The sequence below is a fragment of the Cyprinodon tularosa genome, unplaced genomic scaffold, assembly GCF_016077235.1.
Source record: "Cyprinodon tularosa strain WSP-4 unplaced genomic scaffold, ASM1607723v1 ctg619, whole genome shotgun sequence".
NCBI classification, from domain to species: domain Eukaryota; kingdom Metazoa; phylum Chordata; class Actinopteri; order Cyprinodontiformes; family Cyprinodontidae; genus Cyprinodon; species Cyprinodon tularosa.
The window spans coordinates 20-144,198 of record NW_024039362.1 but is presented as its reverse complement, the minus strand read 5'-3'; the positions used below and the strand labels follow the sequence as shown (position 1 = coordinate 144,198).

At 38.4% G+C, this 144,179-nt stretch overlaps 5 protein-coding genes across 5 annotated transcripts in view; 1 reads left to right on the top strand and 4 right to left on the bottom strand.

The window, feature by feature from the left end:
- The window catches only part of gucy1a2 (guanylate cyclase 1, soluble, alpha 2), a 66,241-nt gene extending 743 nt beyond the window's left edge, over positions 1 to 65,498 (bottom strand). Inside the window, exons 1-9 of the mRNA XM_038307711.1 lie at positions 64,483 to 65,498; positions 53,587 to 53,648; positions 51,720 to 51,841; positions 49,538 to 50,448; positions 23,714 to 23,926; positions 22,586 to 22,858; positions 16,490 to 16,633; positions 6,256 to 6,410; positions 1 to 2,687 (exon numbers count right to left, since the gene is read on the bottom strand). The exon at positions 1 to 2,687 is cut by the window's left edge and continues 743 nt beyond it. Of these exons, the coding sequence (XP_038163639.1) occupies positions 2,468 to 2,687; positions 6,256 to 6,410; positions 16,490 to 16,633; positions 22,586 to 22,858; positions 23,714 to 23,926; positions 49,538 to 50,448; positions 51,720 to 51,841; positions 53,587 to 53,648; positions 64,483 to 64,806 (2,424 nt within the window). The 5' untranslated portion in view covers positions 64,807 to 65,498 and the 3' untranslated portion in view covers positions 1 to 2,467. The remainder of the gene's footprint in view (positions 2,688 to 6,255; positions 6,411 to 16,489; positions 16,634 to 22,585; positions 22,859 to 23,713; positions 23,927 to 49,537; positions 50,449 to 51,719; positions 51,842 to 53,586; positions 53,649 to 64,482) is intronic.
- An 8,211-nt stretch (positions 65,499 to 73,709) lies between these two features.
- Positions 73,710 to 102,008, bottom strand: cwf19l2 (CWF19 like cell cycle control factor 2). The gene is made up of 19 exons (XM_038307710.1): positions 101,889 to 102,008; positions 99,550 to 99,660; positions 98,060 to 98,182; positions 97,685 to 97,801; positions 97,410 to 97,529; positions 97,149 to 97,242; positions 94,669 to 94,787; positions 93,872 to 94,364; positions 93,438 to 93,648; positions 91,856 to 91,982; positions 91,454 to 91,555; positions 83,279 to 83,398; positions 82,957 to 83,094; positions 77,565 to 77,777; positions 76,111 to 76,227; positions 75,867 to 76,022; positions 75,692 to 75,772; positions 75,495 to 75,596; positions 73,710 to 73,947 (listed from the first exon to the last, which is right to left on the bottom strand). Exons 1-19 carry the CDS (start codon positions 101,979 to 101,981, stop codon positions 73,807 to 73,809), a joined length of 2,778 nt encoding a protein of 925 aa, XP_038163638.1. The 5' UTR covers positions 101,982 to 102,008; the 3' UTR covers positions 73,710 to 73,806.
- A 4,562-nt stretch (positions 102,009 to 106,570) lies between these two features.
- Positions 106,571 to 127,352, bottom strand: alkbh8 (alkB homolog 8, tRNA methyltransferase). The gene is made up of 12 exons (XM_038307707.1): positions 127,199 to 127,352; positions 126,462 to 126,595; positions 124,796 to 124,896; positions 124,168 to 124,290; positions 123,843 to 123,938; positions 123,573 to 123,677; positions 122,539 to 122,609; positions 118,245 to 118,351; positions 117,910 to 118,070; positions 113,952 to 114,223; positions 110,519 to 110,668; positions 106,571 to 107,258 (listed from the first exon to the last, which is right to left on the bottom strand). Exons 1-12 carry the CDS (start codon positions 127,337 to 127,339, stop codon positions 106,650 to 106,652), a joined length of 2,070 nt encoding a protein of 689 aa, XP_038163635.1. The 5' UTR covers positions 127,340 to 127,352; the 3' UTR covers positions 106,571 to 106,649.
- Positions 127,353 to 138,193: 10,841 nt separating this feature from the next.
- On the top strand, positions 138,194 to 139,200 carry LOC119798308 (sarcolipin). Its single transcript, XM_038307709.1, has one exon. It carries the CDS (start codon positions 138,229 to 138,231, stop codon positions 138,322 to 138,324), a length of 96 nt encoding a protein of 31 aa, XP_038163637.1. The 5' UTR covers positions 138,194 to 138,228; the 3' UTR covers positions 138,325 to 139,200.
- Positions 138,966 to 141,167, bottom strand: kbtbd3 (kelch repeat and BTB (POZ) domain containing 3). Its single transcript, XM_038307708.1, has 5 exons — positions 140,805 to 141,167; positions 140,387 to 140,629; positions 139,997 to 140,287; positions 139,755 to 139,904; positions 138,966 to 139,605 (listed from the first exon to the last, which is right to left on the bottom strand). Exons 1-5 carry the CDS (start codon positions 141,111 to 141,113, stop codon positions 139,489 to 139,491), a joined length of 1,110 nt encoding a protein of 369 aa, XP_038163636.1. The 5' UTR covers positions 141,114 to 141,167; the 3' UTR covers positions 138,966 to 139,488.
- Between the last annotated feature and the right edge of the window lie 3,012 nt (positions 141,168 to 144,179).

Genomic DNA, 144,179 nt, shown 5'->3' with positions numbered 1-144,179 from the left:
ATCTTTGAAAGAAATTGGCACATTTTATTTAGTAAAGTCCTGCTACATAATTTTTCAAGATGTAAGGATACTTTTCTTCCAATCCATTTATGGAGAAGTACGGTTATATAAAGGACTTCAAGTTGGTAATGAATTATAAAGAGAAAAAAACTCAAAGCTTTCTTTATGATAAGAAGTAAATAAGGACATAGGAAGCTGTTGTTTAAGCAAATGCAGCCACTATCATTTCTGAACATGTGTTAAAATAAGCAGTGATGATAAGAATGTTCGTGTACTTCTTATTACAATAGAAATATGACACTTTTCTCTCTTTCTTTAACCAATGTTTACACTTCTGATACTGGATTCAATTACAAAAGATATGATTATAATAACTGATTAAAGTCTGTGAGATACTGATAAAACCAACTCTTCAAACAAACATTTCTACTTTATGAAGGTCGATTTAAAATGACCTTATTTGGATCTGTATTTTTTATTTAGCAAGTCATCCTCGATCTTGGCAATTAGGCATAATGGATTTCTATCTTTAATAAAGTCCAAATTCTTCACACCCCTGGCAGATTTAGGTGTAAAGTCATTTTTGAATTGTGCACAACAATCTACCAAAGAAACCAACTGTATTTTCAAAATAATTCCCCAAAGGCTAGACTTTCTCAAAGGCCTTACTATACTAATAATATAGTCATTTATTCAAATATCTATACGTCTAATTGTGTAACATACAACTTTGCATATGATAAACACATTTAATGCGCCAAAATAAGCAAAATGAGCTTCTTCGTGTAAGCTACTCAACAGTGTAAATATCTTGATGCAGGAACAACAACAAAAAACAGTAAAGGAGTTTTAACTGTTGTGTTTACATCCATCTAGCAAATGTTTTCTCAGTCTGGCTTCAGCGTGTATCACCGGCTTTATCATGCATGCTTCTAGAAAAACCTCCCGCCTTCATTAAGGATCAGAGCAAATTAGAGCATTTCTGATGTTAAACAGCCCTGAAACAAAGCACGTAATGGAGACACAAGCAGTATAAGTCAGGGATTTGCTTCCTAGTTAAAATATGGTAAAGAATCTTTGAAAGCAGCTAAAGATCAGGGTGATGGCAAGAAAACATTTTTCAGAGAACTGGATGTCATGAAAATGACCTAAAAAAAATAACTCAAGATCTAAATCTAAGAGGGGTATGAGAAATTTTGAGTTTAGTATATTGGTGAAATTTGCACAGGCCTAAGTGAATGCAGGACTTTTATATCAGTGTTTCTGAACAGCACAATTACCGGTAGATGAAAATCACATTTCTAATTTTCCAGCTCAACAAACTACAACACACATCAATCCGTTAATCATGTGGACCTGAAAAGATGAAGCCAGGAATATGTCTGCTCATGAACATCTGTCTGCATTGATGTCATCCAAAGCAAACTGCAGAAACATGTGTAGGTCCGTCCTAAAAAGCAAAGCTTTTAGACATGCTACTTGTAGGTCAAAATGCTGATAGGCAAAAAAAAAAAAAAAAGAAAGCAAAAGCTGGTAAATGCAAACAAATGAACTTATCAATAAGAGGTCAAATCATGAAATATGCTAAAAACAAAGAATTACAAGTAAAATAAAAATAAAAAAGCCAAACAGTAACTTCAGTTATCTATTCTCATTTCTGTTACTAGCACTCCCCTATATTAGAGTATATTCTAGTTAAGTTTGCTGGGTGTCACAAAAAAAAGGCTGTGAATTTGGGTTAGTATTATTCTGGTTGGTATTTGTTGTTGAAATGTTGAAATGATCTGTTTAAAACAGATCTCATTGTTTCCTTTTTTAAATCCCATCAAGCCGACCCAATGTCACAGGTTTGAGCCGCAGCTCTTATAATCAGTAAAGCATAACATGACTTAAAGACAGATGCAAAGGAAGGACGGGGAGAGTTGAACTGTTTTCCATGAGACGTTTGTCTTGGACATTAGAATATGATGGACAGAAAGTCATACAAATTTCATTCTTCAGCACCCACCTTAAAACTGAAACGGGGTATTTGTTCTGTTTGCACATGGCGAATGAGGGCAACAGTTGTCATGAAGTGCGGTCTCTGTCAGTTTTAACCCAGTTCTGTCAATCCGGACACAGATTTGAATGTGGCCTGCTTAAGAGAGAGCGAGACACCAGAGCAGTAGCTGAGACGTCCAGCTTGGTCCGCAGGTTTCTCCAATATTTGATTATATCAGTCCACCTCTTGGAGGATAGATACAGGACCAGTGTTCCTTTAGTCCTTTGAAGAAAATCCCCACTGCTCAGAGAAGGAGATGGGAACAGTTGTTCTCTTTCATCTACGATGAAAGTATTTGTCATTTCAGGTGTAAATCCCACTTTTAACATGACACATTTGCATAACCACAAATCGGAGTGTCTGGTTTCCGGTATGTTTCTGGGGTTTAAGTTCAGTCCCTCACATTTTGAACACCTGTGTATGAATCTACAAACTGGTCTCTCTTAGAAACATTGTCCCGATGCTGTAGGAGACCTTCCTCATAGAGGCCGGAGGAGCCGAGCGAGAGCTGGTAAGTGAGGCATGGCTGTGGGAAGTCCCTGCCTCCAGGAAGTAACATGTCCCTGGAATCTCTTTGGGAAAATTGTCCGGGAGCTCCAGCCGAGAGCGAGGGATGAATGAAAAAGAGCGGTCGTCTTTCAACAATCTGTTAATAAAAGAACATTACAGGGTGTAAAATAAAATTTGCTTTTATAGTGGTTGCAATACTAGCTAATATACCGTATTTTCACGACCATAAGGCACACCGTACTAAAAGGCGCAGTCTCAGTTATGTGTCCCATTTCTGTATTTAACACACACATAAGGCGCACCGGACTATAGGGCGCATTTTTTATATACAGGTACATGTCCTCTACTACCTTTAAATAGCTCTACTGCGTATTTTAAAAATACAGCGGGCCCAAAACTGAGTATGACTGTGCTTTATTCATGTATTTATTACAAATTAATCAAACCTGCGAGCTGGCCATGAGACAGACACATCGCAGATGACACAGCGCTGTGATTACTCCTAAATTAACTTAAAATCCTGAAACCTGCCGACGGAATATGTTCGCTTTTATTGCCGGTATCCTGGTGCCTGCACTGTAAATTATTTAGATGAAAAACACCTGCCAGCCGCCGTGTGAGGCTGCTGTTGAAGGGATTTACTGTCGGTGTACCGCTGGTATGTGGGGGTCTGAGCGCCTCCGACAGAAATAGATAATCTGGATGAACTGACTGCAATTAAGTTTTCAGGTGGCCTTTCTCACTTAAAAACATATTAAAACTACTTTATTCCCACTGATCACAGCAAATATAGCTGCAAGATTTAGATTATTTAGATGAAAAAACACCTGCCAGCCACCGCGCTGAAGAGGAGGAGACCCGCCCAGAGGCTGCTGTTGAATTAAGTTTTCAGGTAGAAAAATAGAGCGGGAGCAAAACTGAGTATGTTTGTGCTTTATTCATGGATTTATTACAAAGTATTAATCAAACCCATCAAAGTCATCATCCTCTGTTTCTGAATTAAACAGCTGCGCTAAATCAGACATGCCAATTTCCCACTCTTCGCTGTCAGTCACTTTCCGTGCAGCGCGGCTCCTCAGAAATAATGCCGGCTTTTGCGAAAGCTTGAACAATAGAGCCAGCAGACACTTTAGTCCAAGCATCTACAATCCATCCGCAAACGGTGGCGTAACTTGCCCGGCGCTGCCTTCCACTTATCCTGAAACTGTGCTCTCCGTCTGTCATCCATCGCTCCCACGCCGCTCGCAGCCTTACTTTGAACGGCCGCTTTCACACTGATGTCGAGCGGTTGAAGTTCCTTTGTCAGACCCCCGGGATAACGGCGAGCACAGCGTTCATTTGATTCATCTTTTTTTTTCACATCGGCTGTGAGATGGGCACGCAGCGATGGTGATGCGTGGAAAAAAGCACCTGGTCTCCTCACATACACCTGCCTTTCATCATCTCCCCAGCCCATTTTATTTGCGTTAATATCATATGTCATCAGAGCGCTGTGTCTGTCTCGCTGTCAGCTCCCAGATCAGCTTCTCTGATTGGTTGATGCGGCGCGTCCAGCAGCAAAACTTCAATTTTTCCATCTCGAGCAGCAACAGCGCGTTGGCGGCGCGCTCCCGACGCGCTGCACCTGCAGCTCAAAACGCGCTGCAGGACCTTTTGCTGCACCTATACGCGCGTCAACCATTGACTTTGCATGTAAACTCGCTGCTTCTGCTGCACCTGCTGGGTCCGGTTCACACCGATGTCCAGCGGTTGAACAGCGAGCACAGGGTTAATTTGTTTCCCCATGTTTTTCACATCAGCTGTGAGATGGGCACGCATGGAGTTACAGATTAACAGCGATGGTGATGAGTGGAAAAAAACACCTGGTCTCCTTACATTCAGCCACTCTTTCATCATCTCCTCAATGAGGTGGTCTCAAAAGTCGCAGTTACAACACACATAGGGCGCACCGCACCATAGGGCGCACCGCACATTTTGAGGGAAAAAAAAGACGTTGAAGTGCGCCTTATAGTCGTGAAAATACGGTAATAACATTTTGTAAAAGCCAATCTTTTTTCCTTAAAGAGAAGCTTAATGGATTCAGTTAAAGTAATTATGGCTGAAGCTTTTCTCTTAGATAGCTCCTAAAATAAGATGGACAACAGAACTTACAATTCAATTAGGCAAGATGCTTTACAAGAAAATAATTGTATTCCTGGCAAGTTCTACAGTCACAGCAATAGTTTAAAACCACATTAACAGGAGATGAAACCTTGCTTCAGAAAAACTGAACAGCTTCTGTCTGACCATATCCAGGCTTTTTAGCTGCTTTGGTGTTGAAAACTCCAAGATCAAGTCAGGTTCTGCATATCATGTTTAGATCTTTCTACTTTGAATAAAAAAGTATTGGAACTTAAAACAAGGCCATGAAATATTTTATTTAATGATGTGAAACTTCCGCAGTGTCATTAAAAAACACATTTGATCATTTAAATTATATTTTATCTTTTATTTATATATATATATATATATATATATATATATATATATATATATATATATATATATATATATATATATATATATATATATATATATATATACATACATTATATTAGTGCTGTCAAAATTATCGCGGTATTATCGCGTTAACGCGAGGCCATTTTAATGGCGATAATTTTTTTAACGTGAGATTAACGCTATGTGGTTTTATGGTACAATTTTCCAAGTACATCCCGCTGCAGCCTGCGGGAAGGCGGGGCTATTTTCCCCCAGTCTATGCATTTTCCATAGGCTTCGAGAGCGGAGCTCCTCAAGGAAAAAAGACGCTCATACACTGGGTAGCGCTAGTGCCTTTTCTTTAAGCCCCACCACCAACAAACAAGTTGAGTGTCTGGTGGCTAGTAGCAACCTTAAATACGCTGAGAAAACTGATTACTGAGGTGAAATGGAATCTGATACGGCACTCTTGCTGTCTGTGTACGCCACAGGTCAGTATCGTGTGTGTGTGTGTGTGTGTGTGTGTGTGTGTGTGTGTGTGTGTGTGTGTGTCCGTGTGTGTGTGTGTGTGTGTGTGTGTGTGTGTGTGTGTGTGTGTGTGTGTGTGGGTGGGTGTGTGTGTGTGTGTGTGTTCTCATTTTTGTTAAGAGGCTGAAAAGTAACTTTCTAGAGCATAGACTACCTCCAACTAGTGATGTCGGTCTATTGATTTGTTTGTGAAGGTCAATTGTTCATTATTATCTTGGTTAATTGACATCTAATGTTAACTCTACTACATTTTATAGCAGTAGGGTAAAATGCTTGTCTTTGTTCAAAAGACTGTATTAACTGTAAAGACTGTCTTTTACATCAGCCTGTTTTCAGGGCCTTTTTTTGCCTACATATTTGTTATTTTTTGCTACATGCCTCCCCATCTTCTTGCCATATGTTTCTATGGCATAAATCAGTGTCTGTGACCTGTTTTTATTTAAAAAAAAGAACATTGGCACAAACCTAGCCTGTATGTATTTTTTGTATGTCATCGAGAGTATTTAAATGATTTTCAATCAGAAAAAAATGTGTGATTAAAATGCGATTAATCGCGAGTTAACTTTGGCATTGATGCGATTAATCGAGATTAAAAAAATGTAATCGATTGACAGCACTAAATTATATCAAATTTAAACAACAATGTCGGGCCTACTTTTTTCTATTAGAACTCTAGATAGGAATATGCAGGTACTTACTGGTAGGTGGTTGGACTAACATTGATGCACCTTGGATGGCTTCCTGATTCAAACTTGCTGGCTAAGGTCACATTGTTCCCAAACAGGCAATATCGTGGCATTTTAACCCCGACTACGCCTGCCAGTACTGAGCCGGTGTGGATGCCTATTCTTAGCTAAGAGAGGGAGGGAGGAAGACAGAACGGAAGAGCCATTAGACTTATGACAGGCCAGCAAACTTTTGTAGAAGAAAATTTTTTTAGAATACTGTCCTTGGATTTAGATAAGACGACAAACCATAGAGTAGATCTCCTGTTCAGCCAAAAGAAATTAAATTAGACACATATCGAAAATAGAAACTCAGTGTGTCATGTCTGAAGACTCATTTAATTTGCACCTGAATTCAACCCAACCTGGCCTCTAGAGTGATATGACACCAGGCACTGCAGAGAACGCTCACAAATTAGTTTTCCAAGCTGAGCTGAACTGATGCAATTAATTACTGTGCTACACAAAAGCTGTTTTTAAGCTAGAAGCACTGTGTGTACTTCGCAATAAGCAATGGACATTGTAGCATAGCAATCATACCTTCATAATAGCGTGGATGTTATTATCTAATCTCATACCCTACGGTAAAAAGATTTAAAATAGCACGAGGGTGAGAGGGAAAATTAGCTATTCACTCTCCCCCCTGCTAACAGGTTTATGGAGCTCATTTTATAATCTAGCATGGATCTATATATAACTGCAGGCAGAACCAAGGGCATCCTTCTAATTCAGGGACACTTGACCAACTATTGATTTATAGCATTTAGGTAAAGGCTATATGCTGTACAATCCACACACTGAGCCAGAGTAACCCACTGGATTGTTAACAATTAATTTCAGTGTGCATTCCAGCACAGTGCAATGGAGTCATGGCAACAACAGCTGAGGGTTGTGGTGAGACAGAAAGAGCTCTGTGAAATGCAAAGACAATGGAGAGAAAGTCAAAGAGGACCTATGATTAGACAGTAGGATGCAGATGGCTCAGGGGGAGAGAGATAAAGAAAATGAAAGAGACAGCAAGGGAGAAAAGGACTGGCAGGTGCACCAGTGTGACCTATTTTTGTAGCTGGGGTACCTACAGACTGCCTTACACTCATCTGTCTCTAAAGCAGAAAACCCCTCGCAGAGAGACACAGAAAGACATACACACACAAATCTGCATCTGCCCCCACTCTCCTTTTTATTTCTGGGCTTCAAAATACAAGCAGTAATAGCCGTACGCTCTTCCCCTCTGCTTCATTGTGAGTCAGCATCCATGGCACATGGCCCTCATTGAAGTCCAAGAGCAAATGCAGCAGCGGCGCAGACAGCCAATCATGGCATAGCCTTTGGCCATGCTGACAAACAGATAAAGAGGCAGAGATAGACCCAAAGACTCGACATACTTCCTCACACACACTCATATTCAGAGTATTTTTGTGCTCCTCTGCACCTCAGCTTTCAAGTCGGGTGTCAACAGCTTTCACTCCAACTTCAGAGGTGGCAACAGTGTGCTGCGGCATTAACTGCTTATTTAAAGAGCAGAAGAAGAAAACACCTTGAGGTGGCCAAGTTATAGATCATAGGTAACGGATGAGCGGACTAGGGTCCGGAACCCACCTGCTGACTAATCCGGACCCAACTTGATTTAAAACATTCATAAATAACTGCATGTTGTCCGACGGCAGTGTCTAATTTCACTTGCGCCACTTCTCCTGTTTGTACAGTAAAGCCCTCAGGGACCAAGCTACACGTGATGCATATTAGCCAATGAGCTGTGTCAGTCTGGGCTGTTGCTGCTAGCTACTTTTAGACACAGCAGGCAAAGCTGTGGCAAGCTGGGCGGTCGGTAACGATGAAGAGAAAATGTGAAAGAAAGTGCAGACTGCTGGAAGAACTGCAGTGAACTGGTGACAGAAAAGTTCAATGGCATGCTCAGAGATGACCTGCACATTTTGAATATGTTTGGCTCAACCTACTGCTGTGAAGTAGGATTATCCACCATGAACATATTCAAAAAAAGATATTGATCCAGGCTCATGAACGAGCACCTTGATATGTGCTTGAGAATGGCATCAGACTCAGGTTTAAGGTCAGCCTTGAGCCCACTTCTCTCATTAAGCCATAAAAGAAAGAAAAAACAAACGGTCAGTTTATGTGTTTTATAAAATATGTGAATCAGGAAATTGTCTATATACCAAACTGAGCGATTGCTGTTCTCTACTTCAAAAACACTTTAGATTTTAAAATGGACAAATGTTCTATTTTTTGTATATATTCTTTTATTTAAAAAGTTTATTTTAAAAAGTATAAACAGTCTGCAGGGGTCCAATTTTCATTGACCTATATATATGTCTAGATTTACATCACAGAAGAGCAAGTAGAGGCTAAAATAATGAATCGAGCTAACTAATATGTTTACACTGAGCGTGATAAAGCAGGAGAGAAGATGGGGAGAGAGCTTAAAAAAAAAAAACATAAAGAGCATAATTTACCTTCAGCCGAACAAAGAGATGGCGGTAGTATAAAATGAGGAACTGTCAGCAGACTAAAATACATAAATATATATTTACCTGATGGAAACTTTTCGTTGTTTTCTGTTTTTGTTTATGGACAAATTTTCAACACTGTCTGACTAAACTGAGTACTGTTTCAACAACAATATTCATAATTATTTTTAGGCAATATTACCATTTGTAAAACAAACTTAAATGAGCAGAATTCATGCTGTCTAACAATTACAGAAACAATAACACAAAATTATCATCAAGACATACGGATGAAAAAGAAGAGAAATATCAGTGTCATGATCTTGGCACTGATGACTGGCTTAATTATTCATTCCATTCACCTGTCTAACTCTGCCTAATTGCTCATTACCTCTCATCTGATCCACCTGCTCCTGCCTCTATTTAAGGCGCTTGCATCCAGCTGTCGGCCCCAGACTATCTTGTTCTCTTTAGCCAGTGGTGAGAGTGTTTTTAGAGTTCCTTGGTATTTCTGAATTTCTGATCCTGACCTGTTCTGCCTCTTAACCACTAAGCCTGCCTTTTCCTGTTCTGATCTGTTTGGCTGACCTGGCTTTGGACTCCTGCTTGTTCTCCGTGGCTGCAGTATCTGGGACAATCCGGGTGGCACCCGCCGCATTTTGTTGGCAGCCCACCGGCTGGATCCTACCTTGTTCTTTGGCTATTGACTGAACTATTTAACCAGGTTAGTGACTTGCTCTTTCATAATCCTCCTCAGTCAGATTATCTTGGTCACTAATCTGTGTTTCTCTCCAGCATAGGTTATTGCCCTGGACGCCCTAGCCACTGCAGATCCGCAGATCCACCTGTTTTCAATAAACGCTTTTGGAAGTAATCCCATTGTCTGTCTTGCCTGAATACTGGGTCCTAAATGAACATTGAAATGGGGTAGATCCTGCCATGCAATGATGAATGATGATCATATCTCACTTTAATAACTGTTTTTGGAATTTTAAAATGATTTCTTAACTCTAAATATTATTTTTTTTAGTTTTGTTGGGATGGAGTGGTAATGTATTTATGCCAATCTCTTCAAAACTATAAGGTTTTTTTGACAGAATCGACTAAAACTCCTGGATAGGTGTCTAAAAGTTTTCAGAAAAGTTAGTGAAAGCCTTGATTTCTCCAATTTAACCCTGCTTTGTGGTTACTATGACCTGAATGCCTCAGAATATACAAAGGCATATCACTCTCATCTACTGGCCTCAGATGATGTTCCAACTTCTTTTTCTAGAGCAAGATATATCTTAAGTAAATTTTGAACTTCAATACCACCATGGACAGAATGTCTGTGTTGTTTAATGAAGTCATCAGAACTTGAACTTCCAGCTTCTTTAGAATGTCAGGAACGGAACAGCCGTTAGATTAAGCAGATGTCAAAGAAATATTCTCCAAGGAAAAGAACTAAATGTTTGGAGCAACATACACACTTCTGCACTCTTCCACAACAAACATCCAGTTTTAGATTATTCACGCTCTAAATGCCTAGTAGAGTCCAATCCACCTCTGGAGAATAGACAAAAACTCTTAACCACTGCTACAGGTATCCTGAAAATCATCACTGGAGAAAAAAAAATAAGACCATCGTGAGCCCTTGGCTTTATATGATATAAACTTTCTGATAACATTACTATATCATTTATATGCATAAGACAGATAAGTGAGATAAAACCTCTCTGATTTGACAGAGTGGATGTAATGAAAAATGTAAAGCATATATATATATATTGCTGCTGGAGGGGTAACTTTAGTGCAAACAGAATTTAAAAATATGTTTATAACTGTTTTAAAAAGATATCTGTAAAACCAAAGAATCTGTGTCCATAACTCTCTATTCATGTCCTTTAAAGAATTTCTTGCTGAACACATGGCTTGACTCTGCACCAATATCCACTTGTTATGACATGTTTTCATGGAGGAGGAACAGATGTGTCCTCCCTGCAGCATGGACAGCATGCAACCCAGGCAGCTTTGTAAACAGTGGAAACTCTCTGCCGGACCTCCTGAAATTACTTCTGTAAATCAGTCTATGTCTGAATTGTCTAAAAGTCCACAACATGTTAAGTGTAATGTACTAGCAGTTGAAGATGTGCTCCATATGTAAATCCTTTAGAGCTCTTCATAGTATTGTGAGAGCATGCTTAGAGAACGAGGAGCAGTAAATGCAGGGAAGAGGTTAGCCTTTACACTGCAAAGGCATCATGTTTTTTTGCTGCAGAAACACTGCAGTTAATGCAACTGCAATAATGAAATCATAGTCAAAGAAAGAAAATGCTTTGAGTCAGCATGATCTGTCTGAACCTTTATGAATAAAAAATGCAGCTGATACTGCAGATATGGGTGATACATCACAAGACGGCTCATAAACTGTTTTGAAAGCATTGTGTTTCCTCCTCACCTCTTGGGGACACAACAAATGTTTAGCTCTGCCTTCGCTCTCATAAAGCGACCAATTCATCCAGACAGACCAAGTCTCATGCTTTATAGTAATAGCATCGTGAAAACAACTCACAATGTCTGATTACTACCCATGTTTTCCCCCTTGACATTTCACACCTCAATATGTTTCAGTGTCCTTGAATCCCTCTGTACTCATTTGTGTACCACAAAGCATTTTCTCTCTATTCTGTCACAGCTCTCATGCTAGTTTGCATAACAGTGTAACATTGGTTGGAGCGCAGAGAGCTCGCTGAACAGCATTTATCATCCTGAAGTGTTGAGTATCTGCATATCTCTCCTTGATGCCAGCACAAAACGAGAAGGGCAGAATAAAACAGGGAAACAAGAGAATGGGAGAAGAGGAACAAAAAAACAGGAGAATGTGTGAAAGAAAATGAGGGGGGTATATACAGATGCTCAGAAGTAGATAAAGGAATACAGAACCAGAGAGAGAGAGAGCAAATGTAGGAGCAAAGGAGCAGGTCAGAAATGCTTGGCAAAAGCTTTCTATTTTGAGATAAATGGACTGCATTAGGAATACAGTAGTACACATAGAAGCTTCTTTTAAACCTACATGTTTGCTTCATATCTGTGCCATGAAGATTAAAAGGCAATTAATTTTTTTTTTCTAGGAATGAGAAAACTTCAAGCAGGTGGCAAAAATAACTAGTTGAACCAGGCTTGGACTAATTGAAGAAAATGTTCCACTTTTGCATTTAATTATCCCTCGTAAACATGTTCATTACCAAAGAGCAGCCTTCAAGGAACTTTAAAGGGCTTTTATTTTTTAGTTTTAATTTCTTGCATAATTTTGCATGTTGTTTTTTTTTAGAAATATGTAGATTTTTATTCAGGTAGTGTAACAATACTTTATGGAATTACCTTGATAAAGTAGCCCCATCCTTATATCTAAAATTACCTTATAATTTAAAGTCAATCAACCCGTTTAACTCCCCTCCTAACTTGAAAGAGACTCAATGAATTCACTTAAAAACATAAATCTCTTGGCAGAGACAGAATAAATTAAGAATTCTACAAATACGTCTGTAAACAGTTATCCCCCTTTTCATTACAAGTTTTCATAGAAAGTATTAACAGATATCACCTTCCTATCAACCTTACTCAACTCTCTAACACTTTTACGGTTTCACATTTATAAATTTGAATTGTTAGCTTTTAAGAATTTGAAATAATTTCCGTGTGCCACATCAGTTTTAAAAATTAGGTAATTATCTAGGTATCAGAATCCCTTAAGATCCCAAACTAGGTTGATTTTTGAATCATTATGAAGAAACCTGAAAGAAAAGTCTGTGGTTACAAATGGTCTTAAAAAGAGAGAACCTTATAAATGAAAGCAGAGGGCATTTTGGTTGTTAACTTGCTAAATTTATGCAGTAAACTAAAATTGAAAACATCAAACTCTCTACATTAGGAGGTAACATTATGAATAATTGTGAATCTGGAGAACTTAAATGTCATTTTCCTTCTTGTTATTAAAGTTGTGCATTAGGAAAGATAAACATTGATAACAGAAAATAACATAAAAGTTATACTGTATTACGTTGTTAAGCAGTTGAACTTTATTTTTTTATTAATTAGGTTCTGTTTTTTTTTTATTTCAAAGGTCCCCTCTCTTCCTCTTTCTCCTGCATCTTCTCCATATATTGATTATATCTACCATCTTTGTGCAGTGCTGTTGCAAACTGCCTCCACCTTTAGACAAAAATCCTAATTGCTTTTTAAAACTCTCCATGTCAGCAGCACTTTTTAATGCTGGTGTTCACACAACCTTCGCAGATCACCTGCAAAGGCAACTAATTGCACCTATTATATATGACTGCACAAACTATTTAGGTTTTTACTTGATCTTGCCTTTTGTTTTTCCTTATCAGCTGACTGATAAATAAGGAAATGTTTTCTAATATGACTGATTATAACAAACTGAGTGCAAGCCTAAATAAGACATTCTGTGTTTTATGTGAATCTGAAGTTACATGATGAGTTCTTTTCACCCTGCCCTTTTATTTCTTCAGTAAATACCAGTTTTCATTCTCTGAAGATCAGCTTCCCTTGGACTATTTCTCCCTTTGCCAAAGATATTTATATTTTAGTTCAACACTTACTTGAGAAGAAAGGCAAAGGTGCATTCAAAACAAAAGGCTGCTTATTATATCTACAAAGCTTTAGGACCTACAATGAAAACATGTATATGTGTGATTTAGTTAAGATGCAAATAAAACATGAAGGTCAAGCACAAAATTTGTAACAAAAAAAGGTCAAATGGACTGTATATATTGAATACAGTGTTACATTAAACTCAGATGTTAAAGACTTGTTTTTTTGTAGTGCAAAATCTAAAATAAATCAATCAATGGTGATGCTTTTCATTCAGCGAGCTTTTTAAGAGTAGCAGTCAACCCATTCCAACCCTGGAATGTCCAAAATATAACTAAAGTAGATTGGCCAGCAGGACAAATAGAGCTAAAATGTTATGATGCACTCTGTCAAAGGTAAAAAAAAACAACAACTTGTTTTCACATTTTGGCTGAGGAGAACAAAAAAAAAAACTCTTAGAAAAGGCTTAGATTTGACCAAAGAACCAATAAAAACAACACTTTCGCAGTTTGAAAATACAAATATATAATTACTGTCATCCACATTTGAGTAGATCTAAGTATGAAAGACGTGTAAAACAATATCACAGAGCTTTTAAATATCCTTATGGTGATCTAATGTTGACGAAACCAATATTTTTAATGAAAGGGGGGAAAAACATTCCAGTAGTAATCAAATAAATATATTTTAAATAAATAAATAATCTGCAGTGTCATTACATATCAAAGTACGGTTTTATTTAAGCTGCTTTTGAATATATTACCACCTTTGTTGTCCTTTGCATAACCTTTCTCATGTTTCTGAGCAACAAACCAAACTAAATATTCAATAATGTCTAACTTTATTCACAATTACATATTCAGCTAGACTTGGTAGTACAATAATTCTGAATGTAACCCGAAATACAATATTGCTGATCCTCAGTTTGTAGACTGCTAAAGAAAAAGTAGAACATTAACCCTTAAAATAGGATAATGCAATGATCTTAATTATAAACAGGAGAATAGGGAATCTATACTACATTAACCTTTGTTACTCTCAAAACGCTAGATGGCTGAAATAACTTTGGCTAGTCATTTTAGACTACAAAATAAAACAATTACCTTATAGCCCAAAACAGACGGAGGTGTAAAATACCTTAGATTAAATACTTTGTTAATGTAGTTACTTTTTTCAGTACCTGTACTTTTGCTCCCTGCATTTGAACACAAATATCTCTACTTTCTACTCCTTACTTTCTCACAGCTGTCTCTTTACTTCCATATAAATTGATAAAATGACCTAACAGCTGCAACAAAAAGGGAAAAACCAAAAAGAGAATGTACTCAGTTGGGGCCCAGTGTGTTTATGGAAAAATCCTGATAGCTATATAAATGAAGACAGGGGGCTGGGAAACATGGCCGAGAACAGAATAAGATTTTGAGACGCAAAACATTCTCCATCTTCATAAGATTTTAGATTAATATGTTTATTAAGTTTTGAGTTCTGTTTCAATTTTAATGATATTTGCAAGTTTAATGCTGTGAATATAAGAATTTTCAAAGTATTCAGCTGCACATGCAGGATCTCTGTTCAGTTCTAACTATGTTATCCTGTTTGAAATTTTAATTTAGAACAAAAATAGACCGAGATAGGACTTTTTTGTTTTCTTTACAAACACAAGTGAGCAAAGGGGAAAATTAACATATTTTCTATTACAAAAAAACTTTTTTTTTTAAGTATATAGTTTTTAAAGTTATTTTGTATCATTAAGGACAAAAACTTTCTTTTACTTTTGTACTCAATTACAATGTAGAACCTGAACTTTTTTCACTTTAGTCAAGTGAAGAATCTGAGTACCTTTTACATACACTATATTGCCAAAAGTATTTGCTCACCTGCCTTGACTCACATATGAGCTTAAGTGACATCCCGTTCCTAATCCATAGGGTTCAATATGACGTCGGTCCACCCTTTGCAGCTAGAACAGCTTCAACTCTTCTGGGAAGGCTGTCCACAAGGTTTAGGAGTGTGTTTATGGGAATTTTTGACCATTCTTCCAGAAGCGCATTTGTGAGGTCGCACACTGATGTTGGACGAGAAGGCCTGGCTCTCAGTCTCCGCTCTAATTCATCCCAAAGGTGTTCTATCGGGTTGAGGTCAGGACTCTGTGCAGGCCAGTCAAGTTCATCCACACCAGACTCTGTCATCCATGTCTTTATGGACCTTGCTTTGTGCACTGGTGCACAGTCATGTTGGAAGAGGAAGGGGCCAGCTCCAAACTGTTCCCACAAAGTTGGGAGCATGGAATTGTCCAAAATGTCTTGGTATGCTGAAGCATTCAGAGTTCCTTTCACTGGAACTAAGGGGCCAAGCCCAGCTCCTGAAAAACAACCCCACACCATAATCCCCCCTCCACCAAACTTTACACTTGGCACAATGCAGTCAGACAAGTACCGTTCTCCTGGCAACCGCCAAACCCAGACCCGTCCATCAGATTGCCAGATGGAGAAGCGCGATTCGTCACTCCAGAGAACGCGTCTCCACTGCTCTAGAGTCCAGTGGCGGCGTGCTTTACACCACCGCATCCGACGCTTTGCATTGCACTTGGTGATGTATGGCTTGGATGCAGCTGCTCGACCATGGAAACCCATTCCATGAAGCTCTCTGCGCACTGTTCTTGAGCTAATCTGAAGGCCACATGAAGTTTGGAGGTCTGTAGTGATTGACTCTGCAGAAAGTTGGCGACCTCTTCGCACTATGCGCGTCAGCATCCACTGACCCCGCTCCGTCAGTTTACGTGGCCTACCACTTCGTGGCTGAGTTGCTGTCGTTCCCAAACACTTCCATTTTCTTATAATACAGCTGACAGTTGACTGTGGAATATTTAGGAGCGAGGAAATTTCACGACTGGATTTGTTGCACAGGTGGCATCCTATCACAGTTCCACGCTGGAATTCACTGAGCTCCTGAGAGCGACCCATTCTTTCACAAATGTTTGTAAAAACAGTCTGCATGCCTAGGTGCTTGAATTTATACACCTGTGGCCATGGAAGTGATTGGAACACCTGATTCCAATAATTTGGATGGGTGAGCAAATACTTTTGGCAATATAGTGTATCTCAATACACTTGTATGGTAAAGAAAGAAACTAAACAAAAACTCACCTTGATAGGTTTCCCATCAGGCGTCAGTACTTCCTCAGAAAGCTCCATCATTTTAAGAGCCATTTGTGCAATTGGTTTTGCATGGCTATCAACCTTCTTATGAAGTCCGCCTGCCACACAGTAGGCATCCCCGATTGTTTCAATCTGTATGGAAGAGTGAGGAAAAGCAAGAGATGAACAATAACCTTTTTACCAAATGGTTGCAGCATTGATCATTTGCATACTGTATACAGTGAATCACTAGAGCTGAAAATAAAACACAATCCTTGACCCACATTAAGAAATCATGTTTGTTTTCAGGATTTACAAAACTAGTTTATTAGAATCATAGATCATCTTATAGGCCTGTAATCGAACATCGGATTCCTAGGAGTCTGTAACACCTGTTTTCTAAGTTTGACATATATTTGTCTCTAATTTTGTCTATAATTTACAACTGCTTAGTTTTAAAATAATAATAAAAAATAAAACACGTTACAATTTACTGTATTTTTCTTATGCTTGGAAATATTGAAAATGCAATCTTAAAACAAGAGAAAAGGCAAAACAAATATTCCTGATATATAGAACAGACCATATTTGTTGGAGGACAAAGCATCACATGACGGACATTGTTAACACACATAGGAAGTGGTACATTGAATTGTGTTGAAACATCAAAGAGACCTTTAACTGGGAGTGGTGGCCTAGTGGTTAGAGCAGTGCGCTTGTGCTCTGAGAAGTTTGCAAGTGCCCGGTTTGATCCCCACAGCCTGCACACTGTGCAAGGCCCTTAACCCCATATTGCTCCCCGGGCGCCCCACAATGGCAGCCCTTTGCTCCCCAAGGGGATGGGTTAAAATGGAGAGATACATTTCTCCAATGTGAGATCAATAAAGTTCAATTATTATTAACTTAAACTCTGCGTAGTTTTAGAAGTGACAACATTTTACAAACAACATTTCTGAGGAAGGTCACTGATTGCCTTTTCTTGGAGCAGTGGATGATCCTTTGCAATCCCTTTAGCCATCACAACTGAAGTTATTTCATTGATCATTTTTAACCTTATGAAAAAGGGACACAAGGCTAAAAATGACTTAACCTAAGGAGGTTTGGAGCTAGCATCATATTTGACACTCATTTTCAACTTCAAGTTTAAGTCTGCATCCCACTAGATGCTGCATGAAAAAACCCAAGAATTTAGCTCTCTTACTTTCTGAGCCATCCCAACAAACCTTCTTTCCAGATTAGAGAACATTCTTCCTTGGGGACAATAAACATTTTCTCTTCAAAGGGAGGTATAGCACACTGCAATGGGTGGGATCTGTTCTTCTATTAGTCTGATTCTGATTAATTAGCATTTTGACCAAATCATACCTAATTTTCTAGCTCTTCATTTCCTTCATACTTTCATCTTACAACCATCAACAAATGATTTTTCCCCATATAAACTATTGAACATTGCACTATTATTTTCTTTACTTGTATTTTATGTACTAATAAAGATAAATCATTTGTGAGAAATTCAAATCTCCTACATATTTTAATGAAATGAAAATATTTTCTGCAAACTTTGGATTAAACAGTATTGTTACTGACTTTCAAGGTTCTTTAGAGTCATAAGAACACATTGCCTTACATTAGAGTAGGAGCAACAAATATATAATGCTCTTTAAACTTCCGATATATGATATAAAATTACATAAAGTCAGCATAAACGTCCTCTGTTGTGTTGCTGGCCGCATTTTGTACTCAATTATTTTTTGGCAAATGACAACCAATGCCATAAGAGGTAAACTGACCATCCCTGTCCATCTCCAGGTTATGTTAACTGTATCTATTAGCACATCTTTCTTTTTCCAGGATATTTATGTGTTCTTATTGAAAAATAAAAATAACAGATTAAAAATGCATAGATTAATCTTTTTTTATATATCATTTTGTCAACATAAGTTGATATCTTTAACTTCTGTTTTCCTTTGAATCAAAGCACAATGTCCAATTTGTCTGTAACACTAATGGAAACTGTTCTATCACAATCAAATTGTAATGATAAATTATTAGGAAAGAAATAGGTTTTCTAAATACAGCGTTTTATCTTCATAATGCTAGCATACATGTGGCATTTGGAAAAAAATGACATGTTCTTTTCATCTTTTACCAAAAAAAAAAAAAAAAAAATATTTGCTAATTAATCTATTATACATAAGAAAAAAGCAGGTTAGCAATCAATACTGCTCACAGTCTGTGTAAAAAATAGCTTTTCAACAGACAACCTAGAAAAAATCTGGAATAAAACCTGCTCTCATTAAAGTCTGCCACAGGCTAAATCATTTTAACAGTAACCATGACAATGGCGACATATGGGTGATTCACTCTCCTCTTGCGTCCTCCTGTTCCTGCTTTCTGTTTGACACACAAACCAACTCCTCTATCGCAACACTCAGAAAACATCCTTATCACAGCCACCGTCTCCCTTCTTCTCAGCATTTTGTCTTCCCATCTCTCACCATATCTGCTATGTCACATATTTGACAGCCTATACACGAGGAGTCCATTTTTATAGGAAAGTCAGAGGAAAATGTCAGAAAGGTGTCAGAATCTTAGTCAAGCCTAAAGCGAACGGCTATTATTCACTTTGCCAACACACATCTACACACAAATGTGCTCATACAAGCAAAAACATTGACTTTCAAAAGTATTTTGGTGACTTTATTCTGGCACTTCAAAATCAAACTGAATGATTTCCACCAGAACTAAACTAATTAGTACCTAAAGGTCCACCTGTGTAAATGTAATTGCAATATAAACAAAGCTGTTCTGTGAAGGCTTCAGAGATTTGTAAAAAAAAAAAAAAAAAAAACTTGAATGAAGAAACAGCATCATGAAGAACAAGGAACACAGCAGACCCTGTGTGTAGTTGTAAGAAAATTGAAAGCAAGGTTATGCAAGGGTGTAGGTTTGATCTCAACTTTGGTAGGGACACTATTGGTCTTAAAGGGATAGTTCGGGATTTTTGACATGAATCTGTATGGCATCCCCATCACCAGTGTCATGCAATCACACTGACTTACCCCTGGCAGCATCCTGTGAGCAGAGTTCTCGTCCAGCTTTGGTCAAGCCGAAAGTAGTCCGGCAGGTTTGCTAGACCCAGCGAAATAAAACGTTTCTCTTCCCAAAACATTATGTGTTCAAAAGAGTGATATTTTTGCATCCCAAAAACATTGTAGTGGAAAAAGTCACACGTCGTTATCACTTGGTCCTATTTTCTCTCTGTTCGTATCAGTGCGCGCCGTCATTCTGACAGCGAGCTCAACTTTGAGGAGGGCAGGGAAGTCGCTGTTGTTTGTGATGCAGACAGCAGCTGCTGCAACTCCGGCATCCTCATCAATGGAAAGGTTCTGTATCTCGGGCATTACTAAATCCCACTCGTGGCAACAGTAGCATCCACCTCTGTCTGCATTAATTTGTACTTGAAACAAGTGCACCATGATTTGTCGGCCACCCTGGATATCGCAGCTCCAGCTGAGGCTCCTGCGGCTCCGGCTTCAGCTTCCATCACTTCTCTGTCCACCCTCTCTCTTTCTGCCCGATCTAACTCCATTTGTCGAAGTTCATCGTCAGTGTACTCGGGTTCATAAAGATATCCCTTTGGCTCTAAGTGGAAGTCGATGTTTTCCTCGTCGCTCTCGTAGTCAGACATCTTCCCCAGTAGTAAACAATCGCGAATCAAACAGGTAGGCCCTTAACCTGACAACAGCCAGATGCATGCCTCGCTCCGCCCAGCTAGGCGGAGCGAGGCATGCATCTGGCTGTTGTCAGGTTAGTAGGCCCTAGCTGTCAGGTCATGGTGTCGCGCGCACTGATACGAACAGAGAGAAAATAGGACCAAGTGATAACGACGTGTGACTTTTTCCACTACAATGTTTTTGGGATGCAAAAATATCACTCTTTTGAACACATAATGTTTCGGGAAGAGAAACGTTTTATTTCGCTGGGTCTAGCAAACCTGCCGGACTACTTTCGGCTTGACCAAAGCTGGACGAGAACTCTGCTCACAGGACGCTGCCAGGGGTAAGTCAGTGTGATTGCATGACACTGGTGATGGGGATGCCATACAGATTAATGTCAAAAATCCCGAACTATCCCTTTAAGTTGAATTGGTCTGATGTCATTGGTCCTACTTATTATGCATGCTCCTATTTTTTTTTATACTTGATGTGAGCATCAGGGTGCATTTCATTTAAAGAGAAAACTGCATTTTTTTTGCTACATTTATACACATATTATAAGCACTACACTCAGAATATATGCTGTTGATCAATGTTTGAAGCATCAGTGGCTCAGAATAATGTAAAATTGGGAACACTTAACACTTTGAAAAGGGTTACATTTGAACTTACCAGTGACTAAGACAGAAGGTAAATACGTGCCTTTTTAAACCAAATATAGTCTAAATATGTCTGTTGTTTATGTATTTATCGGGTGTTTTCTTTTGAAGAATAGAATTGTGCAGCGGCAAACAGAGGTAAAACCCACTCTTATTTTTTTTAATCTGATATGCTGATATTCTCTGTATTGTAAAACAAAGCAAAATAACATATTGAAGGGACTGCAAATAGATTTATTGTATTTACGTGGACGCGGGGACTATAAGAGGAAATGACACTGAGCATTTAAAATATTAACTTCAATATACAAGTTGTGAGAAAAGAAGCGCCTGCTGCAACAACACTGTATTGTAAATTATAAACATGTCTTTCACATAAAATTATTAGTAGGGACAAGTAGGTGGGGCCAAAAGTTTGGTAGGGACATGTCCCTATGGTCCCTATGCAAACCTACGCCCATGAGGTTATGATTTAAAAACAGGGTTCCAGGCTTTGAACATCTTATGGAACGCTGTTCAATAAAGTTTTCAAAATTAGAAAATGAGTGGCATAACCTCTATTATTCAAGAAAAGGATGCGTAGAAAAACTGACGGGTTTAGCAAGGAGAACATAAATCAGCGAAGCAGCCGTGAAGCAAATGATAACGGCAGAGGAGCTGTAGAGTTCCACAGCTGAGGTCAACTAGAATTCAAGGACTCTAAAAATCTATCCTGTAGGGTTGGATGGCAGGATGTAAACAATAGTTGAGAGAAAGCTGCAGTGGAATGTTATGCATATTTGTCACCTCCCTTTTTATGTTACGGGTCGCAGGGGCAGCAGTCTCAGGAGAGCCCCCCAAACTTCCCTCTCCCCAGATGCCTCCTCCTGCTCTGCTGGGTGGAGCCCAAGGCCATACCAGGCCACCCTAAGAGGCACAAGTCCTCCGAATTTCCTTGGTCGTTCCCTGAATCTCCTCCCAGTTGGACGTGCCTTGATCACCTCCCAAGGGAGGCATCCAGGAGTTTTTCTGGTCGAAAAAGACCAACCTGACCTTGGCTTATATTTAAAATGCAACAAACAATACAAATTAAATGCTGCACAAAAGCGTCATCACTATACTGAAACATGATGGCAGCATCATGCTATAGAGACTCCCTTCTTTAGTAGAACAGGGGAGCTGGTTAATAATTATAATAAAATGAAGGGAACAATACAGAGGAAAAATACCTCCATTTCAGATGGAGGATCATTGTTCATCAGAACTACTTAAAACATGCAGCAGTTGCTGTGATGAAATAGTTCTTTAGATCAAAGTAAATGTGTGTGTTAGAATTGTCAATATCTGGACCTAAAAGTAGAAGAGAATTCATCAAAAAAGCAAAGATGTTAAAAAGCATTTTCAATTTTGTCTGAATCGCACTTCCTTTGCAATGAAAAAACAAAAAGAAAAAATGTAAGCATATGTGCAAAAGTGTTACAAACACACACTTAAAGGCTTGCATCTGCGGTTTGAGCTAAATCTGGTTCAAGAGTAGCAAAATAAGAAAGATGAATAAAACTCATCACAAACTTTAAATTCTGCTGATTAAAAACATTCAGAAAATATGTTAAATTTAATCAGATTGTATTTGTGGTTACACTGGTATAAGTTGTGGTAGACAAAGGATTTAAAGGGATTAAATACCAACATGTTTAATACCTTCCTCCAATGACCCTATTTGAAGTTGCATGTTTCCATCCACTGACCTTATAAACATCCAGAATGCCACACTGGTAGTCAAAGCGAGTGTAGAGCTCGTTCAGCATTGAGATAACCTGCATAGGTGTGCAGTGGGCACACACAGCAGTAAAGCCCACGATGTCGGAGAAAAGCATGGTGACATCATTAAATTTACGCGCTGGCACTGGCTGACCCTGCCACAGCTTCTGCGCCACATCACCCGGAAATATGGAATAGAGGAGATCCACTGTCCTCCTTTTTTCTTCCTCCAGAGCTTGATGAGTCCTCTCTAAGGTAGCCTGAGAGAAAAGGGAGGGAGATCAGGAGACTGGAAGACATAAATGCTAGCAGTAATGCATCAAATAAAAACATGCCACCTTATGCAGATACGGTTATTGGGCATTTATTTTAAGATATGTAAGCTGTTTGTAACCTGCCTACAGCTCCAATGCTTTAGTAATGTTCAAGCATGTTTAGTATGATAAAGCTATTTATAACTCAGGCCTGAGGGAGTGGTTGCAGAGACAGAGATGGATACAGAAAGGATCCACTGAGTTGTTACAATAAGCTCTGAAGCCAGTTTGTGATCTTTAAAGCCAAAGATCACAACCCTTCTAAGAATAAATGTCAAGAGAACAGTTCTGCTCATAAAGAGGTGATTAATATGTAGGATGCAGAGAGCTGCAGTGAGATTTGAATCCTTTTAATTGATATTACTGAGATTTCAACCAATGTAAAAGAAAAATTGTCTTCCTTATCCACACAACTAACACTAAATGGAAAGAACAAATGATCCTTTATCACTATTTCTAGAAATCCACATTGAGAGCTGCAGCATAAATATATGATACATGCTGTCCCTGAATTTAATCAGAGTGGTTATCAAGATGAAAAAAAAGCAAAACAAATGCAGTATAAGGTGTGCAACATTTAAAAAATATACATATAGCAAAGCTCATAGACAATAATAATATTTATAACTTTTTTGCAAGGACCAACTGTTTAAGTCTAAATCATTCAACTCTCATTTCAGACATAAAAACTGTACTAGCTTTGTTTATTAGATGAAGAACACTTGCATGCTTGTCACATAGTCTCAGCAAGTTAAAAGTCTCCTTTGTTACTAGAAGCCTAAAACTGGAGTTGTATTTTACCTTTAATTTGTCCATTCTTTTCTTTAGGCCATCCTGGGCCTTGGCTTGCTCTCCTACCAGGATAACATCTCGAGTGGCATCATGGATGGGAATGTCTGACAGATGGAGACCCCTGCCCATCAGCTCCTCTAGCTTATCAACTCGCGGAGAACCCAGAAACATCAAGGAACAGGACTCAGGGACATGGATCATCTGACCCTTTAGCTCCATAACCTGACAGGAGAAACAACGAGAGAAAGAATGAAAGAAATACCTTTACTGAACCTTGGTTACTACAGTACAAATATAGTATTGTGATTTGTGTTTAATATAAACCTCTCATTATAAAAAAAAACATTGAGGTTAGGAATGACTGTTAAAACCGTTGTCTTACAACCTTTTGACATGTTAAAGTAACAAAAGAATTCCTTTTTTTTTATAAAATACACTTGCATTAACATGCATATAATACCGTATTTAAACACCTCCTATGTTTTTATTCTTTAAAATCTTTATATTTCTTTTTATTGTTTGGAGATGAAGGATTGCTGTGCGATAATAGTTTGAGCTAAATGGATAAATTGTCCATAAACCTCATTGAAAAATAACAATGATCGTAAGCATTTAAACATATGTATGACTCAAAAGGAGGTGTGTAATTTTCAAAGCATATTGCAGATGCTCCCTCTGATGGAAGAGTCAATCTGGCTGTTTGATTTTTGAGAGAAAATGTTACCAAAACAAGGTATTTTTAAAAGCACTTTTGGCTCGTGTAACCTTGACATCAAGCCGAATTGTTGTGGTTTTACTGCCTTCACAAACTTGAGAATCCATCCTGACCTGATCCCACTTCAACGAGAACGATCCAAAATGGGTTAGCCAATTACTTTGCAGTGAAAAAACATGGCAGAACAGGAGGACGAACATGTAGCTGCTCACATCTGCTTTTTCAGCATCCACAATTTCATCTTTGAAAGAGGGACATCAACAGCATAAAACATTAGTTTTTGTGGTTTCTCACAGCGTCTGCTGCTATTCCATTTGTTACTGTGATTGGGTAGAACCAAACTTTGGTAGGGGTGGCTGGGCACTAGGTGTCACTTTGCCCAACAGCTCAGAAGGTTCTGCTGAATATCCCTCCTCTCCCACACCAGATTCAATCAAAGCAGTCTCAAATTGGTAATGTTCAGACTGAAAGTGCTGCATTATATCAATCTGGCTTGTCAGGTTATGTCTTGAGCTTCTCTTAGAAATGTAGAATAGACTTTATCAACATATTGTCCCAAGAATCCAGAGAACTTTCGGACTTTGTTCAGCCCTTCCAAATAGAAGCCTAATAGCTGGAAATGGTATGGATGCAATGCTGCAGCAGACCAAGAGCAACATCACACTGCAAGAGGCAGCTTCACACTGAAAGCAAGTGTCTTTCTTCAGTAGACAAGAATAACTAATAATTCATATTAAATGAATAAACCCTGTAGTGCCAAAGGCAATCTCTTATTATGTCTAAAGTTAACTTTGAAAGACCTTCAACCATGGACTTCAGCTTAGAAATGGCTTAGATTTTCTTTTTTTTCCTCATCTGTACGTAACCTTTTTTAAACTGGGGCATGAAGTGTTTCTTTGTTACATCTTTTTTCCTACTTCATGTTGTCAGAGAGGTTCCACCTATGTAGCTTCTTAATTACACGTCTCTGGGAATAACCAAGTATGGATGTGGCTACTTAAAAACATACACACAATGTGTCATTGTTGGTTTATTTATAGTTTACTAAGGTGGGATAAATATTTTTCACAAAGAGCCAAGTAGTTTTGCGTACGTTTTTTTTTTCTTGTAATTAATTAAATCCAAAATTTTAAACAGCATTTTAAATCGACCCAGATTTTTTTTTGTCTAATATTAACTTTAATTCAATTACATAAAACATTTAAGACTGAAAAAAGGAAAAAAAAAGAAATTAAATTAGATTTCAAAGCACTGTACAGTAAACATATGAAAAAGATCAAATCAGGTCAAATGGAAAATCAGATTCTGGTCACCTCCCTGGTAATCTTGCATCCTCTCACTACTGCAGGTTTCCCTCTGTTCTCTGTCAGCACATATTTTTCTTGTAGAAAACTGTCAAGTAGAAAACAATTTTCTTGTTTCTGGTGACTTTTTTTAACAAACCCATATAGTGAAATATATTTTCAGAGCTGGTTAAATATCTGTAACAGAAGTATACAGAGCTAAAACTAAAGAAACAATTCCCAAAAGACAAAGATGAAATAGATACAACATGTAAACCATCTTTGTAGTACTTTCCTTTCTTTAATCATCTCGTTCTGTTTAAAATCATATTGGTTTCTTTCTATCCAAGCTCCTTTCTCCATCTCCTTCATCCCCTCTATCAGGCTTTCTCCATAGTGTCAGATAGATTATTCCGCAAGTAAGCACGCTGCAGCCCTGTTTTATTTATAGCACAAGTCTCCTATGTCTGCATAAAACATACAGTATTCATCTAAGTCTGCAGAGTATTTTCTCTACAAACATTTTTTTAGAAATCTTTTAGAAAGGTAACATGCATGTAGCATAATTACATATGAGGCTTCCAACCCCCAATGAATGAGTTGACCCAACCCCATGAATCCAACCTGCACCTAGACCCCTACAGAAACGAGAACTGAGAATCATTTTAACCGACTTCAGTGATTGTACTTGCAGTACCTGAGTTTTAGGAAGGATTTCCCAGAACAATGCAGGCTCCAAAGCACAAACATGTCAGAAACATATGCTGACACAAGCAAACTGCCGCCTGAGCAGCTGTTTCAGGAGGTTGTGTCTGGCCGAGTGGGAGGGCCACACATCTTATATACTAAAAGCCATCACCATGGCAACTGTGAAATCAGGGGAGCCACACAAAATGAAAAACATTCTCTAATGCTGTCTGGGAAATAAATTAGCTCTCTCTGTCTTAAAATGTTTTCTTGTGTTGGTCTTTGGAACATAAAAGGATAAAAACTGCTGTGGTTTTCCTGCAGTTCTTCAAAAAACACTAACGTACATTTACCTAATAGGATGCAAATCACAGCAAAATTTAATTTGTGTTGAAGAACATATATATATAATACGTTTCAGCCAAGAGGTTAAAATGTGTTATAAGGTTTTGATCAGTACAAATCTATAGCCTAATTGAAGACTTTCTTTTTTCTATAATAAGTTGTTCTATTGTTCTCTGATAGGCAGAAAAAATAATAATAATGGAATTTCAGCTGATACTAAGGTAGGCAGGAGTCAAGAGATGTAAACTCTTGATTAATGCTTCTCTGTTAGCACTCTTTGTAAGGCAAGGCAAGGAGACTTTATAAATACAGCACATTTTAGTGGCAATATGATTGAAAGTGCTGCACATGAGAAATAAAGACAAGAAAATACATTGCAGTGGTATGGAGGCAATACAAATATTTAAAAATAAATTAAGTAAATCATTAGAACATCACGGTTATATAAAAAACATAAAATGATTGATACAAAAATGAAAGAAAGTTGGACTGGAAACTTTAACTATGTTCAGATAATACGGTCACAGACCACTTTAAACAAATGCGTTTTTAATCTTGCTTGAAAGCAACTGTCCTTCATGAACACATTAAGTCAGGGGAGGTTATGTTGCCTCCAGCCCGATTTTAATGAGAGGAAAACTTCAAAAACTCTTATCATTTGTAGCTTTTTGGACGTAACTGCACATGTTTATGGACAAAATCAGCTACTCTAAGTCTGAGGCCATGGTTCTCATGCAAGAAAAGATGCAACAGTGTCTGCCTACAGCGAAGGAGAAGAAGTATCTTCTATCGAGTGATGGTAAGATGGTATGACAGACAGACCAATCAGGGCTTTTGTTTGCAGGAATGAAGGCACTGCTTTGATTTGTTGTTGTAAAGAAAGAGCCGAGCCAAAGAGCCAAGCGCTCAATTCATGGATCAGATTACATTCAGAATCTCACCTCTGGTTGAGAGATATGGACTATGACCAAAAAAAGAGATCATAGATACAAGCAGGTGAAATTAGATTCCTTTTCAGGCTGGCCTGAGTCTTGGCGATAGGTTGTGGAGTTCACTGATCCGAGGGAAGTTCAAAGTGGAGATGTTGTTTCTCCACGTCCAAAGTAGTCAATTTAGGTGGTGGCATCTGAACATGATGTCTCCTCCCAGTACATACCACTGGGAGTAGACCCAAGGGAAGACCCCAAACTAGCTAAAAAGACCAAACATCCCACCTGGCCAATGACTGGGATTCTTGGGGTTTAATGTTATAACTGTTCAACCTACTTAATGATCTTGAGTAAGCAGAAGAAAATGGTAGGATAGATGCAAAACCAGCATTAATTATTAGACAATGCCGGATTGCCAAGTTTGCAGACTATAGATTTTTTGTCACATGGCAACTGGGAAAAGGTAATGAGGATGCTCAAGGGCTGTCACAGAAGCCCCTGGACGTTCAGGAAATGGAACCAGAGGTAATCATTCCTATCATGCAATCAGTTCACCTGACATCCCGTAACAAATGGAAATAGCTGATCCAAGAAGTCATAATACCAACATGCATTGATGAAGACTATTAACAAATAACGCATCCAGTGATAGAATTATTAGCAGAGGATCTCACAAAGACACACCAAGAGAATTCAGCCATTAGCAAGGTGAGTTAGTTTGCGAGAGCAGTTGTCTCAGCATTGCAGAACGATTCGCATTGATGGCATATTTTTGTCCATAAATAAGTCACCTAATAATGAAGGCCTCCAAAGAAGCTCAGCTGATGCTTCCAAAGGTATTCCACCACCAATACACAAAGAACTACATAAAGAAATGTGACATCTTTCCATTGAAATGACAATAAGCTTGATTTGTGATTCAATTCCACTGGCCATAGAAGAAAAAAGGATATGACTGAGGTTTGTAGAAAAAGTTTAGAAGTTCAATATACAAGTATCAAGCAGAACCTTATGGTAACCACCCCTCTCAGTCAGATAACAATTCTACACTGATCCTGCTGAATCCTATCATAATAATGTTCACAGGATTCTGATTACTTATGTCCATGTAAAGGTAGCTACTCCTTCCTTTCAACTGCAGTGTTGTACAGGAGGATATGAGTTCAGTCTTGTCGTTATCGACCACTTTACTTGCTTTGATTACGTACTTCCATAAAGTAAACAAAAACTGTAGTAGAATTTTTTTCAGACACTTTACCTAAAGTTTGGATTTTAAACCTAAGCTGCCTGATGATTAGAGCAAAGAATTAAAAAATGAGCTGTTCCTCAAGCTAAACAAATATGGGGGCAGTCATTGATCAAGAGCAACACTTAAACATACAACTGAAAACGGGCAACCAGTAATATTTAATCTGACCTCTCTTTCCAGTTTCAGAAATGTGACACATTTGCATCTGATCATGCAGCTGAACCTGCCTACATGAATGTTTCTCTCAGAACATACAGCAGCTGCAAAATATTTCACTTTGTCAGGATTACATGTATTTTGAAAGGAAGCGTGTGTAGAATGTTTTTATATTAAGATGTATAGTTTGAATGACAAATGTAATCTTTTGTAACTTATCTGTGATGTCATCTGTAGCCAAACAGCAGCTAACCTTAATGTCAGTTTTGTGCTTTTTTCTATATTCCTAGATCAAAGGATAATACGTTTGTATCTAACTATTGAACCTATCACTGACTCATAATGAATGGGTGTAAAACCTTGGCTCTGAGTAGTGTAAATGCTTAAAGTAAACAATGTTTTTTGGGGGAATATTTTGAAGTTTTCACTCAAGCGTATTCTTAATTTAAACATTTTATCAATTTAGAAGGTAATCTCTTGTGGATTGTCTTCCAGTTTCCACTTACTGATTAGATTAACAGAAAGTGGTCTTATTTTGAGTAGTTCTTGCTGGTTTGTTCTCTAACTGCCCTTATTAAAATGTAGGTCTCTACATGAATTTAAAACATCACTCATGTAGCATTCCACAGTATTCCATGTACCTTCATTAAAACGTACATGTTTCTTTAAATGGTCACTTTAAAATTTCATATAAAAGAATTGTGAAGCCAACAGCGTATACTTAGAAGTTGTGATTCCCATTTCAATTGAGGTCTTTCTTGACTCAAAATAAAAGCTTGCAGAACTATGCCAACATGAAACAAAGTTAAGGATTAAACTTCAGAAAGTATTTTGACCCTTAATATAGTCATTAATTAATTTTAATAATTTAAAATGTAACCAGGACAATCTGCTTTTAAACAAAACAGTTATCAAATTCATCCTGCTAGAGAGCCCTAAATTTTTTTGGAATGGACTGTTGAGAGATAACCACTCTTATACTTTCTAATGTGCTATTTAGTTTTGTTGTTTCACTCTTACAAAATATAGATTTTTTTTTCTCTTTTGATTGCTGTTTTATTATTCCAGTGTCTTCCAACCTTCCTCTCGTTATCAGGTGTCAGTTTCTCTCTCGTGCTCATTTTCTGGCTTACTGTGTAAAAAACTTTACACAGTCACAGTTGCACACACACATACGCGCATCCCTGGAGGCAGTTATGTTGGCCTAGTTGTGCGTCTCTGTTTAACTCAACACTCTTTTCTATTTCTGCCTGCGTCTCTGTCTTGACAGCACAGAGAAAGAGTAACTGAGTCAACTGTGAGGATGATAGGGAAAAGAAATGGAACAAAAGGAAACTAGACAAAGAGGTGGAAAAAGATGGAAAATGGGCTTAAAAAAGATAAAAAAAAAGGGGGGAAGAATGGTTCATCAAAGTTAACGTATTCTATTAAGTATTTTAGGGGGTAAATACCAAATTAAAAGCCCAGAAGAGCTTCATGAAGCATTTGCAGAAAAAGACCAGTAATAAACACAGAAGTCAGAACAAAACAATTTCTCGTACAGATTTTACAACAGATAAAATTGCCTTTTTTGTGATTCAGGTATTTTCAGGAATTTTTTTATACAACGAATGCATAGAGAGGCTATATTTGTTACTTGTTTTGATGCATTTAATGTTTAATCATTATGTTTTGGTTAAATAAATTAATAGACACATCCCAGCAGATGATATAATGTGTGCAATTGCTAATATACACACAAACTTTGCCACTGTGCAGTCTGCTCGCTGCAGCTGTAATGGCTGCCTGCATATTTGTTGCAGCTGAGCGCAGCAGAGCAGAGCTTCTCCTACTGGAAAAGAAAACTCAACTTTCAACGTGCATTCAATCACATATTTCTATCTCTTTTAAATAAAAATTACCGCCTTTAAGGTTTATTCAGATTTTAACTGTTAATTTTCTTGTATATCAGAATTCAAAGTTGGTATCAATTATTTTGAAAAATGATTATTAACAATTATTTATTTAATCCTTTTCATGTTCATTCCTGTTGAATTGCACTAAGACCCCACCCCAAATGGGCGTTCTTTTAAAACCACCCTGTTTGTGTAACATATTCCTGCTTTTTTTGTACATAAAACTTCAACTTTTGGAATAAACTGAACTATTTCTGAATAATTTAACATTAATAAGCAATAAGACTCGATTAGCTGACTATTAGGCAATGGGTGTGGCTGGAGCAGCAACCCAATGTTGATGTCACATTTATTGTCATGTTTAAGCTACAAAATATTCGTTGGATCAGATAATCATCAGGCAAACAGGCTACACGTTTTTTTTTTTTTTTGTTTTTTTAAATCACTGTATAAGTTCAATAATTACTACCCAACAAAATAATAAAAAATATTTGGGTTTAAAAATGATCGATTGAGACGAACAATCAAGGCCTAAAAGAAAAATTCTGGTCCTGTCCTGGACATGCTTGTGTTCACAATGTGAAGTAATGAAGTAGAGAAGTTAAAATAAAACAGAGTCTTTGCAAATAAAAGCGCTTCTGTGGCAAACCAGAGCATACTATGACATTTGATTTCTAAAAGATAACGTGTGATTTTAAGTTAAGTTCTGTTTTCTTTTTCAGATTTACAGGGAATGACAGGGGAAGAGCATTCGAAATGAAACAAAAAAATATTTGATACGAAGATAGGAACCAGTTGGAAGGAGCTTTGGAAAACAAAGGGTAATATATCTGGTAATATATGTATTGAGCAAGACTCCACTGCTGAATAAAACTGCATGTTGAAACCAATCTATGCCTTACTGCAAATGAAATAGAGTAAATTTAGTTTTACACCATACATTACGGCACTGTGCTAAGATGCAAAAATACTAAACCAACAGTGATGTTTAGATGTTGGAACATAATGCCGTGGGGCATTTTTTCATCTTACAAACCTGGTAGAATTACTCAAATCAAAAGGATGAGGAGATACGTCATTTGCTAGTTTATAAAAGGATGAATTTCTAAGCAAGTCAATGGTCTAAATACACATTTTACTTGAATATGGAGCTGAATGATTTTGCTGAAATTTTAAACATTTTTTTTTTTTTTTTATTGTAATTTTATTTTGGCATTCCACTGCACTAGTCACAAGCATGTAGATGTTTAACTCAGTGGTATTGCCAAAAAAATCTTAGGGGTGGCCAGGCAGGGAGTAATGTGCATGAAGGGTTTGCCGAGTAGGTGGCAGAAACAGTTCAGTGTCAATCAATACAGTATCAACAGGAAAATGAATGAGCACAACATTTCTATATTCCAAATAAAGATGAGCTAGCTTTACCCAAAGCCCTTGCTAAAAAAAATTAACAGTGTATTTACACATCCATGCTCTCTAAGTTAAAGGTATGGTGGAGGTCATTCTTACAGCTTTGAGTTCTTTTCTTTTGTTCAGCTCTTGCAGTGCATGTGCACTCCCAGTGTTTATGCTACTGAAAGCCTATTATCCCAGAGTCCACTGTCAAAGGACTTGACCGTTACGGCTGCATGGAAAAGCCCTAACCTCTACTCATGCATGGATCTGCACACTTGCTTCTGATCTTCAAGGATTAATAAGAGGTGCCAAACTGGGTGTGTTGTAGGGGATCTGCAAGACTGCTGCGCAAATGTTAAGACGTGCAAAGTGTTTTTTTTCCAACAATTAAAACTTCCAGATCTTCTACAGGCAGTTGAGAGTGGCCGTGGAAATTAAGGAAATTGAGGAAATAAAGATAATTATAAAAACACTAACATATATTATTCAAAGTAATGAACAAAAGTCATAGAAAATAAAACTTAACAATGTTTTATGCATGGTTGAAACATACCCATAAAAAAAGGTTTGCACACGCTGTCTCCTAAATTGCAAACACAAATTACTTTGCAGCATCTTTAAAAATATCTGTTCTGCCCATACAAACATGTTTGCACCTGTTTTAAGACATGCAAAATTTCTGACGATCAGGCCCTATGTGTATCACAGCCACATAAGGGCTGAAGTGAAGAAGTCATTGTCTAAGAATCATTAACATTATCTAACCAAAAATGTGTGCATTTGCAATTTGAAAATTGCATTCTGTAAAACTGTGAATATATTGCAAGTACAATTGATGTCCTGTCAAACAATTCTAGAGGTTCATCAGAAACTGACCAATCAGCTATCTTGATTTGTTCCAAAGTGAAACGCCCTCCTTTGCAGGTGCGCACTCCAACAACATTACTATGATCTGCATTAGGAAGACATAGCAGCAATTGGAATTTTGTTTTTTTTTAAACAATAAAAGGGGAAAAGGGGGCTATCCAAAGACACTTTTTTAAACAGTTATTTCAATTTCTAAAACCACAAGGGAGTCTTAGAAAATGTAAGATGAAAAAAGCCTGCTGCTGAAGGCATGAACAGGTCAACACAACAGTTATCAACAGAAGCTACTAGTTATTCATCCGCACGAAGGTAACACATTTTACATTTTTTTTCGTCATATTGACATTGTTTGCTTATGTTGAGCTCGGACAAAGCTAATTGTTAAATATATTACAAAGACATGTGGTAATAAGCTGCATCGGAGACAACATGCCAGCATGGACACATTAAATATTAATAAACAGCCTAATTATACACATGAAATAAACTAGCTGTGTTTTCACAGTCTTATTAATGTATTACTCTCGTGCTTTTCTTACCTTAAAGGTATAATGGAGGATTTTCGTGAATTTTTTTTTAAATGTGCATGCACAACTCTGTACCCGCTCCCAAGAGGGAACGCCTATTTAACGTGTGCAAGAGCGCGCACAAGCCTATTTCTCCTTGTGCACGCTCTGTTTAATAGTTGCTGTTTGCATCACTCATACAGGCTTATTTCCCAAAAGAAGATTTGCAATAATTTCACTATGTTAGACTCACCACTGATAAGTGAAAATGGGGACAAGCATGTAGGACGGCCTTATGTAAACATATCACTAGAATGATTGACAATTAGGAGGACCACTTATTTCGATGATCCACCCAGAAAATAACCACCCCCCACTATAGCTTTAATATCAGATGATCAGGAAAAATGCCTCCTTAAACAACTCAGGTAACATTGTGCTTCACTTTCTAGCCATTTAACCTAAGATTGTCAGAGTTTTGGCTTTACTGGCTTTAATTTCGGCATAGCTGGAGGGATCTGCTAGTAGGTGTCACATCAATTAATTTCCCAGTTCTACTTGAATCAGACTGAAAGGATATAAAGGGCGCAGTTAACTTATAAATATGTTCCACAGACATCTTAAGATTTCAGAGAAAAGGGTGCAAATCTGTATCAGATCAATGCGTGTGACCAGTTTCTAATCAATCAGTTTCCTGCTTGAGTCCACTAGAATAAATGCTCCGGATTTCATTTATGTGTGGATTGTATGCACTGTTAGCATCATTCAAGGTGAATTTCATGTCAATACTGAAACAATGTGTTCAATAACTTTTCCCGTGACAGAATAAGATGAAAGCACAAAAACTAGCAAGAAGGTAAGTAGTCGGGATGTAGCCTTCAAGTTTAAAGTGTCAAAGTGTTTTTCTTTTAGAACAGATTGCTACTAATTAACTTTGCCTCTTTTCAAGGACGCTGCTTAGTCACCACTATATTTTTTCGAGCTGTTCTGCAAAAGTAATTCTGTAGATTCTAGGTAGCAACCATTCAATACTGTTTACACAAGTCAAAACTACAATCAGTAAAATACATTCAGTAGGTCTAATGCTGAGGTAACACCTCTCTTAATCTTGGCCAGTTCACACTCTGCATGTTTAATATGTTCAGATCCAGAACAGCAATCCAGACAATAAAGAAAGAAACGGGAGGAGCCTGAAAAAAAATAAGATGGATGTAGTCTGAGAAAGAACGAGATACAAGGACATAGGGAGAACAGGCAGGAGTGAGGAGAATGAGACAGACTGTACTTGATAAGCAGAAATAAGGGAAAGGAGGGGAGGAATGAAGGAGAGCTGGAGGTGAAACATGGAACTAAGGCTTTTTTTCTGGGAGATGTCAACAGATTCATTCGCATGAACAGCGAATGCGCAGCAAACAGTCAATGAGTCAGCCTCTTTCAAACACACACACACACACACATAAAGCTGCAAATGCCTTATCTTGTCAGACTTTAATCAATTCAATTCTCTTCCCACTGCTTTAATAACTATTACCTATAACATATCCACTCACAGACACTGTTTATAAGCAAAAAAAAAAATACAAAAACATATAAATGGAATCTGTGGCAGGATAAATGTCTATGGAAAAACACTGATGCTGATTTAAATTAAAATCACAGTTGAAATTATTTTAGAATTTGAATCAGGAAACACCAAGTTCGCACACAGAGGCCATATAGCTTAAACCCTGCTGAGAAACTGGGCAACAATATAGCTTTAGGACCTAGAAATCAGGGCCCGTATTCCCAAAGACTCCTAACTAGCTGTTTAGGAACAATCCTGGAATTTTTTTTTATTCTACGATTTTTCTTTAGGTAGATAAAAGTTATTTACTAATTCGCCTAAAACCCCAGACAGATGCTACAGGGAACAAATGTTAGGAGCAGCAAGACTACAAATGAGCCTAAAAATGTTTTAAGTTGAGAAAACTCTGGCAATAGAGAGAGCTGTTTGTGTGATCATCCATCTAACTAGTAATAAATGAGGGGGAAAAAAGTCTTAATAATAACACAGTTATTAAAATGGAGATAACATGAAATTCATCATCCCCATAGGAGGGTTAACATACAACATTTTATCAAGGATCAAAACATAAAAGAAAAAATAATTAATAATTGTCAATTAAATGTAGAAGATGTATATTATATATATATATATATATATATATATATATATATATATATATATATATATATATATATATATATATATATATACACACATATATACACTATATTGCCAAAAGTATTTGCTCACCTGCCTTGACTCACATATGAGCTTAAGTGACATCCCGTTCCTAATCCATAGGGTTCAATATGACGTCGGTCCACCCTTTGCAGCTAGAACAGCTTCAACTCTTCTGGGAAGGCTGTCCACAAGGTTTAGGAGTGTGTTTATGGGAATTTTTGACCATTCTTCCAGAAGCGCATTTGTGAGGTCGCACACTGATGTTGGACGAGAAGGCCTGGCTCTCAGTCTCCGCTCTAATTCATCCCAAAGGTGTTCTATCGGGTTGAGGTCAGGACTCTGTGCAGGCCAGTCAAGTTCATCCACACCAGACTCTGTCATCCATGTCTTTATGGACCTTGCTTTGTGCACTGGTGCACAGTCATGTTGGAAGAGGAAGGGGCCAGCTCCAAACTGTTCCCACAAAGTTGGGAGCATGGAATTGTCCAAAATGTCTTGGGATGCTGAAGCATTCAGAGTTCCTTTCACTGGAACTAAGGGGCCAAGCCCAGCTCCTGAAAAACAACCCCACACCATAATCCCCCCTCCACCAAACTTTACACTTGGCACAATGCAGTCAGACAAGTACCGTTCTCCTGGCAACCGCCAAACCCAGACCCGTCCATCAGATTGCCAGATGGAGAAGCGCGATTCGTCACTCCAGAGAACGCGTCTCCACTGCTCTAGAGTCCAGTGGCGGCGTGCTTTACACCACCGCATCCGACGCTTTGCATTGCACTTGGTGATGTATGGCTTGGATGCAGCTGCTCGACCATGGAAACCCATTCCATGAAGCTCTCTGCGCACTGTTCTTGAGCTAATCTGAAGGCCACATGAAGTTTGGAGGTCTGTAGTGATTGACTCTGCAGAAAGTTGGCGACCTCTTCGCACTATGCGCGTCAGCATCCGCTGACCCCGCTCCGTCAGTTTACGTGGCCTACCACTTCGTGGCTGAGTTGCTGTCGTTCCCAAACACTTCCATTTTCTTATAATACAGCTGACAGTTGACTGTGGAATATTTAGGAGCGAGGAAATTTCACGACTGGATTTGTTGCACAGGTGGCATCCTATCACAGTTCCACGCTGGAATTCACTGAGCTCCTGAGAGCGACCCATTCTTTCACAAATGTTTGTAAAAACAGTCTGCATGCCTAGGTGCTTGAATTTATACACCTGTGGCCATGGAAGTGATTGGAACACCTGATTCCAATAATTTGGATGGGTGAGCAAATACTTTTGGCAATATAGTGTATATACATATATAAATATTTAAAAAAAAATATATAGAAATCAGACAAAATTGAAATGTAATATAAACTAAAAAAAAATGCTCTTGATAAACACTTTGAAACAATTGGGATAAATATGAGTAAATAAATACAGGACTGCCAAAATAAAATAATATACACTGTAGACGGCCTAAAAAAGATATATAAGGTGAGATTTTCTGTATTGTACTATATAATTTTATTATTCATAACTTAAATGGTTATAGAGAATCAGACACAACTACTTAGAAACATAATAGATGTAAAAAAAATAATTATGTAAATATGGTATGGAGAGACAGAAGCTCTCTGGAAGGACTAAAAGATTTCATGGCCCCTGAACCTAATTCAAGAATAATGTAAATTTGGCCAGATGGGGCAGTTGGTTGTGAACTCCAACATCCACATAATCAACATACTGAAAATCCCCCTATTAATTAAGCTTGGTAAAATGAGCAGACTTTTAATAACATTGGTTAAAAAAATAAAAAAATAAAAAATAAAAAGCTATTTGCACGACCATGATAACCCCAACCTTTAGGACATGATAGTCACTTTTTAAATAGGGAAAGGTGCAATCCTCTTAAATCCTCTTACATTTTGGATCTACAGTGATTTATACATTTTATACATTCGTTTTTTAACAAACACTAATATTTATAAGTAGCCCCACAAAAACAACTATATTTTGCTATGATTTCAGCTAAAGCTCTGTAAGAGTATCTGGAAAATAATTTTATAATCTTTCCAACTGACTGGGTCATTTTCATACATATCATCTGATCTAATCTCCATGTTTAAACTCTGGCTTTGGGTTATGTAAGTTTTTTTTTATGTAGAATTTAATTTGCTATTCATTTTTGCAAAAACAATTTGACCAGATTTAATAAATATGCTATATGCTATACATCTGTCTCTAAAAGAGAGACTGTAGATAAAAAATTGTTATAAAAGAATACAGTGCCATTGCTCTTTAAACTACTTGTTTTCTGTTAATGATCACAGAAACAAATAAACAAGTAAAACAAAATTAAAATAAACCTATTTATGCTAGTTTGAGAGGTTAAAAACAAATAGCATACTTAACGTATTAAACAGATAGGCTAGGATATTTGAGATTTTAAATCCTGTTCCTCTGAACAAACAGCAGCAATTTATCTGCCTCAGATCAAAGATGAACACTGCTGACATCAACATTGCCTTTGTACAAGACATGCAGGTGCATACATGACGCAAATAAGCGAACCTCTCTGAGGATTAGCTGGATTTGTTAGATAAGAATGGTTACAAAGTGGTATCAAGCATTTTTTCCCAGTTTTCAACATCCCAGTCTTTTAACACAGATACAAATTTTTTCTGTCCATGTGTTGTTGTCATAGTTACATGTTTTATCACTGGAAAAACTTTAATGGTAGGCAACGGTAACATCCTGATCCATGTACTACAAACCAGCAAAAAACCTTTTGTCAAAACCACCATTTTTGGCTATCAGTATGACATCCCTCTCCTGAAATGTTGTTACTTTTAAATAAGGCTGATAGAGCTTAAAGTGTTACATTTCTTAGACTTCTTAGGGAGAACAGTCCCTGGTGGGGATGTAAGGGGTCATTTAAAATGTTACGGGCATGGGACATACAGCGCTTTTTCTTTTATGGAGGGAAGAGGAATCCCTATGTTCTTCTCTGCAGTTCTCACTACTCTCCTCACCTTCTTCCAGTCTGCGACGCTGCAACCTCCACACCGCACAGTGAGACAGATGGTCAGAACGCTCTCTATGGTGCTTCTGTAGAAGGTGGGGAGGATGGGTGGGGGCATGTGGGCTCTCCTCATCCTCCTAAGGAAGTGCAAGCGCTTTTGTGCCCTTTTGATCAGTGAGGTGGTGTTCATAGTCCAGGTGAGGTTGTCTGTGATGTGCACCCCCAGAAATTTTGGGCTGCTGAAGTTGACGACGATCTCTTTCGTCTTCTCCACATTCAGGATCAGGTTGTTTTCTCTGCACCAGCCCACCAACTGCAACACCACCTCTCTGTAGTCCTTGTTGATGCGTCTCTGATGATGCCCACCGCCATGGTGTCGTCTGCGAGCTTCACGATGTGATTGGTGGTGAACATGGGGATGCAGTCAGGTGTCATCAGGGTGAACAGCAGGGGGCTCAGGACGCAGCCCTGAGGGGAGCCTGTGCTTAGGGTGATGACATCAGAGGTGTTCCGTCCAACCCGGACTGATTGAGGTCTGTGTATGAGGAAGTCTAGCAACCAGTTGCAACGGGGTGTATTGAAGCCCAGCTGTTTCAGTTTGCCCATCAGATGCTGTGGGATGATGGTGTTGAAAGCTGAACTGAAGTCCAGGAACAGCATCTGCACGTGGGGGTTCTTCCCCTCCAGGTGTGCCAGGCTCAGATGAAGAGCGGAGGATATGGCGTCCTAAGTGAAGTGGTTCACTCGGCAGGCGAACTGAAATGGGTCAAATGTTGGCGGCAGACTGAAGACGATGTGTTAATGAACAAGCATTTCAAATCACTTCATCATGATGAGAGTCAGTTCGACAGGCCGGTGGTGAGTGAGGTGACCTGAGGCTTTCTTGGGACTGGAATGATGGTGGCAGGCTTGAAGCATGCTGGCACTATGGACTGGTCCAGCGAGGTGTTAAAAATGTCTTTGAGCCAGCTGATCTGCACACTCCTTGTACACCCGCTCAGGTATGTTATCAGGCCCTGGGGCCTTCCTTTGGTTGACTCTCCTTAGAGTTTTCCTCACTTCAGCTATGTCGAGGTTGAGTGCCTCCTACCCCTGGAGTGGTACACCTTTCATTGCTGGAGTGCTGTTTAGTTCCTCAAACCTTCCAAAGCAGTTTAGTTCATTTAGGAAGTCAGCGTTTGCTGCATCAACCGGGGGGGGGGGGTTGTAAAAGGGTGTCTACAATGAAACGCTTTCTCATAACGGAGCATTTATTGTTATCAAGGTAAAACTGCCTAATTTATTGTGATATTTATTTAACGTCATATCACCCAGCCCTAAGTCAGAGTCAGAACTTCCGTCTCAAAATACTGAAACAAACATTTTCTCATCAAATCTGTGAATTCTTGGTCAACTCTTCCCTTACCTCTGTAAGTCAGGATTCCAAACTACCACATAGATTTTTATAACCATCTTTCAATTTTCATATAATAAGCACAACATACAACATCTGTAAGGTGCATCACAGCATGATACTAACTAATCAGTTTTAAATAATTTATAACAGTGTAAGGCTAAGTGCATAAATCAGCGTAGGTTTCAGCTTCATCAAACATCATATATTCACTATTCAGTTAAAACTGACTCATCTTAGGCAGACTATTGACTCTTTGACACCAAAGAGCCTGGGAACACTCAGACATTTGCAGTAAATTCCTCACCACTGTGGAGATAGGTGTTTCATGACTCACTGATTCTGTCTTAGTAAGTTTAAGAGAAATTAAGTGTTGTCGGCTGGAAAGGAAGGAGACATTTCTGAACGCTAAAAATGACATCTTCTTTATCGTGTCTGACAACCCACTGAGATAAGATATGAGGGGGAAAAAATATGATAAATGATATCTTGCAAGGTTTGGAGGACAGCTTTTGACTGTGTAACCTCTTTATCCTCGCTTATGCAGTGGCCACCCTGTTCACACAGAGAGCACAGAGGCAGCCAGAGATACTAGCTGCCCTTTTCAGGAAATCTCTAAATGCCTCCTAACTAGAAAATTTCTTTAGGTGAAGGGAGGATACAAGTCAAACTGAAAAGCCACTGCAGTTGACTCAAACACACACCTCCAGCGCTGTGCATATGGAGTGTGGCCTCTCTACCTCGGCCTGTGGCCTTCTCTCTCTGACCTTTCTAGTAAAAATGTCAGCCAGTTTTTTTTTGGCTCCCCATCTCTGTTCCCTATGCTTCCAGGTGACACAAGACTTAGTGAAAGGAATGAGGAAATCTCGGCTGCTCCTCAAACACATTTCCAAAGCAGAGTCCATGATGTGCAAAAAAACGTAAAGGCAAATAGAATTTGCCATCTATTGTCAAAGTTTTATGAGGTAAAGTTAAGAGTTATGGAGGTAGTTCTCCTATTTCATTATGCAGACACATTCTTTGATTCACAAAGAGGCAGCAAAATAGACCCACAGGATAATACTTCTGCCAACATGCTTGACAGTTGGTAGAGCCTATTTTAGTCTACAAACATGAATTCCCAAAAACTATATTTTACCACAACAGCCAAAAAGTCAAGTTGTTGTTTCTTCAGTCCAAAAAGACAATTTTAAAGATAGTTGGCTTCTCCTTATGAGCAGCTGTGAATTTAAGGTATTCTAGTTTTGGAGTAGGGGTTTATTTCTTGGTTGGTTCCCTAAAGGTAAAACCTGACAAAATTTTACTGAAGACAGCGACACAAGAGTTCCGGAAGTGCCCTTATTCTCCGGCTGCCGCCGGAAGTGCCACTACCAGATGCCACTGCCACAAATTGAGCTAAGCTCTGCTAAAAAACGTGTGTGCTGGCGTTGGGCCTCAGTTAGGTCCTGCTGGAAAATCCGGAATGGGAAACTGGCTTGTTTCCCATGTTTTTTTTCTCCCAAAAATCAGGGACTCACCTGCAGGCAGTGGTTAAATGATGCTGCTTGTATACCAGGAAACGATGATAAACGCACCAAGGCAAACTACTATTGTTATAAACACCAAACTCACAGATCATATAGACAATTCAACTTCTAAGAAAAAAAATATAAGTTATGAACTTATAATGTCCCCTAAATTTATATTTGTCTTTTAAAAGAACAAAGATGTCAAACATACATCAAAGTTTTTTATGACTAAATGAGGGAAACATGAAACTGCTGAAATGCCCCTCATCTTAACCCAATTTGATATTTATGGAGTACCATTAAAAGTAGGGATGCAATGTGAATAACATTTGCAATATGATCCTAATCTTAAAAAGTGCAATTTTAAAATCACTGTCATGTTACATTTAACAAGAGGAGGACACATATCTCACTCCATTGCTTTAGGTTGCAGCAATAGGCTTCAATTGGGTTTACCGCCATACAGAGGGTAAGAGAGGGGCAACTAGCAAACATTTCATGCATGCTGCAAGCTAGAGGTAAGCACTTTTTTACGCAGCAGTAAGGTCCTCTGGACAGGAGAACAAGCTATGAAAACAATGAAAAACTGGCGCTAAAGAGAAAAGCACCATCTGCAGTCTGGTAATACTTGAATAAAGTGACTGCATGCATATTAAATACATAAACTTGTTTGTTAGCTGCACTCTGTGCTTTATGTTCAACAAAGACTAAAGTTAAACTGTTACTTTGAATAAAAACATTTGAATAAGTAAAGAAAACTGTTCTGTTTTCTTGCTCTAAGTAAATTTTGTTAACAAACAAAGATAGGGCATATTTGTTGCTTTTTTTTATTTTTCAATAAAAAAAGAATCTAAATATAAATTTTTGGCAGGACTATAATTAAAAAATGGGTTCTGAATGAGCTTTTTGTATATAATCTAAACCCTGTAGAATTAGTCATAAACCCTAATTAATTCAAAATTCAACACCAATTCCTGTTAAATAGACTGACATAGCCTTCAGCATTGGTCAGTTTTGTGCAACTGAAGAGCCTGAACCTCACAGCCATGTCATGTCAAAAGAAAATGAACCTATACATTTACAGTAGTTTGCAGTTTTCCATATGTACACACTGATGCCTGCTTCTGCAGCACCTCACTAGAACAGCAGTCATTACTGGACAGTGGAAGAAAGATAGGGAAATCAGTCAATGCTTTGCTATTAATTTGGACTTTTTGTGAATATCTATTTATCTGCTAAATCTTTTTTCACACATATATGCCACTGTATAATGGAACCTGTCCTGTTAAACCACTTCCTGATTTTTTAACAACATGCTGCAGCTCAGCTTTAGGGTGTTAGCAACAATTTTTTTTTTTTACATCATCACAGTGTTCTTTGTCATTAGCTACCATGTTAAAGTTGGTCTTAGGTTACTTTTAAGGGGACAGCAATTTCTCACTGCAAGCTTTGCATTGACTACTTTACGTTGTATTGAAGAGTCATTTATTCAGGACTGTCAGATGAAAAGATACAATTTAAATGGTTACAAAAATCTGAGTGGTGTACATGTTCTTACTTTGACAAAAGACAGTAATCAGGGGGAGAAAATGACACATACCTTTCTAATATTTTTCCAAAATAAGAAGTTGTTCTGCTCAAGTACTAAATAAGATGTGGTGAAACTATTTGACCTGCAGCAAAGGCACAGAGGGCAACCCTGCAGGGCCAGTAACCCCTGTTTATACATTACTAAGTATTGGGGAATAAATATAAAAAAAATAAAAATAAAAATTGAAATGCTATAAGGAAAGAGACCAATAGTGACTGCAGTGATCCACAATTCAGGTGAGAGAATCTCCCCGAACTGCACTTATTACTCATCCACTTTAAAACTCTAAACTTATATAGGAGCAGCTACTGCAAATCATGTTAGGAACACAAGATCACAGCAAACACCTGGAAGGGGAGGGGTCTAGTCATATGAAGCCAAAAACTCAACATTTTCACTAGGGTGCAAAATGCTATGCATGGTTGAAAAAATGCATATCACAATGAAAAGAAGAGCCTACATGGAAACAAGGTGGTGGTAGCATCATGCTGTGCTCTTCAGGAGGGACAGAGAGCCTAGAAATTCAAATGATATTTTCTTTTTAATCAAGCTTTGACACATTTGGAGGCTTTGGAGTACTATTATGCAAAACACATATTTGCAAGTCATTTACCTCATTGTATTTGGTGTCATCTGAGGGCGTAGGTTTGATTTCAACTTTGGTAGGGACACTATTCTTCAGTTTCATTGGTCCTTTGCAAAAAATATGCATGCTCTTTTTTATGCTTAATGTGAGCTTCAGGGCTCATTTTGTTTAAAGAGAACAGCAGCATTTCTTGCTACATTAATACAAATCTTAAAAGCACTACATGCACTAGATGCTGTTTATCAATATTTAAAGCATCACTGGCTCTGATGAATGTGGAATTAGGACTTTTTCCACTTTGAAAAGGATTGCATTTAAATTTACCTGCGACTAAGACAGTGTCTATTTAACCAAATATAGTCTATAATATGTGCATTTATTCTGTGTTTTCTTCTGAAGATATAGAATTGTGCAGAGGTAAACAGAGGTAAACCCCACTCTTATTTTTTTTTATCTAATATGCTCTCTCTGGATCATGCAAAATAATACATTCAAGGGACAGCAAATAAATGTATTGTATTTACATGTGCACTGGAACTAGAAGAGGAACTGACACAGAGCCTTTAAAATATTAATATTTGAAGTTGTACATCTGGGCTGTAGTTACTCTGTATTGCTAATTTCATGTATTTTATCTATGGCTGAAACAATCATATTAACAAATTATTTAAATAATCGTGAACTAATTTAGTAATTGATTAATCGTAAACTGGAGTATAGGGCCGCTAAAATGTGCCTTTAGCCGACAGAGCGACCCACTTAGAGCAGGAATTATACCAAGATTGTAAAAAATATTAGCATTTAAGAAGTAAAAAAATAAAAGTTTTGTCTCTCAATATTCTCCATCCAGAACTCCTCCAAAGGAAACGTTTAAACGTTTCTGTTTCACCTGGTTTCATTTCATAAAAGATCTTCTGTAAAGAGCCTTTGGCTATCTGATTAAAAGATAAAATAAAAGAAATCATAACGTTGTTAACTTACATTTCTCAAGTTCCACAAATCAATAAAACTCTCTCCTGCTTCTTTACAGAACTCCAGTCGGAAGCTTTCGCCTGTTTTAGCGTAGATAATATTTTTTTTCATTTGGACTAGCTTCTTGGCCCAATATTAATTTATTTTAGCGTCTTTTTTTTTCGCGCTCCAAGCACCCGCGCACATACAGACTAGAAAACACGCAATCAGAAAGAGAGAAGGCGGACCTTAAGGCAGAATAATCAGAGAGTTAAACCGCGCAGCACAGTTGATGCGCTGCTATGTGAAAGATACAGGAAAGAGCAGGCAGCTGCAGCTACCAGGCAGAGAAGCTGCGAGAGGAAAAGAAGCGGCTGCTGTATAGTAAATTATAAACATGTTGTTTACATCCAATTATTGGTAGGGACAAATAGGTCCTTCCAAGTTTTTGGTAGGGACATGTCCCTATGGTCCCTATGCAAATCTACGCCCATGGTGTCATCACCAGGAAATCAAACTTTTTCATAACGTAACATATCTATTAGTGTTGGGCTTCAATTGAAACCTGCCGGGGGAAAAAACAGAGAAGCCCACAAGAGCACGTTCTCCACAAATGGTGACTTCGGTCCTCCTCCTATAATGACATCAACTCTGGAGGGGAACTAACATTAGACCACCCTGCTATCGCAATTTTTATCTCAATTTCACCAAAGGAGGCAACTCCAACAATTAGAGAGTCACCTGCAGACAGTCGATAAGTTTTGCAGCTTGTTTTACTTTTTACCTATTTTGTAAGAGACCATAAACAAACCATAGCAAATGTTAATGCTGCCAATGCTGCATCCACAGGAGTGCACATACATGAGTCAACAAAGGGGTCCGAATAAGTTCAATTTTTTTATTTTCTCCTGAAAACGATTTGATGTGCATTTAAAGTCAATTCCAGAACTCCTCTAATAAAACACATAAAGGTTTGTGGTTGTAATATGAAAAAACACTGAAGAGTTCAAGCGGTTTCCACACGTCTGTTGGGGCTTGCACAAAGCCGAAGACGGATTTTTTATATTAATGCATTTAACTTTTATATGTGTCGTACAAACAAATAACACACACAACAAATAAACGGAGAGAAAGTTTAGAATACGAATATTGTACATTGGGGAGTTTAACACCAAACTAATGGAAAATTCAGACATAACCAGAGCGCACATCCAGAGCCAGACCAATCCATCTCCTCTCTGTCAGTACTGTTCTGCGTCAGGGTGTTTGGATGTGTCACAGGAATCCTGCAGAGACCAAACAATCGATAAGGAGCAGGATATAGCACACAGCTCCAATTGATCTGTTTTTTGGGCAAATTGGAAGCAATTCAATCCTCACTCCTCTGGTGAAAAAAAGATTTACAGCTTTTTAGTGTGCTTTGATGAAATATTTAGGTGCTACCTCCCCCAAAGTGGCATTAAATGACTTTTAATTTCTGTAAAACTGTTACTAACATTCTTCAATCATGCTTCAAACACTGAAATCTGGCCAGGCAAAGGGAAGGTTTGGAACAAAGTGTGGCCTTCTTGCATACATTTTGTTAAAAGTAATACGTCACCTTATAGACAGCTCTTTTCAGCTCCACTGTGTATAAAGTTTGTGATAAAGTGGGAACATAATTAGCAGAAATCATACATCCCAGTATTCCCAACATGTTCTGCTGCTTTAAACACTTGAACTTGAAGTTAGACAGGGTTTATTTAGAAAATTGCATCTCCCATTGTACAAAAGTGACCAGGAAAGGAAAAGAATAGGGTAGCCTCTCTCCACACTCATCTAGAGCTTTCTAAAAGCTCTATATTCTTAGGGGAAGTGGTGGCTGAGCTGTTAGGGCATAGAGCTTGGAATCCTGAGGTTGTGAATTTGAGCCCCACTGCCACTCTTGGTCTCTGAGCAAGAACCTTAACCCAACACTTCTCCCCAGCTGCCCCATGGCAGCCCACTGCTCCCCAAGTGGATGGGTTAAATGCACAGGTAAATTTCTCCAATGTAAGATCGATAAAGTTAAATAATTATTAGATGATTGTCTGACTCGCACAAATGTCCAAGTTGATGCCTTTTAAACACACAAAGCATGTTCAGTCTGAACGAACCATCAGAGCTTAAAGGAATAGTACACCCAAAACATGATTAGCCTTCATTTTCTACTCACCCCCATGCTGAACAACACTCTGGAGTACTTTTTTGATATCTCAAATGCATCTGGAGATCTGGGAGGCTTCTTGCTGTCTGCTGACATTCAAATAATGGAGGTCTATGGTGACCAAGACAGAAAGGTCCATAAAAGTCCACAAAAAACGTGTCAATATTCCTCCATACTGCTCGTCCAATGTATTCCAAGTTTCCTGAGTGGGTAGCATCCAGAATTTACTCGAAACGAAGTCATTTAGAATGTTTTTAGAGCATAAACAGTAGTGTATAGGATTTCCTGAAAACGCGCACATGCGCGCTCACGACGCTACGGAAGCCGGCAGACCAAACCAGCGCATTCAGCTCGGCAAAGAACTCATGCTCTTCCTCAACACTGAAGTCCTCAGACATTTTTCTTTCGTTGTTTCTTTCTTTGCACAGGTAAACAGCACATTTCTTCTTCTACGCTTGCATTATTGGCAGAGCAGACGCTGAATGCGCACTTTCATCTGGTTTGGTCTGCCGGCTTCCGTAGCGTCGTGAGCGCGCATGTGCGCGCTTTCAGGAAATCCTATACACTACTGTTTATGCTCTAAAAACATTCTAAATGACTTCGTTTCGAGTAAATTCTGGATGCTACCCACTCAGGACACTTGGAATACATTGGACGAGCAGTATGGAGGAATATTGACACGTTTTTTGTGGACTTTTATGGACCTTTCTGTCTCGGTCACCATAGACCTCCATTATTTGAATGTCAGTAGACAGCAAGAAGCCTCCCAGATCTCCAGATGCATTTGAGATATCAAAAAAGTACTCCAGAGTGTTGTTTAGCATGGGGGTGAATAGAAAATGAAGGCTAATCATGTTTTGGGTGTACTATTCCTTTAAGGTGAGGCAGATCAGCCTCTTAGATTGAAAATGGAGCTACACTCTTGTCAGCGCGTTTAAACCTCACCTCTTAAGTAACAATGCAACTCTTAAAAATGTTTAGAATTTGATGCGTGATGTTTCAGAAGTAGATTTTCTTAACAGTCAAACACATCTGTAGGTTTGTCTGCTGTGCTTAGAAATACATCTGGTTTATTTCCATCACTATAGTTTGTAATTGAAATTCAACAAAACACAACAATATTTGTAGTACTTGCAGTAGCTAATAACTAGCTACTAACTTTATTTTAGTTTAATACTGAAATAAAACCCTGCATCTAGGTAGCCTAGTAAACTAGCCCCACTCGCTAGTGGCCAAAATCATTTTTGCCTGCGAGTGGTCTAGCCTCAATCAATGCCTCAGGGCCTAGAACTGGCGGACCAATCGCAACGTAGAGATGTGTTTTGAATTTTTGGATGCAAAGTGGGCGTGGTTTTGAGGGCGGGACGACAAAGCTGTGCGATGCTGGAGAAAGCACAACAAGGAAGATGGCAACAACTATTGAACAGTAGCATGCACTGTGGCAGCAGGAGCTTTCAATGGAGCGCTCCATTGAAAGTTAAAAGTTCTATTTTCTGTTGTTCAATAAAAGCACATTTTAAGGTCATTTGAGGCGAGAATATTATACTTTAAAGTGTCACTATATGGTCCATTTATCGATTTAATGCCTAATTAAAAAACAATTTCCGAAGTTGAGAGGAACGCGGCAACCGGCTGAGCTCCGAAGCTAATGGCAGCCAGGGCTAACCTCAGCACATTTGCAGCGGGCCTATCTCGGCATAGTCTTGTGTGAAGGACCGCTGGCTCTGATGGCGATTTTTGACTCAGCTTTGGAATCAGTTTTGGAATGATTAGAATTAGGGTTTTCATTGAAACGTGAGCAGTAAGAGGCTTTACATACAAGGACATATTCGCCATTTTACTGACAGGCTGTTTGTTTACACTCCCCCACCAGCTTTCTGTCTTACTACGTCACAGTCAGTTGCGCTCATTGGTCAGAGCATTGGACAATATGCACAGACATGGTTTGAAAAACAACGGATTGTTCTCATCAACAATCTTCCGATGTCTCATTCATTGGGGCCAGACTAAATTACCCATTTAATCTCACATTTAGTCTGGTTTATCAGGCTAGCATCTAGACATACTGACTGCTTCCAAACACATTTCTGAAGAAATATGTCACTCTTAGGAGCGACTGGTAACATTGGTAACTAGCCCATCCAGGAGAATGACACTTGACGACACTGTGTAGGGCAAAAGGTGTGGTGCAAAGGGGATTACAGTGTATGGCTCTTATTTAGAGCTTTGGCCCAGTTTAATACTTTCAGGGAAAGAAACTCTTCATGGTTAGACAATTTAAACAATAACATCATCACAGCAAGGTCCACAACTTTTCAGCACATGGATAAAATCTAATTATTAAGAACAGTCAAGGTGTTTTACCTTCTCCTTAGTGCCAGCTTGCATGGGGTCGGGCCTGGTACGGATAGTAAATGGCGAAGCAAGTCTCAGCAGTATGCCCTGGAAAGAGGGTTCCATCTTGGGTGAGACTATCTCAAAACAGTCCCTGAATGAGAGAATCCTGTGAGGCTCAATGCGAGCCTGTTTCCTCAGTCCTTCTCCAAGCTGCAGCAGCTCCATGCGATGCCCCAGGACTAGGTGAAAAGGGAAGGCACGGCAGAACGTAGCCAGGGAAATGCGAAGATCGCTGGGATTAGTAGATAGGTGAAGTGGGGGGCGGTTAGTGCTGACAGATGCCGAATTTGGGATGGAAGAGAGAGGAGAAGTGCAAGTCTCTTGGATTAAGAAGGATAGACAAACTGTGGGGATTGAAGTTGGAAAAAGGGATGGAGGGGACGGGGATGAAGGGGGTGAAGCAGTGGGGGACGCTGTGGGAGTGGGGGTTGTAGAATCACAGTCTGTTTGTTCAGCATCTTCATTTGGCAGCAGGGGAGTTAGAGGTGGCACCTCTTCCACTTCAACCTCTGAATGAAAGATCCGCCTGGCGACAGCTCTAATCAAACCTGGCATAACTAATCCCACAACAGGTGCAGGGTTGAAACAGTGAAGAAACAGCACCTTCCCTCTGCTGTCTCTGCTGCCACGATTTCCAAGCTTCTCCAATTTCCCTCTATCTTTCTCCTCTTCGCGGGGGTCCTTGCACTGAAAGGAAGGGCTCTCGGAGGAGGCTCGGCGCCCCGTGGAGGTGCGAATGTGTTCTAAAATGGCGTCAAAACCATTGAAGAAATCCTGAAGGTTGCCACCTACAGCCCGCAGCACTCGCTCGTTCTCTTCGAAACAGAGACCAAAGAACTCCTCCCCAAAATGCTCTCGCAGCTCACAGAATGGCACTCCTGTGGAGAAAAAAAAACGGGAAGCAAAAACGCCAACATCACCAAGGTAGCTCTGCACTTTGAAATAACACCACAGAAAAACTTCACAGCCCAAATAAATAGAATCAATAAAAAATACATTACTAAAGTTAATGTTACATTCATCTTTTATTACTTTACTTAATTAAAAAATATGCAAATTAAAGGCTAGGCTGCTTAATATTATACATGTTGCTTTTAAATGAAGACTGATGTTTCTTCCTGTTCCCAAAAATGAATGAATTAAAATGTATTTTAAGCAAATCGACCACAGAAACTCATTGGAGTAATCAGACATCAAAGCTTTGTAAATATTTATAGGATAAAAAGATAATCGGCCCACTGGCTAAATAATATCAGGGAATAAAAAACAGGATTAAAGGATTACAGCAGAATACATTTAATATGAAAAATATAATCATGTAGAATCACAGCACAGCAACATCAAATATAGAAGTTGGATCATTAATGAGGTCTTGGAGGGAATGTAGTCCACCTAAGGCTTCCTTTACTTCTTCCTATGGATGCATTCCAGTCAAGGCTGACTATGAGATGATTCCTGAGCAAACCTCTAACACACAGCAGGGCTCATCTTAAAGGAAAAAGGTTCTGGATCTTTCAGAAAGAGTTGAATGAGGTCTCTAACAGTCTAACATTAAATCTGACCAGAATAAACAGCATTAACAAAAAGTAGAAAAGGTGATGTATAAACCTTTGCAGCGGAGTCAGTCCCATTTAACCAACTAAAAAGGCTGGTTTCAGAGCTGACTGTTTGACAAGCAACACCATTTTTGGATCCACTGAGTGTTTAAATCAAATAGTCGTATTAAAAGTAGCAAAAAACGATGTCTGAAAACAGGATATTATATCGATGGGTTTTGTAAGACACTGATCTTGAAGTGCCGAGTATTAAAGCATGTGTATGGCAGGAGTGGCTTTAAAAACATGTATGACAAGGATGATATGGTCAAAATACTCATTATTCAATAATTCTGCACACAGTTTACTAAAGGACATAAAAATCGGGGGGCCTTTCTCCGTATGTCCTGCCCACCCATCAGCTCAACAGACAGATATTCGATTTACAGCAGCAAAGAGGCAGAAACAAAAGAACAATAGCAACGAAGCAAATATATGCTAAATGTAAACTGGATTAAGATACAAACCAGGCCAGATAAGATTTTTTATATTAAATCTACAACTTTATATCCTTAATTTATGAATGTCAAACATAAAAATCATTTCATGCTTACCTAATATTGTGGCCATATACTGCAGAATCTGTAGGACATCTTCCTCTGAACCAGAGTTTTCAAGAAACAGGCACTTCTCCTTTTTCTCGTGCTGCCTTTCCCCACCTTCTTCATTCTGACACCTGCGGGTCCCACAAAGTAAACAGATAAATACATAATCAACCCTGGGATCAATAAAAGAAACCAATATGACGCTCCAACTCATAAAAGGCAACATTTATCTCATTTTAAATGAATGCATTTGGAGCCACATCTGGTTAGATTGCAGAGGAGTAAGAATGTGATGCAGAAAGTGTCACATTGTGTTGGAAATCATGGTTCAAAGCATGAGAAAAAAGTAGAGGCTTATTTTCTGTAAAATGGTAGCTACTGTATGTGTATTGTATTCATATTAAATCTTAAATAGTGAAAGGGATAAAAATACCATAGTCGATTAAAAGTGACCCCCCCCCCCTTCTGGGTAATTTTTTTGTAACAGATGTTTTAGATAATCAAATATTAATATCAGACAAAGATAACCCGAGTTAAGCTCATGGGCTTTTGGATTATGAAGCAGGACATCGATCCATTGAAATACTCAAATGGCCTAGTCAAAGATTGGACTTGATCCCATTTAGATGTACTCACAAAGCCTCTGATTAAGCTGAATTACAATTCTGTAAAAGTAGAGTGAGCCAAAATGTTCTCTACAGCAACGGTCCCCAACCATGACAGACCGCTATATGTCAGGGGGGGTAGTGGTGGTAAAATCAAGTAAAATGATACGACTGGCATAAAATCAAATACAAACAGCATAAAAATAAAACAAGGAATTAACCTGTGTCAAGAGGCAAAGATGCACCGACTTATGTAATTGGGAGAGAATACCGCAATTTTTGATATTTTTCTAAATAAAACATCACTCAGACTCGTCGATAAATTATATATATATATATATATATATATATATATATATATATATATATATATATATATATATATATATATATATATATATATATATATATATATATACTTTTTTCTGTGTGGCCCGGTACCAAATGACCCACGGACCGGTACCAGTCCGCGGCCCGATGGTTGGGGGCCGCTGCTCTACAGAATGGGTAGGAACTGCAAAGGTATTGCAAACACTTGATAGCACTCAGTGCTGCCAAAGAGCCAGGTAGGAATTTTAGGGAATTACTGTCTCACATACTACAGATCGGGTTGGTTTGGATACATTTTTCACCATAATAAAAGAAACAACTAAAAGAAAATCTTTCTGCATTTACTAATGTTATGTTTGTCTATTGAAAGAAAATCATCTGTGACCCAAAAAAAAACAAAGCATAAGAAACCTGTAGGGGGTAAATTCTTCTTTTCATGGCGCTGTATTTGATTTTCCACATTAGGACGCTCCGCTGCACATCAGTTAATTAGGTTACACAGACTGAAGCCATAGTGGGACACGCAGAAGACCAGATGCAGCATTTCTGCATCTGTATTCAGTATATGCTGTTTGAAGGTTGTTTCTAAGTTTTGCCGCTTGGCTGGAAACCCTCTGCTGAGTTCTACTGTTTTGACAGGGCACAAACAAGAGGTGAAGGAGTGAGACTAGGTGTTTGCCTATTTCTTTGTGTGTGTGAGAGACTGAACGAGAAATGAGACGACTGCAAAGCAAACAAGAAGTGGCAGAGACTGTGAAAGAAGAGGAGCGAACCGGTGTATGACGTGTGACAGACAAGTGTGAAAAATATAAGGAGTCAAATGGGAAGTGAATGACAGGAATACCTGAGACATGACAGGGGATGGACAAAGGCAAGGAGACGAGAGGGGAGGAGAGGGGAAAGGAAGCTCTCAGGAGGGAGTGACTGTTAGATGTTCATACCTGATCTCTTGTTTTCTGTAAAACTGCAGAGTTCGATGTAGAGCCTCCTGAACAGTCTGTGTCTGTAAAGAAAGAGGATATTATTGTATAATGGTTTGTATTTAAAGCACTTTAAATACTCTGCTGGAAAACAATAAAGGAAACACTCAAATAACACATCCTAGATTTGGATGAATTAAATATTTGTTCTGTACAAAGTTGAATGTGCTGACAACAAAATCACACAAAAATCATAGATGAAAATCAAATGTATTAACCAATGAAGGCCTGGATTTGGAGTCACACACAAAGATGGAGTGGAAAAAACACTGCAGGCTGATCCTACTTTGAATGAATATCTTTAAAACAGGTCAAAATCAGGCTAAGTATTGTGTGTGGCCTACATGTGCCGGGATGACCTCTGACTTCTGATGAGATAGTGGATGGTCTCCTTAGGGATCTCCTCCCAGACCTAGACTAAAGCATCAGCCAACTCCTGGACAGTCTGTGGTGCAATGTGGCATTGGTGGATGGAAAGAAATGCCAATCAACGCCATTACTGACCCACTGCCAAACCAGTCATGCTGAACGATGTTGCAGGCAGCAGCTAGCTCTCCACGGTGTCTAAAGACTCTGTCATGTCTATGACAGGTGCCCAGTGTGAACCTGCTTTCATCTATTAAGAGCAGAGGGCAACAGGGGTGAATTTGCCAATCCTGGTGTTCTCTGGCAAAAGCCAAGCATCCTGCATGGTGTTGGGCTGTGAGCACAACTCCCATCTGTAGAAATCAGGCCCCCATACCATCCTCAATGAATCGGATTCTAACCTTTTGTGCAGACATACGAAATTGGCACAGGCTAGAAAACATCTGATCATTATTAGTATGCATGTAAAAGATCAAATATTAAGGAAACAAATATTTACATGCTTGATGCTTTATAGAGCATGAATAAGATAGAAAAATTTCAACTTTAATTAGAACAGTAGTACTATGACTATTGGGCTAGGTACATACGATGCATATTAGCCATCCACAAAAAGTCAGACTATAAATAACAAAAAACAATATTAATCATGATTAAAGTCCATTTAACAGGACTATTCTGGGAACTTTTTGTACAAGATTTTGTTAATATTTGTGAAGCTCTGGGAAGCCTGAATATGCATTTAAAGGTAAAGTCTTATTACCCTCCTTAAAACCAATTTTTCTTGTAGTGTCTATCTTATCTTTGCTTTAGATTGTTACAGAGAATTTCCAAATGACCAGAAGAAACACACAGCTTGATCGTCTGTGAGTGCAGCTGGCCTGTTTTGCGCTGCTGGCAGACTAAGCTTTAGAGGGCGGGTCTGACACGATTATCTGCGATACGGCTGAAATGCACGGCTGTTGTGACAATACTGGAACACAGAGTGCCAGCTGGAGAGGTCATTCTGGGGCTTCCAATCACTCTGGACAGATCCAGGAGATTTTCTGAGTCTGTGTGCATTTATTTTGTGTGCTTGTGTGAGAAAGGAACAGACGGAAAGAAAAGGAGGAATGTTTTGGGGTATATTAGGCCAAAAAAAGGATCCCAAGAAACTGAAATAGATAAGATGTAGTTTTTATGTTAGGGACATGTGATGATACCAAGAATTTTTTGAATCTCTTTACATGCATCACTTTGCTAACACAAAATCAAAAGAAGAAACAGCACTGCAAAAATGATCTAGAAATAAGTAAAATCTTCTTGAATCAAGAGTATTTAGTCCTAATTTGAGTAGGTAAATAAGATTATTTTAAATGAAACTTGTTTTGTTCCATTGGCAAAATGTGTCACTTACCCCCTGAATTAAAAAAAATGCACATATTTTAAGAAAAAAATTACTTAATAAGAATTCAGTTTTTTGCTTTAAGTTTATTTATTTTATTTTTCTTTTTACAAAGGTAAGCACTTTACTTGCAGCTGCAATTACAACAGTCCTTAAAACACTCCATAGATTATTTCCCAAACAAATAAAATAAAATACATACAGCACAGTTTGTCTATTTACTGTACACACACACATCTTAAATGACAGGATGTTGTTAACAGATTGACAACAAAAGATGGTCATGCAGTTCCTCAAATCAATTATTTGCTAGTTTTCAAATCGTATACAAAGCAATCCTAAAAAAGCTCAAAGTATTTACCTCTATATTGTCCATAGCAGCTGCATTGGCATTTGACTGCTCTCCTCTGCTAAAGGAGAATCTGACCTTCCTGTCTCTCAGTGACTGACTTTCATTGACACAAATACATTAACACACAACAAACAGGATATGTTACACCCTTCATATTCTAATAACTATTTGTATTACAGTTTCTTATTCATTAGGCACCATTTTTTAAACCTTTGGCTGTACAAAACTCCTCACACAGATCGTACAATCATTCACTCAATTCGAAAAAACATCATAGATCACACTTACTTAAAATGTTATTTTCATACACAACAGCACACACAGCCCATAATATTAATGAGCACAAATCAGCAACAACTGAACACTGATGGTTAGAATGGAAAACCCATCTGGCTTCTGCTTTCTCTGTGAGTTAGGCGGTTTGTCAGTTTGAAGTCATATTTTTTTGTCATTGTTTTGTAAACACAAAGGGCTCTAAATTCAGTAATTCAACAAGTATTATCAAGCTGCATTCAAGGTGTTTACTGTATTTACTGTAATCACATCAAATACAAACAAGTGTTTCTACATTCCATAATTTCACAGCAAGAGAGAGAAAACCTCAGTCAACATTGTGCTGTCTATGTGGACTGGGAAGATAATTCAACAGTATCATATGCAGAGTCCAGGGCACAGGGAAAATACATCTAGGAGGGCCATATCCAGGAATGACATGAATCCTGGTCAATAGTCCCACATGCCTTCTCCGGTGCCTTTAAAAGGCCTATGTATTGATGTGTTTAATGTTCATACCTTCCAACGGCAGGAAGAAAATAACTCTTCAATAGGGATGAAGAAGGGAGAGTACTGAACAGGGAAGAGAGGATGATGATGATCCAGACCAATTTAAATGCGACGTCTGTGGTGGACGGCATCAAGCTTTGTCAACTAATCAGAAAAGCTAATCCAGGAGTTTTCTGAGAGAAAGACACCACATTCAAGCCAGGGTGGCTTCTGCAGAGCTGTCTGCATATCAGCATTTAAAAAGTGGCAGCAAGAAATACTGTATTATACACTGCCTGGCCAAAAAAAAAGTCGCCACCTGGATTCAACTAAGCAAATAGGTACGAGCCTTCCATTGGATAATTACTGCATGGGCGATTATCTTTCAGCTGGCAACAAGTTATTTAACCCCAACTGGTGCAATGACTTGCTTCTCATTTCCTAAACAACCATGTCGAAAGACACATCCCGTGGTCGTGGAAAAGATGTTAGTCTGTTTGAGAAGGGTCAAATCATTGGCATGCATCAAGCAGAGAAAACATCTAAAGAGATTGCAGAAACTACTAAAATTGGGTTAAGAACTGTCCAACGCATTATTAAAAACTGGAAGGATAGTGGGGACCTATCATCTTGAAGGAAGAAATGTGGCCGGAAAAAAATCCTGAATGATCGTAATTGGCGATCACTTAAACGTGTGGTGAGATCAAATCGTAGAAAAACAACAGTAGAACTCAGGGCTATGTTTAATACCTAAAGTTAGAGCATTTCCACACGCACAATGTGAAGGGAACTCAAGGGATTGGGACTGAACAGCTGTCTAGCCGTAAGAAAACCACTAATCAGTGAGGCTAACCGGAACAAAAGGCTTCAATTTGCCAGGGAGCATAAAGATTGGACTGTGGAACAATGGAAGAAGGTCATGTGGTCTGATGAGTCCAGATTTACCCTGTTCCAGAGTGATGGGCGAATCAGGGTAAGAAGAGAAGCAGGGTAAGTGATGCACCCACCATGCCTAGTGCCTAGTGTTAAGATCTGGCGTTGCTGCAGTTGGTCAGGTCTAGGTTCAGCAACAGTATGTGTTCAAAGAATGAGGTCAACTGACTACGTGAATATACTGAATGACCAGGTTATTCCATCAATGGACTTTTTCTTTTTGATGGCACAGGCATATTCCAAGATGACAATGCCAGGATTCATCGGGCTCAAATTGTGAAAGACTGGTTCAGGGAGCATGACACATCATTTTCACACATTGACCACCACACAGTCCAGACCTCAACACCATTGAGAATCTTTGGGATTTGCTAGAGAGGGCTTTGTGCAGCGGTCAGACTCTACCATCATCAATGCAAGATCTTGGTGAAAAATTAATGCAACATTGGATGGAAATAAATCTTTTGACATTGCAGAAGCTTATCGAAACAATGCCGTAATCAAAGCTAAAGGCGGTCCAACAAAGTATTAGAGTGAGTGACCTTTTCTTTTGGCCAGGCAGTGTATATTCTGGTACTTATAGTTTTTAACCACAAATCTAAAAAAAAAATGCTTTAAGTTCACTTTCAGCCGCTACGAATGACAGCAGGAAGTTCCCAACAGCCTAGCTTCAGAGAGGTTTCACTTGAGACTTCTAGCGCTTACACCTGCAGGTATCCTGGGGAGATCTAGTTCTACATCTAGATTTAGTGTTTCTTTCCAGTTTTAAGTAAAAGTAGTTTGATTATCTTGTTAATTTGTTAATCCTTGTTGTATTTAAAAAAGCCTCTAGTACTCACATCTTAATGTTATTTTATGATATCCAAAATACAGCCAATGCTGCAAGGTCCGACAGGGAAAACTAAGTCGAATCTTAGTTATAATGTGTAGTTAATTTATATACAGTAGTAACATATTACAAATAAAAGTATACCCCCTCCCCCCCAAAAAAAATAACACATTGAGAGACATAACCTTTTGTCTTGCTCTCAATTTCAAGAAAAACTGATTTTTCTGACATTTGGCAAATATAGATAATTTTGCTAATCCAATCTGACCTAAAGCATCAAGAGTTCAGTTTGATTTAATATATGTTTTGATACACTATTAATAAGCAGTAAGGCATTTACAGTAAAATCTAAAGTGAAATTTGCATGAAAACAAAGAGTATGTGCAATATCAGCCTACTACGATCAATATATCGCCTTACCTGAAACCTACAAAGATTTGTTTTAAAATAAAAGCAAAAACAAGGTCCAAACCTCGAGTCAACACATGTATGACCACATTAAAACATTAAACCTAGAAAAGGAAGAGGAAAAAGTTGTTTGTGTGACTGCTTATTAGCATAAGTGTGCATGTGTGCGCTGCTCCATGTGGGTCAGTGTGGTCAGAGAGCACATTGCTCAGGTCAGGCAGTCACCGTGAGCTGCAGTAAACATTGCCCCCTTATGCACTCTTAGGCATTTTGTCTGCATGAGTGGCCTCTGTAGATGTGTGAGAAAGGTCAGCGCAGGAAAGACTGTGCTGTTTGGAAAGACAGCAATCATATTCACAAAACTAAAAGCTATGAGTCATTGATGTTGTTTGGTCTATTTTAGCCGCTCTAAATGTTCCTCAGCTCAGTGGTTCTCATCCTGGTCCTTAGCACCCACTGTCCTACATGTTTCCGTACTGTCACTCACCTCACTAAAGTGTAGAGAATTGACAGATTTCTGCAAGACTTGGTGGCAGCTGAGCTGATAGCAGCTCATAAGGACCAGGATTGATTGCTGCTTTAGCCCCCTTATTTCTCTATTTATGTTCATTATTTTTATTCTGTAAGTTAGGTCATAAAGATGTTGCTTAATATAAAGAAGATGTAAGACAAAATAAATGTTTTACAATTTATTAGTGCATCATTGAAATCAGTAATATAAAGATTTAGCATTTTGGTTGTTTTCCCTCCAGTATTATGTGGTTAGCCAGGTGGACATCGCTCCCCTAGCACTGTCTAAAGTGTACAAGAGAAACCTAGGGGAACCAGATCTCAAAAAGCTAAATGTGGAACAACTAGGATGCTTATGAGGGACGATGAAGGAAGTGGCTTTTTTAGCTTTGTGTTTCTTTTGTGACTCTTACATTTACATTGTTGCTTTACATCACACTCCCTACATTTCAATTCAAAAACAACCTCCCAGAAAGCTCTGAGAATCACATTTCACTGCATCACCCAGTTGTAAGCTTTTTGTTGAGGCTGTTTTTCTTTTTTAACCAGTTTTATCATAGTTGGTGTTTTCTTTTCAGAACACCGTCCTCAGCCTGGTCATGACGTGTAGCGCTGATACAACTCTGTGACAATGACTGCAGCTCGGCTTTTATCGCATTTAGGAAAAGCACCTGGGAATGTTTCTTTTTTTTTACTTTCTAATTTGCTTTTCTTTACCTTGTCAAATGTGAGACATTGCTTTGTTGTGTGGGACAGCAGAAGTGATAAATTGACAATTTTAGGACGTCTGGTCTCTAGTGCCAGGGTAACCAATTAAAAATCAGCGGGGTCCGAATAAAGAAAATCAACAACTGGTGGTCCAGAGACATTTTTAATAATGATCTGTTACTTTAAACAGCATTTAACACTGCAATAAAATGCTGGTGTTTATGCATCCATGTTATACATTGAATTTTTAAATACAAAATATAAAAAATAGAAAGTTTTTCCATTTTAAAATCTAAATAGTTTTTGAAGTAGAGTACAACAATCTTTCCGTTTGGTATATAGACAATTTCCTGACTCACTCTGTTTTTATAAAACACTTGAACTGACCTTTTTTTGTATGTTTTTTTAATGGTTTAATAAGATAAGTGGGCTTTAGGCTGCCCTGCAAAGCTTTAAACCTGGGTTTTAATGGCAACAAAGCCATTCTGAAGCACATATGAAGGTGCTCATTTTGAGCCTGGATCGATATTTATTTTGGATTATATAGGTTGAGCCAAACATACTCAAAATATGCAGATTCATCTTTGAGCATGCCATTTCACTTTTTTTCACCAGTTCACCACACTTCTTCCAGCAGTCCACACTTTCTCTGCTTTCTTTTTCTTTTCGTCTTCTCCTTCTTTCCCATCGCCCGGCTTGCCACAGGTTTGCCTGCTGTGGCCAAAAGTGGCTCAAAGCAAACCAGACTGACAGCAGCTCATTGGCTAATTTGAATCACGTGCAGCCTGGTGCCGGACACTCCGGAGGGCTTTAGCATAATAACAGGAGAAGCGGCGCAGGTGACGTTTAGACACTGTCGTCAGACAACATGCAGTTACTTATAAATGTAACTGGTCCACTAATCTGTGACCTCTGCTCTAGTGTAACCTGTTCTTACAGAGTGGAAGCAGAGATGTAGAACCTTCAGCTTGTAAAATGCTCTTCTGGAGCCAAAAATGCCGTTGTAATTATCAGATTGAACACACCAAACCCCAACAGCTGATTTAAGATGTGTCTAAAAGATGTTTTAATCCTGAATCAGACCTCAGGTCCTCATAAGTGCTGTATGAGTAGACTAATACTAAGTACTTTTCTGAGTGTATTTCATATAAAAATATTTTGATGCACAAATTTGCATGCTGTACATGCAGTTTTTTGCCAAGTCCCCCTATCTTAAGCAAGAGTCATACAAGAAGATGCCTGTTGATAAAGAGCAAACAGTACTCCTCTGTGGCATCCTGCCCTCTTCCTTTATCTGCAAGAGGAAACTAGCACATCCACATGGGAAGGATTCAAAATCCACAGAAACACAGCTTCACATTAAATGGACACTATTAACAACACTAAGTCAAGCTCAAGTCTGAAATTAGCTCTCCATTTAATTTGTGTCTAAAGTCAGTACTCTGCTCTGAGAATGAAGTTGCGACCTAGTTGATTACATTATGGTGGTAGGCAGTGGAAGAGCAGTGGGATTTATTATAATTGTCCCAAGAGACCCAGATAACGAGCATTGCAAACCAGTAACAACCTCTTCTCAGCTCTATGTACTCGGTTCTCAGTTGTCCAGCTACTGCCATCCTCCAGAGCCAGAGTTTTGTCATTTTTAGTCTTCACAGAATCCTCTGTTGTATTACGCATCTCCATGCTAGTCAGAGCTATTTATTCATTCATTAATTTATTTAAATTATCATCTATTTACCATGCTGCTTTAATCTGTATTTTGGTCCTGAACAGCAACAGCAATAACATTACCCATGTAAGGGCCTTGAACATTACTGCACATTTGGCTGAGGTGTCACCATACCAAAATTTCAAACTCCATTATCGATACAAAGGAAAGTATTCAACACTTGATACCACTTTTGATATAATGGAAAAATTTATTATAAAATGCTCTTTTTAGTCTCAAAATGGAACATGCTTAAAACAATTACAGATGCTAGGCAGCTAAGATAAATGTTTTTATAAAACAGCAGACACTGACCAGTGCTGAAAAAGGATGCTAGTTAAAAAGGTGTGCAAGTGATTGGTGGTGATTGACACCACCAAACACATTCTGAAGTTTGCAGACGACACCGTGGTGGTGGGCGTCATCAGAGACGACAACGACCAGGACTACAGAGAGGAGGTGGGGCAGCTGGTGGACTGGTGCAACAACCTGATCCTGAATCATCGTCGACTTCAGGAAAAATCTGCCTAACCACGCTCCACTGCTCATTAACAACTCAGCTGTAGAGGTGGTCAGCAGCACCACACTCCTGGGGGTGCATATCACAGACACCCTCACCTGGACTGTAAACACCACCTCTCTGGTCAAAAGGGCACAAAAGTGCATGAGGAGGATAAAGAGAGCCAACCTGCCCCTATCTATCCTCACCAGTATCTACAGAAGTACCATAGAGAGCATTCTGACCAGCTGTCTGACTGTGTGGTATGGAGGCTGCAGCACCTCAGACTGGAAGAAGGTGAGGAGAGTAGTGAGAACTGCAGAGAGGATCATCGGGGCTCCTCTTCCCTCCATTAACGACATTTCATCCAAGTGCTGCGTGTCTCGAGACTGTATATAAATATATATAAATGACCCCTCACACCCCCAACATGGACTGTTCTCCCTGCTGCCCTCTGGGAGGAAACTTTGCAGCATCAATGCAGGTCCAGCAGATTCCACAACATCTACTTCCCCTCCGCCATTAGACAGCTGAATGTTGAAAAAAACTCTAAATCATGTCACAGACTCAGTGCATCAAACTGACCATATCAATGCGTTTTTTTTTTGCACCCTGTTTTACTCTTCCAAAATGTTTACATTTCATCACTGCAGCACTTTAAGAAATTGAAATGTCATGAGAGCTGTACAAAGCAAAATTTCATTTTGAATACACTGTGTGTACAAACTGACAATAAAGTTTTTCTAAGTCTCCCTAAGTCTAATAAATGGATAAATGATAATGCAGATATAACACAATCTGAATATATTTTTAGGTTTTCTGAGGTAGCAAAAATATCCAAACGACACTTTTCTTTAGCTTAGATACCATGCCTTATCCATCCCGTCGACTACCAGATTTTGGTTTACTATCTTTTTCTTTGCCTTTAATGAATCAAACTATTTCTCAGTTTTTTATTGTTTGTTTGTTTTTATAGTTGTTATTCAGCTAGCAAAAAAATTAAGTTAGATGAAAGTCTGACAGAAAGACAATGTAAACAAGAAAAAACTCTAAGCCAGACCAACTTGCTGCTAAGCATGCATGCTTGCTAAGCAGTCGAGGATGCAAAAAACAAACCTTGCCAGGTCGCAGCAGAGCTGTTACTAAATGCCTGTTCACACTGGAAAAAGCAATGCATCCTTTTTTGCAACTATGTAAGCATATTTAGTTACTTTAACACAATTGTTTCATGTCAGCAGCGTAGGACATGAAACAATTGTGTTAAAGTAACTAAGTATGCTTAAGTAGATGCAGAAGGTTGTATTATTCTTTCAGAATTGTGAGTTAAGACGAAATTCCATCAGTAAAAAGATTAATTTAAAAACGCCTAGATACTATAAACTAAACATGTTATGTTTAAATGCATTGAAAACAACATATATAGTTATACTCAGTGATAACTATTTTTTTCAAATGTACATAAAAATCCCTGCCCATCCTCGGAGTCACCCTGTGACCTTCACAGACGGTTAATAAGAGGATTTCACTGTAATGCTCATATTGTGACAATAGTTATGGAGTGTAACGCGATCCTTTGTCTATGAGCCCGTTTTGGAATACAGCCCAAAGGTATAAAAAAGCCTACAGTGGTGTTTTAAAATCCTCTTTATGAAAGGATCATTTTAAAAAGCAATAATAATTAATAGATTATGGGGTTCGAGTAAAAGATAAGAAAATGGCATTTTCCCACCTCTGGGACATCCACAAAGGATAACCTAAAAGTAAACATCCTAATAACACATCATCTGTCACAATAGCACTCAGTGGTAAGAGAAGCTTTAATTACATTACAGCCTATAATACAAGTGAGGTCTGGATAGAAGAGGCACCAACAGACACAGGTTTATCTGTCACAATCTGCACAGTTAAATATATACAGACAGAGGCCAGGGCATCTCTGACTCTGCGTCACAACAACAAATCTACTATTATATAATCAGCCAGATGATTCAGGCTAGCAGAGCAGAAGGAAAAAAAAAATAAGAGTTTGCTTTTTCATAGACAGCGCAGCACACATAATGTCATTGATGAAAAGAGGGTGTTTGATGGGTCAAAAGTCTGCAGTTTATCTGGACTCGGAAACACTGGATGGATGGATGGATGGATGGATGGATGCTTTAGATAAGGACTATATGAAGTTTCTCCATGCTCCTTTCTTTTGCCATTATCTATTTTCAAACAATTGGAATATTGCAAAAGGATATTTTCTTACACTTTAGAAAACACCTTTACTTGGTGAAATGTATCTAAAAAATAACCTGAGATTAATATTTGACCAATGTATCTTCAGAAAAACGCAAAATGAAACTTAAAAATGTAATTCAGAAGCAAAATAATCTTATCTAAGCTGTAAGATTACCGTGGGTGAAGTGAGTCGTTTCAGGCTTTCCCCCAACGAGTCCAGGTTGACCCTTCGCCGCCTGGTGGCCCTCTTGTGGGGCCCGCAGGGTCCCTGCTGCTGCTCCTCTCTCGCCGGGCACGCCGGCCTCTCAGCGGGGCTGCGGCCGTTCCACAGCACCGCTCTGTGGGCCGAAGGGAAGGAGGAGAACGGGCAGCCCCGGCTCTCATCAGCCGGCTCCAAAGCGCCGTCCCCTCCGTCTCCTCCGGGGCTCTCCAGCCCACAGTCTGAGCCCACCGAGCTGCTAAATGACTCGGAGGAAATCTTGCGCGACGACGAGGACATGCTGGTGCTGAGGAGGAGGATGATGCTGAGGAAGATGATGCTACAGTCGGCTCCGTTCCACGTCCACCTGTGCAAGGGGGAGTCATCAGACAGTGGGGTGAGGATTGGGGGGAGAGGGAAAGGGGTGGGGGGTGAGGCCCGTCCTTGTTATTAGGACCACATGTGTGACAGATCAATGTCCACGTCTGGCCGCGTGTGCGTGAAAGAGAAGCGCACTAATGGCACGCAAACATTTATATAATGGAGAAGGAGATCAGCGCTCCTTTCCTCCTTTAATGCATCCACTTTGCTCCCAGAGGTGCTGCAAACTGTCCGATGGATTTCTTTAAAGCAAAATAATATTAGTTTTTTAAGCGTTTCCCCAAATGTGCGTCTACAAAAAAACAACCAAAGTGCAAAGAATTGAACAAGACGCAATCCGTCATGATGCCCCGGGATTTATTCCTCTTAGTCGGTGAGAAAATGCTGGCATCTTAAGAATTTTGAACGAGCCGCAGATGCGTCTGTTTCCCTCTCTCCTCCTGTTCCTCTGCGACAGCGGTTCTCCTCTCCTCTCCTCTCCTCGTCCTTCAGCGTCCCTCCCTGTTTATCGTCCTGTGTATTTTTTTTTTCGGGGTGGGAATATTGCTCCGACTCCCAGTAGGTAAAGAAACAGCTGGAGTTTGGAGCTGCAAGAGAAAGAGAGCTGCAAGAGAGAGAGAGCGCGCGCGCACGGTCTGTCTACAGCCGCGCGCAGAGCTAGCGCGCTGAAGTAGCGACATTTCATCAAGAAATATTTGCCCAAGTGGCGGTTTTAGGTGAAATAACAACCAGTGTTTTTTTTTTCTTTTTCTTCATGGAGGCACTAAACTAAAAAAAAAAAAACAATCAGAGCAAGAGCAGATCACTAATATAAGATAGACATCTAACAGATGGCCCCTGGTTCTGCTGGGGGTTTCTTCCTGTTAAAAGGGAGTTTTTCCTCTCCACTGTCCCTACCAGCTTGCTTAGTGTGAGGGATTGCATTCCAATCAATGAGTCCATGCAATCAACTGGTTTTCCTTAGATAGACAACTTTGAATCAATTTGACTGGATGATCTGGTGAACTGTAAAGTGTGTAATGTGTTGTGAATTTGAGCTATAGAAATAAACTGATTGAATGAAAACTGTGATCCTATCGTAATAGGCCAACAACTGAAGCTTAAAGCTTACTGAAATTTCAAAATAACATTTGAAGTGTAGTGTAAAAGCGGAATAAAAAAATTGCTCTAATAGACAAATCTGTTAGGTCTCCCCTGTCATTTCATTTCATCATAATAAATTTATTTAGAATTAGCTACAAAAACTGATCTACAGAAATGGAACAAATCTTAAAATAAGTGTATTTGCCCTTAATTTCTGTAGGTAGTTGAGATGATTGGCTAAAGGAATTAGTATTTTGCTCTTAAAAATAAGATAAATATTCTGCACTTGAAATTAATGTTTTTCTCTCATTTTCAAACATAAATCATCTTATTCCATTTTCAAATTGTCTAACTTAGCTGCTCAATATTTGTAGGTCATTTTTTGCAGTGTATGATTGAGTACAGGGCCCATAACAGGGGCCAGGACCAGTTCTGCACAGGCTCTGGCTCTGGTAAATTCAGGAAAATAGGATTCTAACTTAAAGATCCATCTGTTCTGAGGACAGAGGTGTCAGTCGGCTCATTAAACTATATACTATGAGTCGACTGACAGAGGTAAAAGGTCAAACAAAGAGGAGATTTAAAGATATAGTATGCCTACATAATGACTCTTTAATGTTGCTCTCTGTGGAGAAATCCTAGAGGAAAAAGTCCAGAAATTAATGTGTTTCCTTAAATCCATATCAACTTGAGTGCCCTTTGGACATGTTAATCTCTTTTTTTTTTTTTTTGGCCATGTTAAATGTTTACACCTAAAAAAAAAAAATATAAAAAAAAGTAACAAACAAAAAAAGGAGTGTAATATTTTTTTTTTTTTTGCTGAGTTGCTAACCAGGTAAAAACTTCTCCCTAAATTTGTTTTTTGAAGAGGCTAAAAAAAGGTACTAGAAACTTTTTTTTAAAATAATATGATAATTTCTTCTTCAAAATGAGAATAAAAAAAAAACAAAAATAATTTCCTCTCAAATTCCTAAAGGTCATATTTGAATCAAATATACAACTACATCTGTGAAAATAATACAGAGTGGATCAAAGGCAAAGAAGTAAAGTGAAATAGAATTTTACAAAAAAAAAAAAAGAAAGTTTTGCAGGATACATTTGATATATAGTCAATATAAAACTTTGAATTGATATTAAAGCAGGACATCAGCAAACCCCTAAAGCTTGCGCCCCACAATGCCCAGCACCTTTAAAGACCTGTTGGTGGACAAACAATAGGACTACACTAACCCATCTATTCAAAGTTTTAAAAGCATTACGCTGGCATATGGGACAACATGCTCAGTAAGGGGTTAAATACAGAGAAAACCACTCATCTAGGGGCATCTAACAGAGATAGTAGCATTTGTACTCGATTGTTGCCCCCATCAGAAGACAGAACGATGCTCTTGTCTGGCACTAATAACAGCCGTGACCTTGACCTCAATTGGGGCAGCATGCCTGTTAATTAAGTGGCCCTGAGGGGCCAACAGAGAGACACATAGACAGACATGAGGCATCATGCAAGTGCATGCATGTAGTCACCTTAACACACACACATCCCAGTGTAATTTCCTGTAGGTTCCCACTAATAAATGTGGCTCTCTGGAGCAACTCGACCCCAATCCAATGCGCAGACATTCACTTTATTTAACAAACGCCCACACACTCTTTCCTTCATACACGCTCTGTGCTAACTCTGCCTCTCTTCCCTTATCTAGTTGCTTGCTCTCAGCAATCAGTCTGCGGTCCACCGGTAATAATGCAGGCATTTAATAAAGCCAACACTACAATGGAATAAATAATGTTCCAGAGAAGATAAGCCCTCAGGCACAAGGGGCCGTCTCTAGCTGGCTGCCAGCCATGTACAGCTGAGTGCTGACAGGGCAGCAGCATATAAAGGGCAGTTCTCCGTGTATTGTGGCAATTTCATTCAGTGGATACATATATCATAGCTGACATCAAATTTTAATAACTTTATCTTGGAAACCCAGACTGATGTGATACAACTCCGCGTCCCAATGGCATAAATTAGATAGAACTGTCATTGAGACTCAAAATTGGGGAAAAAAAAGATGTATATATTTAAATACAATAGTAGCCTACAGAAAAAATTGAGCAAATAATTTAGACAAAAAAAAATCACATTTTATGTTACAGCTACAAACCGATCCGACTGTGTTAAACCATTAAAGGGTGAACAAATATTGAAATGCAGATACCATAAAGAATGTTTATTTCCTTCAACAAATCTGGTCATGAGGATATTTGCTCATTTTAACAGGACCTGTGCATTTATAGAATAGAAGTTAACAACAAAAATTAAAGATAACATACTTTTTAAACATGATTAAAATGTTATCCAAACCTTGCTGGGAGCAAATAAAAAAAAAACTTTATACTTATTCCCTGTTAAAATGTCTAAAATGACATACTGCATAGGGGCGATTCTCCAACTATCACATGAAAAACAAAAACCGCTTGTCATTTATTATTTTTTTTAATCAATGCTGCACTTACTTAACACAAAGAAACCAATAAATAGTTTATGATGGATACTTTTTTTTGATATCATAAACAATATATTTTTCTATGGAGTGTTTTTCCAGATATGTCTTTTTTCCCTCGGTCAGGTTTTGGACCCTCAGTCCCTCATAAAGCAGAAATTACATTTAATTCAGCTGTCACTAGTAGAAATACTTTGCTACTTTATCTAAGTAGAAATTTTGACAATCTTTACTTTACTGGAGTTATTATTTAGACAACTATTTACTTCTACTCCTTACATAGAAAAAAAGATCTACCCCTTACATTATGAAAATAGTATTGCTAGTTCTGTTAAGCTCATTTTAGTGATAGCCTGTTGGTATTTAAGAAATATTAAACGCCATCAAAATAATGTTTCATCCAGAAAATGTATTTCTTTGTGGTTGGACTCGATGCTGCACCAACTTATTTGCTACAAAACAAAATAAATATTTTTTCAAGTTAAATTTGACAGTTTTACCATTAGTTATAAAACTAAGAAAATTAAATTATCATCCAGAATTGTAGAAAATTTCTATTTTATTAGGGTAGTACAGTAAAGCATATGTCCTTAAAATGTTTTCATGCATTACTTTTACTATCATAACGTAAGTAGTTTTAAAACAGGTATTTTTTTTTTTTACAAAAGTGTTTAAAAACAGTAGTATTTATACTTCTACTTGACAAATAAACATTAATACTTTTGACACTTCTGACTTTTATTGACAAATTGAACAGAAATTCATAATTTTAGTGTAAAATATCATGTGCTTGAAAGATATTTCAAGCATTTCATTTCATTTTCATGAAAAGAAATCCTTAGGGTAAAGTTTTGCAAAACCAACAGAAGTTTGTTAGTAGTCACTTCCAAACACCTCATGCTTCCTTTGAATGGTAAAACAATGAGCAACATAACATTTTTTATTGTGTATTTGGAGTATATTTTATGAGTATATTTTATATTTTAACTGTAAAACAGAGATTAGCATGCCAATTTGTCATGAGATTGTTTAAAGAAATGGCAAACATTCTCAATTGCACAACATAAGTTTACATACATTGGTTAGAACGAAAGCTAAAAAACAACATATTGTTTAGATAATTTTTCACTTTTGTTGTTTGGTATAAAAGTTGTTTTTTAATTTTTTGTTATACATATTAAAAAGCTAACAGATTGAAGCAACAAATGTTTACTTGGCACAAGGCTTGTAAATGAATATGAAACGTTGACCTAAGTTTATTACAGTAATGCTGTAATCCGGCTCATAAATATTGAGAGCAGGAAATTAACAGTGTGCACTGCACGTGGATTTATGGCATGTTTTAAGATACTTATTGAAGCAGAGACTCTGCACAAAAAAATGAAGAAAAAACTATGGTTTGTCTCTTAGATTAATACAGATGAAGATAAAACTATAAACAACATAGACATACACACAGACATGAAAAATACATTTCTGAAACAAAAAAAAGTGAATCTATGTCTGTTGAACCATTTCTGTTATCTTAATCAAATGGAGTTAACATTCCAATTAAAGGTTGAATTTAAAAAAAAAAAAGTAAAACAATATAACATTATTTCAAGGATCTTTTTGGAATCACTCTATATCTCATTATCTATACAACAAATGTGATATTGGCATTCTCGATGTCTCTTTCAGCAGAATCTAACAGTCGAGGGAGAAAGACTTCAAACTAGCATAAACTGCTGATATTAAGGGTTAAAGCACAAAGTACACGTTGGCCTTTCAGCTTAATACCAGGGTCAACAGTAAAGGACGTGTGTGTGTGAGAGAGAAAGAGAGAGAGAGAGAAAGAAAGACAAAAAGCTGGCTCGGCCATAAATCCACCTTCAGCCAATCTAATTGGCCATCACCATACATCACTTCACGCCTTTCTGTTGCTATTAACCGTGAACCTGCGTCCTCTCCGGTACTTGTGTCATATAAATAACCGACATTGCCGCTCCGCAGGATAGTGTCTGAAGCACAAGCAGGGTTAGAGTGGGACAGAAAGCAAAATGTTTTTTTTTGTTTTCCTGCAAATGGCAACCTTTCTGAAAAGACATTTGCTTGAAGGGTTTTGGCCTTTGAAAACACGGACTGACAACAGTGAAACAAAACAAACAGAGCAACAACAAAAATAGCTCTTACAGAGTTGATAGGAATGTACATAACATGAGGAGTAGCGCAGAATAAATCTAAGTGCATGTCTATGAACGAGATTTTCATTGAAAATTAAATTTTAGTGGACCTGGAATGATTTCAGAAAGCAAAAAGTTTGCATATTGGTTACAGTGATGGATTTCAAGCGTTTACAGTATTTGTACCTATATGAGACAATGAAATCTAGTTTTAATGAAAAATCCATTATTAAAACTAACAATAATGCAGTTAGTGGCACCCCTACGTGGACCGTCATAAATCCATTAAAGATCACTGCTAAAGAGGGAGTGCCATTCATGGTCCATCAGACTATATTAATAGAAAGCTAAATGGAAGAAAAAATGTGATAACAAAAAAAAAAAGGTGTACAGGCATCTGAGGTAACTGTAGCGCTTACAGCCTTTCAAAGCAAAAGCCCATTTGAGAGTTTGAAGGGGCATCATGGGATTTGGAGAGGCAGCTGGACTCTGCACTGTCAGCCATTAAATAAAGACAAGTTTATACAAACTGCTGCCGTGCTTGTGTTTACTTACTCCAAAATGGAGACACCTTAAGAGTTGTAGAACCATGATGACCATGGATTAAGCAGATTAAAAGGACTGTGGTACTCGTTTGTTCTTTCTAGATCAATGGTGTCTTTGCAACATGGTGAAATCCAGGGCGTGGTTCAAGTCAACATAGGAGGTAATTTCTCTTCATAAGCACGGATATGGATATGAAGAGATAGCAAAGGCATGACGCATTTCTAGAGACACCACTGGAAGCATCATTTACAGGATTATAGAGATAGGGACACAGTGGAAACACTACCTAGACAGAGAGAGGATGCTATTGGCGAGTGCTGTCCAGTCCCTGAGGCGAGAGGTGGAAAAATATCTGCATGTGAGATCTGAAGAACAATGGCAGAACTTATCAGAGGGAGGACTCCAAAGCACAAGAAGAGTCGACTCCAATATGCCAGAAACCATGTAGATAAACCACAAAGGCTTTGGGACACTGTTCTCTGGATGAACAAGACCAAATTGAAACTCATTGTGCCTAAAGATTAACAAAACATCTTCTGGAAGAGAAACAGGTCTTACGCAAAAAGAATACTTAAAGCATGGAAGGGTTCAGTCGTCCTGTGTGTGTGAAGAGAAGCCAGTGTACAAAGTATCATTAATTAAATTATGTACCAGGAGACATAAGCTTCATGCAAGAATCGTTCGTACAACAAGTGTGGAAAGTCGTAGCCCTCCCAATTATATGGAGCCTCATGTTGCATTACTGGGGGCGTTAATATTGCAGAGGTGCATTTCTCGAGAACACGCAATCACTTACACACAGGTTGACTGCATCACATTTCTGAGGATCATTTACTAAAGATAAGAACCTTTAGATCTCATGTGGCGCTTTTGGAAAAGCTCATGGTAGGAGACAAAGTAAGAGAAATGTACGACAGAAATACGACACTTACCCCGTTTACACTACCCTTAAAAAACTGAGCTGAGACCGGTCCGAGCTCAGTAACTGAGATAACTTGTCGTGTGTGAACGGAAACAACCTGAACTGAACCGAGATAGACATAACCGGACCGCGCTAACTGCAGACCAGTTCCCGAGGTGGGTTCGGCTCGGTTTTTTCCTGGCTCGGTTCTCTGATAACAAGAGCGCATGAGCAGAACGCGTCATCGCCGACTGGCTGAACATGCCGATTCACACTCCACTCCAGAAAGTCGGCTTCCCAAAAGCCGACTTTCTCAAGTACATCCGCGCAAGGTTGCCGTCTTCGCCTGACCCACCGCAAACACGGAAGTACAGCAATAATAATCAAGCATAACTTTCTGAATGTGACGGGCGCCGCCATTTTGATTTGCTTGATTCCCTCCTCCTTCGTCTTCTTCTTCTTGGGTTTTACGGCGGTTGACAAACAGCGTTTGGTGCATTACCGCCACCAGCTGCTTGAGTCCCTCCTTCAATCCTAGCAGTAATACCTCACATCGTCACTAGGAGGCGAGGAGTCAAGGAGTCGAGATAACCGAGATAAGTGTGACGTGTGAACGGTCGTCAAAACTGAGCTTGGCCTGGTTACCGATCCAAGCTCGGACCGGTCTCGGCCTGGATCGGTTTTTCAAGGGTAGTGTAAATGGGGCTAAAGAGTCTGGAGGCCTGCCTAAGGTCAGCTCTTAAAGACGACTTTCCACTGGGTTTTAGAGGTTTCCCTGCTTCAGCACAGCTGATTTGCATTGACTTTGGGCAGGCCTTGAAGGATGGAGCAGTACAGTGAGACCTGTTCTTAGGTTGGTCCAGTGTTTAGTTATCTATAAGTGGATTTTAGAGCATGTCATAACTCTCCATATGGAAGACCTTTTATTGAGATGTTTTAATATTTCACACCTGGATGACCAGCAAAGTCCCCTAACCTAAACACTGAAGAAACCCTATGATTTGATATCCCAGACATGCAGATTACACCATGTTGTGTCAATGAAGAGATTCAGGCAAAAGGAGCCATGAATGATTACTGCTATGCTAAAAATCCTTTTACTTTTGTCACATAAAAGAGGACAGATTTATCTTGAGAGGTTTACATTAGTTTTAAATGCCAAATATAGGAGAATAGGCACAGGTTCTACATGAAAAAATGTGACAATATTAAAATGCATCTGGGTCTTTGTGGATATTATTAACACGACTAACCGGCAGACAGCCACTTCCCTGTGTCAAATGGTGTCAAGATTTAAGCCAAAAACAAGATGAGCTTCTTGAAAAGTGAAATGATCAAAAACCCAATAGCTTTGCTGAAATTGAAATAAAGATGAGGTTGAATGTAAGGTCAGTATTTCAGATTGCTTGGGATAAAAGGTGTGAGGAGAGAGAAAAATAATTGTCTATTCTCTTGTAGAAGTTTCAGGGATGACACTTAAAGCTCAAAAAAATAAGTGACAGATGTAGAGTGCCATACGGTCAGAAGGCAAGATATTAAACTCATCAGATGGAGAGTCGATAACAGCAGATTGTAATAAAGGTTTATGATATGAAGAGACCAGCTTAAGTTTATATCTCAGACTAATGAAACCCAACAATCAAAGCCATTTGATGTATTTTTATTAAAAGAAAAATGACACAATCTTTAATTATGCAGTACATTCCTAACATCTGGGTAAAACTATTTAGGAGTGGTTTAGTTAGCCCTCAGCCTTTGTACAGTCGTATGGTTTCCACCACTGTGCAAATTGAAGAACTTTTTTCCTCTGATCATCAAAGTTCTCTCTAATGGGCTTTCTCCAGCGCCGTGGCTCCAAGTCCATCATGCCCCCAACGACTTCCTGTGATGGAGAGAGGGATAAATCCTTTCACTTCTTGCTCATGACTTTTAATGCAACTCAATTCAATGTGTTTTATTCATATAATGCAAATCTGAAGACAAACTAATCCAAATCCCAGAAATATGGAATCAGAGAAATCTATTCTTAATCCCCATTTATGCTATACTTTTGAAACTGTGCTGAGAACGGCCCGAGCATGGTAACCGAGATAACTAAAATTCAATTGACCCGGACACAACCAAACCATATTAAATCTTGTACTAGTTCATCAATATAGCTCGGCACGGTTCAGTTGTGGCTCTTTTCTCTGATAAAGAGCAAATGAGCAGACCAAGTCATCTCCTATTTAAAGTCAGTTGACTCATTTCATGGGTTTTCCGCAGTGTCCGGCTTTGCACTTCACAGATCTCTGCACTTGTTCACAACACTAACTTCTTCACAGCCTATTAACATTAAATGGCATCAAAAGAGCGTGGTGCAACCTGGGATGATGTCGACGCCCTCATTGAAGTTTTGGCGGAGGACGCTATCCAGGCACATAAGTTCATTATTGTTATGGGCGCAACCGTTTTTGTTTGCGCAATGCCCGCCTTGAGAGCTGTAGTATCATGGACCGCCAATAAGAGTCGAGGAACTGTGCTAGCGTGATGTGTAAATGGTTGTAAGAACCAAGCTCGGCACGGTTAACTGATCCAAGCTCAGTCCGAACTCGGCACAGATCGGTTTTAGAGGGATAAATGGGGCAATATACAAAGGTTCAAATTCAAGAACTTGGTATCAATCTTTATTGTTATGGTCACTAAAAAGGACTTCTGGATTATGTTAAGGCACAAGTGTAAACCCCTGCCTACCACTCTGTAATTGGTCCGGTCAGTTTTAGGCCATATCAAGGCAGAGGTGGGAGATATGGAGCCATCAAGTCATCTCTATGTCATGCATTTGTTCTGCCCAGCTACTGAACCGGGTGAGACCAATCTGCAGAACTGAATACACTGTGCAGACTGGACTCACCTCTGCATCCACACAAAGCTAGGTTTTATTTAAATACAATAAACTTCTTTGTTAGTTAGACGTCCTTTTAAGGAGAAGCAGCCAACAGATCGACTACATTTAAAACCTGCTCCCAGAGAGGATAATGTTAAAGTTACGCCCTGCGGCATTCACTGCCATATTGCCCTTGTCCACATAACTGCTTACACACCATAGGGACGATCAGGAGAATCGCCAACTGTCAACCAGACCGTCTCAGATTATACTGTTTCTACCCCATAAAATGTAAAGCTCTGCTGCTCCGGTGCAAAGCCGCCCCTCCAGCTGCAATGCCAAGCCAGACTGTAATAATTTAAGGCAAACTCTGATTTATTCTACAGTTTGACTATACCTGAAAACATTACATTCTGTATTTCTACATACATATTTCAATATTCTAAGTGTTTTATATTTTCAATGAGTGCTTTTAGAAATTGTTGCTGTATCGTGTGCATTCTGAGCTGAATAATGACAACAATTATTAAAATTATGTTTAACGGTATAATACAACAACCAACCTTGCCAAAGTAATGAGGAAACTTCTGTTCATTTTCAATCACATGGGCAAATCCTCCCTGCAATCCAAAATCTACAGCAAAGTACGGCAAACCCCGAGGGACCTAGCAGGACAAAACAAAACAAAAAAGTTCAAGCTGAAAAACATGGTCAGAAGTTATCAGAAAAGCAGATGGATACAAGAAGGAAAAATATGTACAGCTCTCCGGATGTCTTTTGAAGAGAGGTCAACAAGCCTCTTGTTCATGGCCCACTCTTCATCACACTCCAGAATGGCTTTCTGAAAAAGAAGAAGAAAAAATATTATACCTATAAACCATTCGAAGAGCAAAGATTTGCCCAAATGAATTAAAATTTATGAGGTTTACACAAACCTTGAAGTAGATGGGTGCCATGTCACCCAGCTCCCTTGGCAGAGGGATGCACTCTAGGACCATGTGTTGTTTTCTGCGAGGGTTCATGTATGTTTCCATAAACACACAGTCAAGCTCCTGGGACTCAAACATTCGCACCAACGTACGCCGGAACAGCTGCAGAAAGATAGACTTAGATCTTTAGGATCATGCAGTGAAAGAAACTTTGGGTAGTCATAGACTCTGGTAGTCATAGACGCATAACCTGTATTTCTGACCACACGTCCTCATCTAATCCAGTAGCAGAAGAGTGATGTTGAAGAGGACAGATAAGACAGTGGCCTTCAGTCAGTGACACTCCTGCAGGCAGGCTCAGGTATGCCTGCATAAAAAAAAGGAAAACACAGGAAAATGACACAAACACACTGAAACCAAGCAATAAATATACAGCTTTAAGCCTTATATCTAATTAAAGACATTTATTTGGACTGTTTACCCATAAATCAACTGTTTTTGTTGGTTAGCTGTAAAAAAAACAAATGTGTTATAAAGCCGTCTGCATTTCCAAGGCATTGTTTTGACAATTTAAGGCACATTTGTTGAAATCCTGCCAATTTGTCTAAATCTGGTACCTTCCTTGGATTAAAATGGGATTACTGCATCCGTTTTTTTTTCTATTGGCTTAGCCGGGGCTGTGACCTCACCAAGGGAGAACAGACATCAGCAGCTTTATGATGGACAGCTGCTCTCTCCCCCTTTAATTAGGAGTTTAATTATATTATTTTCATCATCCTTTGTCACTGCAATGTACTTTTCTCTGTGTTTTCCTCTTATGTTTTATTCATATACAGCTTTATAAACTGTTATGTTAATTGTGGTATAAACTGAAACTTGAATCTAACAGCTCTTAAGGCGCACAGATGGTCAGATATTTTTATAATAGAGAATTTAAACCTAAAAGAGGAAAAGTCATGACAATGCCAGATCCCTAATTATAATAAATATTAGTTTTTTTAAAGCAAAAGTTTAAAAATGATTTATTTTCAGGTGGGCCTTTGTAACTCACCCTTATGCCCTGCATTTGTGGCAGTATGCTCAGAGTCAATCCTCTACTCTGCGTTTAGCTCCATCCATTTTCCCATAGACTCTAAACAGCTTTCCTATCCCTGTTAAATATTAGTATCTCCACAGCATGATGCTGCCATCCCCATGTTTCATTCTAGGTCTGTTGTGTTCACACTAAATTTGCAGGGTTAGTCTGACACAAATAATGTTGTGAATAAAAGCCAAAAAGTTCCCACTTGCTCTCATATTTCCAAATGTTTGGTCTGTCCTCTACATGCCTTTTTTTGTTGCATCATCCCCAAAGAAGAGATTATCCAACCGGAGTTGAGCCCTAAGTAGCTCCTCGGAACTGACATAGGTCCCTTGGGTGGTTCTCTGGTGTTTATAAGCTAAGATCTGACAAGATTCAGGATCTATGTTTGCATCAGCAAAAATTACTCTGCTATCCTGCAGAACAAATTACTTGGCAAGCAGCTTTTTTTCTATTTGCGTGACAATCCTCTACCAACAAATCCACTGACTGACATCAACTAAAAGGTTACTATAATAAAATGCAGGAACTCAAACCTAAGGGCCACAAATATGTTTGTATCGCCGCTTAATAAGCAGTTAATAAACCTTCCTCGGTACTAAAAAAGCTGAAGCATGTCCTACCTTGCTCCCTATAGCTATGATGAGATGCTTCTTCAGATCCTGGCTGCTGAAACAGTGAGGGCATTTATCCATGGAGGCAGCCAGCCTCCTGCTCTCTCCAACAGCTCTGCTCCTCATCCTCTCCTCCTCCCTGCCCTCGCCCTCCCGCTGTGCTGCACTCGACACAAACATGTCATCCAGTGTATAGTTGTCACCGTCCGTCTTTCCCATCATCTGGACAGAGAAAAACGACATAAAAAAAGAATGAGCTACCACAGTGATAATCAACTGTATTTTTCTCATGTTTTAGCAAAATTATTTTTAGAGGTTATAAAAAAACAGTTCATGTTTATTTATTTGCTGCCATAGAAAAATGAGAGCTGAAGCGAAAGTCACTTTACAGAAAAAAACATAAAACTAGATGAGAGCCGTTTTAAAATCGCTCATAATGCTATGGTTAAAAAGCAGGATGCAGTGTAACAGTTGACTCTCATCATTAAGGCAACAGGTTCAAATCTGAGTGTGTGAATGTGTATAGAGAGGAGTGTGTGATTCTCTGTGTAGGAGTGAGTGTGTGAGAAAAAGAGTTAAAAACTGGATTAGTTCAGTGACAGCGTAGGAGGGAACTGAGGCTGTGTGTATTAGTGACATACTGAACATAACTACACAAAAACACAGAGGATTTGGTTATAAATGACCGTGGAGCTGTTTGGTTTTTTTTAGGGAAATGCGCTTTCAGTCTGTCCTCAGCAGTTTGAGTTCTGCAATTGTATAAAGCCCAGCTTACCTTTTACTAAAATCGTTTGATTTGGAAGGAAGGAAGGAAGGAAGGAAGGAAGGAAGGAAGGAAGGAAGGAAGGAAGGAAGGAAGGAAGGAAGGAAGGAAGGAAGGAAGGAAGGAAGGAAGGAAGGAAGGAAGGAAGGAAGGAAGGAAGGAAGGAAGGAAGGAACCAACAAAGAAACAAACAAAGGAACGAATGAAGGAACGGACGAAGGAACAAACGAAGAACCGAAAGAGGAAACGAAGGAAGGAACTTATGAGGGATCAAACAAATGAAAAAGAGGAACCAACGAAGGAACGAACAAAGGAACTAATGGAGGAACCAACGAAGGAACGGACAAAGGAACTAATGAAGGAACCAACGAAGGAACGGACAAAGGAACTATTGAAGAAACGAACAAAGGAACGAACGAAGAAACAAACAAAGGGAAAAGCGAACACAGGAACAATGAAGTGACAAACGAACGACCAAATTTTCTGTTATAATTTTTAAACTTTAAATATCTAAATATATTTGCAGACTACATATACTAATAAAAAAAAAGCTAGTCCATTAACAATCTAATAGTAGGTAAACAAACGAACAAAAGCATCTCCATGCAGTTCGTTTGATCAAAAATAATCATCAGGGAGAGAGAGATGGAAAATTAGTTATCCATCCCAATAAACAAAAATGGATTCAGGAACATTTATTACTGAAAAACGCCAACGTCACAACAGAGAACCTGGAGGTTCAACAGACCAAAAAAATCATCCACATTTTCTTTTCCCTCTAATCTGAGACCAAAGCGAGCCACCTCTCCTTTGCTGCTGTTATTTTCCCCTTGCTTCTTCTTTGTTTGGTCTTCCATCTCTCTCCATGTAACTACAGCCTTCCCCCATAGAGCACAGGGGATGCACTATTACAACCAATCCAGCTACAATTGTGCTGAACGATGTAAGAATACGAGAACAATTGTAAGGGAAGAAGGGAGGACTGAAGGAAAGAAAAATGGAACAATAAAGTAACAAGTAACAAAGACTGCAATAATGTAGTAGAGAGAGGGAGGAAGTGGTTGCTCCAGTTAGGGGAAAATATCAATGTAATGCCTAAAGGCTGAGAGTAGGAATGAATTCACACAAAGAGAACCTTGTCATATCGATTATGAAAGTTTCTCTAAGTTTGTTTCAAAAAATACGGCTCTCCCTCAAATGCAAAATGTAGAAATGCACCGAGAAACTGTCCCTTTGCTCAACTGAAATTTTAGTTTTTGTGGCTAGCAAAAGTGAAACTCCAAAATCTGTTTTTTTTTTTTTTTTTACTAAGTTACTAGTTTTCACCCATTTTCAGTGAGGTGTTTAAAATGCAGTCTGCAGAGAGAAGCAGTCTAAATGTTTCATTGAAAGGTCTTGAACACTGGTTAAAATCTTTATTAACTTAAAAGGAATTAGAAGAAACACTTTAGAGCAAAGAAAAATGCTTTAGGATAGCTGAGAATTATTAAATAAAAATTAGTGCTGTCAATCGATTAAATTTTTTAATCGCGATTAATCGCATCAATGCCTGAGTTAACTCGCGATTAATCGCATTTTAATCGCACATTTTTTTCCTGATTGAAAATCATTTAAATACTCTCGATGACATACAAAAAAATACATACAGGCTAGGTTTGTGCCAATGTTCTTTTTTTAAAATGAAAACAGGTCACAGACACTGATTTATGCCATAGAAACATATGGCAAGAAGATGGGGAGGCATGTAGCAAAAAATAACAAATATGTAGCCAAAAAAAAGGCCCTGAAAACAGGCTGATGTAAAAGACAGTCTTTACAGTTAATACAGTCTTTTGAACAAAGACAAGCATTTTACCCTACCGCTATAAAATTTAGTAGAGTTAACATTAGATGTTAATTAACCAAGGTAATAATGAACAATTTTCAATCAATACATCAAAATCAATAGACCGACATCACTAGATGAAGGTAGTCTATGCTCTCTAGAAAGTTACTTTTCAGCCTCTTAACAAAAATGAGAACACACACACACCCACTCACCCACACACAGACACACCCACCCACACACACACACACGCGATACTGACCTGTTGCGTACACAGACGGCAAGAGGGCTGCTACGAGATTCCATTTCACCTCAGTAATCAGTTTTCTCAGCGTATTTCAGGTATCTACTAGTTACCAGACACTCAACTTGTTTGTTGGTGGTGGGGCTTAAAGAAAAGGCACTAGCGTCACCCAGTGTATGAGCGTCTTTTTCCCTTGAGGAGCTCCGCTCTAGAAGCCTATGAGAAATGCATAGACTGGGGGAAAATAGCCCCGCCTTCCCGCAGGCTGCAGCGGGATGTACTTGGAAAAATTGTACCATAAAACCACATAGCGTTAATCTCACGTTAAAAAAATTATCGCCGTTAAAATGGCCTCGTGTTAACGCGTTAATAACGCGATAATTTTGACAGCACTAATAAAAATGCATAGTAGTAATTTTTCCTTGATCAAACAGCAAAAAGAAATGTAGACAAGTCACAAAATCAAAACTGGTGCAAAAGTGAAACCCGTTTATTTAATCAACTAAGCAAATCTTAAGGGAGTTTCAGAAAACCTGCATTCTTTCTCCCTCAGAAATGTTACCTACAGGAACTAACTAAGTAGCACAGAATAGATTTTTAGAACATCCTGCTTTATTCGGAGATAATACCTTCGTGTTTTTGAAAAAACAGTGACTGATTAAACAGAATCATTTCAACAAAGGGATAAAGGGGTTACATGGTTAATAACAGAGATGAAGCCTGGAGAAATCGTTGTCCAGCACTGCTAAAGATTCCTTTTCTCCCCTCTCCCTGAACTCATCAATCTATAGTAGTGATCACTAACAGTATTTATAGAAGCACTGCCATGGTAACAGTAAATGTATTTTTAGCGTCAGTCTTTGTAGGTGCAGAACGGCTGCTCAATGATACACACGCATGTGTGGTGGAACAGAGAAGGGAGAGCGTGTTAATGCTTCACATGTGAATGAGTGGAAGAGGAGTCAGAATGAGAGAAAACTTGGACAGAGATCAAGTTAGGTTCCTAATTCTGTGGTAACTTTAGTGAAAAAACAGAAAGGGACTTGGCTTGTAAAGAGGTGTAATCTGCCAAATCACTGACTGACTCTCAGATGCACTGCGACCTACCAGTCTACATCTGCTGCAGGATGTAAGAGGGAATCAAACAGCGAAACAAGTAAAAGCTGGATGTATACCCTTGCATGGCCAGTATGACAGAGCTAACCTTGGCAAACCGCGCATCAACACACAAATACATGGTACCTGAGCTGAGCTGCATACGCTCCTGGTTGGAGAAAGGAAAAGTACACCCTAAAATTCTGTATAACTAGGTAACCTTCAGTTGCAAATACTTGAAGTAGTCTTAAACTTTTTCGATAACTTTATTATCCTTCCATCATTTAGGAACTTTTTTATTGTTTTGTCAGTGTGGCTTTCGGGCATTCTGTACAGTCCTGTCAGGGTCCTGCATCATCGTTTCAACCCAGCTCAGCTGTGAAAGTTGACAGGAGCATTGTTAAAAACTGATTCCTTTTGACTTCAGTTGCTTTGTGCTGCGTTTGGGTTCATAGTCCTCTTGGGGACCATTATAACCAAAGTTAACAAAAATCAGTGATGTAGAGGAAAGCTTTGTTACCCCTTATTGGTTTAGATATAGTGCCCCCTGGTGTAGTGGTTTACATCTCTGAGTGCCCCAAGGGGAAACTGGGCTCAAATCTACCGTAGTTGTGTGTGAGGGGGAATCTGGGTAAAAACGTTGCTTATCTGACGAGCAAATCATAATGGCTTACTATGGCAAACCCTGAAAATGGAAGCGACTGAAAGGGCACAACATATTGTTTATGTAAATATCGACCATTCTAAATGAGACCTGTAGGGGGATGAGGAATTTGCTGGGATATATCTTGAATCTTTTAAGCTTTTCACTTCAAAAAATGACTTTTCTGACTTTTAAAAAAAACGATGGATTTCAAGTGGTTGGAAATGGCCCTTAAACCAGTCTAAGGTTAGGGGGCAGCAGTTATTTCTTCTCTCAAATTGTTCCTGTCATCTTAGGAGATGCTTCTAAGCAGCAGAGTGTCAAAAGGACTAGTCAGATGTTGAATACTAAACAGCTGTTAATAAGCAGCAGCCTGTCTAATATTTTTCTGTGAAAGCAGGAAGCATTTAGGTCTCTCTCTACATCCTACAAACAGTTAACCTCAAACTGAACTTAAGACGTGTAAAGGAAGCTACAGGGACCCCTCAGGAAAAAAAGCATTTTCAAAGCAGCATGCTTGATACACACAGATAGCTTCAGGCATCTGAACATTTCTATGATACTTATTTTTCCCTCTGCACGAACAAAAATAATAGTTGTGTATACTCTATTGGCTCTTTTTGTGCTACTCCACAATAATCTTTTAATTATAGGTTTTAACTGCCCAATAGGAGAGAATGTCATAGACTGTTTACAAGTAAGAAAAGACTGAACTCTTGTTTCTGATTAATTAATGTTTAGTGGTTGTAATTAACCAATCAAACTGTGTAAAAATGTGCTATATCATCAAGTCCAAAACCAAAGTCCTGTTTATCTATGATCCATTCTTACCTTGGCTGCCATACGGGAATACAGGGCATTCTGATCTTGTGCAGAGCTCATCTTCTCCCTCCTCACCATCTCCTGCAGTCCAATACTGTCGTCATCCTGGAAGTAGCGAACACGTTCCCCATCAACATGGGTCTCGACCTGAAACGGAAGATATGCAAAGAGAAGAAAATGTCTGTCTTTCATCAAACATAAACAAACGAAGAAAGAAAGTCTTCTCTGAGTAAAACTTCAGTCTCTAATCTGCATTTCTCCTGGCTGTTTATATTCAGATCACAATGCCACATTTCCTCACTCCTCTTATCTCATCATGCATCATCTTTACCGGTTTCTTCTTCCGCCGTCCTCCATGGGGCTCCTGCGGTCCAGAGGGACCCTTCACAGGCCAGGCACGACCCATCTCATCCGTTCTAAACAGCAGAACTTCCTTATCTTGATGAGTGACCTAGAGAAAGACAAATAAAAAAATATCACGTTATACATCTTTGTGAACAAACAATAACACATCAGTGCATATATAAAAACTTTAAGTATTTTAAAAGAACACAAAAGGCACCGGACTTAAAAATTTGGCTTGAAAACGGAGCTTCAACCAAATTCTTAGGATCCGGTAGGTTTTCATGCCAACATGTCAGATAGAAACATTGCTCATTCTGCACACACCTTAAAGGAATAGTACACCCAAAACATGATTAGCCTTCATTTTCTACTCACCCCCATGCTGAACAACACTCTGGAGTACTTTTTTGATATCTCAAATGCATCTGGAGATCTGGGAGGCTTCTTGCTGTCTGCTGACATTCAAATAATGGAGGTCTATGGTGACCGAGACAGAAAGGTCCATAAAAGTCCACAAAAAACGTGTCAATATTCCTCCATACTGCTCGTCCAATGTATTCCAAGTGTCCTGAGTGGGTAGCATCCAGAATTTACTCGAAACTAAGTCATTTAGAATGTTTTTAGAGCATAAACAGTAGTGTATAGGATTTCCTGAAAGCGCGCACATGCGTGTTCACGACGCTATGGAAGCCGGCAGACAAACCAGATGAAAGTGCGCATTCAGCGTCTGCTCTGCCAATAATGCAAGCGTAGAAGAAGAAATGTGCTGTTTACCTGTGCAAAGAAAGAAACAACGAAAGAAAAATGTCTGAGGACTTCAGTGTTGAGGAAGAGCATGAGTTCTTTGCCGAGCTGAATGCGCTGGTTTGGTCAGCCGGCTTCCGTAGCGTCGTGAGCGCGCATGTGCGCGCTTTCAGGAAATCCTATACACTACTGTTTATGCTCTAAAAACATTCTAAAGGACTTAGTTTCGAGTAAATTCTGGATGCTACCCACTCAGGACACTTGGAATACATTGGACGAGCAGTATGGAGGAATATTGACACGTTTTTTGTGGACTTTTATGGACCTTTCTGTCTCGGTCACCATAGACCTCCATTATTTGAATGTCAGCAGACAGCAAGAAGCCTCCCAGATCTCCAGATGCATTTGAGATATCAAAAAAGTACTCCAGGGTGTTGTTCAGCATGGGGGTGAGTAGAAAAGGAAGGCTAATCATGTTTTGGGTGTACTATTCCTTTAACTATATAAAAGGGCAATAATATTTCTGAGCCATTTCTAAAGTTGTGCTGCTATAGGCTTAAACTGCTGGAGGACAAGGGGACTACTTTTCATAATTTTGCAAAAAACTTATCTCTAATCTCACATTCTGTATTATTTGTTAGTTCAACCCCTAACTTTATGCTCATCCTGGTTTTATTTGTTATAGTAGCTTCACCAAGAGCAAAGAAGACAACAATGAGAAATATAAGCTGGGCTGCTGCGATCAACACCTTTGATTATAGATGATAGAGTTGGGCCTGTTTTTTGGGATTTTTTTTACTGCCCTCAGCTGTGACCAACTATACGTGCTACTTTTAATCTCTACGAGAAAAAAACTGGCTCAGCTCATTTGCTTAACTTTCCCAGACAGAGCCAGTTGTGGAGCTAGCTCACCACTACCTTTTGCATTATCTTTTGAAAGCATTTAAGATCAGTGCTTCTATTTTTTTTTCTGTATGTCTTCTTCTGTCTCTTTGAACCCCCAGTTGGCTTTGGCAGAGGGCCGCTTAAACTGAGCCTGGATCTGCTGAAGGGTTCTTCCAGTTAAAAGGGAGTTATCTTCTGCATCGGCGCTACATGAATGCTCGGTGGGAAGGACTGCTAAAGAGTCGATGCAATCAGATGCTTTTACTTGGATAGAAAACTTTGAACCAATCTGCCTGTATGATCTGGTTGAATTGTCTCTGTAAAGTACCTTGAGATGATTTGTGTCGTAAATTGGCACTATATAAATAAACTGCATTGAATTTAACTGACTTTCTGACAAAATAACTTATCCTTACAAAAAAGTTTAATAAATCATTCTTAATAAACATATTCAGAATTTCTCGCATGTCAATAGTCATATATCAGAAAAACATAATGTCTAAACCCAATTTTGATTTAAAAAAAATCTGTAAATCTTCTATTTGCCATAGAACCACTGGAAACTAAAAAAAAAATGTAAATCTACATTTTAAAGCAAAATGCATGTCCATCTTTCCTCCTTAGTTCAAAAAAGGTAACTTGCTGTTTGTTTTAAATAAATCGTCAAGGAAAAGTGTCAAGTGATATATGTCTGATCTGCAAAAGAAACACATTTACAGACTTTCTGGGTCACACAAACATTTTCCCTTTGACAGAAACTGAACAGCAGAAGAAAAAACTGCTTTTTCTAAGAGCAGTTTGTCAGATATAGAGGGCATGAAGCCAACAGATGGATGCAAAAAATGGGATGTAAGAGGAGCAAAGTATGGGAGGTTGACTCATAAAAATAAATAATAGCTGTAGCTTCATAAAAAAAAAAAGGACAAAAAAACATTTCTGTTCTCAAGTCAGACCTTTCAAGGATAACATTTCAGGAAAAAAGCATAAATATAAAAAGGAGAGCAGACATAAGCCACTGAGCACTGAAGATGAGCCAAAATGCTTCAGTTTTTTTAAATGATCACAAATCACCGTCCTTCAGGTTGGAGTGAATAAATTCACCGAGCTGAAAGCTGCACCGAAGCCTAACGATTATGACACCTTTAGCAGAAATGTTTTTTTTTCCCATGGCTCTTTTGCTTGAATGAGGAAAACTATTAAGGAATCCTTTACCACCATCACTGGCATCCCTGAAAAATATGCATAGGAAGTTTTAGAAAATATACTGATACTGATACTGATTTACCCCCTTCATTTTTAGTTTGATTATCTTGCTCCTTCATTTAGTATATTATATATGATAAATCATGTGCAACACTATTAGCGAGACTCTGTCAATACTATCTACATTCTTCGTTTCCCTGCAGAACTAAGTGTTATCACAAAGAAGGGGAACACAAAGGGAGGGATCTTTGATTTAGATTGGATCTAGTATTTATTATGATGAAAGAAGGATGATGTTGGGTTATGTTAACTATTTCTGTGTGATTTTGCAACATGTTTGGAATTAATATCCCGTTAAAAGATCCATGGAAGGCCCCTATTAGGGGGAACGAGATCTCAGTTTCACTTCAATAAGGTTCCTGAAGATTTTAGAAAAGAAACTCACTCAAAGCGTCACAGATCCTCCCCCATGGTTTAAAATTGGCCTGTGGGTTTCTGCATATTTATCATCTTTATAACCCCAAACAAACCCCCAGGTGATGAAAAACTAAATCATAGAGTCCTCCGAGTAAAGTATGTAGTTCCAATTAAAGTGTCAGTTACGATATGCAAAAATTCAGATGTATGTTTGTAATTGCGACACAGAAATTTATTTTTCCAGGCATCCTCCATATAAACTATTTACTCCCTGATTGCTTGAATAGAAACTACTGACCTCAAGGGGGCACTCTATGTCACAGTCAATGCGCACGGTGACAAGATAAACATGCACCTCAGTCAGCCTTGTTTACTCTTTATTTATATCATATTTCTTATTTACTTTTATTAGTGTTAAAGTCATTTTAGGAAGGTTAACAGTAGAACCGCTGATATTTGAAGACTTTGTAAAAACAAAAACAATTAGAAGATTTTTTTAAATGAGACTACATGTTTTTATTTTTATGCCTGCAAAAAGTTACATCCAATAATTTTTTCTGAAATAAGTATTTTTTCCTCAACGCAGGTAAAAACACTGCAACAAGATGATTTGCATTTAGAATAACAAGAAAAAAACTCCATTATTATATCAAGAGTGAATAATATCTATCTTATTTCAAGGGTAAAAATATTCTTTCCATTGGTAGATCATCTTATTTACCTGCTTAAATTAAGGGCAAATATAGTTATTTTATGAGTTTTTTACTTATTTTTAAATAGGATAGGATTAACAAAATAACGTTTGCAAAATTCCAGAAACATTAGAGAAAAGTTTACTATATGCAATTCTAGTTATATTCAATTAAGCAACAATTTTCTACCAATATTTCATGTTTGTCTCCTAAGTGACTGCAGGCAAACTGAGTCTAACCTTCTTGATATCCTTCCATAAGCTCACAACTTCTTTAAAGCATGATTATTTAAAGCATTTTAAAGCATTATTCTAGAATATTTTGGTAATCCTACCAGACCTCAGAAAGGGAAAGTTGTCCAGTTTAATTTAGGTTTATTTAGGAACATTATTCCCTAATTTGATTTCTTTCTGGATAGGGAATACGTAGCTGCAGCCAAAAATTAATCCGTTGTGGGACTTTTTATACAAAATCAATACATTAAAAGGCATACGTAGCCTATTAAAAAAAATCTAAAATCAACAATTGTAGGAATTTCTAAAAAGGAAAGTTTTTAGTCCTTTCTTAAAACAATCCACCGTCTGTGGAATGCCCTCCCAGACCACCTTAGGGCCCCACAGACGGTGGATTGTTTTAAGAAAGGACTAAAAACTTTCCTTTTTAGAAATTCCTACAATTGTTGATTTTAGATTTTTTTTAATAGGCTACGTATGCCTTTTAATGTATTGATTTTAATGACTGTCTTTTTACTCTGTTTTTAATGTTATGGTCTTTTAAACTTGTTTTGTAGCACTTTGAGATTTGAAATCAAATGTAAAGTGCATGATAAATAAAATTCATTATTATTATTATTACCAGATGTCCAAATAACTGCAATGTCAATTTTTCAGCTATTATAAGAATCACATTAAAACAATAACATAATTCTTTTAAATTGCTGGTGTCAAGTAAAGAGCATTTGTTTCGTATTAGTCGTTACTGAAGTGCTCAACTTGAACAGTTTCAACCTAGACAGCAAGACATCAGAGCTGAACACCAAACACACTTCAAACAGACTCCCTTTTAGGAGCAGACAGACATCAGCGCAGAGACTTTAGTTACCTCTGAAGCAAAGCTTGAGTCTCAGGGTTGTTTTTAACAGCATGCTAAAGTGACTGATGCAGCGGTTTATAGCACTCTGTATCTGTGAGGTTTAGAACAAATATAGCTTTAAGGCTTTTGGATTAGCGTTTAGACTTTTAGTGGTAGCAGGAGATAAATCCAAAAAAAGTGTGAGTGATGGGGAAGCTTATGTGCTCCCTGTGTGTCTATGTATTTAAAAGTGAGTCGTTTTATCCACATAGCTGAGTGCTAGCTGATAAATGCACCCTGCTGGAAACTATCGTTATCAGCACAAGAAGTAAAAAGCTCTCAGGAGCAGCATGCATTTAAGAAATGAGAAAGATCATCATTTCTTCTGTTTGATCACTTTGAAATATACTGATTGCTTTTCTTTTTTTTTGCAGCAAATAAATTTAGCTAATTGTGAATTCTAATTCACAGCTAAACCATGAACCCCCCCGACCAGTGTTGTTTTCGTCAAGGATGGCGATGACAAAATTATTCTGTTTTGCTCCTTTTTGTCATGACGATAACGGACGAGCTAAACATGGATCTTTCTTGATAAAAACTTAGAGAGTTATGGGTGTGAGTTTTAGTAAATTAGACAAGACTAAGTAAAAATTAGCGGGTGGTTGGTCAGACATTTAAACTGCATTAATGTGATGTAATCTGCTAAGCAGTATCAGCCGTGCTGTCTGAACATGAAGCCCACTACTAAGGATGAACCATGCTCGTTCTGCATGAGCACAGCTAGGTAATGGCAGCAGCGGCGGTGTGAAAATAATCCAGAATGGTCCAGGTGTCTGACAGAACACCGGTACAGCGGCTGAACTCTGATAATCTGATCTTCCATCTGTGTTTTTGCACTGAGTCTCCACACTGATGGTTTGCTCTCAGCAGTATGTCTCTTCCTGCTCTCGATACTTAAACTATATGTGGCTGATCATCCCCTGCCAAGCCCTTTGTGTAACTATCAAGATTTTATTCCTTCCAACTTACAAGAGGTCATACTAAGCAGTCCTTAATTTCTACCAAAAGGAATCCCTAAATTTACACTCACCTCCTGTTGGTTTATGCTCAGAAACCAGGTCGTCTGCGTGTGTGTCGCAGTGAAATCAACACACTTCCACAGACACTCTGGCGCGCCTCTCCAAAATTGTAGGTAACCGCAGACAGTGCCACGGACATTGATTCCAAAAGGAATCCCATAATTTATATCCAAACAAAATATTTCATTGCATACTGTTTATTCTTGGATAAAGACCCAGGTGAAAATGTATATGGAGCTTTGAATATTTCTTTCTCACAGTTCTTGTTTCTACCTATTCACATATGAAAATGTTTCCTCAAAATATCATTTAAACATTTTCTCTTTTTCCTTTAAATATTTCAACATTTTAGTTCACATATTCATTCAATTTAGTACTTGATTGCTATGGCATTACAAGGCAATTATGTAGTATTTTTTATATATCACAACCCTGTGATTTTAAATCAAGGTTGACCCCTGAGCAGCAGTAACCGAGGGGTAAATTTAAGAAATAAAGCCAAATTGCCAGAGTAGAAAGAAAGAAAGAAGACTGTTTTTGTTCTTTGTTTGTTTGTTTTGGAGCAATGAGGATTTTATTGCTCTGTGTGTAATACATAATTCCTAGTATATCGGGAAGTGTTTGCTTTGGGATGGAAACCTAGAATGTCTAAAACCATTCCTTTATTGTACATTTTGTTAGCTTGTCTGTCTGTTATATTAACCAATATGATGTGTTGAACTAAAACTGCTATTGTCACAGCTTTTTTGAGACACTTTTTTTATTTATAAAATAGGACATTAATTCACAAAAAAAAAGATTATTTGAATTCTATAATTCAAAGTTTTCTGCCCAACAGCAATGATGAACTGCTGGTCAACATTCGAAACCCAGCAATTGTATTATTTAGGCTAAAGCTGTCAGTCTGGTAAAGAATCCAGTTTTTATTTGAAATTGTAACGGTAAACTTATTTTTGCGACATAAAACTAACTAAAACTGGACTAAAACCTTTTGAAGTTGTAGTCGACTAAAACCATCAACTATCATAATAACTAAAATGCGACTAAAGCTAATAATCGTTTTCGTCCTGAAGACTAAAGGGCTGGTTATACTCCCGCAGCAGTGTGTCGCAGTGAGCTTGTCGCAGGTATGACGCCGATATTTTTGATTTATGCCCAATTTTGAAGCGTGGTCTGCGCCGTTATTGCAGGTCACAATGCAAGAGGGACAATCACGAACTAGCGGTGGGTCTAGAAACGGCCGAGGCGGCGAGGAAGTGGGAAAAACGCTAAGGGCAAGTTTGTGCAACAACAGAGGGACATGAGGGCAAAAAAGAGCAGGGATCCAGGTGGAAAAAGTGGACATCACTCTTCTAGCTGGTGCAACTCCACGAGTCGTTTTCCACAATGGCGGTCATACAAACAAAACAAGCCTGTAAGGTACCAAACAGGAGATACGAATAGTGTAGAGCCGATGTAGATTTGACCAATCAGAGGCCTCCTGTCTGTGGTCACCTACAATTTTGGAGAGGGGCACCAGAGTGTCTGCAGAAGGAGGGGGCAAATTTGCATTCACTGCGACACACACGCTGACGACCTGCTTTCTGAGCGTAAACCAGCCTCAAGACTAAAACTAAATCTAAGATGGCTGCTCAAAACAACACTGCCTTCAGAGGAGGGGGGTGTAAAGCCTCGTCTACAAAAAGAGGAGCAAGGTATTTATCAGAAACAATTTAGAAAAATTTGGTGCAAACAGCACCACATGAGATGCTGCAGTACATACGCCGGGCCCTTTGGTGGCGCTGTGACACTGCAACAGAATCACTATGAAACCACTGAGAAAGAAATTGGGCCGGAAAAGATAGCTCATGCAAAGTAAACAAGAAACATGGCAGCGAAGGGGAGATGCAGGTGCAACATAATCTTTAAAAACAAAAATAAGATGCTAGCTTGCACGTAAACAATGAAACAAAACCAGCTTTGGAAATATTCCCCACCTGGTTACACCATATCAAAAATTATCAGCTCAGTTTTATGAACCACCTGATCTTTGCTGGTGGCCCTAAGAAGTTAAAATGGAAATTGACCAACCTGGGCTGACTGAGCTGCTTCATGCTCCTTCTTTCTGGCAGCATGAATCTCCTTTGCTTTCTGAGCTGCTTCCAGCTGTGACTTCAGTTTCTCAACCATAGCCTAAAAAACAAACCAATCAAACATAACGATATGTTAGTGGGTAGGTCCTCCTGTGGTCACCCAAAGCTCATTGTGGCATGGACCAATGGAAAGGCTCCCTGAACACCAGACCAGGGCCACACCATGACATTAATAATCAATGCAGATCAATCCATGCGACCAAGAACGGAGAATGATTTAAAAAATAAAGGTTTGGGCATCGTTACAGCTCCATGCGTACATAAAGTTTCTCTTTGCTTTGAGGAAAAGTTGTTTTCAGAGCTTTTCTGAATACTTCAAACTAATAAAAACTCAACTCACCGTATTGCCCATGATCTCTGCTTTTATCAGCTTTGACCCCAGCTTGTTCATTTCTTCCTCTGACAGGAGTGGAATCTCTTCCTCCTCCTCCTCCTCCTCCTCCTCCTCCTCACTTTCACTCTCATTCCTGTATAAAGAGATTCAAAAAGAGTAAAAAGAGAAGTAGTGTAAAATACACATCTTCTCGCCGATTCAGAAACCATTTTCCAGTTTATTCTGAAGTTTTTTGATCTCTCAGTTTATTTGTTTGCTTCTGAGATCCCTCCCACCATTTATCTGATATTTTCCATTCGAGTTGTCAGGCCCCTCCAGCGATAATAAGAGCCTTGCCTGGGAAGCAGTGTTCTACACTATTACACTTCTCACAGGATCATTTCCGCCTGCTCCCACCATATAGGCTCATTTCATGCTGCAGGGGGCTCTGACTGCCCGTTTACCAAAACAACTTAGTCTAATGAGGCGAAACAAGGGATGTCTTACAAAGCAGTGATACCCTGACATCTGGCCCACATATCACACCAGAACACCATGACAACCTGCATTGTTACTTTTATTTTTAAGACGCCATCTTTACTTTTACATTTTCTTTTCGTTCTTATAAGAAAGCGGTGAGCTACTCTGCAATCATCTGAGACAGAGGCTGTCTGTGAGGAGCAGAGTGGTTTCACAGGTTGGTGTTCCCTCAGACATTTGTTGTGCTTTGTTCCCAGCAAAAGACATGACCTCAGACTAATAGATGATTTTCTTTTATAAAGAACTCTGAGAGCAACAACTACAATTGTAAGATTCAAAGGATATAATCTTTTCCACCTTTAAGTCAGAACTGAAACGTTATAATTTCCTTTCGGCCTTTGATCCAAGAACCTGACTTTATCACTGAGAAGTGATCAAAGCGTGACTTAAAAGCTTACGTTTTACATAATGAATCCTTTTACAACTTTAAATTTTAGGAATACTGAACACTCTTTTTAAACAAAGCCCAAAGTCTATTTTGCTATTCAAATGTTCTTTTTGCCTTCTTGTAAAGCTCATTGGATTATTATTGCCAAATCATCACTTAGAATTAGGGCAGCAACTAATGATTATTTAGCAAATCGATTAATCAGTCGATTAATAATCAGATAGCAAATGGTTTCTTAAAGAAGACTTTATACAAAAAACAAACCAGGTGAAACTAAATATTTTCCACCTGAGGAGTTCTGGATAGAGCATATTGAAGATTTTTTTTTAATCTTAAATACAAAATGTTTACATATTTTTATTTTTTTCAATTTTGGTATAATTGCTCCTCCAAGTGGGTTGCTCTGTCAGCTAAAGACACAGTTTAGAGTCTCTAAACTCCAGTTAACGATTAATCAATTACTAGATTAGTTAACGATTATTTCAATAATTGATTAATCCAAATAATTGTTTCAGCCCTACTTAGAATGACAACATATCCTTTTAATTATCAGTGGAAAGACCTAAAAATCGATGTTCTCAGTGCTCTCTATCTGCAGGTTTTAGTCATGCTGCAAGATAAACTTGCCACTGATTTCAGCTGCTGCCTGTCACACCATTTAACAAACAAAAATCCTCAAACCTTGCTGATGGAGCCGCGTGAGGAATGTTTGCGGTCTTCTCTGCCTGAAGCTTGCTCTCCTGAGGATTTTCTCCCCCGTCGGCTTCATGAGCAGACCTGCTGCCTTTTTTCCAGGCTTGGGTGCTGCTCTTCTTTGGGAAGGGGTCCTCGTCGTCAGAGCCGGGTTTTAGGAAGCTGCTGGAGGCCTGAGGTGGAGGAGGCCGCTGAGGCGCTGCAGAACAGTACAAAGACCCACCGTACGTTTAAAATGTAATAAAAGATTATTTTTATTCTTTGTCAGAAAACATATTTCTAGCATCACTGCTGCTTCCTTTTGAAACCTTTTAGAGGCTATAAAAATGATTCAAACCAACTTAATGGATCGCTTTATAAAGGATTCTATTAGGTACCTACAAAAAGGGACTATAGGATCCTGAACACATGGCTGAACCCACCTTCAGAGCTCTCGTCGTCATCTGAGGGTTTGAGGAAACGGGCTTTTAATGAGCCAAGAGAGGAGGAACGCTGACTCCAACTATCTCCAGATGATGATGATGATGATGCTTGTGTGCTGAAGTCTTTTCCTTTATCTCCATAACGATCCCTTTCTTTTTCATCGTCTTTTCCGTCGTCTCCTCCTCTGTCCCGTCTTCTCTCCCTGTGTCTCCACCTGTCTCCGTCTCGGCTCCTGTCCTCCTCTCTTCCCCTGTACCTCTCCCTCTCTTCTCCCCTCTGTGACCTATCTTTATCTAGTGGTGACAAGTCTCGTTCACGTTTTCTCCACCGATCCCGATCTTGCCTATCATCCTCTGTTCTCCTCCATCTCTCGCTGGCATTCTCCTCTTTTTTCCGCCATCCTTCTCTCCCTGAATGCTCTCTGTCTCCTCTACTCCGACCGTACACAGCCTTCTCCGCATCAGCAAGCCTCTTCTGAAATTCCTCCATCGACTGATTTAAAAAAAAAAAAAAAAACACAACAAAGATGTTTTTTTACGTTTTTTCAGGGACATCAGAAAGGTTTCCTCACTATCTGATATTAGTGTTCATGCAGCTTTATTCCTGGTAGCTCATCATGGCTTATTTTCACCTCGCTTTAAAACTTATTTCTAGGATAGGTTTCTCGTCACAGAACTTATCAGGATCAGTCATGGTCAATACTTATGTGTAAATGTTTCTGTTAACAGGAGACCAATTCTTAACCATTTCTGAGTAATGTTAGCCTGTGAATGAACTCATTCATTGCAATCCTCACCCCATATCTCTGAGCTACTATATCACTGAGGCTGCGCTGCTCCCTCTCTGCTTGCTCCTTCATCCTCTGATAGCTCTTCCTCAGCCAGCTCAGGCCACCATCATTCACCACAGGGCCTGCTGGAATAAAAATAAAGCCTCAATATCTACACAGGAACACTAATCAAAACATCTATTAGGGTCTAACCTAAATCAAACCTTCAATACTTGCCTGTGTGTGACGCACCCAGAGTCCCAGGGTGCCACATGTAAGCCACTAAAATCGTTTTATGTGAAAAAAGAGGTTAACTAGATACCTTTTCGGGAAATGATTTATTGCATTTTTTACCAATTAAAAACCTTCAAATGGATTCAATGAGATTATTTGTAGAGCAATCCAAAAACAATCCTGAAAATGAAATGCCCTAATCCGTAGTGTCTGAAATTTCTCTCATGAACCCAAATTTGTTTAATCCCAAACTGTACAAAGGCAAACATATAGGAAGACAATGCATGTGGTTTCTGGATTGTGGTAAAACGTGATGCAAGAACATCTAATGGCATTTATGACTTCCTCGTGATGGCGAATTGGCTAGGAAAAAGAGAAAGACTGTTTTAATAAAGTGTATCCTGCAGGGACACAAAATATGTCAGATTTAACATCGGTTTCGTTTTTCGGGAGGGGGCTGGTCATCTGGTAGTTGTTTGGATACTTAAATCTGTTGTTTTCTTAATCTCCTCAGTATCACAAAAGAACGCAGCAGTTTCATTTCTATCGAATTAGGGTTTGTTTTGATAGTTACTTCATTGCATGAGACAACACCCCCTTGATAAAGAAGGTAATTATTAATAGGCGGCCGGCCCCTTAGTTTGATTCAGAGCAGCGTACCTTAATACTTAACACCAGGAAAATAGAGAGAAGATGTCGCTAAACACATTTAGAGGAGTCCTACTTTATAGTGGGCTGGTGTAAATGCTCTTACTTTCAGTATTAAACATAGCTCTGAGTTCTACTGTTGTTTTCCTTCGATTTGATCTCACCACACCTTTAAGTGATCGCCGATCACGATCATTCAGGATTTTTTTCCGGCCACATTTCTTCCTTGAAGATGATAGGTCCCCACTATCCTTCCAATTTTTAATTATGCGTTGGACAGTTTTTAACCCAATTTTAGTAGATTCTGCAATCTCTTAAGATGTTTTCTCTGCTTGATGCATGCCAGTGATTTGACTCTTCTCAAACAGACTAACATCTTTTCCACGACCACGGGATGTGTCTTTCGACATGGTTGTTTAGGAAATGAGAAGCAAGTCATTGCACCAGCTGGGGTTAAATAGCTTGCGCCAGCTGAAAGATAATTGCCCATGCACTAATTATCCAATAGGAGGCTCATACCTATTTGCTTAGTTGATTCCAATTGGTGACTTATATATATATATATATATATATATATATATATAAGGGATGGGACGATTTATGAAAACCGTCCGAACCGTTCGGTTCGACTGTCTCGGTTCGATTCGCGTGTGTTTCGTTCGGTTCATGCGCTGCTCCTTTTTCTCATAGGCGAAGCGTTTACACTCCCAAGCAGAAGGTGGCGGTACTGCGACCAAAGCAAACCACCAGTAGTAAACAAGAAGAAGAAGAAGCGAAGCAGCTTAGCCGGGTGTAGCAGGGGAAAAAAGCAGTTATGGAGAATTGTGTGGGTATGGCGAGTGGGAAAGAACAGGCGTTGGAAGGGAAGACGCGCCAGCAGCACTTTATAGGTCTGCTGTATGGGACCGCTTTGCATTTAGAGTGACCTACGATGATGGCGGAAAGAAAGTTGTGGATAAAAGTGCAGCACGTTTTGTTTATGCTAACAGCAACATGTCATGCTAACCCGGAAATCCCTCATACTCCGTCAGCAACCCCTGCGCTCCAGACCGGCTGCTCAAAGCAAAGCCTACAGCCCCCACTGTGGCTCCCGTCCGCTCCCCTCTGAGTTCCTTGGAGATGGTAGAGAGCATGCGCCAGATGATTAAATTCAAAGCAGCAAAACATATGGAAATGATCCAGGGTTTCCGCGGATCATTTAAAATAAATACAATCCATTATTTTTTGGGGGATTTTTTCATTAATTTCATAAATTTTTATGGGATTTCGGTGTAACAATCAACATATACCGAATCGAACCGAACACCGTGACCACGAAACCTTGAATCAAACCGAACCGTGCAGTTTGTGAACCGTTCCACCCCTAATATATATATATATACCCGTATATATATATAGGGAAGATAAAATTAAAAGAAATTTGTTAAATACAAAAAGAATAAAATCAAATAAACCTTAATATATTCCATGTAAATTCTAGTTTTGGTTGTTAAATTAAGTAATTGCAATTTTTGCTTCATATGTTTAAGTATAAATTGATCTGAAACTACTTAATATATAAAACCTGCTGTTAGGTTTCTACAACCAAGGGAACATGGTAAATTTCTCTTTTCATGTTCTTCTACCTTTCTTCAGTGCAGTTTGAGCTGGGTCCTCTGGAGGTATACCAGTTCCTCCATCTTTCCAGTATGGGTTTAGCTCCAGTTTGTGCAAACCAGCCTGGAAGGATCAACACCAGAAGAACAGTAACATTTTCTATCCATAAAGAAACTAAAGACAATATTAAAATCAACATAAATGGACTATGTGTGGTTTCCTTTTACTCTTTGCTTTACGTTTTACAGCCAGAAAATGAACCAAACCATAATTACAGCAGCAGTTTGTACCTGTTCAATGGCCTGAGCCTTGGCTCTCTCTTCCTCCTTCATTCGGTCCTTCTCCGCCCGTCTCTCTGCAGTAGACGTAGTTTTCATTGCCAGGAAATCAAAAGTCATCCATTCATCTCTCTTTGAGATGGAAACACAATCAGATAAAATGAGGAAAGAAGGTGATCAGCAGACAAACATTGAAACATAAGTGCTTTTAAATTAACAAAAATTCAGACTCCATGACAGAGTGAGAGCACATCTAGTTTAACATCTAGACCTTGTATAAAACAGACCTGGACATTCTGTGTGGGGCTGAGGTCGCCCTCGGGAGCCTTGGGCTGATCTGGAACCTTCCATGCTTTCGCAGAGTGAGTCTGAGGCTGAGCTTCAACCCAGTCATCCTCTGAGTCCTGAAATAAAGTCAGAAAAACAAAACAAACAAAAAACAGAAAGATGCAGCAATGAGGAGGGTGATAGAATGCATTAAGACAGACAAAAATAATTTATATTTTTCATCGTCAAAATCCCTATCGACTGCTAAAAAGAGTTTTTCTGAAGAAAAGTTCAACCTAAAATAATCTTAATTAATCTTTTTTTAATCTGAGTCTAAATAAATCTTTTCCAGATCCATGTTATAAACCAGCAGGTCTTTAGAAATTAGAAATTACCTGTGAACTGTCACTGGAGCCAGCTCCTACTTCTGCTCTCTTCTCCTTTTTGACTTTCTTCTTGTTCTCCTTTTTTTTCTTGTTTTTCTTCTCTTTCTTCTTTTTGCTCTTGATGGATCCCTCCTGTCGGGTGTGAAAATTTAGTGCTTTTTGTTCTCTTTTTTTTATAATCAATGTAATTTACATTACTAGAGCTAAATATAACAGTCAACAAATGCTGTCAGTTAACCAACCTTTGTGACGTCAGTACTGCCCATGCTGATATTGCAGCATGGGGTCAGACACATCAACAGTAATGGAAGTTATAGGAATCATATTTAAAGGAATAGTACACCCAAAACATGATTAGCCTTCATTTTCTACTCACCCCCATGCTGAACAACACTCTGGAGTACTTTTTTGATATCTCAAATGCATCTGGAGATCTGGGAGGCTTCTTGCTGTCTGCTGACATTCAAATAATGGAGGTCTATGGTGACCGAGACAGAAAGGTCCATAAAAGTCAACAAAAAACGTGTCAATATTCCTCCATACTGCTCGTCCAATGTATTCCAAGTGTCCTGAGTGGGTAGCATCCAGAATTTACTCGAAACAAAGTCATTTAGAATGTTTTTAGAGCATAAACAGTAGTGTATAGGATTTCCTGAAAGCGCGCACACGCGCGTTCACGACGCTACGGAAGCCGGCAGACCAAACCAGATGAAAGTGCGCATTCAGCGTCTGCTCTGCCAATAATGCAAGCGTAGAAGAAGAAATGTGCTGTTTACCTGTGCAAAGAAAGAAAAAACGAAAGAAAAATATCTGAGGACTTCAGTGTTGAGGAAGAGCATGAGTTCTTTGCCGAGCTGAATGCGCTGGTTTGGTCTGCCGGCTTCCGTAGCGTCGTGAGCGCGCGTGTGCGCGCTTTCAGGAAATCCTATGCACTACTGTTTATGCTCTAAAAACATTCTAAATGACTTCGTTTCGAGTAAATTCTGGATGCTACCCACTCAGGACACTTGGAATACATTGGACGAGCAGTATGGAGGAATATTGACACGTTTTTTGTGGACTTTTATGGACCTTTCTGTCTCGGTCACCATAGACCTCCATTATTTGAATGTCAGCAGACAGCAAGAAGCCTCCCAGATCTCCAGATGCATTTGAGATATCAAAAAAGTACTCCAGAGTGTTGTTCAGCATGGGGGTGAGTAGAAAATGAAGGCTAATCATGTTTTGGGTGTACTATTCCTTTAACTTATGAAGAATATCTGGGGATGGTTAGAGGTTTGCCTTCCTGATGCTTTAGGGGTGCGGTTTTCTGCCCATGAACCTTTAAGGTTAATCAGATCTATCCTGCTCTCACAGCCCTGGAAATCATAAACACTTAGCAGGACTTCACTGGTTTATTATTTATTTGAACAAAATTACATTTCTACTCATCTTCATGTTCATACATGTTCCATAATGTTGTTACCTCTTCTCTTATTTTCATTAAAACGGAAACTTACTTCCTCGATCTGCTGCAGCCTCTGGTTGACTTCAGGAAGGATCCAAGTGTCCTCCCCTCTCTGCCTCTTTAGCTCCTTTCTCCTCTCTTCCCTCTCATGCTGCTGTTTTGCCTAAATCAATACATCAGAAAAGGGAGATATTCACTAGAAAATAGGGAAGAGTATGATGGGTTTTTTTTTAAAGACACATAAAAAATACAAATTCTTCAGTAAATATTTATTTTAATTGAACAGCCCAATGTGAAACACAACGGGTATGAAAGGATTTTACAAATCAGACGATTCTTTGATAAAATAATAATCAAAGTCCACATTAACTTAAAGAAACTACCAGACTAACCTTCTCATTCCTCAAACTACTTACTGAATTCAGAACAAAGAAGTGGATATGAGAACCTGATCTCTGTTGATGCAATCATCAGATTTTTCATGTATTTGACCTGTGATCAAGATCATAAAAACAGCTAAACTCTCCTCACTGTTTCTATCAAACCATCATTGCTCTTCTTTTTTTTTTTTATGTCTTGATCCCTCGTTTTCTTTTTTCTGCAGTTTAATTGATGACAACGCTGTCCCCTCTAAACGGGCAAAGCCAACACAGCAACAGGACTTAGATTTATTTTGTACACACAAGTGTAAACAAAAAGACATTTTGTTAAGAACAGCTCTCTAGATAATTTCCGTTTTTGAAGTGCAGCCTTAATAAGATAAGCAGCAGTGATAAAAAACAGTAATGTAAACATATTACTGTATATTTACAGTTCTAACATTCAGTTTTTTTTTTTTTTTCTCTTGATAAACTCAAGAAGTCTGGACTATGTGCTTCAAATTTAAATCAGTTTATTTCTAGAGCTTCAGTTGTGACCTGAAGAATCATTTAAATAAAATATTTTAAACACAATGTTATCTATTGTTTTTAAGCAATAGTGAAAAGCAAGAGGACAGCGATGCGTTCTCTATGGAAGTCTGATAGATCAGACTGCGTACAGAGAAGCTGGAGAAGAAATTATATCTAGAGGGAAACGCCAGCTCTGTCCAGAAAACACAATCAGTCCATTTTCCCTTGACTTGAAAATCAAATCCCGATTTCTGCATAAAAAAAGTATTTTCATAAATCTAATAATAAAATAATTGATGAATGCAAAATTAGCCAATAGTTTTTTTTTTTTTTTATGTACTTTTATGTTTGTTAAAGAAACTCAAATAAAGGTTACTGCTTTAGTAAACAAATAAGCTCATAATTTATTCATATTAGTTTAAACTGAAGGGGATGTTGACTCTTTTTATTTCTGATACCATATTGAAAATGCAGCTTTGAGTTTTGACCTATACTGATATCACAATGAATCATATGTAATTTTATTACTAATTTAATAGTGTGGAATTATAGCAAAGGCTTGATCTAATGATATTTCTCAAACAGAGAACAAGGATTGTGGACAACTACCTCATTTCCTATTCAAAGAGATAACTAAACTTTAAACTAAAGCAGAGAGAAGTGAAGTGCTTCTATTAGCTTTTTAATATCTGAGATTTTAGAGGCAGGCTGATATATTGTGATGTTAATTTTCTTGCTGATATGGACTGATTTACGATACAAATTACGGATTGGAACATCCCTATACTACAACCATCAAAAACAGAAATAGCAGATCAAATGTAGAAATCAGGACAAGTGAATGATCCTGGAAAAGGCTCAGTGGCCCAATCTACTAATGAATCTCATTAGTGTCTGATTGATGAGTATAACAGCGTCTGGAACCTTGTTGTCAAACAGTGGACAAAAGTCTAAAACCACAATGAAACAATTACATTTTAGACAGGCAGATATCCATGTGTCAGTCCAGGCACAGCTGAGCTGAACAGATTAAGCGTTTTACCAGCTGCAGTCAGAGAGGCGTGTAAACAAAGCTGCACTGCGCACAGATAGCGCCCAGCTGTTAAAAATGTGTACATATGTGATCACAGCAGCAAGCCCGCTGACACCAAACTGGATCAGATGGATGGACGCGACTAAAGGCATAAAACAAAGGTTCAAACACAGGAGCGAGGCTGTGTTGAGCTACTAGGGGCAACTATTTCGTATGACTGTATCTGCAGGTCCACCCCCTAAAAAAGATAAATCCAAATTTAAGTCGCACACAAGATGTTAGCTTTATAAAATAAACGAAAAGCTCAAAAAGTAAAGCAAACACACAGACGTTAACACGAAGGGGGTAGCTGTTAGCATACCTAGCTTGTTTATTCCCACCGCACAAATATAATTTCAACTGTAAATATACGCAGTGAAATAGCTTGACTTTAATCTGTTAATTGGTCGTAAAGCTCGCGGCTTGTACCTTTTCTATTGCCTCTTGTCGCGCCTGTCGCTTCTTTTCTTTCCTTTCATCGATGCTGCTCGAACTCTCAAAACTAACCCCGTGCGTCGCCATGACACTGCCGTAAATGCGTATGTCAAACGTCGTAACGCTTCGTGGTTTACGGTAACTGTTGACTTGCTGTTCATGTAGTCTCAGGGCGTGCAAATGTGTAGGCACATGTGGTAAAGCTGTTTAAAAAAAGGTTTTAAATCAATTTGACTAATATTCCGGTTATATTAGTCTCCAAAATAAAATACCTTTAAATCAATCTTTATTTTGTATAAATTTATCCAGCTGACCACCTCAGTCACTATGGTTTCATGATAAAATGTGATCCTTGTTCAGTGGTTTGTGACTGAGAAATTATACTAAAATAATTAAATTTCTTATAGTTACATCGAATTAATTAAAAAATGTAAATTACAAATTAAGTACCCGCAAATGAACCATTATATAACCGCTATAAGAAAATAAGTTAGATCATTTTGACTGCTATGTTAATGTAACCATAGGGTAGAGGATCAGTAAAGCTACACTCTGATTGATAGCTGGCACTTTACTTTCCTTCCAAATGATTGAAACAAAAAAAAAATTACATTTTTTGTTAAATCTTCCCCCAGCCCTTAAAAAAGGATAAAGGTAGGGTTTTGTATTAGTTGTACTGGTGTGGTTAAGAAAGACAGCATTCCCCTGCTTTTAACTAAAAGGTTAGATTTTTGGTAAGGTATTGGAGGGGTATATTTGACAACAAACTTGTAGGCTATCTTTCCGCATTCTCTCACATATTCTCCTTCATCCTAATCAATAAAAGCAACTGGACCATTTATAATTCAGATTCAACACCGGTTTGTATCTATTGCTCCCACAGGAACTGAGAGCTTCATGGATGATTTGACCTGAACCTGTGACAAACTACCCTCTTGCCATAGAAGGACAAACTGATGAATTCCCTTTTAAATAGTGCTTGTTTTAAAATTCTTCCCAAAAATTATGTGCATTTGACTGGTTTATAAAATAAAAGCAATCCTACTTTAAGCTGTGATGTGAATCTTGACTATTATTACAAGTGTTATGACCTGTCTAGGGGAAAAGCCTTGATCCCACATATTATTAGTGATCCCACTGCTCAACAAATCCCAAGCAAGAACAACAGCTATAAGTTCCAACAGGCAGTCTGTTGGTTTATTAAATGATTTCACACATTTTGCTTACAGAGAAGTGATGCATAGTCGTCAGACTAAATCAAGGCCAAAAACTAAAAGCAAAAGGAAGAAGAAACCACACTTACCTAATTAAATAAATACATTAAATAAAAATTTACCGACCCATCTAAATAAATAGGAGAAAAATTGAGTTCAAACATAAACAGCGTTTAACTCCTTCAACCCTCTCACACCTGAACAACTATTATTTACCATCCTAAACTGCAGAGGTGAAACAATGTGTGGCCGATTGGAACAGGCAGAGAAAAAGAGATGACAAGCAGTCTGTGTGGCCATATTTTATATTGGTCTTCTGAACTACTCCACCAACACGCTGACACCAATCAGCAACCAGCACTTGTACACTAAGATTTACTTACAAATATGAATGGAGTTGTAACACAAGCCTTGTTATTATATCCATTCATCTTCAGCTACTTGTCAAAGGTGGCACGGGACCTGGTGCAGACCTCCAGTAGTCTATGGGTGAAAAGCACAGTGCACATTGAACACGTCAGTAGTCCAAAGCAGATTTGTCCAAAGCAGTGCGTTGGTCTCTGTTAATAGAACCAATGCACAAACCCACTCACACCTTAACAACTATTAACAACATCTAGGACAGCAGAGGAGAAACAATGTGTGACAGATTGGGACAAGCTGAGAAAACGGGATGACAAGCAGCCTACATCATCGTCTTTTAAATCCGTCCTCTGCCTTAGTCCACAATTCAGCTGACTCCAATCGGCACCTGTACACTCAGATTTACATTTTCAAAACAAGCCTTGGTATGATATCCATCCATCTTCAACCACTTGTCCAAGGTGGCAGGGTCCTGGTGCCAACCTCCAGTAGTCTATTGGTGAAAAGCAGGGTGCACTCTGGACAGGTCACCAGTACAAAGTAGATTTATTGAAAGCAACGCAAGAACACACTCACACCTAATGCTTATTTAGAAGCACCAATTAACCCAAGTCATATTTTTGGACTGTAGGAGGGAGCCAGATGCACAGGGAGAACATGGAAACACCATCCAGGAAGAACCTTTGCAGGGCCGAACTATGGACCTTCTTGCTGCGTGGCAAAAATGCCACAATGCAGCTGTGGTATGATAATTTAAAAAAAAAGAGAGAGAAAAATAGGCCATTTTGAACCTGAAAACCAGGATTGATGTCAGCCTTAAATTACATTTTTAGAAACATGAGTGAGCTGCTTAAACTTTTAAATTACTGCTTTGACTATAGACTTGAATACATTTGAACTGGCCTCTTACCACTATCATTTCCATTTCAAGAGTGGCAGAAAAAAGTTACAGAAAAGTGTTTGTGACTGTTTATTAAAGGTTTTTAAGAGACCTGACTTAAAAAATGAATGTAACAAGAACAATTCATGGGCTTTTTAAAATCTATATTTGCATAATACTTATACTGACCTGTGATCCCAGAGGTCACTACTTTAGATATTTTCTAAAAACAAAAAAGAAAATTTCCTTCCTAAATGTGAGCCTAAAGCTCCACCTTACACTGCAGCCCTTTAACAGGAAAAGGTCTGGCAGAGTTACTACGGCTTAGTTACAGCTCGGTGATCTCAGAGCAGACGCTGACATCAAAGGCAAATTAAAAGGGAGTGCAGTACAGAAAGTAATTAGAAAGTTGAGTGAATTGGTGAAAAGGCTATGCACTATGAAAAACATTCAAGGGGGTGATTAAACTCATTTCTGTGGTAGAGGTTCCAGCACAAAAGAAGTCTGCTACAGATATTTGCATTTATTGCGTCAGGATTAAGAGAACTCTCCAGGCTATTAAAATTCTGCTCATTCCTGTCAGTCTAATCTCATGAAGACCTCTTATAACCAGTGAAAATCCAAAGACCCCCATTCAGTCCCTAGAAGTGAGCCACAGCTTGGCCTTCATGACAGCAGAATAAATTCTGATATCTTGAGAGGAGAAATGTACCAATGGTGACTTGCCAACAACCATCTGTCTTTTTAAAACTGAATATTTAGTTTTTCTTCCTGTTGAAAAATAGTTTATTGAAAGGTAGATAAACAAAGAAATTATTTTCATCAACTCTTTGAAATAAACGTCCATACCACTTTCTTCTACAATAAAAATATTCCTTGATAAATGTCTATATCGCTGAATATAGACACATTTACATTATATCCTAAATTGGCATTCACATGTATATTTGTCTCTTTACACATCTAAAATAAATATATATATTTTTTTTACTTTATTCGTAAAAGCATATAAAATAAAAAGATTTTGACCAAATAATTCAGATTTTAAATAAAAAAAAAAATCCTGCTAATACAACAATAAAAAAAAAATACTTTAAAAAATAAGTATTAGGGTTTGGACTGGATTTTGCATATCACAATACTTACATACACATTTAAAGTTGACATATGGTACAATGTGACCTTTATTACCTTTTTTTCCAATAAAAACAAACACCCAGAAAATGTATGTGTAGTTTTTAGTGCTAATTGGAATAAATATACTTTTTGTGTTTCTGCTTTTAAATGAATTAAATTAAAACTGTGAAAAGCTTTTAAATTAATCTGGGTTCCTGTTTAGGGAGCTAGCCTATACTTAATGCTACTTCCAATTTTAGTTTTAACTTAAAATGATTTTCAGTTTTTAGCGCTCTCTCCGTAAACTTAAAGTATTTCCAAACAGCTGGAACTCTTGTTGCTGAAACCAAAGAAATTGTCGGTCTTCTCAGCCAGGTGACTTGCAGTGTGTAGCAACAGGTGGCTTGACTTTTTAAAACCTCAATAGTGAAAACCATCCGATGCCTAATCACATACCACATACTGTAGGGGAAACTTGCCAGTATTAAAAAATTAGAATCTCGTTTTGATAAATATTTTTTTAATAGTCGTTCCTAAAGAAGAAAAGAAGAAAAAAAAAGCTTTTAGGGTTTTGGAAACTGATGTTTCAAAAAAACCTGGACTTTATCTGCAAACGTTTTTTGATTCTGGATTAACCTGAAGCCTTGATGACAACTCTATTGAGTAAAAGTCCTCTGTATGGAAGTGTTTCTATATGTTTTTTATATACTCCGTTATACTTTTTGTGTATTAGAAATGCATCGCTTCCCTTTGCAACATCGTCCCAAAACAGATCTGAAATGTCAACTGGTTAAATAAAGGAACAGGAAGAATAATCTCCCAGAGGGGAAGGCAGCACTGGATGTTCACTTCAAAGTCTGTCCTTGACTATATTTGGACATTTCAAAGATCAAGGCTTTATGAGATATTTGAGCTTATCTCTCATCACTACTAGTTGGTTTTAACTGGAACAAATAAAGCAGGATCAACCAGAAAGAAGGAAAGTCTTGGGAATATAGATGAGAAATAAAAGTGATGACCTCATGGAAACTGAAAAGCTTTCTTTGAAAACTTCTGGCTCTAATTATAGGAGGGAAAAAAGGATAATTTTTCACACAAGCAAATACTTAGTTGGATTCTCAGATTTATTTCACCTTAAAAACTGCATGAGTAAAATCACATAATTAAATTATTATCAAACTGTTACTCCTTTTTTAATACTACACACCAGTTTCCCTGGTCATGATAGCTGGTCTGCACTTGGACTCCAGTCACCTGAACGCAGAGCTCTTCCAGCTCCCCCTGCTGGAAGACATGGTAATAACGATGAAAGACAGGCACTGGCCTGTCACTAAGAAACTGAGCCGCTGGATCTGGGTTTTCTGTGGTGTCAGAAGACAAACTGGAGTCCGAACCTAAGAGACTAGGTTCCCCTCTGGAACTAAACCTGCATGATGTTTCTTCTAACCCTTGTGTTTTCCTCCCTTTAAGGTGCCAGGGAACCAAAAGGTCCTGGGAATTGAAGGCTGTGCGGTTAGTGTGGACACTAAGTTTCCCTTCAGTCATATTGCTGACATCTTTTAAGCCTCCACTTTGGTTTGCAGCAGTGAGGATACTTGGCTCTTCATGCAAATTCTGGCTTCCTTCTGGTAAGTCTTTACTTCTTCCTCCATTATGTTGTTTGTTCTGCTCTTTTAGGTATTTAGACTTCTGCTTGTTGTATTCCTGCTCATAAGCCCAAACATAGATGAGTGCCTGGCCTCCAGGCTTTAGAAGTCTCACCAACTCCCTCACTGCTGCCAGCCGACGCTCCTGCAACACACAAAATATTTAAAACTTCAGCATTTCCAAAAATAATGGGAAAAAAGTAGTTAAATCTAATTCTCTGTGTAATTACAATAGCATTTTAGCTAGGGCTGCAACTAACGATTATTTTGCAAATGGATTACCGGTAATCTGTTATTTTTTCGATGAATAATCGGATAGCTAAAGGTAAAGAATAGAAAATTCCTTAATTGTCCCACAATTGGGAAATTCTGGTGTTTACAGCAGCAAAAAGATGATAGTCACACAAATGTGGACCTTAGAAAAATGTATAAGAATAAAATAGTGAAGAGTTAAAAGATAAGCAATAAAATATGGTACTGTAAAGTGTTTTAACAATATAAATACTAAGCCCTTGGACAATAAATAACCAATATACAGCTATTGACATTTTTACAGTAATGGAGATGTGAAAATAGCAACATCAATGATGTGCAAAATGACAGCAGCATGTTATTTAACTGACTAAGGTAAAAACTGCAAAAATCAGCATGAATGTAACAATTTATTACAACTTTACTTATTTTGCATAGAGCATATTGACAAACGAAAAAGTTTTTTTTTTTTTTTATCTTAGATGCAAAATGTTTACATAATTTGTTTTTATTTTATTTTAATATAATTGCTGCTTAAGGGGGGTTGCTCTGTCATCTAAAGTAATGTTTTAAAGTTGCTCAACTCCAGTGAACGATTTATCATTTACTAAATTAGTTAATGATTATTTCAGTAATCAATCACAATTAATGCCTTTATTGTTTCAACCCTCATTTTAGATCTGTAAAAAGTTAGAAAATTAACACATGGAGTATAATGAACACTGTTTACACCCCAAAATGTAAACTTGCAGCTCCTATTCTAGTTTCATAGTCAGTCAAGCAGATGTATAAGGATAAACAACAGTTAAACTTCCATCCGTGTTTTCTAGCTTTCAGTATAACTTAAGAAAGTTACATAAAGCTATTATGATTTCAACTGGAAATATTAGCTCTTCTCTTTTCATCTGTGTAAATAAGTGTGACAGAAAACTGTGAAGGTTTGTTAAATGTGTGTAGGTGGTTGTGTGTTTTTAATGTTGATATATATGATTATGATATATATGTATATATATGTACCGGTATATGTATATATATATTAGTGCTGTCAAAATTATTGCCTTATTATCGTATTAATTTTTTTTAATGTGAGATTAACGCTATGTGGTTTTATGGTACAATTTTCCAAGTACCGGTACATCCCGCTGCAGCCTGCGGGAAGGCGGGGCTATTTTCCCCCAGTCTATGCATTTTCCATAGGCTTCGAGAGCGGAGCTCCTCAAGGAAAAAAGACGCACACACTGGGTAGCGCTAGTGCCTTTTCTTTAAGCCCCACCACCAACAAACAAGTTGAGTGTCTGGTGCCTAGTAGCAACCTGAAATACGCTGAGAAAACAGATTACTGAGGTGAAATGGAATCTGCTACGGCACTCTTGCTGTCTGTGTACGCCACAGGTCAGTATCGTGTGTGTGTGTGTGGGTGTGTGTGTGTGTGTTCTCATTTTTGTTAAGAGTCTGAAAAGTAAGTTTCTAGAGCATAGACTACCTCCATCTAGTGATGTCGGTCTATTGATTTTGATGTATTGATTGAAAATTGTTCATTATTATCTTGGTTAATTAACATCTAATGTTAACTGTACTACATTTTATAGCAGTAGGGTAAAATGCTTGTCTTTGTTCAGAAGACTGTATTAACTGTAAAGACTGTCTTTTACATCAGCCTGTTTTCAGGGCCTTTTTTTTGGCTACATATTTGTTATTTTTTGCTACATGCCTCCCCATCTTCTTGCCATATGTTTCTATGGCATAAATCAGTGTCTGTGACCTGTTTTCATTAAAAAAAAGAACATTGGCACAAACCTAGCCTGTATGTATTTTTTGTATGTCATCGAGAGTATTTAAATTATTTTCGATCAGAAAAAAAATGTGTGATTAAAATGCGATAAATCGCGAGTTAACTTAGGCATTGATGCAATTAATCGCGATTAAAAAAATGTAATCAATTGACAGCACTAATATATATATATATATGATATATAATTGTAGCTTTTAGTTTTAATAATTACTGTATGTGGACAAGCCTCCTTTCACAACACTTAAAAATTCCCTACAGCACTTAAAAATCAACAAGAAGATGGAACGCTACTGGATTGTCTTGTGGGATGCTCTCTATAATAGACAGCTTTTCCCATCTGACTGATAATCCACCAACCTTCCTCTGTTGTAACAGGAGCCGGGTAGCAGCAGTGGAAGATTATACAGCACAAATGTGCATTAAAGAGGTAATGAAAACACTGTGTTCATGGGAAGCCGACATCCTTATCACACCCACAGTGGGCTGGAGCACACCCCCCCCATATTGTGCATTTAGGTTGGTTTCATGGGACAGCAGGAGGATACAGTTTTTTAGGCTCCATTCCAAAGAAAACATTTATTTTTGAAGCAGTTTAAAAACAGGGGCATAATATAGGATTAAATTGATCTCTAAAGATGAAGGAAGGTTCAGAAAAAGCTCATTTATTTCAATAGAGTGACAAATGGGAATATGGCCTTTTATTTTATAAATGTGCTGACTTCTAACTAGTTATCATATATTTTCCGTTAAGCTTTCAGTACATTTAAAGGTGTGATTGTTGCTTTTCACCACCATGAACATTAAGGTTAGATATATCTTCTTTATATGTCACCAATTCATACAATTTATTTAATGATGCTGTATTTTAAAAACAAACACATGACAACAAAGAGATCACCGAACACCTTGCAAAGAGTTTTTTAAGTCCAAAGCTTTTGCACACAGAGTGAAGCTAGTAGCACCAATCAACATTTTTGCTTCATACATCTATAATTAATTAACAGGACTGCACAATACTAGAAACATTTCTACATTTCGGACAAGTTAATTTGTGAAAAAAAGCATCTGCAGACCCATCTGCCTCATCTAAGCATCATATCAAGTGTGAATTGCAGGCTGAATTTAACAGCTAGCAGTTGCAGTTAAATGATGAGTTCTCACATACTTATAACTCCACTTATAACACTTATAGTAGTATCGATAGTAACTACCTTAGTTATCAAAGCTCTCTTCCACACTAATACACAATATATTTTGTGTTGCAGTGAGCTAACTTCCTGTTGTGTAAAATTCTGTTCAATACATGTTATTCATTTGTGTTTTTTTTTTTATCTTGAGACCTTAGCAGTTAAAAAACAGACCTGTGTGGAAAAATGGTGTATAACGGCTATAGAAATGCAGGCATCACATGAGGCCGTCCGGAGGGGCACGCTCAGGGCATCAGATACGAACACATTGAAACCCCTCTCAGCGCAGATTTGGACCAGAGCGCCGCTGCGATCACATCCCACCTGAGATCAGACAAACACACGGAGAGGTAATGAAGGGCAAGAGTAAGATTTAAGCACAACTTGTAAATATGACAGAGATCAAAAAGAATCTGAGGAGGAAGACAAGATAAAGTCAAGATTAAAAGGAGAGAGAGAAAAGACAAATGGAATAAAGTTATAAAGGAGAAGGGAGGCCATTAGATGACGGTGATAATTCATGATTAGTCAGTTCATTCAGGTGTCCTTTGGTCTCCTCCCAAAAGAGAAAAATGTAAGAAGAGATTTATGATTCACATGCAAGAGACTAGCCATATTTCTTTCAATTAAATCCCAGAATGTTAATGGTGTCAAACTAGAGAAGGAGACAGAGCAGGAGAGCAGGACAGAGAGGAAAAAGATTAGGGTGCAGAAGAATAGAATCCTGGGTGAGGAGGATATTGGAAGAAGCTGAATAAAACGCAGAAAACTGGTGCGCGACCTGCATAATCACAATGTTCTCACTGATGATTTATTACAGCTACGGTGTGAGTCGAGATAAGCTGCTTACACGCTTCTCCTAAATCCCCAAACATGAATATCCTGGTGTGCATACGTAAACTGAAAATTTGGATATTACCATGGAAACTGAGCTAATGCGAAGGATGGCATCCTGCAGACACTGGAGAGGGAACACTGATCTCACCCTTTCCTTGGCTACACACATCCATACACTTTATGTCTTAAAGAGCAACATGAGGTGTCCTGCAATACTGAAGGATTCTCTCCATGGTGAATGTTCCCAACAGGATGTAGAGGGAGCACTGTGTTATGCTTTAAGACTATGTAATGATGCAAACCTTAGATAGTATTTAGACCATTTATAAAAGCTCATATGTTACAAAATGAAAAAGGAAATTAATGTTAAGATGTATCCTAAAGTACAGCTCCTCAAACTGTCAAAATGTCTTTTCATGTCAAACATGTTGAACATAAGTTAACCTTGTTTGTTAAATACAGGAAAACCTCTGAAAAACTAGAACAAACACAAATAAGCAGCACTTAAAGCAGGCACCTGCGGCAGGTATAGGATGGACTTCCTGTTAATGCCAATGAACAAAGTACAACTCATTTATCTTCTTTATATATATATATATATATATATATATATATATATATATATATAGTTTTTTGGGAAAACAAGATTGTTTACCACAATACACGAATCAAGAGTTTCAAAAACATGTCTCGCATTGAATTCTGGGACAGCGGGCCCGAAAAAGTGAGCACAAAAACCAATGCATAGCCTCAGTTCAGTGGGAAACAAACACTTAATTCCCCTCCCAAAAGGTTCCTGTTAAACGTATTCAGAAAAAGGTAAGCTTGCTTTTACTGATTTTACATTATTTTGCAAAGTTAAAAATCCCCAAACTTGAGCTTTATCTCTATATTCATAATCAAAGTTTCATAATATACATTCAGGCTCAAAGTTAAGTTGCAACCTTGCTATGAAGCAGCTTTGTCATATTTTTTTCCGTGAAATATAGCTGAAGAATACAAATTGCACTGCTAACACTAAAAGCCTGACCTGTTTGTTGTTACTGCGAAATAGGATTTTAACATCAAAGCTGTGCCTTTAGTGGATGCACAAACAGCAGCAAAAAGTTGAACAGAGTTGTAATATTTCATCCCATAATCTCCGCATATGACATTTCTTTTGAACTCGTATATTAAGTTTCCAAAATACTAAATAATTTTTACTTTACAAATCATACGCTTCATAATGATTGCTATCAAATTTGATTATTGTAATCAAATATTTTTGGGGCTCACTTTCTAAGGCCCGCCAGCCCAGAATTCAATAAACGGCAGTCATGTTTTTGAAACTCTTGATGCAACAAGTATTTACTCCAATTAATTAACTACAATTTATAAAGTTAAAGGAAAATCATACGTCAGCAATTATTTTATATCACATAGTCAAAAGCTGTATATGGGCAGCATCAGTGTATTCTTAATCTCCATCTACGTTTTTTCACTTTCTAACATATCTAAACATAACAGAATGTTTTGATCTTAACTACTGCGCTGTGCATTCAGCTCTTTGTTTGACAATAAAGTTCAGCAAAGCGAATCTCCACTCCAGTCCATGTTTTGTGGCTTCTAACGGGTTTTCTGACAGTATTGGCTTGTGTTAAACTCCATCAATCTGCCCATGGACTCAGACCAGCTCACCATCATGCTGAAGAAATGCAACTCCAAAACCCCATGCTGCTACATAAATGAAAAACAGGAAATGTTTGGGTTTTTTCTTCTTCATATTGCTATTTGAGACCAACTATCCTCCTACCTGAGCAGCTCCTTCAGAGACACCGTTGACCAAACCTGCTTCACCTTTAACTGCTTTTCTTGTCTGAAATACAGTCTTTGTTGTGACATTTAAAGAACTGTTTTATACTTTTGGCTTTAATGCTTCGTCTTTCTGATGAAGTTTTGATCTCTCGTGTTCTGAGGCCTGGATTTACACTTGGGATAATTACGCACAGGGGGACTTTATGCAGACGTATGTAATTAAATGGTGGAAAACACAAATTTATGGCACAATTTCAGTTTTTTTTTGGTAGATAAAAAATAAAAACCACAAGAGAACATGTGGTCATTATTCTGTAATGTGACAAAACATGAAGAACCTGAATATTTATAAATATGTTTGCAAGGAGCAGAAGAGGGTTTCTATTGTTTTAGCTAAAAAAAAAACATACTAAATATAAGAGATAAAAAAAAAAATAGTTTTATTTTTTTGTTGCTAAATTAAAGTTTTGGTTCATGTCTGTCATTCTCCCAAAAGGGGAAAAAAATAAAAACATTCTAGTATTTTTCTCTAAGATTGAGTGTTTTTGAATTTTAAAAATAATAATAATAACTAAACTTTATTGATCTCACATTGGAGATATTTACCTTTGACTTTAACCCACTTGGGGAGCAGTGGGCTGCCATTGTGCAGCACTCAGGGAGCAGTACGGGGTTAAGGGTTTTGCTCAGGGACCCAGAGTGCAGGCTGTGGGATCGTACTTGAAACCTTCTCAGAGCACAAGCGTACTGCTTTAACAAATACGCCCCCTACTCCCCCGGCAACAAATCTTTGATTCATCAGGAAAAAAAGCAACCTTAACATCAGTTTGCTGCTACTTAAAGAAGAAATAAGCAGTTCCTTTTTTCATATCTTCAAATCATGGCCTTGTTGAAAACCTACACAATTTAAAATGACAAAATGATTCAGATTGATTCAGAACAGTGACAGACCAGGTCAATAATTGACCCCACCCACCGAGATTAACTGAGGGTTGACTCCCAGGTACTTCCCGTTTCCACAGCCCACGTCGGCCAGAACACTTCCTGGTGGGAGCGAGGACAGGAAGTGGCAAACGCGCGGCCACGGAGTGTGACGAGTGCTGCTAAAGTGGGAAGCGATGGAATCGTACACCCGGTGCACGTATTCTTCCTCCAAACGGGTGGCGTCGGCATGGCAACAGGGAAGTGAGGGCGTGGATGACGTATTGGGGGAGGTTCCACCCTGACTATCACAGGCAGAGGGGAAGGCTGGAGGAGGAGAAAAAGGACAGAGTCAATTATAACCATTTTATTCTGAACTAAAGCCTCAAACAGCAAAACTAGACAAAGTTTACAAATATGAACAAAGAAAGCTATTTTATTTTAACCCTTTATGCAGCGGGAAGTTAACACAAACACTAACAATTGATCTTATTGAGAATGTTTAGAAAAACTTTTAAAAAAAACTCAATTTACAGACGCATTCATCCGAATCTGACTACTTGAAAACTTTTGGGTAACAAAACATTGCACACTCAGGGTTCAAAGGTACAAATTAGATGAACGAAGAAGACTATTGTCACTTAGTTTTATTTAGGAGTTAATGAGAAAAAATCCAGTCTGTAGATGTCATCAGCCGCTAGCAGCTAACTCAAAAGACTTGCAACTGGTATGGCAATGAAAGGTTGTTTAACGGAGGCTGAATATAAAGGCATGCCACACTTTTCAGTTTTTCATCTGTAAATATAACGTTTTCCTTCAACCATCACAGACTGGTTTATGCTGGTCTACCATAAAACCTCACACTGACATACTGCATGGAGGATCTTGGGGTCTAATTAAAAAAACACACCCATGAAGTAAATAAATAACATTTAAAGGATATCACCCAGTTTGTTTCAATCTAGATAATAAAGATTTGAACCTTCTGATTTGAACTTTTACCGTTTTGTGCTTAAAGGAATGAGGATATATTTAGATTCAGTTGGGTACCTGTACATTTTCACAGCATTTTTCCTCACTAGCTCATTCATCAATTAGTCAATATTTAAAATGCATCATATGAACTATATGGAGTTTTTTTTAAAGGAACAATGAAAAACATTTTATTATCCTAGATAAAAGAACTAAAAAACATTTGTGAAGAACTAAAGGTATAATTTCAGATGCACTATGGTGGAAAGTCACACCATCTCTCCGTTTTGTTCTATTGTTTAAATAGCCCGCCTGGATACGTGTGCATGCATGCATGTGGGAGCCGCCACTCAGGGCTTACTAGAGTAGCATAGGAGTGAAATGGCAGAAAAACGTTGACATGAAGACAATCAGAATTGATCATTGCCACAGAAAAAGAAGCTGTCAGATAACGAAAAGGGATAAAAAAAGGATTAAAACTGGCCTCGAATTCCCAATGTGGAGAAAACTTCTAGAGCAGAAGCAGCTCCAGCCTCTCCTGGACTGCTGAGTAACAGAATGAAATCAAATGTTTGCCTTTGCTGGTGTTACAATCCTCTTTAGACTCCTGTTGCTATGTTAACTTTATTCATTGTAATGCTAGAATTAATGGTGGCATGTGGGTTAAGTATAGGAGTTTGATCAGCAATGGATCCGATGGCCGGCAGTCCAGCTCACACAGACAGTATTGTTTAATGCAGCTTGTTGATTCCCATCGGGATCCTCACTTACATTCAGGATTTTCTTTTTTTGATAAGTAATTGTTCCTAAATTTAACATGACTGAGTAATTGTCTCTGCTTCAAATATTCTGAGTTGTCTCGCTCAGTCTACTCACAAACAGCAATTTAACTGTTTTTTTTTTCTCTTTTATTGTAAAAAAATAAAAATAAAAAATGACGAGATCAGGAAAAATCTCGCACAGCATATTAAAATGAATAGAAAAATATAATAATGCCATAAAGGGAGTAAAAGATTATTTTAAAAGCAACAATGAATCAATATATTTATTCTCAACTACAATTTATACACATATGGTGTAGTCAGTCTGAATTTCGTGGGAGGAATCGATACTATTATTAATATTAATTATTATTAATATTAACATTAATCAGTATAAACAAATCATCTCTTGCTTCATGCTATTAAGCTTGATAAAAAGTTGTAATAAAATGAAGTGTTGTTTTGGTCTGCAGAAAGTGCTCAACAGCGCCCCTAGTGGTGAAGATTTCACAGGTCCTTCCTATAATATATACAGGTGCTGGTCATAAAATTAGAATATCATGAAAAAGTAGATTGATTTCAGTAATTCCATTTAAAAAATGAAACTTGTATATTATATTCATACATTACATACAAACTCATATATTTCAGATGTTTATTTTGTTTAATTTTGATGATTACAAATGACAACAAATGAAAATCTCAAATTCATCATATCAGAAAATTAGAATATTACTGAAGACCAATAAAAACAAAGGATTTATAGAAATGTTGGCCAACTGAAAAGTATGAACATGAAAAGTATGAGCATGTACAGCACTCAGTATTTAGTTGGGCCTCCTTTGGCCTGTATTACTGCAGCAATGCGGCGTGGCATGGAGTCGATCAGTCTGTGGCACTGCTCAGGTGTTATGATAGCCCAGGTTGCTCTAATAGTGGCTTTTAGCTCTTCTGAATTGTTGGGTCTGGTGTATTGCATCTTCTTCTTCACAATACCCCATAGATTTTCTATGGGGTTAAGGTCAGGAGAGTTTGCTGGACAATTAAGAACAGGGATACCATGGTCCTTCAACCAGGTACTGGTAGCTTTGGCACTGTGTGCAGGTGCCAAGTCCTGTTGGAAAATGAAATCTGCATCTCCAAAAAGTTGGTCAGCTGCAGGAAGCATGAAGTGCTCTAAAACTTCCTGGTATGTGGCTGCGTTGACCCTGGACCTCAGAAAACACAATGGACCAACACCAGCAGATGACATGGCACCCCAAACCATCACTGACTGTGGAAACTTTACACTGGACTTCAAGCAACGTGGATGAAGTGCCTCTCTTCTTTTCCTCCAGACTCTGGGACCTTGATTTCCAAAGGAAATGCAAAATTTACTTTCATCAGAGAACATGACTTTGGACCACTCACCAGCAGTCCAGTCCTGTTTCTCTTTAGCCCAGGCAAGACGCTTCTGACGCTGTCTGTGGTTCAAGAGTGGCTTGACACAAGGAATGTGACAGCAGAAACCCATGTCTTTCATACGTCTGTGTGTGGTGGTTCTTGAAGCACTCACTCCAGCTGCAGTCCACTCTTTGTGAATCTCCCCCACATTTTTGAATGGGTTTTGTTTCACAATCCTCTCCAGGGTGCGGTTATCTCTCTTGCTTGTACACTTTTTTCGACCACATCTTTTCCTTCCCTTCGCCTCTCTATTAATGTGCTTGGACACTGAGCTCTGTGAACAGCCAGCCTCTTTAGCGATGACCTTTTGTGTCTTGCCCTCCTTGTGCAAGGTGTCGATGGTCGTCTTTTGGACAACTGTCAAGTCAGCAGTCTTCCCCATGATTGTGTAGCCTATAGAACTAGACTGAAAGACCATTTAAAGGCTTTTGCAGGTGGTTTGAGTTAATTAGCTGATTAGAGTGTGGCACCAGGGGCCATCAATTTTGAACCTTTTCACAATATTCTAATTTTCTGATATGATGAATTTGCGATTTTCATTTGTTGTCATTTGTAATCATCAAAATTAAACAAAATAAACATCTGAAATATATGAGTTTGTATGTAATGTATGAATATAATATACAAGTTTCATTTTTTAAATGGAATTACTGAAATCAATCTACTTTTTCATGATATTCTAATTTTATGACCAGCACCTGTATTTTGTCATCTGTACTTACGAAACCTTGAAAGTCCTTAAATGAAATAACATTTAATTATTATTATTTTTTTTTATAATTCATCGACGTCAAAACCTTGATACCAGCTTTGGGCCGATGTATTCAACATTCTCACCGCAGCAGCAGGGTTCCTGTCTGATTTTGCGGAAAGTAAAAGAGGTCCGGGTGCCCCTCCTGCTCAAAGTGAGGCAGCTGTGGGAACTGAGGTCGGCCTCAGAATCAGCAGAGCTCTGCGGCTCACCAGCTGGCACCAGGTCAAACTTCCGAGGGGTAATCCTAATGGATGGTAAAAGAGACAAACTACAAAACCAGGAGACACTGTTGTGATCAAGTTCAAGAGATTATGGATTAGGGGAAAGAAGAAAGCCTCCAAACTGTAAAACCCAGAATAAACCTATGAGAAACTAGCAAACAGAGACAAGAGCAGTAGGACATAGTCCAGCAGCACACCCGTGTGTCCAGAGGTATCTGCTCTCCCCCTTCATCACCAGCAGGCTCCTCTCAGGCAGAACCACAGGAACAGCACGGCCGTCTGGGTGACGAAACTCCATCACTGCCTGCAGGAAGAGAATGAGGATGGAGTGAAAAGAAAACTGTTTGAGATAAAACAGCACTAACAAGGATGGGAGAACATAAATTGCCAGAAGACTTGTCTCCATTGCACATCTTCATGGCATCAGTTTAATGAAAAACTAAACAGGTAAAAACAAATGTTGACTGAAATGAGTTGGTCCGTGTCCGTCTCTAGAAACAACCTATTAATATGAGCAGAGTATTACTTAAAACTTATACTTGCTACAATCAATAGTAAAAAAAACAAGGATGTCCACAATCTTCTCCAGTTGCATGTGTGAGACAAAAACTCAAACGTCTCTCTCATCAGCACCACCCCTGCTCACTCATCTTAAGATGTTTCAAGGCCAGGAGGGATAAATATTCCCACGACAGTCTCAGGTCAACAATAACTCCCCTGATCCAATACCTGATGCCTCTTCAAGCAGAGGAAAAGCCCCACTATTCCAAGTTCCCCCCCTCAATGATGGAGGGTTCCCACCAGAGCTGAAATCTTGAATTTTCTTATTTCACTGAACACAATAAAATACACGTTTGGCTTCTCTCTTGTCCAGAGTTTATTGTCAGGACTTTAATGCTGCATAGAAACCTGTAAACTCTTCCCTTCTCTGGCAGCAAACTCACTTTAACCGCATAACCAACTCTTAAGGGGCTGGAGTTAGAAAGTTTGAGTCCTACTGTTGGTAAATACAAAATGATTTGGAAACTGTATTATTTAGAAGTGTGTTTATAATGCAATTGTAATTAATTGCCCAGCCCTACTATCCACCCTGAGGAAGAAGCAGGCTGAGGTTAAAATGAGTTGGAACAAAGATGGAATGAATTACAGATTTTTTTGCTCAATTGTTTCTTCACTGCAGCAGACATGAATACTCCTTGTTTTTACTAATCCTGCAGATTAAGGTCCAAACAAGGCACCAATATATTAAACTAGTTCTCAAAATAGTTCTCAAACTGAGGTAGAACCAGGAACTACACTTAGACGAACTTTATTTTTATTATTCTTATTATATTTTTATTATTTTATAATTTTTTATGCACAGAGTGTATACTAAATCTAATTCCGTTGCATACAGCTTACTATAGTGAAATGAGCAGCTTACAACAATGAAACAGTAAAATGAACATTACCGTTTACAAAGTGCAGCAGTGATCAGAATGTGAACAGTTTAGGAGAAAAGAAACCAGTTTAAAAATAATGATGTAAAAGGGCATTAATATGAAAAGGTTCAGAGCAGCGCAAAATAAAAATGATCAACTATTGATTGAAGTTTGAACCCGGCCTTCATTTGGCTTCGAAAAGCTCCATTGGAAGCTCTAGTTTAAAGATGGACGAAAACATTTAGTCGCCAATATTAGCGTTTTTTTCTTAATTCGGTCTGGTACGTGCATGCGCGGGCCGATTACCGGTAATAAAGGAATTCATCAGCCATACCTTGAGATCATGTGCATTGCCACTTCCCTTCATTTTCTTTATGTTGTAACTTCTTTTGGAATCTAGTTTTATTTTTCCTCTAAGGCCACAAAGCTGGTAAGAAAGCATATTGCAACTGAATGTTGCACCATAACCCTTCTTCAAGTGGTTTTTATCTGGACCTTCTGTATTAATCCATTTAATTTGTCAGTCCTCCATCAACAAATTCGGTTTAAGTTTACTCTCAGTTTTAACCAACATTCACCTCCATCCTGGTGCCTGTTTGATCCTAATGTTTCCTTACAGCACCCAAGAACCCGCGCTCTGCAGGGAAATTACATTCACACAACTCCCAACTGCATGAGTTCAACTTCTGACAGCAGGAAAATTGGATTCTGTCAAGAGTTGGTGTGTGTCTGTGTGGATAAGGGAGGAAGAGGAAGAAGGGCATGAGTTTGTGTTTTCCTGTAAAGGAGCATGAGAAGCTCCAGCTAATGACCAGATCTTTCCCTCGGTTCACAGCTGAACTGCTTCATTTTTGCCCCCCAGAGAGGCGGGAGAGTTCTGCACCGTTTCAATCTGGAAGAAAATGAACCAATCTGTGAAACCGGTGGGATGTGACTGAATCGATAATGATGGTGGGAGACCGTGCTTTTCTACAGGAACGCTCATCCTTCTTCATCTCTCTCTCTTATAGACATGCATACAGGTTCCTATGTGGACATTTTCATCAGAAATGCAGAATGCATTTTCTCAACCCTTTAATCAGCACCTACACTATATTGCCAAAAGTATTTGCTCACCTGCCTTGACTCACATATGAGCTTGAGTGACATCCCGTTCCTAATCCATAGGGTTCAATATGACGTCGGTCCACCCTTTGCAGCTAGAACAGCTTCAACTCTTCTGGGAAGGCTGTCCACAAGGTTTAGGAGTGTGTTTATGGGAATTTTTGACCATTCTTCCAGAAGCGCATTTGTGAGGTCGCACACTGATGTTGGACGAGAAGGCCTGGCTCTCAGTCTCCGCTCTAATTCATCCCAAAGGTGTTCTATCGGGTTGAGGTCAGGACTCTGTGCAGGCCAGTCAAGTTCATCCACACCAGACTCTGTCATCCATGTCTTTATGGACCTTGCTTTGTGCACTGGTGCACAGTCATGTTGGAAGAGGAAGGGGCCAGCTCCAAACTGTTCCCACAAAGTTGGGAGCATGGAATTGTCCAAAATGTCTTGGTATGCTGAAGCATTCAGAGTTCCTTTCACTGGAACTAAGGGGCCAAGCCCAGCTCCTGAAAAACAACCCCACACCATAATCCCCCCTCCACCAAACTTTACACTTGGCACAATGCAGTCAGACAAGTACCGTTCTCCTGGCAACCGCCAAACCCAGACCCGTCCATCAGATTGCCAGATGGAGAAGCGCGATTCGTCACTCCAGAGAACGCGTCTCCACTGCTCTAGAGTCCAGTGGCGGCGTGCTTTACACCACCGCATCCGACGCTTTGCATTGCACTTGGTGATGTATGGCTTGGATGCAGCTGCTCGACCATGGAAACCCATTCCATGAAGCTCTCTGCGCACTGTTCTTGAGCTAATCTGAAGGCCACATGAAGTTTGGAGGTCTGTAGTGATTGACTCTGCAGAAAGTTGGCGACCTCTTCGCACTATGCGCGTCAGCATCCGCTGACCCCGCTCCGTCAGTTTACGTGGCCTAACACTTCGTGGCTGAGTTGCTGTCGTTCCCAAACACTTCCATTTTCTTATAATACAGCTGACAGTTGACTGTGGAATATTTAGGAGCGAGGAAATTTCACGACTGGATTTGTTGCACAGGTGGCATCCTATCACAGTTCCACGCTGGAATTCACTGAGCTCCTGAGAGCGACCCATTCTTTCACAAATGTTTGTAAAAACAGTCTGCATGCCTAGGTGCTTGAATTTATACACCTGTGGCCATGGAAGTGATTGGAACACCTGATTCCAATAATTTGGATGGGTGAGCAAATACTTTTGGCAATATAGTGTATATAACTGCACATTTAGCTTTTCATTTTGATCACAAGCTTTAAAACAGGAGATTTGCACACACCATGCTGAATTCTTTGGCCAAACAATGATGAGATGGAAAGTGGTGGAAAAGTAACAAAACAAAGCAAACTCATATTAGTGCAGACATTTTTTCAACATTTAGTTATTTCAAAGCCATTAATCTTTTTCCTAGAAAATCTACATAAAATATCCCTCTATGATGATGTGAAAATGAATGTTTCTTTAGATGATTGAAATTTATTTATGTTTCAAAGGCCTCTGCTTTGCCTTTGATAATATAAAGTCTTTAGAAACACCACAGACTTTTGACTAGTCAGATTTTTTTTGCTTAGTTAGAACCGTGCAGCGTAAACTTAAACTTGAGTTGTGCACAGACTTCCCTCTTTTGTCAGCCTTTTTCACATGCCTGACATTTCTTTTTTAAAATATCATTTTGTTAATCTCATGTAACAAACGCTTATTCTCCCAGACACTGTGTTTTCATAATCTGCTATCTGTATATCCAAGATGAAAAAAATAAAAGCTTTAAATCTTTGGCCCTATGTGTAATGAATTGAAATAAGTATTAATCTCACTTTCTGGAGTGACAAAAATATTATTTTTATGATATTCCATTATTTTTTTAAGATGAACCTGTAGATTCTCGCAAAAACAGACTGGAAATTGGATCACAGGTCAAAAAGGACGTGTTCAAAACACAAATGATTACCTTTGCCCCAAGACTCAAAGACAGGATGGTGTCCTCGAAGGCAGAGTGAGTGTCAACGTGAGGGGGGATTCCTGAAAGGGGGACAAATGCAAAGAATTTAATTTAAAAGACCTTTCGATGAATGAGAGCCAAGACTTTTAGATTTATTCCCAAAACTGATGTATTTTCTTTTCCAACAAAAGACACATTTTTACTTTCTAGTAATGAATGAATAAAGAACTGAGGATCCACCAGAGAAAAACAAATATGCTGCCACCTAGTGGGAAGTTGAAATATGTTTTTTCTGCAAACATCAATTTTGATATTAATAAAAAATTCAAAAATACTGCAGACTGTCTATATATTCTATCTTTTGCGTTGAGTTCTGCAAAGCAAATGACAAAGAAGGGAAGAAATGAACTGAGATTTATTTTTTTATAAAAGAAGAAAATAACTAACGCCAACAGTGTCACAGCAAAGTAGTACATTTTAAAATAATTATTGATTCATTTATGTATTAAATGTATTTTAGGCCCATAGCTGGAGTGGTACTGGGAGGTATGGTCATAAAATCTAATCAAAATATTTTGTGATACTTTTGAAATCATAAAAGGATGAAAATAAAAATCATTGCTTTTTTTTTTTAAAGGTAGCTGAGTGGCTGTGACTTAATGCCAAAGCAATCGGAGCCAAACAATTCCAAATACTTATCTAAAAGAAAATATACTGATTAAAAATAGGCTGCTTAAGGACACAGTTTACAAAGTGATGTAGGATTTGTTCACATGACATCCCACAGTAACCCTATTTAATGACCCAATGGCAAAAAAGGAGAAGGACAATAAATTAAAAATACACAATAAATTGTGGGGGCTTCTTTGGAACAACCTCCCTTGGAAAATAAAACAAACAAAAAAGGACAACGATAGTGTTGATAGATGCTTAATATATTGGAATAAATGCCCAATTGAACTAATGTGCTGCTGATGTTGATGCAATAAGAAGTTGTGTTTAAATGTGTGAGAAAAACAAAACGGAAACTGAAGCACACTCACCCTGTCCGGCCTCATACTGGTTCACAGTGAGCTGGTCTGGCAGGACGTTAATGTGGCCGTCCTGCAAACATCGCTGCAAAACAGGTAGACACTCATCAGGAAGACCTGGGCACAGAAAAAAGTTTACGGTTAGCCATTGAATGTCATAAGGAAACAACTTATAAAACATGCAGGACATGATGCAAACAACCTCATCTATTTAAATTCAGACAGGCACATTTCTCTTTCTAAATGTATACATTTCTCTTTACATGGGACTAAAATGAATACCTGCAGGTAACGGTGTGTCCTTGTCCACATTGTTGTTGTCATAGCGAAATTCAAAGCCGTAATGCTTCACCTTCCTGTGCTTCAGAGCTTTCTGAGCTAAAGATATACACAAAAAAAGTAAGATTATGATCAAAGGAATAGCTATGTGACACTTCATCTGAATTTGAACAAACCTAACGAGGATAGCTAACAGCTATTGAGCCCTAAACGCTCCCTATAATGAGGGTGCTCTATGTTTTTTGACCTTGAAAACTGATTTTGGTCTAAGTTGAAAAAAGTAAATGTTTGCAAAAGAGCAAAACTTGGAAGCTCTGTCCAATGCTACCTTCATTAGAAGTTGACCAGTCCACAGCAGCGAGGAGCACAGCCTCTTCCTGTGGCGACACAAAATCCTCCACCAGGGTTAGCCCCTCAGGAAAATGGACCACCGCCTCTTCTTTATGCTTTACTGCAAAGAACCATTGGTGATACATGTAGAGAGGTTATTGATATATATCACATGCACTTTAGCTGCAGTATCATGCATAAGTCAAGAGTCAGCAGCCATTTTTTTTCCAATTCACTTCTAAAGATTCAACTCTACCTAAAACTTGAACTCCTTCTAGGATTTCTGGTGGTTTTTACAAAGTTTTTTTTTTCATCTTTAGATGGGGAAGTCTAACATAATGATGAAAAGAAAAATGACAGGACTAGTAAATCTTTTTGAAGCACAATTTAAGTTATATTTCTAAGGAATAGTAAAAAAAAAAAAACTGAGCCAAAAAAAAAGAATTATAATCAAAGAAATCTGTAATTCTTTAGATAATCGTCTACCATACGTCAAAAGTCTTAGCTAGCACCTCTTTTATAAAGTTAGAAGTTAGAAGCACAATAAAAGCAGACTTTCAAAGAATGACTCATGCCACTTAAAGCTTTATGTCGTTATAAGTAGATTAAAAACTAAAATCATGTACCTGAATCAACATAACTGAGATAGAGTGTAACACTGTTCTCCCCAGACTGCAGTTTCTGCCCGTTAAGCTGGGCATGAGCTTTCCGGGCGCCATCTTCAGATCTGGAAGAGCCAAAAAAAGACAAAACTCAGTCAAACCAAAAGCAATTGGGTCAAAGAGTCCAGTTATTTAAATCAACCAAACACAAGCACAACCCTGGGACAGGGAAACATCACATTTTTTTTTATAAATATTTCTGGGATGAGTTCAGTTGTAATCACAATGGGTTCAACAACTAATGTATGATTTTTAAAACGAGTTGAAGCCTTTTTCAGCATGTGTTAGATTGTCTGTTTCCCGTTGTTTATCTTCAGTGTCTCACCGCGTTATGGAAAAGTCAGAAAGCTAATTCAAGTATTTACCTGGTCTGGAATTAATTTTGTACCCCTTTCTTTAAAGGTAATAAGCATTCGCTTCCTACATCGTTAATCACTCTTCTTGGGTGCTTTCTGATTTCATATATCAACATTGTGATTGCTTTAGAAATACCCATCATTCATTAATTATATATTTTTTTGTCTTTTTGTAGTAATCTTTTGTTTATTTTAAAGAAAACTAACAAAAAAAACCCGAATAACTCTAGAAATTTGGGGCTTAAAGGAGAATTCCGGTTTTTAACACTTTTAGCCCATTTTCTGTAGTGTCCAGGATGAAATCGAATGATCGACACCAAAATTTTGACAATTGGTCCTGTCTCTGCTTTTTGGCTCATTTAGAATCCACCCCTGGCTGCTTCAGAATGGCTTCCATAGTGCATGTCCGATGATGTCCTTAAAACAACCTTAAACGTTCTTTTTTTAAAATATGCTACTCACCGGGTCGTCAGCGCTGTTCAATGACGTTCCAAAAAAAGTTTCGTAAAGAAAAAACCTTCCTGTCTTGTTTTATTTTGCATTTTGTAAATCCCATTGAGTTCTGTAGGAATAGTCAATATTCCCCTGCCACCGGAAACGGAAATGGGGCCTGTTTACACACTCTGTGTACTCCGACGTCGAGGTGCTAACGTCTCTGTTAAACACTTTAAAAAACTCTGAAAATGAAATACAAAAGGTGGATTCTTGATTCTCGACGTCGGAGTACACAGAGTGAAGCGAAAAGACTACAACTGTGTAAACAGGCCCCATTTCCGTTTCCGGTGGCAGGGGAATATTGACTATTCCAACAGAACTCAATGGGATTTACAAAATGCTAAATAAAACACTACAGGAACGTTTTTTCTTTACGAAACTTTTTTTGGAACGTCATTAAACAGCGCTGACGACCCGGTGAGTAGCATATTTTAAAAAAAGAACGTTTAAGGTTGTTTTAAGGACATTATCGGACATGCACTATGGAAGCCATTCTGAAGCAGCCAGGGGGGGATTCTGCATGAGCCAAAAAGCAGAGACAGGACCAATTGTCAAAATTTTGGTGTCGATCATTCGATTTCATCCTGGACACTACAGAAAATGGGCTAAAAGTGTTAAAAACCGGAATTCTCCTTTAAAACAAGAATTGCATGAATTTCTCAAACATTTATTTGATTTGATTAAAAGGATTTTACTTCAGTAAAAAAAGAAAAATGTCTTTAATCCTAATTGAACAGGTAGCCTCAATGATAAAGTGCATGTTCCTGATGAGGCAGTACCTGTATGTGACAAAGGCGTAGGGCTTCTGAGGAGGCATAAGCAGACTTTCCACATCTCCATAATGTTCCAGACAAGTGAGCAGATCTTCACGACTGACACCATTCCCCAGTCCTCCGTTCGCCACCACCAAACTCTGCAGACATGACAGAAGAGAAGAACCAGTGAGTCTGAAGCTCTCAGGCCAGATGAAACCTTATTTCTTAAACAGTCAGTTGTATAGCTTTGCTTTGATTTAGTTGGGCTTTCTTCCTTTTCTGCCATATGGAAGGTAATATTGTTCTTTATTTAGTGATTAACCTTGATATTACCTGTAATTTGCAGGTTTGTTCGGTCAGAACTTGTAATGCAGAAAAATGTCTGTCTTAGCACCCATTTCTATCCCATCAAATGGTCCTGACATCACCTTATTATAAAAATACCAAATTCTTGTTTTCATGGGAAACTAGTTCTTTACTGCTCTTATTTCACATGTTCAAAGTAGACATTTAGCCACTCCTTTAACTTTAACAGATGTTTCTTTTTTGTTTTGTTTTTTACATTTTCTGACTGATTTTAGGCAGAAATGTCTAGAACGTTTAAGCAAAACTTCCCCTTTTATAAACATTATATACTGCTGCATATGGGCAACAACTGAACTGTTGTAATTCATTTTTAATGCCACAACCCTTCGAACCGTGTTTATTTTAGATAACCAACATTCGTCTTCAATTCCAGTTGTTTTTGTTTTTTTGTTCACCTTGGTAGGATGCGATGCTGTACTGATGCCTTCATGTTTCAGTAAAGTGAAACTGGCCTTCAGTTGTTTTTTCAACACTTTCTTGTCTTCTTTGCTTCTTCTGGCGGCGCATTTCACGTTATTTACCACATCGGAGTCCATGGTTCGTTCTACTAAACTGTCCGGGTGCAACAAGCACCGAAAAACTAAGGGTCTTCTTCTTCTTCTTATGGGGTTTTATGGCGGTTGGCAGACTTGTGAATTGTGCATTACCGCCACCAACTGATATGGAGTAAAGCAAGAAAACAGAAAACGATTCACCCCCCCCCCCCCCCCCCCCAAAAAAAAAAAAAAAAAAAAAAAAAAAAAAAAAAAAAAAAAAAAAAAAAAAAAAAACCTGTGTAACTTAAACCAACATAATACTAAATCACATTTGCCCATATAATTTTTAATTTACTCTAGGTCATCTTAACTCTGCCAGTTTCTGATGGTCCCATCGGTCCTCCCATCATACTTCCAACCATCTCCCAGTTCAAATCTTTAATGTCCAGATATTTTTCTGCAGCCCTCACTATTATTTTGATTTTTTCCGTTTTTTTTGTTGTCTGTGCAGTACAATTAATTACTTCTACCATGAAAAGAACAAAATTTGTCTTTTTAACAATAAGTGAGTCTTCATCAATTTTTTGATTCTCTAGAGGTTTGGAATTTGCCGTGTGTTGAACTGTAGGTTTGGGTTTTTCTGACTGAGATGGGATCCTTTTTGCAGCTTCAGCGTAGGTTATTCCGAGCTCAAATTTCATTTTTTTAATTTCCTCAGACCTTTTGCTTGCTTCACAGCCGCGATAAGCAGCAGTATGTTCTCCACCACAATTACAGCATTTTATTATAGCTTCTTTTCCACATTTACCATATTCGTGTTCTCCTGCACACCTTCCACACCTCTGTTTCCCTTTACAAACTGCTGCAATGTGACCGAATTTTTGGCATTTGAAACATCTCAATGGTGGAGGATTGTAGATTTTGACATTATAGCTTATGTAACCGATGAATACTTTGCTTGGTAATTGCTCTTCCTCAAATTTAATTAGCACTGATAAACTGTCAGATCTTTCTCCGTTTCTTGTTGTTTTTAACCGTTTTACTTCTTTTACTTTTGCACCGCTTATGTTTTCCAGAATCTCTTTTTCAGAAATTTTTAGAGGAACTCCTCCAATGACTCCCCTGCTGATCTTTTTGTTCTCCATTAGGCTGCACTGAACTCTTATCCCGTCAATTTTGTTGATCCGTATTGCTTTGCCTTGCTGGGCGCTGTCTCTGCAGTTAATTAGCAGGTCTCCACTGTACAGAATTCTGGCACCTCTGACTTCTCCGACAAGTTTATTGATGGTTTTTGTTAAGTGAACCGGATTCCAATTTGTAAAAGAGTCTGCCTGATTAACGACTTTGAATATGACTTTGAATTCATTTTGTTGTGCTGTGGAATGTATGGAATGATCATCACTGGATTGTTCTGAACTAGATTCCCCTTGAACTGATCTCTGTTTTTTCCGCTTTTTCTCATTTTTTGATGTTGCTATCTTCCACCCTTCATTGTCACTATTTCCCTCTTCCATCCCACAAGAATCGCTTCCTGTTTCCTCACTACTCACGGCCCAAGACATTTCTCCATAAGCAGCTTCAAAACACGCGCCATGCACCAAACGACCATCCACCCAGGAAGTTGCTGACACGTGGTTTGACGTTTGTCTCGGTGTCGCACCCGACGGCTCCTCTGCCTTCCCCCTTAAAATGGCCGCTCAAAACTAAGGGTCCCCCGTCGACTTCAACGTTCTGTTCAAACACATTAAGATATCTTCTGGTCAAAAGCAGCTTCAGCAACATTATTTTTAAACAAAAAAGCAATTCAAAGCAGGAATGGATAGCACAGAGAGTTCCTGGACAGTAGCCATATCTATGCGGTTAAAATTAATATATAAATAATATAATAGAAATGTATCTAATCTAATATATAATTGACTGTTTATTTAAAGATCAGTGTTAACAAAAAGTTTAGTGAAAGGTATATGATTTACATCACACAACACAACAGAAGCTAAGTTGGTTGCATTGCACCATTCATATACATGGTAACCCAATTTGATAAAGTTTATATAGAATTTTATTTTAATGATGACACAAAAATGTTGAACAAATGTGAATACTGTCAAATCAGAAGGACATATTTTATACATCCATCCATGTTTTGTCACGCTTATTCCTGCTTGGGTCGTGAGAGGTGCTGGTAACCCTCCAGCTGTCTGGACAGGTCGCCAGTCTGTCGCAAGGCAACACAAACAGGATAAACAACCATTCACACACTCACATCTAAGGAGAATTTAGAGAATCAATTTGCCTCACAATTATATTTTTGGACAAGGGGAGGGAGCCATAAAAATATTATTACATGCATATAAATAAATACTTTAAAAATAAGTACTTAATAAATACAGTTGAAGAATTTATTGGACAAGACATAAATAAGGAAATTATTACAAAGGCCAATAAATAAAGAAGCTAATTAATTCAATTCAATTCAGTTTACTTCCATAGCGCCAATTCACAACATGCCATCTCAAGGCACTTTACAGTTCACCAGATCATCCAGTCAAATTGATTCATTGTTTTCTATCTAAGGAAAACCAGTTGATTGCTTCCACTCATTTACTTGGATGCAATCCCTCACACTAAGCATGTGTGTACCAACAGTGGAGAGGAAAAACTACCTTTTAACAGGAAGAAACCTCCAGCAGAACCAGACTCTGGGGTTCAAGGAGACAGAAGCAGAGATACAAAAAGCAATCTTAAAAGGACCAGGACACACAGTCAGGCAGACAAGCTCAGAGGATGAAGAGAGCACATCCAGCCAGTCACAATCAGAGAAACAAGACTACACTGGAAAAACAGGCTGATCTCCAACATCTATAAACAAAGGTTCTGATGGCAGCAGCACAGCTGATATTTCCCTCCAGGGTGGTGTCACAGCCAAACAGGAACACACGAGACAAAACTACAATGAGAATAAGCAGAGATAGCATAACGTTAGAGATTGAACTAACAGATTCTGCAGAGTGGGAGAATAGAGATAGAATGAAGCAAAATGATGAAATAGGGGTCCCTATGTCCTTAAGAAGTCTAAGCCTGTAGCAGCATAACTATAGAGATAGCTAATTAAAAGAGATATATACATTTATGTCTCACTGCATAATTTAATTTCTACTCACATTTATTTGGTTATTGTATTTTGGGGGGCATTTAATTGTATGCGTATGTATTTATTGAGCAATTGTTTATTTATGTATTTATTTTTTAATATGGTAGAACTGATCCTCCATAGCTGGAGTTCCCGGAGAGAACATTTTTTATCTTGAAACAATGAAAAATACACAATGCAAATCATATTGTGTCCCTGTTTTGTTTTTCCTCTTAATGATCTCTAGTTGGGGTTCACTATTAAAGAATCTTAGGTTAAAATAAAATTTGATAAAAGAAAGCATGACTTGCTTAGAAGGAACTAAAACAACCTTTGCCTTTTTCCGCAGTGGTTAGGCTGGTAGATTATCAAGTTCATGGAATTTCCAGCATCTAATGAGATTTACTTTAGAACACCAACAGAAAAAATAAACAAAACAAAAAAGACATTAAAAAGACAAAGTACATTGCAAAGGTTAGGTTGTTTTGGTGCAGGCTATGTGCTGCTGATTTGTTTTACTTTGGGTCTGGAACACTTAAATGGTTGTTTTGAATAATGTGTCTGTGAAAACATTCAAATAAGAAGGGTTCTGAATAAATCAAACTAGAAACAAACTATTACTGTTTTCTGAGCAGGAATAATCCCAGTGGAGAGCACGGTGGTGGCAGCAGTGCTGCACACTAGAAATAAAAGAATAAAATATTTAGTGACATCCAGTTTAGGTAAAAAATTCTAGACTGAAAATGAAAAAAAATAACCAGAGATAGAAGTTTAACAAGGGTCATTGAAAGCTATATCCATTTTGTAGTGGGAAAAAGGAGAAATAGGAGGACCCATATACACTTGGACCCTACAAACAAGGCAATCAGTTTAAAGGTTTGGAAGTACAAAAATACTTCCCCTTTCTTCTCTTTTTGTTATGCAAATCACCTCTTCTAAACATAGTTTTCATATCATATAGGCTAAATCATTGTCTCTATGTATATCCTGATGTCATTTAGCATAGAGACTGTGCATGCAAAAGAGTGCGTGGGTCCTCCACTTGTGGATATTTGTCCATCTTTGCTCTCAAACACATTTATAGATTGAGGGTTTGTTCCATAACCAAATCTTCACCTGTCCAGATCCATCTTATGTGCCGGGCTCAGGGGTGAGAACCCTTCCTTGCTGAAACATGGCTGCTTTGTTTAGTCTGCAAAACAACAGCTGTTCTGGAGGGAGACCACCCTAATTCCATCCCTCACATGAAAACAATACTCTACATATTTTTTCTAAGCAGGCTTATAAAAACTTCTTTGGTTTGTCTCCATTTGTTGACATTGCATATCACTGCATGAATTAACCAGATGCACAGTCAGTAACCTCCAGTTCATGGAATTTAAAAATTTCATCAGTGCATTTGAATTTTCCGTGCAAAAGAATTTCGCAAGGTTTCAATGTTTAGACACAAAGTTTACACTTTGCAAAATATGCTGAATGAAAATTGCAACCATTTGTTTTTCTGGTGCAGTTTTTTTTTCTGATAATGTATCCAAGCTGATCCAAATGGTTGGGAAAGTATGTATCTTGCTTTGTAGCCTGCACTCAAGGGCAGCTTCACCTAAAGTCTAAGCCAAGCTCTTAAAACGCTGTGTAACAGGGAGAAGTCCCCTGTGTAAGCTGATGTATGTCATCACTTTCTAAAATTCAAGCTCAGCAGCCAAACAGACCTCTTTGTATCCTTACTGGCTTGACCTGCAGGACTAAAATGGACAAACAAATCAGATGCTCCCTTTTAAAATAGTGAGGATCTCGTTATCTTCTATAGTTGATTTCAGAAATACATAAAAAAAATTTCAGCAGAGCACTTCTTTAAAACATAGTATACCTTTTTTGCAGCTTTCTGTTGTGTAGTACAATTACCCTGTTGTCTCTTAGTTTTAGTGAGCCCCATACTTTTTGGTCAGCTGTTATCCCTTAACTCCTATACCATCTATTTAATTAGCTTCTTACTAGATTCACCTATTAGTTCCTTCCAATGATGTCTGAATTCTGTTTGCCTCAGTTCCCTTTGTTCTCTGATCTGTGATCGTGGCAAGGAAATCATTTGAGTCATGTGGAAAGGGACAGTGCAGAATGCTCAGTGAACAGACCTGCCTATTGATGATTTGTTGGGAATGTCTTTCAAATATATGAGTCAATGAGATTTTCAATTTCCACCTCTAGTAGAGTCAGATATAGACCCTAACCCATTCCAAGTTCCAAGTGGGACTGGATATCCTGTAGGACGGGTAGCTTAAATGAGGTTGCAGCCTCATTGCCATGCATTGCCAAAGCTGTTTGTGATCGAGCTATGTGGATCTAAGTTTAGGAGTCCAGTGGTGAATGGAATGATTCCCAGAGCTTCTAGACTCGTCTGTTATGAGAAGTAGGGTCACTTTTGTGAGGATTAGGGCCAAGTGGAGGAGATTTCTCAAGCCTCTAAATGATGTTGGACTGTCTTAGTTAATGTAGCAATGTAACGCTGAGGTCAGAGTTTGCTGGATTCTGTCAGCTGTAGTTTTTGCCATTGATTACATTCAAAGCCATTATCACTAAATTTGTCAACGAGGTGTAGATTAGTTCAGGATCTGCAGTCATGTAAATTCTGCAGTAGAGCCTGATGATGCTGACTTTTTTTTAAGCTGGAACCCTTACTTTGCTTTTGGACTTCATATTTATAGTCATATCTTATTGGTGGTAATGGAACAACTTAAAAAATTGGCTTTCACCAAAATAAAGGTAAATAACTTGAGGGATGGGTTTAATGGTCAGCTCTTTACCCCTCCTCCTTGTTGAAATGAGCCAGTTGGATGGATGGATGGATGGATGGATGGATGGATGGATGGATGGATGGATGGATGGATGGATGGATGGATGGATGGATGGATGGATGGATGGATGGATGGAAACATGTTTTTCTAATATTTTCTTTTACAAAGCCAGCTCGATTAGTTCATATTTAGGATATATGTAATAAACCACTAGTGATAAAGGGCCCCTTCTGTTTATGCTTGATTGATTCATAGGGTATATAGGTGGTTTAAAAAACAGAAGGAACTAAAAAAAATACCTTTGATGTTTATCAAAGTAAAAAGGATAAATACCGTTATTACAGATACGATATTATCACTTATACATTTATTACTGCACCATATTTTTCTATATAGTAAGTACAGTGGTTATATTGTAGGGAACATGCAGGATCACACATTTTTAGTGACCTACTATGCATGCAACAGTCTCCCTGAGGCTTTGTTGACACTTTTTGTCTCTCCAGAGATTTAGATGGTAACCCTGCCAACCCACGTGTGTCTTAAATACCCTCACAGCTGTCATAGTAGGTGCCCATATGGCATTATTCAATCACCTTAGCACCGGATAACCATGACAATGGGAATCCCGGGGTCGCATACCGTAGTTATCGTTGTGGGACTGGCAGGACAGCAGCAGGTTATAATTAGATTTATTTTCATCAGATAAATCCCCTGGGAATGACCTTGGTATTCTTTGATGGAAAAGTCCAAGGCAGCTGTGCGTGCACCTTGTCCCGGTGTGCCCCCTTCAGCAAGAAGGAAATGGTGTGTGATGAGTGCTAACACTCGTTCAGAGATAACACTGTTGTTAACAGCTGCCAAGTGTGAGATGAGCTGAGAGGTTTGCTGTTTAAACTGCCAAACCCTTTTCTTAGCTCAAGTATAACAAACAATTGAGGCAGCCACAACCACGGCACCAATTTAAATTTTTTTTTTTTTTTTTTGCAGCCCCTTTAAGTTTACCTTCATTGGTCAACAGCAGGGCCAGCCCAAGGCAAACTAAGCAACTGCTTTGGACCCAGGGTGCCAAAAATGCAAGTACTATGTTTTTTCTTTTGGATGTTCAGTTTTGCTTTGCTCTTTGTTCTAGAGTTTTATATACATATATATATATATATATATATATATATATATATATATATATATATATATATATATATATATATATATATATATATATATATATATAGTTTATTTCTTATTTTGTTGTGTTCTTTGTTTTTTTCTTAGTTACTGTCTTAGTCTTGGTTCTGTTATGTTTTCTTTTGAGTATTTAGTTTTACTTTGCTACTTTGCTTTTACTTTGCCATGTTTTTATAGTCTTAGTGGTTTAATTCCTATTTCGTTGTGTTTTTCAGTCTTCCAGGTTTTTATTTGCTGCCCTCTTGTGTTCTCCTTTTTCCTTAGTTCCCTTTCTGTTGTGCTCTCTGCTCACCTGTTCCCAATCTGCTCATTAGCCCTCTCTTTGTTTCTGTCTTCTATAAATGCTCTCTATCTTCATTTCCTCTTTGCTGGGTCCTCGTCTAACTTCCTCCAACTCGTCTCTCTGAGCCTTCCTCCTTGTTACAGTGATTCCCCTGATGTCTCCATGGTTTTTGGTACGTTTGACTCTGTTTTCATTTTGTTGATTTTGGATTACCTGCCTCTGTTTTCAGTTCAGTTTTATTAAATCACCAAGAAATCTCACCTCTGCCTTCATGCCTCTGCTTTCTGGTCAACAAACCTAACCAAACCCTGACAGAAACACAGACAGATGATGCATGTCAAGTTGGAACTAAAGCCATTTGAAAAAGAACTAGATTTAAAAAAAGGTAAATGATACAATTGTAGCTAATTGCTGATTGCTTTATAAATCTAAAAACATATCAAGGTGTGTACATTTGCATGTGTCACACATGTTACATGTGAAGAAAAAAGTGTATTTTTGTTCAATTCTGTGAGTTGGGCTGTTTCTTTTCATGCAAGGGATTGTGGGAATCCGTATAGCTCCTAGCACCAGATACAGTAGTGTTTTGGAAGCTGCCTATGCTAGGGGAACTATCAATAGGATGCATGCAGGTTCCTTTCCTACCTCCTTCCATACTAACAGAACTTATCATAGTGCCTTCTGATTCTCTTCCACTTTGACTTAAGAGTCCTCAACAATTTGCTGTGTCTGTAGAGGCTTTGGCTAGCCTCTTGCCTAGTCACCAATGAAGACACCCCCAACCTATCTGCCCCCTGAAAAGATCAATATTAAAGGTATAGTGGAGGATGTTCTTTTTCCAGGTGGATCATCAAAATAAGTGGTCCTCCTAACTGTCAATTATTTTGGTGATATGTTTCAGTAGGGCCGTCAATCATACTCGTCTCCATTTTCACTTACCAGTGGTTAGTCTGACGTAGAGGAAAAATTGCCAATCTTCTTTTTGAAAGTAAGCTTGTAAACAGCAACTTTTAAACAGAGCGTGCACAATGAGAAATGGCTTCATGCACGCTCTTGCATGCTTTTAATAAGCGTTCTGGGTACAGGGTTGTGCATTTCCTTTTTTTTAAAGTGGAGAGGGCAGGTCTTTTGAAATATTTGCGAAAATCCTCCACTATACCTTTAAGGTATCAACAAATGGTAGCGCGATGGAGGTCTAATGTTGTTTTCCTCATAGAACAATGTTGTTGTTTTGTTTTTTTTAAATGTCAAAAACATTCTCTCCTCTTCACAATCTGGCCCCCAAAAACAAATATGAATTCTAGTTATCAATCTAAAAAAATGCATAATTTTTTGGTTATAAATGGATTAACAAGGCACCAAAAGTTTTATTTTCGATGGTCTGTTTTGTTATTCTTCTTTCCTCAGAGTTTGACCTGGATACATCTACCGTTTCCAATATTCATCAGATGATACCAGGATTGTGTTTGGAACAACTGCGACCCATCGAGTATCTACAACAAGGAATCAAAAATAACTCCCTCTGTTGTGTGTGGAAGGAAAGAGAGACTCTGTAAGGTTATAGATGGAAAATACTCCAGTGGACGATACTGTGGAAAATAACAGCCTCTATTTGTCTTTTACTTGGTGTGTGACATCAGTCTGTGTGTATGTGAGCCATGGGCGGTCCACTGAGGATGGACTACTTTAGGAGCAGAAGTTGTCTCCGGCTGAAGCTGAAAACTGGACAACAGTGAGCAGAGAGAACAACAGAGGTGCAGCAACAAGAAGGAAAAGCTTCTAGCAAGCTGAGGGCAAGGAGGAGAGTCAGCGGTCAGAGAGGACACAAAAACAAGAATATCTGAACAAGTTCTTCAAAAACACCAGGTAATATTGGCTCAGATGAATATTTCCATCCATTTTCTTAAAATGGGAGGAAGAAAATCTGTTTGGCATCTTAAGAAGCTTTAGCCTTAATTTGACCTGAATTCATCAAAGCAGCTGCAGAAAACAACTTAATGTTTTCATGCAAATAGACCTCAGAAAATAGAGTAGTTAGCAAATATTATGCCGCCAGTTATCTCTTGAAATAGTTACTTATTTCAATGTGATCTACCTGGATAAAAAAAGGATTCCCATTCATTAATGGTATACTGTATGTCAACAATACGGATTCAGACAAACTAAAAGCTAATTTCCATTTCATGCTGACAATACTGTGATGTGCTCTTTGGCATCTGCACCTTTTGTCCTTCAACAATCTTTAAATACTCTTTAGTTCTCTTTTGAACTGCAGCTCAATTGCTAAAAGGCAAACATGTTATTTTTCAACTCTAAACGTAAGACTTTGAATTTCCTATCTTCCATCACCCAGCATGTTTAAGATTTTGAGAAAGTTTGATTATAAATACCTACAACTCTTTGACTGATGATTCTCAGACTGGTCTTAATTATCTCCCATTGGGAGAAACGTTTAAAAGCTGACGTTTAGCGTATCCTTTTCCAATTCAAGTTTTTCTTTTAAAACTTAAAGATATATTTCACTTGTATGTCTTTTCACAATGAATAAAACCAACTATATGGTTGTTGGATTCTGCTGCGACCATCAAACCTACTGTCATACCCTAAGTCAAAAGAGATTGTTTTTTTGTTTTTTTTTAATCTTACATCCACTAAAAAAAGCAAGAGCTTAGTATATGTGTTCATATAACAAACACAGTAAAGTGGGAACTGGATGAAAGCATGACAGTGGAAAATGGCTGTAATGAGCTGAAGGGAGGAGTGTTCAAGAATTAAGTTATTTACGTGTGAAATCAGCTCTAAGATCAACCATTTTTAGTTTAAAAAAAATCTCACTGACTGTGTTTGTACAAATTATTTAGAAAATTTCAATATTCTATATATAATATTTCTTATCCAATATATTCTATAGAAATATAATTTGTCATGAATGTTTAGTTTTATGGCCAGACTGGTGCAGGTTTTTTTTCTTTTTTTTTTTTTTAGGATGGTCTAATTTATTCTATATTTGTAAATGTGTTTAAATCTAACTGGCTGATTCTGTTCCAGTGCTGCTTTCTTTTTTAAAAAGGGCACCTAATAGTGACGATTTTAAAACTCTATCCATGGTAAGCAAATTGTAGATATAAATAATCTCACCTCAGGATTCATTTTTCAGTATTACGTGATATTATTATGGCTCTCCTGAGAGATGCTGACGGTATAAATGTAAGCTGCTGTGCCGTCTGACCTTATTTTGACTTTTTTAAAGGCAGCAAACACAAATACACAGCTTAGTTTTTTTGTTTTTTCTCTGCACAAAGACTTTCATTTTCCAATAAAGTTTATGGCTTACAGTATCTCTGACCCTTACCAGTGAATTACCTGTGCGTATCCAACACAACCAGGCTTTGGTTGTGTTGGTTCTCATAATATTGTATAGGTCAAGAAAAGGTTTTTTACACTTTAACAAATGTTTGACCACACCCATTACATGCTATTGTGCAATTGCAGGCTCAGAACCTCTCCTCCTCTTTCTTCTAGATCTGATAATTAAAGAAGAAGATCCTCTCTGCTGACCATGGATCGCTCGGCGAAGGAGCTGTTCCTCAACTTCATGATTGTCTTAATCACTGTACTCCTGATGTGGCTACTGGTGAAAGCCTACCAGGACTGAAGCATGGAGCAGCGAGACGGCCGAGAAGCAGGAGGCAGGGAGAATAAAGGGTCTGATGGAGAGTGCAGCATTTAAAACTGTTGGTACTGGTTAGATTTTGTGTACACAGTGTTTACATTTTTTTTTTGGTTCAGTTTCTTGGTTTATAAAATAAGATTTATATCTGATTCAGATACTTCCTATATGCTGCTTATGTATACATTGTCTGAGATGCATTTAGTTTCTAATATAAATAAGACCGGAATTCTTTGAGACATGAAATTTGAATGAAATTAAAAACAGCATGCAAGCTCTACTGTACATGTCAGAGATGTTGTCATATTAATTCAGACTCAGTAAACTATTGTTGTCGCCTCGTCTGTTCTGTTCGCTCTTAGACCTTTTGGTTTTAGTTTCATTACACTAGCTAGTTAGATGTTAAGTAAATGTGTTTTTCTGCTTTCAGGAACTGGAAATAATTATAAAAAGAAAAAAAAATGCATTTTTTAACAAGCATAAATAATGCTGTTTGATTTTATTTACCAAAAGAAATAAAACAGGACGTCCATAATCAAATGGCAGGGTGGTCAAATAAAACTATCTTGTTTGACATGACGTTTTTTTCCATCAAACATTTTCAACAAACTGTTTAACAGCAGCTCTTTAACAGCACAGAAAATGTTTAATAGTAAAGATTATAAGCAGGAAATCTCCCTGAAGAGGACGCAACACAGAAATATGTATATTTTTAGTTATTGCTACATCATTGAAGCAGTGTTTATATGATATACTGGCGTTTATCTTATGTTTATGCTTCTGGCCCATGTTTTGCTACAATGTAAATTCTACCCTTATACAAAATAAATGATTCCTCTTTAGAAAAGCTGGCACAGTATATTATGCGTTGTCCACCTGCTTTCTTCTCCACGAAAAATAATCTACTACTAAAATAAAACTTTTAAAATACCTTAACATGGTTTCTCCATGGGAGAATAAACATTAGGTGTTTCAGAAATACAGCTCTTATGATTGTGTTCACGTGAGAAACAAAAATAGCTGTGATCTTTGAGAAAAACGCTGATTGTTATTCTTATTTGAGACGTCAGCCATCCACATGGTGCAAACATTTAAAGCTTAACACAGACATGCAGGTTTATGGATGGAGGGAGTGTTGATTGTAGGCGATCATTCTGCCCATGGGTCCCTGTATCTGTTGAAACTGATGATCTGACAGTGGAACTCTGTGAGTCCTCTGGGCATGGGTGTCACTTCCTCCCATTGACTCCTCCCACTGTAGTAAACCTGCCCCAAAACAGGCAAAGAGAAAAGAAAGTTCTTCTTTTAGCAGCGATCTGCAAGTAGTTTTTTGACAAATCTTAGGGAAAAAAAATAGAAAATTCTCATTCATCTAAATTTATTTCATCATCAAGGGTTTAAGGGTTAAAGTTTACCTGAACCTCGTCTGTGATCTCATCAGGTGAGTAGTCTCCACCCAGTATGTAGATTCTGTCCCTCATCCCAACGGCTCCTGCGTTAAAACCTGCACATTCAAAGGAGCCCTCACCCTTCCACACACAGGTTTCTGGGCAGAAACTGTAAACCTGAGATAAAAAAAAAGAGGATTTGAAAGCTTATCTGAAGAATGCATACAAAAAATGTGATCAAATTGATGCAATTATACAACACAGGTCACCTTGTAGGTTGATAAATCGCAGAGGTGAAGCATGTTGTTTATTGACACTGCCTTAACCAGTGTGGCATGGAAGAACTGCCCAAACTCCGCCACCAGGCGGCTCCACTGGTCCTGCTCGGCGTCGTAGCGGAAGAAGCAATCGAGTGAAGGATTAAAGGAGTCTGTGATCTCCACCTCAGACCCAAGAGTGTAAATCACGCTACCACAAGCACTGGCCTCTGGGTAGAAGATGGCACCTGGTAGCTGGCTGACAGAACACCAGCTCTGAGTCAGAGGATTATAATAGTCCACCTTTAAAGACAGATGGGACATGTTAAGAGACTGCTCCCCTTCCGAAAACTAAACAGATAACAATGAATGCTGATGATAATTGTGGAAACTCTGTTATACATCCAGCAAACTTGGGGCCTCCCCTCTGGTTCCCTTGGTTCGTCCCCCAATCACATACACACGGTCCAGGCAGGTCACAGCTGTGTGCATGGTTCTGGGCTTCAGCATGGCTGGTGCAGGTGTACAGGTCAAGGTCACAGGGCAAAAACACCAAACCTCATCAGTGGCATTGTGGTAGGATTCAGCCACATGGAGGCGAATTGCCCGGCAGCAGTTCCCCCGGCAACCACCTGTGATAAACATCTTAGAGACAGTAGATAGAAGAAAAGTTGCTAAAAAAATATATAATATATAAAAAACATGAATATGAATATTTGAAAGAAAATCAGCAATATCCAGGAATATATTAAATCTAATCTTAAATCTCTAGTATTTTTTAACATCACCAGTCAAAAATAAGCTGGACTCCAAAGCCTACCTTCTCTGCATAGCTGTTGAGGTAAGACCCGGGTGGGTCTGGCATGGGAGCCTCCCCAAACTCTGTTTGCAGCTCCTTCCACTGATCTGTTTCCAAACAGTAGCAGAAGGTATGGCGGTTCTCCCCGTTCTCCTCCGTCTTGTGAATGTAGATGTAGCTCTTTGTGGTTGCGGGCCTGGCATCAGTCAGTAGGCCATCGTACAGAGTCTGTCTGCTCTGGGCCTCTGATAGGAGTGTAAGACAGGAGTCGTCACTGCCGAGGAGGGGATCTGAATCATGCAAATTCTGTAAAGCCAACACAGACAGCATGAAACTATGATTAAATCAAAACTGAGCAAATTGAACTAAAAGCATGGTTTGTTTAATGATCTAAACCAGGGGTCTTCAACGTTTTCCAGGCCAAGGACCCCCAAACTGATGACAAGATGGAGCGGGGACCCCCTAATTATATTTATTGTATGAAATTGTGTTATATCAACCTGGTCCTATAGTCACTCTATTAAAGATGGAGTAATGTAAGGAAAGTAATTTCTCCCTGGGATTATTAAAGTATTTCTGATTCTGATTCCTGGTTGATGGGACAGGTGTTGTGAATGAAACGGTGTCCAGCTTGAAAGAGCTCCTGTGTGTCTCTGAATGTCTGCATTGATGACTGAAAGACATCTTCTGCCTCCATTTATCTGTTTACTACAGTGTGTTGAATTCATGTTAATGTGGATTTAAAGACATTTCAATTCAGGAGGGAATATTAAAAAAAAAAATGAATCAACCAAAAGTTTCACGACCCCCATGCAGTGCCTCCGCGGACCCCCTAGGGGTCACGGACCCCCTGTTGAAGACCTCTGATCTAAACTGATAATGGAAATAAGGTTAAATTATTATTATTTTTTTTTTATCTCATTTAAACTCTTTCCTATCCTTAGGCACAGGATTGTATGAATACATATCCTAAACTGAAAACATCATAGCCTAACTCATTACGATTTTTAGGAAGCTGTGAACATGACCTTTTGTGGTTAAATATTTTATTATTTTCCTCAAACATTTAAAATATTCCAATCCTTAGATTACATTAAACATTTTACAAATACAAAAACAGAATCAGTTACACAAATTAATGTAAATAATTTTTTTTTTATGCAGTTATAACCATACATACAGTTTTAGACCCACACTAATTAGGGGGTTAAAAGTCTTTTAAAGAGCTACACCTCTACCTCACACTTTTTGTTGCCATCATTGAGCTGCTGGTATCTGACTACTCATCTTGGCAGAAAAAAGTAGATTTAAACTGGTTCTTGTCCATGAATCCTTATGGCTTTGAAGAAAAGGCCAGAAATAGTCAGGACTGGAAACACTAGAAGGGTCCATATTGGAATCCTGATTCTCAACTATGTCCAAGTTTCAACCATCCATTCGTCCATTTGTGGTGAAGCTGAAGAATCAGTCATTTTACTCATTACAAAACAGCCATGCAGCATGATACTGCCAATGCTGTATTTTAAAGCTTCAGAATTATTCTTAAGTTTGAAAGACTCAGCTGACTGCAGTGGGGGGTAGTGGGCCGGTGTGGATGGAAAAATGCCAGGGCCGAAAATCGTTCCCAGTCCAACCCTCCTTGCTCTGAATCCTGAGCACATCCTAGACACCAGTTTTGGCCTCTGGATTATCCTGCCTTCCTTTGTCTGCTAGGTCCTGATCTGAGCTCCCTGTTTTCTATCCTCCGGGACTTCAACGTCTGGGACTCTCTGGGCGGCGCCCGCCACGTCTTGTTGGCAGCCGACCGGCTGGAGCCAGTCTCTTCCTCTGGGCATGGACTAAACTATTAGACCAGGTAAATGACTCACATGTTCATAATCATCCACCTCAGGACAGAGGTGGACACTACCTGTGTTCTCCCCCTGCAGAGGTTCCTGCCTTGGATACCGATGCTGTTCACTGCAGTTCCGTCATGAATTAATATTTTGTTAAACCTAACTGTCTTTCTGCCTCGTATACTGGGTCTTTTTGTTCTGAGCTTGACATTAATGGGTCCTTTTATTTGGTTTTCTGGATGACACCACCGAAAATGCATCAATATATTTTTTATAAAACCCTTTACTAACTTAAAGCCTTACGTTATTTTCAAAATATCCATAAATTCCCTGACCCAATAAAGTGTAAAACATTGGCATAAACACTAATCCTTGTTGATTTAGCTTTTTTCTACTCTTTTTTTATTATTATTATTTTGAAGAATACGGTAGCTTTACAAAACAAAATGATAAACTTTTGGAACAACAACACAATAATTATAAATAAATAATTCTGAAGAAAATTTAACAGAAAAAAATGACTAAAACAACAAATACAAATACAATTACAATGCTAGTGTATTCGAAAAATTAGAGTCAGTTTTAAAGCAAATGCAGAAGAGACTTAAATCATAAAAAAACTTTAAGAGAAAACATAATAAAAGTTTGATTTTATTAGTTTAATTTAATTCATGACGTATTAAACAACTGGGGTTAATTTTATTTTATTTGCATCATCACAGCTTAGCTTTGTGAATATAAACAAAAAAGCAACAACAACAAAACCTCTAAAAATCTCCAAGACAGGAGGATGTTTATTATGCAGTGGCTGCTTTCTAACTACACTGATGTCAGTGTGACAGAGACCCTGGTGTTCCAACATTTTCCAGTTCATTGCAGGCATTATGTTTTTTTTGTGAGTGTTTTTTGTTTTTGTTTGTTTGTTGTTTTCTTTTTTACAAATCCTCAACCAATTACCTTTCAAATATACTCAAATCAGACAATAACACCAAATTTATAAGGAAACTGGCTTCAGAATTAAAAGGTCAGGATCCTACGATCACCTAGACTTCCACGTGATAGAAAATACTTTGACTATGGCAGGAATTTGGGTTTTCAACAGGAATTAAATAAATGTACATTAACTCAGCCATTTCTTCTAAAAAAAATTATAATATCCAGTGAGGAAGATTTATGACGGCTACAAAGTGAGTTATGAGATGCAATTCCCCTGAGAACAGTTAAACTAACTAGAAAATTTCTAAAGAAATTTTGAGGGGGGCCACCTACTGCCCGTCTGGGTAACTGGGCCAATACGGCCCTGGCAAGTGACATTGGGGCTCCCCAGACCAACTGCTTACGCCTTTGAGGGCTGCTGAGGGAAGGAAAGAGGGCTAGGTCATGGGCAAAGAGAGCTGTGTGCCACTTGTGCTGAAATCTGGGAAATAGACGTGCACAGCGTATGATGCACAAGGGTAATATGGTTTGTCCATATTGAACCGCAGTGGGTAAAGCGCAGTTGGCGGGCTCTGCCCGCCTGCTAGGAGCCCTTGCAGCGATGAAAAAAATCACCAATGCTGCT

Bases quoted from the DNA above. Each gene is read 5' to 3' on its own strand.
- alkbh8 (XM_038307707.1), bottom strand. From the start codon at position 127,339: ATGGACTCCGATGTGGTAAATAACGTGAAATGCGCCGCCAGAAGAAGC. The intron at 124,291-124,795 runs GTACATGATTTT...GGTTCTTTGCAG, and splicing joins TCTCAGTTATGTTGATTCAG to TAAAGCATAAAGAAGAGGCG. The intron at 110,669-113,951 runs GTGGGTGGGGTC...GTCTGATCTCAG, and splicing joins TCAACCCTCAGTTAATCTCG to GTGGGATGTGATCGCAGCGG.
- cwf19l2 (XM_038307710.1), bottom strand. From the start codon at position 101,981: ATGGCGACGCACGGGGTTAGTTTTGAGAGTTCGAGCAGCATCGATGAA. The intron at 97,802-98,059 runs GTAATTTCTAAT...ACTTTATTTCAG, and splicing joins GCTCCAGTGACAGTTCACAG to GACTCAGAGGATGACTGGGT. The intron at 73,948-75,494 runs GTTGGTTGTTGT...TCTCCATCACAG, and splicing joins TTCCTCATTACTTTGGCAAG to GAAGTCGTTGGGGGCATGAT.
- LOC119798308 (XM_038307709.1), top strand. From the start codon at position 138,229: ATGGATCGCTCGGCGAAGGAGCTGTTCCTCAACTTCATGATTGTCTTA.
- kbtbd3 (XM_038307708.1), bottom strand. From the start codon at position 141,113: ATGCTGTCTGTGTTGGCTTTACAGAATTTGCATGATTCAGATCCCCTC. The intron at 140,288-140,386 runs GTATAACAGAGT...CTGTCTTTAAAG, and splicing joins AGGCCCCAAGTTTGCTGGAT to GTGGACTATTATAATCCTCT. The intron at 139,606-139,754 runs GTAAACTTTAAC...GTTTTGGGGCAG, and splicing joins AGATCACAGACGAGGTTCAG to GTTTACTACAGTGGGAGGAG.